This window comes from Maylandia zebra, linkage group LG12 (genome assembly GCF_041146795.1).
Source record: "Maylandia zebra isolate NMK-2024a linkage group LG12, Mzebra_GT3a, whole genome shotgun sequence".
In the NCBI taxonomy this organism is placed as follows: Eukaryota; Metazoa; Chordata; class Actinopteri; order Cichliformes; family Cichlidae; genus Maylandia; species Maylandia zebra.
In genome coordinates this window covers 18,423,010-18,556,107 of record NC_135178.1, presented here as the reverse complement: position 1 = coordinate 18,556,107, position 133,098 = coordinate 18,423,010, and the positions used below count along the sequence as shown (strand labels likewise).

The following is a 133,098-nucleotide window of genomic DNA, read 5'->3' as shown; positions in this document are numbered from 1 at the left end:
CTTATCATTACAAGCTCTTGAAGGAGCCACTCTCAGCAGTATTATCTTGATGCAATGTCATCAAATCATAGCGTGCCCTTATTCTGAATAAATGTTTTCATCTAGCCTTGAAAAGCTTCCCCTATGGCTACAGCATAATATTTCATTACTTTGGTGTAATTTTCACTGGAATAAATTGAACAAAGTAATTTGATGCAGCCATGGTCTTTTAAAGTTTGAGATTGAATTTCACCTACCTTCAAAGTCTGCTAACACAATTAAGCTTAGTTCTTTGACTTTGAGTCTCTTTGTTCTGAACGTCTTTTCTTAGAAGTTCATTGCATTTTTTTTGGGGGGGGGGGGGGTTGTTCAGCAGTATAAAATGGCCATTTATGATGCCTCACTTATATCTCTTAAACCAGGCTACCCTGTTGTTGAGTACAACACTTAAGGTAAAATTTTCTATATACCGTTTTTTGTTTTGTTTTTGATCTGTAGAATTTGGGTTTTATAAATCTATGTATGTGTTTGTGTGTGAGAGAGGGAGTTTGAGGTTCTGTGTTCTCAATAAATTTCATTTTTTGAGAGGATTTGGGAAATACTTGGTGATGAATGAAGAAAGTGTGAAAGAGAGGTGAATGAGGAAGCGTTAAGTATTAGAAAGGCCAACTATGAAGTGGATGAATAGTGGAATGGCAGCTGATCCAGATGACACACCTGAGGAAGTATGGAGAGGATGTAGGAGAAAGGGCAGTAGACTTATTAACCAGATTGCTTAACACAATCATGGAGAGTGAGTTGATTCTGAGGAATGGAGAAATGTTCTAATCCTGCATTTCAAGAACAAGGGTGATGTTGGTGTAAAGTTGATGAGCCATGTCATGAAGCCACGAAGTTGTTGAAGCTAGGTTAAGAAGAGAGGTGATCATCAGCAAGCAGCAGAGCACTACAAATGTAATCAATGTTTTGAGAGTGATGATGGTGTATTGAAAGAGTATAGAAAGCCTCACCAGGTGTGCAGTGACTGATAAATTCAAGGTGTGGGTGGGATTACGTCTGCCCTGAGTCTGTTCTCGTTTGTGATGGTGATGGACAGGTTGGGAAATCAGGTCAGGCAGGAGTCTCTGTGGACGATGATGTTTGCAGATGACACTGTGATCTGTAGTGATAGTTGGAAGCAGGTGGAAGAGAGCCTGGAGAGCTGGAGATTTGCTCTAGAGAGAACAGGAATGAAAGTCAGTAGAAGCAAGACAGAATACATGTGGACAGCTGTAACAGTAAGGATGCAAGGAGCAGAGGTAGCGAAGGGGGATGAAGTTAAATATCTGGATTCAGCCATCCAAAGCAATGGACAGTGCACAAGAAGTTGAAGAAGAGAATGCAAGCAGGGTGGAGTGGATGGAGAGGAGTGTCATGGGTGATTTGTGACAGAAGGATAGCAGCAAGAGTGAAAGGGAAGGTAGTGAGAATTGCTATCATGTATGGAGTTTGGAGGCTGTAGCACTGAAAAAAGACAGGAGGTGGAGATGAAGATGTTAAGATAGTAGATAGATAAGAAAAAAACAGGAACTTTTCTGTCATTTCCTTGTTTATCTAGTACTGAACTACTTTGGTATAATATGAGTGGCATTGTGGGTCTTTAACAATAGAAAAAGCTGTAAAACATTTGAAAATACACCCGATGAATCCAAGGTCCACTACTGACAATGTGTCCCAAATTTAAAATGATAATCTAGATCAGATCTCTAATCCTTAAACCTAACCAAGGAAGGAAAATGGCAGATTAGCCTGGGTAAAAGACCGAAAGTTGAAGCACACAATGATGTGTGCTGCTGGCAAAGTTTCTGGGCTGCCTTTCCTCATAACAGCCATCCCTCAAGAGTCTCTCCATCTAAAGCAATGCATTATCAGGGACTGTAACATCTAGTCCTTTTTACTGAATCAGTGGCATTGTGGGCGGAGTCTTTAACAATAGAAAAAAGCTGTAAAACATTTGAAAATACAGTTAAAAGTTCAAAATCTATGCACTGCTTCACATTTTCCAAAGCCTTCTAGCAGGCCAGATTGGAGTCTTTGCCGGGTCGATTCTGCCCCCTGGACATTATGTTTGACATCCCTGGTTTAGTTATACAGAGGAGTGATAGTGGATATATTGGACAAAGGATGCCAGGCAGGAAGAAAAGAAGAAGACCTGAGGTGGTTCATGGATGTATGGATAGGGTGAGATGGAAGCAAATAGTCTGCAATGCTGACCCTTAAAGGGAGCAGAGTGAAGACAAAGAAGAAGTTCTCGCTAAATTTCAAATCAAGCTCACTTTTAATGGTTGAAAACTTCAGTGGTTCATTAACTTGCTTTCCTTTAAGATCCCAGGAAGGTCTGTTAAAGCTAAGTGAATGACCTGCCTTACAGAACAAAAAAATGGTCCAATTAAACTCTGCCCTCCATCACTGTATTTAACCTCAGTAATGACTTACTTATGCAGAAGAGGTTTGATTCTTATTCCATTTTTTTCATGGGCACATTAATGGGAGACCACAGGTTCGCTCTCCACAAAAGGTTTGGTCTTAACCTGAGGTCATCACATTAAGGCATTTGCAGTCTGCAAACATTAAGAGTTAAATATTTGTTAAACACATTATAATCACTGTCATTGTCAAGTGGCCAACTATAGCCCAGCAGGTAGAGTGGTGGTTTGATCTCCGCTTCCTTCAGTCAACGTGTTGAAATGTCATTGCCCTTAATACATTATTTGTGGGTGTCTGTGATAGAAAAAAGTGCAGCATCACAGCGAGTAGGTGAATGAATTTGAGCTCCTTCTTAATGTATGCATAACATAATTGTGCATCCTTTTAAGTCATGCTCTGAAGCATAATCACGGATAAAGGTCCGTGCACAGCTTGTGACAGCAAGTGACTCTTTAGCTCAGGGTGATGAAGAGGATGAACACAGGAACAAAAAAAAAAAGAAAACAATGGGTAGTCAGTTACATGTTGTAGCTAAGTGTCCAGCCAATTGGCGCTTGCAAGCCCAGCGTCCCTGTAGCCTCCTCTGCAGCCATCTGTGAGTAATGCTCTGAGAATAAGCAACGGGGAGCTGGGGAACTCTGGAAATGCTGAATCAAATCAGCACGACCAGCTGTAAGAGAAGAAAAGTAAGATGTAGAGTCCTGGGAGTAAAAGAAATAGAAAAGTAAGCAAAAGAGAAGACTTGCCTTTTTTTACACACTGAGAAAGTAATGCTTAAATATCAATATTGCAAGTAGAAACATGACACTAGTCACAATTGTTGTAATTTTATAGCAAATATTTTCACAATTCAGATTTCTCCCTCCCCCCTCCACAATACAATGTAAATGCCAGTGGATTTGCAAATCTAGAGACTTGCAAAAGAAGGTTTTAATATTTGTTTAACTTTTTTCCCCCGCTTTCCATCACAAGGCTAAGCAGATTTATAAAACATGCATGAGCGTAGCTGGGACGGGATTATCACGAGAGAAATGCAATAAACTTCGTGAAATGGCACTACACATTGCTTTCAGCCTCCAAAACCCTCGTCTCCTGGATAAGGGATTTCAAAACAAAATGTGCATTCTTGCATTGGTTTGCATGTAATTGGGGGACTGCGGAAGGGAATGACCCATCGAGGACGAAGGGAAGGAGGGGTCGGTCAGGGAGTTTGGGAGGGTTGGAATGGGCTGCTCTATCATCTCCACCCAGACGCCGCTGGGATTTAGAGTGAGAGACAGCGCTGAGCTGTGGAGAGACAAATCACTTCTCTTGACCTTTGAGAGAACAGCTACATACAGTAATAATCAACTGAACTGGGGGGCAGGGGGGGAGGGGTGCACTGGCTATAATATTGAGCTTGCCACAGAGAAGTGCTCCTCCAACATACTGCTGGAGGAGATAAGACCGGAAGGGATGGAGGCCTAAGCGCTCCTCGATTCCTTACATGGGCTTATGATCTCCTCATCTTAAAACTCTGGTGATGATGTGAGAACTTGTTTATCTCTCAGTTTTAAAACAAACCACGATGCAACAGTGCACCGCCAGCGCTCAAGTCAGTTTAAAGATTTCTCGCAGCCGGATCAAAGTCTTTCCATCAGCGCTCCAGACTGCATTCTTCCTCCAGGGTAGCACTTCACTGAGGTCTTGAACACTGAGATTTCCACTTTATGTGCCTTCATTAAATACTAACTAGTGCCATTTTTCGCCTCCCTGTGATTCACAAGCTCTTCTCTGCACTTTGTGCCATACAAGACTTGTGCCTTCGGTGATATGCAAGCAATGTTGCAGCTTTATGGCCCCCTAACTTGCTCACCTGCCACGGTATAGAGGTTAGTATGATGGACTAGTTACTTGTGGTGCCTGTCACTGTAGTGTGCATTGCACTCTGATCTACATCGTTCTTGGCTTTAAGTACTACTTCATGCCCTGAGCAATTATGGGCTGCTTCACTATAGTCAGCCAGAGAGAAAGCTGAAGATGTATTGGTGGGAATAGCATCGTTTCTCCTAGTGAATTATTCATCTGTTACATTACTGTAGAAGTGATTTAGATCTTTCTTTGGATTGCCTGATTCACTTTCTCCTGTAATTTCTAACAGCCTACTCTCTGTGCTTTTAACATGAGAGAGAGCTAGGCCAAACTTTAAGCACAACATCCATCCACCAATCCAGCAATCTGCCAAACCATCCACCGTCATCCATCTTTTTAATTCAATTCAGTTCAGTTCAATTGTATTTATATAGCACCAAACCACAACAGCAGTCATCTTGTAAGGTAGAGATCCTACAATAATACAGAGAAACCCCCAACGATCAAACAACCTCCTTTGAGCAAGCACTTGGAGATAGTGGGAAGGAAAAACTCCTTTTTAACAGGAAGAAAGCTCCAGCAGAACCAGGTTTGGGGAGGGGTGGTCATCTGCCATGACCAGCTGAGTCAATGGGACAAAGACAGGACATCCATCCATCCACCCATCTATAATGCTTATTCACATCCCCTTTCATGTTTCCCCACCCCTCTGAGTTACCTACTGACTCTAGTGCTATTAGGATCCTTATAGTTCAGCCATGTCTAACTGCAGTCCAGTGTACACAACAGGAGCAGGCCCAGGGGATTCTCCCACACCTCATCACTTAGACAAATTAATAACTGCCATAAAGACTCAAGTGACTTATGAGGCTGTGAAAAAGCATCATCTTCCACGAACAGTGCGCTGTATCCCGTAATAAATTTTAGGGGGAAGCACGCATACGTGCCACTTTATTATTACAAATAATAAATGAACATTAGGCAACTGGTAATACAACCAATTTGTCTTTCTGAGGCTTGCTAATGACGCAAAGCACTGTGAGTGAACTTACGAGAGAGAACTCTGGATATTCTGGCACTTTCCATTAAAAATTGAAATGCAATCAGTGTTGTAATCTTCAGCTGCAACTCTCGCTGAAGTCAATGGCGCTGAAACAACAGCGAGCCAGTTCAATCTAATATCAATCAATCATAAAAGATTGTATTCGCCGGATGAAACTGCTGAGACCGAGAGCTGTACACACAGCCACTGCACTCTGCAAGCCAGACGAACGTGACTAACTGTCCACCTTTGCGTTATATTTTCACAGCAAATGTGAGCAGACAGGTCTGAACTCTGCTTGACTTTCCATAAATACGTTTACTTGATTTTTAAACAGGGGACACCCTTGTCTGTATGCTCCATCCTCTGCCTCCCCTCGTTAAATACCCGGTCATCAGGTCACAGGATCATGGCACTGGGCTGATCTCAGCTGTCTGTGGTGTAGAATAACAGAGAATCCCATCCTGAGTGCCAGTCAGACAGCACAGCATATACCAAGCTCTAATTAAGTTAATGAATAAGATGAATCATTGTTCCAGTTTCCCAGAAAGCCACTTCAGCGAGAGCCACAGTAAAGTTGTGCTTCATGTTGACACGCAGAACAGAAGGGGGAGGATTTTAGGTTGGGTGTACCCCGTAGTGTTTGTGTGCATGTCTAAAAAACAAAGGGAAAGCACATGTGGGTAGGATGGTGTGAGTGAAAAATAAGCGTACACACAAACTGCATCTTCCTCCCTTCCTATGATTCAGTGGCTCAGTAAAGCCCAGATGTCGTAAACAGGATTTATGTGGTTTAATTAAGTTTTTGTACAATTACCTTTATTTACAGCTGCAAGACGCAGGCACCGGGGAATTCATGGGATTGTGAGCCAAACAAAGAGGTCGTAACTTCTGTCCTTTACTTCTTATTGTTGCCAAGATAGACGAATGACACGTCTGGGCACGCCGGCGACAAGTTTTCTTTGGTGCAGCTTAATATTTAAATGTATTCCAGATCAGAGATTCCTGTGTTGAAATAATGACTATTGTTGATTCGCCTGTCTGCTTTATAGCTTCAGATGATTGACAGCCAGGGTGGTATGTTTGATATGTGAACAATATCCTACTATTCTCAAACATTTCTTGTCTAAATGTATGTAAATATAGCCTGCCAGAAATGTATTCTAAAAAATGTACATTCCCTCTGGTTATCATCTGCTCCCAATGCGCATATTTCATTCCCACCAAAGTGTTCCCCAATTTCAGAGGCAAGATGATGCTGATGTGTCTCATAATGGTGATGTATTTTCTAGCTTCTATCTATATATATGGCAATTTAAGGACACCTGTTTCATACTTGATGTTACATTGCCATCTATTGGCCAGAAGATAAAAGAAAGAATAGAAAAATAAGTGTCTCGGCTTGTTGCAGATATGGGAAATAAATCAAAACACGTGTTTGTTTTGACAACAACAGAAGCCCTCTCGGAAAACTGTTCCCATCTCTGTGTCAAACCGTCAGAGCACGTGGCAGTGTCTGTGTGCTGGCTCGCTGCCATGTGGCACACAGAAATGTCTGTGACTGCTGGCATTGTTGTCCTTTCAGGAGTCTCGTCAACACAGGCATTGTGCAGTGACAGTCACGCAACTTTATCACTTGCAGATGTTTCGCTTAAAAATGCATCACGTCAAGAAGAATGCAGCAAGAAAAGAAGAGCTTTTAGTGCATTGTCTGTGATACCAATTACCTTTTCAATGTTGTTTTCACCAGATGAATGGTACAATGTGTGCTCTTTTTCTCAGCCCTGTCAAAACAAGGAGCCTGCAATCTCACCACAAGAGGGGGCTTCATCCACACCTTTTATCTCACTGGGATTAGCCTGGCAGCATGCAGAGCCACTGCCTTTCTGCCCACTTTCTTGAAATCGTTAAATGTCAAATTTGCTTAATATGTGGCTTAAAAAACTGATTATTGATGGTTTTGAAAAGTGTCTCTTTGTGCTCAAAATTGTTTATCTTCTTATATCTCTGTAGAACACCTCAACATTGATCTTTTAACATGTACTGATGGTGAACAGCAAAATCAATACCACAGGCTGAACCCAAGTTTTCTAAGAACTGCTGTTTGCTTTTCTTTCTTTTCTTTTTTTTGGTGCGCGTCTGTGTGTGTGTGTGTGTGTGTGGGTGGGGGGGTGTTTTGTTTGGTTTGTACACGATGGCCTTTCGTCAACCCTGTTGAATGGGATGGGACATGAAACTAAGCTCAGACATGCAACATGCCTCAGAGGCATCCAGCCCGAATTCAAAGCTTTACTTCTCATTATGATCTTCATAAAGAGGCTTTTCGATGTCATTGGCTGGAGCATGTCTATAGAGAAGAAGCAAGAGAAAGAAAAATAAGAAAGCAAGAGAGAACATCTATCTATCTATCTATCTATCTATCTATCTATCTATCTATCTATCTATCTATCTATCTATCTATCTATCTATCTATCTATCTATCTATCTATCTATCTATCTATCTATCTATCTATCTATCTATCTATCTATCTATCTATCTATCTATCTCAAACTGGCCTGGATTATGAATTCAAATGCTTCATTGTTATTGAAAGAGTGAATCAATGAATAGCAAAAGCACCTTCATTCATCTCAGGCACATTTTTACCATGCTTTGGAAGACAGTAAAGGAAGGGAGCAGTAAAAATAGTTCCTGTCTAGCCAGTAATGATAAAACCATACCTCATCATGCAAACACTAGCCTTCATGTATTCTGAATAAAGCCAAGAGCAACATCAGGAACTATTGACCTGTTCAGTCACGCACAGCACACACAACAAAAGTCCTCAGGAAGTGTTTCTTTGAATTGTCTCGAACACTTTCTTTATCTTCCAAATCCCAAGGCATGTCAGAAAGACAGGTATACTTTCAGTACTCAGCCTTGAATCAAAGGTGCTAGGACAAATTCTATTTTGTGATTACAGTTGCTAAGAAAGTAGCACTTGTGCAGCTGGAGGGCAGAGAGTGTCAGTGTGGGTTTCTGTGTGCCTTTGTGAGGAGTGGTATAAAACATTAGCTAATAAAAGCAGGGGATAGAGTAACCTTTAATTAACTGCAGAACAAGTTTTGCCCCTAAGCAAAAAGAGGAAGCAGAAAAAAGATAGAGAAGATTTTAGAAGATTGCCTCTGGTGAAAATACAAGCTCTTTGCTGCAGGCTTGTTCAAGCTGACATCAGTTTATACATTAGTATCAACATCATTACAGTGAGGAGCAGAAGGGCCATAGGCTCTGGGCTCAGTTAATAACAATAACAGCTACATATATATTTGCAAGTGGTAAAAGCAAGGAAAACGCTTCCTTTGAATAAACAAATAAAAATTAAGAAAAAATCCTTCCATTCATATATTTTTATAACCGCCTAACCTGTTCAGGGTTGCAGTGAGGGCTTGAGCCTATCTTAGCTGTCATAGGGCATGAGGTGGGCTATACCATGGACTGTGCATTCCAGCGCTACAGAAAGCCAGTCACCCTCACATTTACACCGAAATGAACACACATGTGTTTCTGCTGGAATGAATGGGTTAAGCACAAAAGATAAACGTGCTTTCTCTTTTAATGGCTTGTTCTAGATTTCCACACCTGCAGTGCCCTTATTTTTTTTTAGCGTGGTGTCTAATCCCCCCATTTCTGCGCCACTTAATCCAAAACAAAGCCTCAGAAGCCCATGGGAGCTGCTATGTTGGGACCCAAGTTCATCACATTGTAAGCAACACACTTTTTATGACATCCATTCAGGGAGAGGATTATGCACACAAAGATAGCAGACACTCACCTCTTGCCTCCAGGCACTCGGCTGATTTATAACACAATCTATTCCATAATCTAAATTTGTTTTGCATTCAGGCTGGAAAATATTTTTCTTTTCAGAGAGATTATTTGCTTTTTTCCAAGCAACTGAATCATATAAAGAGCTTTCCAATGGGAATAATCCCACATGTAGCCATGTTTCTATATAGATATATAGAAACATGGCTACATCTGGCCTATATATATATATATATGTATATATATATATATATATATAGGCCACCACAGCTGAAGTGATCAAACAAAATGCTGATGCCAGTGTGGAGGGTTTTTTAAACAACCACTAACAGCTGTGCAAACTATCCCTTTGGCACATCCTTTGATCTGACAGTGCTAACTTCTATTGTGTTGGTGCTGCTGATATTAGTACATATAAGGCACCAATGTAAGATATTACCTATATTTCAAGTGTGAAATTATTTTTGGGCATACCAACCATTATCCTCGTTGCTATGCATTTTTAAAGGGAAATCAATGATATACTAGCCTATTTTTAGTCACTTACTTTTGACTTGTCTACTGTTATCCTGATAATTTGAACAGAAGGCACGGCACTGTTATGTTGATTGGAAAAATAAGTCATGCAAAGTAAATAATGAAATTCTCACCCAGTGGAGTTCGAACAGGGAAGGCAAGGTTCGTGATATCTAAAAATGAAAAGGTATAGTAAAGTGATTTCTCTTGTTTCATCTCAGAAAGCACTTCTTCATTAAGCTTTACGTGCATATTTGTATCAGTTCTTTACATCACTGCCATCCTGTGGCAACAGTTGCCTATTGTCTCTGGAAGCAAAATTAACACAGCACTTCAGCCACTGTTGGCTGGAGCTTGTCAAGCTGAGAGGCCATCAGCTTGCAGCTGTTTGTTTGTGCATGTGCATTGTGGAGAAGTATGGGCTTTGATGGAAGAATGATGGGAGATTAGCGTGCTGCACGAGCTATCACTGGATTTGCTTTCACTGCTCTGAGATCAGTTACCATCTGTGCTTTGTGTAGAAACAGATGTTGCATTAGCAAGTATACCAGTATACCAGATGAATTTTCTCTTAGTAACCACCTCATCAAACATGATGTAAGAGGTTTTTGATGACTCATTTACTTGTTATTAATGAAAGCTATGATGATGGAGAGCGGAACTTCTGCCATGTCCAGTTTAATAAAACACGCAAGTTGAACAGGTGCAGGTTCCACTGAAACTTTCAGATCTCTAGGAACGTACTTACTCGACCAAATGTAGAATTTAACCAGCTTTTTTTGCTAAAACTCCTACTTAATATTTCATTAATATTTAATCCTTCTCTAGGTACATGCAGTTCTTTTATAGAAGATCATTTCTGCTGCAGAAATGTTTCTGCCATTCAGAATTTGGCAGAAACAACATGAAAGCATGGATCCATCCTGCATTGTACCAACAGTTCCAGCTGCTGCTGGTATAATGGTGTGAGGGAGATGTTTTGGTAGACTTTGGAACCCTTAATACCAAATAAGCATCATTTAAATGCCACAACCTACCTGTTGGTCAGTATTCCCAACCCTTTATGACCAGTGTGTACCCATCTTCTGATGACTTCTGATTTCCACAGATCCCTAAGAGAGCACCTTTGGGATCTAGTAGAACAGATTCACATCATGGCTGTGCAACCCAAAAAATCTGCAGCAACTGTATGATGAACTATATGATGCTATCATGTCAACATGTACCATAATTTTGGATGAATGTTCCCAGTATGTTGTTGAATTCATGCCATGAAGAATCAAGACATTTCTGAAAGACATTTTACAGGTGAAAGTCACATGTAATTCAAGCTCATGGGCTCACAGCCCTGCATTGAATAAATAGAAGAGAATGAATAAATGGATGGATATTAGTATGGCAGGTGGAGGTTCAGTTAGTGATGCACTTTTACTTAAGTAAAAAGTGACACAGAGGAGTCTGGCTGTCCTTACTTGCACATTGTCATGATTTGGCTATTCATCTGTAAAGACCAGGAGCTCATATTGAACATATAATGTGAAAGGGTCTTGCAGGCTGATTGGTGAGCCACCAGACAGTTGATTATATACTTAACCTTGCATCCGTTCCATTCTGTATATGGCAACGGGGCTCAACTTAAAGCCAAGGGGAGACGGATCAAGCAGAATTACAAAGAATACACCACAGAGTTGAACAGTAGGGGGTTACACATATGATTGGAAAGTGGAGTCTAGTGATTTTCTGAACATGCCACAGATCAATAAGCACATGGTGTGTTTCCAGGTTCTTAGCCCCAAGAGACTGCCCATGTTGATTTGATCAAACTGCGGTTCATTTAGCTCTCTAACTGCCTCACTCTCTCTTTCTCTTCCTGACATACATGCGCCAACAAAAACATGACACCTCACTTTGATATGTACTCTCTTCAGTTCGGTGGGGAGTCAGTACTCTAGAGAAGCTTCCATTATATTCCATTGCACTGAGTCTCAATGAAGTGTGTGAGTGAGATAGCAAAAATAGCTCTTAGGTGGCTAAAAGTGGTATTAGATTAAATGTTTAATTGCAATGCTAACCCAACTTCTATCTATGCCCGATGTCACTCTGTCCTTAATTCATTACATTAAATCCCTGCCTTGTTTCCCCAAAATATAAAATCTTTAACAAATCAAACGTGGATCATCAAGAATGAGAAATCTATACCAAATCATTTGGGTTAGGGTGAACACTGACTGTATCCAGTGCTGTTGGCCAAAAAGTCTGAATTAAGTTGGATGAAGTGGAAGAGTGTTTCTATGGTGGGAGAATCATGACTGGAATTTCCATGAATATGAAGGTAAAGGGTACAGAGGTAATGAGGAGATGCTAGGCAGGTGTGGTGTTAAGGAGAGAAATTCCAAAGGGCTAATGGAAGTGTATTTTATGAAAAGAATAGAAACAGCTGTGGTGAGCATGTACTTCGAGAAGAAGGAGGAACATAAGGTGACAAATAAGGGTGGAGGAAGGTGCACACAGGTGGACTCTATGCAAAAAGAGCCATTTGAAATGAATAGGAGACTGCATGGTTGTGTCAGGGGACAATCTAACGGGGTAGCATCAATTAGCAGTGTGCAGCATGATTTTAGAAATCAAGACGAGGAAGTGAGTGAAAGCAGAGGCAAGGATTAAGTGGTGGAAGATCGGTGCATCGAGTTCAGGGAAGCGTTGAGACAAGCTCTAGGTGGTAGGGAACAGTTACCAGGTGACTGGGAAAGTACAGCTGAAGATAAAGAAAGTAAATAATGCAGAGGATTAGTAAGGAGGAAGTGAGGGCAGCTAGTAAGAAGCTGAAGAGTGGAAAGACCGCTGGTTCAGGCGACATGTCTGTGGAAGACAGTGGGCTTTTTAACCGATACACTGATATCCAAATGCAAAGGCTGTAGTTAGATAAAGGAAATAGTTGTTGGAGTTGGGTTAAAAAGAAAGGTGACAATCAGCAAGCAGCAGTCTGGCTTAAGGGGGAGAAAGAGCACTTTACTTTGAGAGTGTTGAAAGAGAAGCATAGAAAAGATCAGAATGAGTTGCTGTGGTTTTGTGGATCTAGAGAAAGCATATGATAGGGTGTCAAGAGAGGAACTGTGGTATTGTATGGGGAAGTCAGGAGCGGCAGACAAGTATGTGAGGGTGGTGGAGGACATGTATGAGCACAGCAATCCAAAGCAATGGACAGTGCACAGAGAGATGAAGAGCAGAGTAGAGTGGCTTGAGACAATTATCACAGCTCATTTTTGAATTAAGAACACAAATGAAAAAGAAGATCTGCGAATTGGTAGCGAGACCTGCTATGATACATGGTTTGGAGACAGTGGCAATGACAAAAACATATAAGGCCAAACTAGAGGTGGGGGTGGAAGAGCTTAAGATGCTAAGATTTCATTGACATCAAGAGATCAGAAGGTATAGGATTAGAAAGGCATATACCAGAGGGACATCTCAGGTTGAGCAATTTGGAGACAAACTTAGAGATGGTTTTGGCATGTGCAGAGGATGGTGGGTGGATATATTGTAAAAGGGATGTTGAATTTGAAGTTGCCAAGCAGGAGAAAAAGAGGAAGACCTCAGAGGAGGTTCATGGATGCAGTGAAGGAGGACTTACAGAGGGTTGGTGTGAAACGTTAGCAATATAGTGAGATGGAGGCAAATGGTCCGCTGTGACAACCCCTAACAAGATTGATGCAAAACAAGATCCTTAAGCTTGACGTTTGAGTGGGACAAAGTGATCTTTGTTCCATTTGATGAATTTCTCTGCTACATTTAACAAGCACATCACCTGTTATCTGCCTTTAAAGACAACCCTGTGATAGTGAAGTGAGGCCTTTGCATCTTTACCGCTGCCCTGATTTCTCATTTGCATCACAACAATATTGATCAGTTCGATCTGCTATGGGGTTTAAGGAAGGATTTCACAGGAGCTCCCTAATGGGGTATTGCTCCAATACCACCTCAGCTGTGAATAATGCTAATAAAACCTTGGAGAGATGATCAATGCTGAGGATTCTAACAGCGTGAGAATGTTGGATAGTTTCTGGCACCGTGTAGTCAATTGAAATAAAACAAGAGTTTCATGAGAGAGTACAAAACAATGTTAATGGTATACATTCCAGTAATTATATTCACTCTATGCATACCATATGTCTAGAAATAATTTACATTGGTATGTGTTCAAAAGGGCACCAAAATAAAAATAAAAAAATTTAAAAGTATACACACAGTTGTCCTGTCCCCTCCATGGAAGCGCAAGGCACACTGCTGTGGCAGTCAGCATTGAACATGTCTTTGGGGATGCTCCATTATTTACACCATGCCTTCCTGTGGCCCCGATGAGACATGACAGGAGCCACAGGAAGCTTATGAATTATACAGAAGGGCCTAAAAGCACGAGGGGAGCTTACAGGGTGATGGGAAGGCCTGAGGACACAGCAGAGTATACTGGGGCTGCAGACTGCAATGCACATGTCACTGCAGCCTGAGGGGCTGGAGGGATCTGAAGCAGGCAGAGAGGAAGGGACATACTTTGACACAGGAAGATGCGAGAGTAGAGAGGGAGAAAAATACGCTGAAGAAGAAGAAGAAGAGGAAGCGTAAAGATACAAGAGAAAAATAAAGATGACATTTGAAAACAGCAGACATGACTGATAGAAACGCTACAAAGGCTTTAACGGGACACAGAGGAGATAAATAGCTAAAAGAGCAGCAGCAGCAGTCTTAATTTAGCCAGAGAGACATTAATCCCTTTTGGGTGCATATAAAATAGAGGAATGACAATGATGTCACGCGTGCATGTGTGCATTGGACAGTGGGGCGTGTGATGTCTCAGCTGTTGCTCAAATAGGCTGCGCAGTGAGTAGCTTCTGGTGTCAGCCTGCATGTCCTAATGGAGAGGATAACCTCATTTAGTCTGTGACTCATCACCTTATGCAGCAAAACAACACACAGTGATAAAAGATTCCGGTAATACCCTTCCTGTTTTAGTAAAGTGATAAGATTTGACCTATAGTACCAATAGGCATTTTAAAGAGTCATTTCTGGCACATATTTAGTATTAGTACAGCTTCTTTCTCTACATGTCATATGTGTGTATTATTACTGAGGACAACCATCTGCAGCAGGATTAACCCCTGATGCAGATTAGTCCGTAAGCGTATGGTCTAGATTACAATGGCTATTTGCTAGATAGAACCACTCTTTTATTGCTCTCTCTCTTATACACACACACACACACACTAATGTGTTTTATGAGTCTGATATTTGTAAGTAACTTTTTACAGGAAGTGCCTCTAATGACAACCCCTTTCATTGGTCCTCAGGGAGCTGCTGTCCATCTCTCACAGCATCCCCAGACGGGAAAGGGAACCGCCCAGACCGCTGGTGCCAGGGTGATATCATCTGATAATCAACCTCAAACATGGGCTCTGAGCCACACAGTGCATTTTCATATAGTGAAAGGTCTTCATCCTTCACTCTTGCTTTTATATCGAGGTTTTTTTTCCTGCAAATATTGATCCCGGAGATTGAGTGAAATTGGTGTGTCATATAAAAAGGGAAGTTGTTAGCGCTATATATATCTGAATGGGTGCCAAGTAAATTAGGCTTATTAACTAGAATCCCTGTTTCTTTAACCATAAACCAGAATTTTATTTATTTATTTATTTTATTTATTTATTTTTAATTGAGACAGCCCATTAGTTGTAGCCTGTATTATGAATATCAGCTGTCATTCTACATGTGCTTGAGCGCTCTCAAGCACATGTAGAATGACATGAGGAGCACTGGCATCACAGCAAACATCAACACGAGAGACAAGCTGGACTTGTACTTAATCATTTCAATTATCATAATAATTATTTAAAGTGTTGTAATGAGCACTTTAAAATTGGCTTTTTGTGAATCATTGTTACTATCTATGTAGCTGTGAAAAGGTAAAACAGATGGAAAAAGAACCCACAAAAGTAAACATCAGAACTTTTAGAAGCCATTCATGGTACATGGTACTATAAATGAAAGTGAAAAAAAAAACTGTCTCATTTGTCAAAGTTTGCTTCATAAATCAAAAAGTGGCTGAGTTGTACAGAGCCGCCTACTTTCCACAGCCATTCATGGCTAAAAGTGTGACTGAGGGGGCCATGTGCTCTGTCCCCCACCCCCAGTTCTCACTTCAACTCAGCCCATATGTGCATTCGGGTGGCAGCTGCAAACTCCTTCCTCCCTTCTCACTTGCTCTCTGATAAAAAAGAAAAAAAGAAAGTGGAAAAACAGCTCTGCGCACAAGTCGAAGAGCTTCTCTGGTCAGCATGTGTCTGACAGCTACTGTGAGCATCAGGAAGACACACAAAGCTAAAGAAAAGGCCTTTTCCTATCCAAAAACAACAAACCTATTATTTACAAGGCCTGTGCCATCACTGTAAGAAGCTCTTTGTCTTCTTTTGGGATTCTTTGCTCTTATTTTCTTATCAAGTAGGGGCATTAATTACATGCATGTGTGCACACACCACGCATCACAGTGGCCTTCCCATCTGCTTTGTCCTCCTGCTCCGGGGACAGGACGCGTAATGCAGCAGGCATATATGGCCGCTTGTTTAGGCAACAGGAGAGGAAGTTTCCTCCAGCGCCACTTAAAATATTACAAGACATGTGGGCCATTCAGGGAAACAAACATATACTGCACACAGAGACATAAATATGCAGAAGGCCTCACGATCCTGCCTCTTTCACACTGTCTATTTTAGACGCGATAACACTCTGAGAAATGTCACCTCACTCTTACTCACACACACATCGTATCTGTTCAGTGTGGCAAAGTGCTGTCACCTTCTTCAGCTAATGTGTCTGGGTCAAAAGTGGTAATAAAGTCACATTGATACCTACTATAGTTAAAAGACCACATACAGTGTAACTGAAAACACTAGAAATGTCTTAAAATCCAGGCCAATTTTAAATCTTTACAGATCCAGCAATGAAAACTTCAATCTGGTCGTACAGTGATTTTAAAAACCATGAAACTTAATGCTCGCGGATCAATTATTCAACAAATATTCTCAAACATAACTTAGAATATCTGCAGATTCTTTTGCACGTTTGCCCAAGGAATTCCAAGCACACTTATTACACACAATGATATTTTAATATGAGCTAAAATGTGCAGTGAACACTTGAAATACAACCTACCACAACCTACTCATATTCCCAGAAAATGTAGTCACTGAGGTTTTTTTGGTTGTTTTTTTTTTAAGATGTCAACTTAAAGTTTCATGTCACCATCGCCACCCCGGAATTCACATTGTTAATTCACACATGACATTAAACTTTAAGCATCTGGTTAACACGGTGGGGCGGAAAGTTTCATAAATCCCATGAAAGTAATGCTAGTAAGCCAGCCTCCAACTCCAGAGGAAAGTGACTATCGTTATTCATCCGTGTGTCACTCAGTCCCTTTTTAAAACTTTTATGTTAATCCAGTAAATAATTCACACAAGTCCTGATGTGCCTACAAGTATCCCCTGAATCAGAGGGCTCGAGCACCAAACCTGGGCCGTGCATTCAAGTGTTAATGTGCGTACTTTACTTGAAGGAGTCAGTTGGGTGACACGCATTAGATTTTATTTTAATCTTTTAGAAGGTGTTCGGTTTATATGAGAGGAGGTTGACTGAGGGAGAAACTCAGAAAGGGAAGTCCGGTACATCTAAAACCTGTCGCGTTCAGTGCTGAGTTACATTTCAAATCTAATGTATGACTATTTCAGACACTAACCACACAGGAAGAAAAGCAATGAATACCCAAACCATGGTTTCTGCAGCAGTTTGCCCACTCTGCCATAAATAGCAATGAGAATAAAAAAACATTTGATAATCAAACCAAGACATTCAATAATTTTTTTTAATGCATAGCTCATTTGCAATTACTAATACAGAGTATTTGTTACTATTGCTACACTTTTTAACTAAATTAAAAGACATCCTGCTGCCTTCAGACATCTCAAGCTGCATGTCAGTAGATAAAAAACCCAAAGCAAAACAAAATCAAACAAAAAACATAGATGTCTTCAAAGGCACTGGAGGGTGGAGATCTTCCAATGTGCTGTCTCTGAGGGCAATGGAGTGTTATTATAATATGATAATGAATATGGATGAGAGCTCTCAGCTGACACCAAGTCAGGCTCCCATGGTACTCATATCAGTGCCCATCCTCATATCTGACAATGCAGTTATGGTGAAACAGAGCAGAACAACTGGGCTGCCCTGCCACTCTCCCTCACGCGCTTCTTCCTCACCCTTGGCAGTTTGTCAGTGCCAGCCCCCACCTCATTCCCTCTCCTGCAGCCCACACCCAGAGATACAGAGATGAAGACAAAGACAAAAATGGTTACACAGGAATGGATGCACACAAAAACGCACACACGCACACACACACACACACACAAATCACTGCATGCAAATTCACACATGGGTGAAGTCCTGGAAATTAGATTTTGGACTATCTATCTCACCTCTACATGTGTAAAAAAAAAAAAAAATCTGTCTTTCACACCCCATTACATACATGCACAGAGACAGGGTTGAATTCAGACATGGCCGAGAGTGGCTGAACTGCCATTCAGCAGGTATGAGGCTGGTCCTCTTGTATCACGTCTACTAAGGGAAGACAATTAGCTATATCCTGTCTGCAATCTTATTATGCTCCATGTGGGAGGATCTGCAGGACACGTCATCTGCCACTGGGACACATGAGATGATCCCAGTCCTCCAGATTACATCACCATACAAGGTCAAATGATGACTAGCAAATAAAGGACTGAGCCATGAGGATGCTTAAAATACATAATTATATTTTAATATGTATAATTCTGTGAAATTAAAAGCAGGGGCAGTGTTGATTTAATAAAAAGCAAAACAAAAAACAGGCTGTTCTGACATTTGAACAGACCACTCACACTGAAGTGCTTTGATTAATGAGCATGTTTAAATGTCTGGCTATCCTAGTGGGGAATGTTTGTTTTGCGTGCTTACAACTGAGTATACAGTGGGGCAAAAAAGTATTTAGTCAGCCACCGATTGTGCAAGTTCCCCCACTTAAAATGATGACAGAGGTCAGTAATTTGCACCAGAGGTACACTTCAACTGTGAGAGACAGAATGTGAAAAAAAATCCATGAATTCACATGGTAGGATTTGTAAAGAATTTATTCGTAAATTAGGGTGGAAAATAAGTATTTGGTCACCTCAAACAAGGAAAATCTCTGGCTCTCACAGACCTGTAACGTCTTCTGTAAGAAGCTTTTCTGTCCCCCACTCGTTACCTGTATGAATGGCACCTGTTTGAACTCATCATCTGTATAAAAGACACCTGTCCACAGCCTCAAACAGTCAGACTCCAAACTCCGCCATGGCCAAGACCAAAGAGCTTTCGAAGGACACCAGGAAAAGTATTGTAGACCTGCACCAGACTGGGAAGAGTGAATCTACAATAGGCAAGCAGCTTGGTGTGAAAAAATCAACTGTGGGAGCAATCATCAGAAAATGGAAGACATACAAGACCACTGATAATCTCCCTCGATCTGGGGCTCCACGCAAGATCTCATCCCGTGGGGTCACAATGATCATGAGAACGGTGAGCAAAGATCCCAGAACCACACGGGGGGACCTGGTGAATGACCTGCAGAGAGCTGGGACCAAAGTAACAAAGGTCACCATCAGTAACACACTACAACGGCAGGGAATCAAATCCCGCAGTGCCAGACGTGTTCCGCTGCTGAAGCCAGTGCATGTCCAGGCCCGTCTGAAGTTTGCCAGAGAGCACATGGATGATACAGCAGAGGATTGGGAGAATGTCATGTGGTCAGATGAAACCAAAGTAGAACTTTTTGGTATAAACTCAACTCGTCGTGTTTGGAGGAAGAAGAATACTGAGTTGCATCCCAAGAACACCATACCTACTGTGAAGCATGGGGGTGGAAACATCATGCTATGGGGTTGTTTTTCTGCCAAGGGGACAGGACGACTGATCCGTGTTAAGGACAGAATGAATGGGGCCATGTATCGTGAGATTTTGAGCCAAAACCTCCTTCCATCAGTGAGAACTTTGAAGATGAAACGAGGCTGGGTCTTCCAACATGACAATGATCCAAAACACACCGCCCGGGCAACAAAGGAGTGGCTCCGTAAGAAGCATTTGAAAGTCCTGGAGTGGCCTAGCCAGTCTCCAGACCTCAACCCCATAGAAAATCTGTGGCGGGAGTTGAAAGTCTGTGTTGCTCGGCGACAGCCCCAAAACATCACTGCTCTGGAGAAGATCTGCATGGAGGAATGGGCCAAAATACCAGCTACTGTGTGTGCAAACCTGGTAAAGACCTATAGTAAACGTTTGACCTCTGTTATTGCCAACAAAGGTTATGTTACAAAGTATTGAGTTGTATTTTTGTTATTGACCAAATACTTCTTTTCCACCCTGATTTACGAATAAATTCTTTACAAATCCTACCATGTGGATTCATGGATTTTTTTTTTTTCACATTCTGTCTCTCACAGTTGAAGTGTACCTCTGGTGCAAATTACTGACCTCTGTCATCATTTTAAGTGGGGGAACTTGCACAATCGGTGGCTGACTAAATACTTTTTTGCCCCACTGTACATGTCTTTCAACTCGAGTGCCTCTGATGATCATACGTCAAGTCAATGTCAGCTTCTGGATTTCACAGCTCGCTGACCTTCTGTATCATAGGACTTAAGGGATCTCTACGCCTTAGAGGAGAACACAGGCATCAGCTCCCTGAGTGACCAACAGGGGTGCAGGGTGTGCTTCCTCCCTTGTTACACAATCCAGATAATACTGTGAATAGTTATGTGAAATACTAAGTAGGCTACATCCCATGGAAATTGCTTTAAAAATAAATAAATAAATAAATAAATAAAGCGCATTCAATATTTTTTTAAACAGTGTTTACAGATGAGAGAAAAACAAACAAAAGTTCAGTTGTTTTATCTACAAAACGTGAGTATATGTTCTCTTTGTGAGGAAAAAGTAAGCATCGCCCCTTCTGATAACAGCTTACTGTCTATCATGATTGACCACTAAAATCTACATCACTTGTAGACCGCTTTTGAAATGGTAGAATGATTGCTTTTCAGCAACTGGGAGATCTTTATGAAGATTTTACCAGACTCATAGTCATCTACATTTTTTCCACGAAGGCCTTGAAGACCTCTTTTGATACTGACTTGAAGCCACCAAGCAAACAGATGGGAAGCAAAGTTAAGATAACAGGAGATCCTGGATGTCACAGTTAGGAGAAGATAGGTTCCAGTAACTATCTAATACAGGTCTAATCACTGGTTTCCAATCTGAAACTCACGGTCCTGATTTTGGATCTGAAGGTGTGATACTTTTTTTCATATCTTTTTCATGTGACCCTTTTATTTTAAATAAATAAAATTACAAAAAATACTATTTTAATTGTCATCTAGCTTCAACTGCGTATCTGATCAACCTGAGAAATACTAGTACAAAAGCAAAGTGATCAGAGCTGTTGGCTCAAAAACTGAGAAAATAGGTTAGAAAGGCCAGGAAGCAGAGAGAGGAAAGATGAGACCTCCAGATATTCTTTTCACAGTGCCAGCTGCTCCGAAATGGATTTATGTGGAGGTAGAACAGTAATGGCAGCTGCCCTGTGGGCATGACTGTAGATGGTGGGTGGAGAACAACAGTGGCCTGCTGCTTAAGCTGCGCACGTATGCACTCTTATCTTAAAGTTAGCCAGTGGCTGATTTACTAGAACTTATGAAAAAAACCTTTAAAAAGTCAATTTAATTCATAATCAGCTTCACTACTTCTGCTGTAGGTGAGACAGGACTGTTTTATGTCTGATGAATTCAGAAAATTCACCTTCCCTTCTGCATGTTTAAAGGGTGTGTGCTGAGAGTATGTATAGAGTAAATATAAGTTTGTATCAGTAGTTTATCTGTATTCAAAATATGATGCATTCAGAAAAAACAAAACAAAAAAAGCCAAAACATATGTTTTTGTAGGTCGTGAGTAAGGCGTCACTTGGCCACCTGATTAAACTTCATGATTATCATTGTTTTCCATTGTCCTTAAGTGTATGCTTGTCTGCACCAACTTGTGCATAAGTCTAGTAAAGATCAATATACAATATATATACATACATACATATATATATATATATATATATATATATATATATATATATATATATATATACACACATATATATATATATATATATATATATGTATATATTGTATATTGATCTTTACTAGACTTATGCACAAGTTGGTGCAGACAAGCATACACTTATATATATATATATATATATATATATATATATATATATATATATATATATATATATATACACATATATGTATATATATAGCTACATGACTTGAAGAAATAGTTGCCTGCTGCTGTGGCGGCTACGCTTCTGACATTTACCTACTAAGTGGGAAATGGACCCTTGGTACAAGTGAGCCGGTTTAAAGGCAGGTAAATAAGTGACAAGTTTACCGCCTGCCAGATTAAAATATGAAATGTTGTGATCTAGTTATTGTGTAATTATGCAATATAAAGGCCCTGCTTGCTGAGAACAGGCTTTTTCAGAAATGAGTAGTGCTAGTGCTGAAGCATGCATAATAAACCTCGCTGCTTTCAGTGTGAAAATGTCTGTGTAAATGGTTAACAACATAGAAAAAAGAAAGTGAAATGACTTACTTTGAAAACATGACACAAAACTCATCCACAGGCTCAACAGTAAGTTTTTCTTCCAAGAGCTTTTTGTGTTAGAGTGTGGTGCTCCACCAGCCACTCTTCACTGTTAGTATTTTCCTTTATAGTTTAGCTAGTTATTTTTTTCATGCAAATATTTACAAAAAGTGGCACATAATCTTGCTTTGATATTTTTAGTGCACACATTTTGTCTCTCTCTCTCTCTCTCTCTCTCTCTCTCTCTCTCTCTCTCTCTATATATATATATATATATATATATATATATATATATATATATATATATATATATATATATATATGTAGACTACATAGACAGATAGTATTTATTGAGTTTTATTGACACTGTTAATCGTTGTCCATTCAGTTAAAGGAATAAAACAAAACATTTGTCCTCCTGGTGTTGTTCTGTAATAGTGCTGCAGTTTAGCACAACATGCAGATTATTCTCTTCATCTAGAGGAAAGAGGGTGATACAGGAAACGAATTCAGCTTTGCAACAATTAGGCTAAAATTGTATTTATGCATCTAGAAATAAAAAGAAAGAAAGACTTGGGTCCGTGCGTTGCACAAATCTGAACCTGGCTGCTATTTTAACGCGGTTAGCAATGACGTCTGCAGCACTAAAAAGGACCATGCCAGAATTAAAAATTCAAGCCTATTTCACTAGGAGCCAGCAATGTGATGGAACATCTGTGCGTGCTTTTTTTGAGCGTTTTCCCTTCACATTGGTATTTTAGTAGTATTATCATGCTATTTATGACTTTGCAATTAAAGCATTTTCCTGTTTTGTATAAACGTAACTGAAAGGTTGCAAATTAGTTTAAGCGGTTTTCTTGCTGCCCCGTAGTGCTATTGCCAATATGTTAAGGTAAACGCCTCGAACATCTTAAACAGCTGAATAGCATTGTAGCATATCTACCCAGTATGTTTCTATCTAACAGGATGCAGTGGTGAAATTAGTTAGAATTAGAGGACGTGGAACTATACATGCTGTCATTTACCTAGACTTTCATTACCTGTCTGAAGGAAAAACAGGAACACACACACGTACACACAAATCACAATGTGAAGTTGGGGCTTGAAAGGGAAACGCTCAGGTGTAACTGATAACATCACGGGAGATTTTGAATCTCTGTGTTCTTGTATGGAAGCAAGAATAAGAGGTACAATTAAAAAATATATTTTTGCAGTTGTAGATTAAATGGGGAACTGTAAATAAATCCTGCCATTAAATGTTTTTTTTTTCTAATTACTCTTTTCTGTTTATTGTACAGAGCCGCTTATCTGATAACTAGTGAAACTTGTTCGGTGCTGCTGACGTGTTAAAAACAGCAGATCAAAGGTGTAAACATTTCCTGCCACAGTATAGTAGTTCAGCAAGAGATTATTTGCAGAAAAATATCTAGAGGACTGATTTTACTCTGCTACTTGTCTTCTTTTCTGAGATCCTCTGGTAAGAAAAAAACAAACAAACCATAATGAGATTCTATATTTCATTTACGTAACAAGGACAATATCGCATTTTATTCAACTTAATAAGATTTAACGTGATTGAAGATGCCATGGATTAAATTTGGGGGGAAAAAAAGTTCCGCTCTGTGTTCACTTAGCTGTGTCTGATCTTTAACTGGAGAGGAGTGGGAGAGGGAGGGGAGACAAGAGCAGCGCAGCAGCGGGCAAGCCACTAGCCCCGAAACCCAGAAATAAAGCTTGTACGCAGATAATAAATGTTGGTAAACGACATGGCAGTACGCGGAGAACAACATGCGGCTCCGGGGATATAGGAGATAAGGCTGAAGTCGTCTGGGAACGCTACTGGAGACGGTTTAAAACTGAAGAAAACAACACTGGGAAAAAAGAAGGGGATTACACACAACAGTGACAATAAAACAACACTCATCGACAAGTGGTCTGCTTTGGTGCCGAGGGTGAAGTCCGAACATCCCCCCAGACTCAAAAATACCAACAGGAAATATAGGTGAAGTGATATTCTGTTGGAAGTATTGTAACGGTTAATCTCATGTAGTGTTTCTGCGTGAACTCTAAACTCAGGAAACAATGAAGACATAGCGAGCAAGAACTCATCAAGTGTCTCGAAGCTGCTAGCTGTCCCGCTAGCGTTAGCTCGGTGATTTTTGCAGGGAGCGAATGCGAGGCGAAGCTAACGCCCGCTAGTGCAGCCAAGTAAGCTAAGTTAGCTGTTGGCTAACATTAGCCGGCTAGCTGAACGCGTTTTTGAGAAACTTTTGGTGTTGTTTCCCAGGAGCCCAAACACCGGGGGATTATTGTAAAAACAGAGGGGAAGGGCAGGTTCCCTTCTGGACTTTTTCCCCTCTACGTATTTTTCTACTATGATGGCAGCGGAGGTCAGCAGTGAGGATACGGGCTCGGTCGCGACAGGGACAGGGGTGGCAGGCGGAGGAGGCCCGGAGACGACGGCCCCTTTCCCATACTATCCCAAGCCGAGCAGAGTCCGAACCACTGATTTGGTGCAAGGGCCGGCACCAGCCACCCGACAGCATTCAAACACATCTCCGGACTCCCTTTCAGAGATGAATATAATCTATTCCTCCATGCTTAGTGGGGATATGACCGGAGCAGGGAGTGGCGTAGCAGGAGGTGGACATTCAGTTTTTCAAGGAACAAGCTCAGGGACAGTGGGCGGCATGTGCTGCTCTCCAACTATGGAGGGTCCAGCTAGTCGGATCTCACCCACATCAACAGGCCCGGATGGGCCCACTGTCTTCCCACCACTTCCACCACCACCTCCTCCGCCTCCTAGCTGTGGGGGGCTCGGTGGCACTATGGATGAAAGCGACATGCAAGATGGGATGGAAATCGACGAAGAAGAGGTGACGTTCCCACTCTCCGCACCTCCCACTAACCAGTAAGTAAACCACAAGTTAAGTGACGTCTATAACTTCTAGAAAATAGAAGCACTAAAGCAATGTATTTATTTTATTGCGTTTTCATAGCCTTCCTGTTTTGCACTTGAGGTATATTTGGTAGATGTGGCTTTGAAATAATTTCAGTTCCCCAAGACACATTACCTAAAATACATCTGTTGTGCGTTTGCACACCTGTTATCCTAGAAAGCACTGAAATAACTGAGATCAAATTGAATTGTCAGGAGATTCAATATGAAATAGAAACCCTAGCAACACAGTAGTAATGCCTGTTCATTATTTTTTACAGAGAGCTGATTCACTTATAGTAAATGCCCTTATAAACATTCTCACAATGGACTACTACATATCAATAATTGACTTGGACAGCTGTTGTCAGCATAGCCTCATTTCACAGGATCAACCAAGCAGAACAAGTATTATGTATATACACAGTAAACACAATAATCAACACTGAGTAATACAGTGTAACAGTAACAAAAATGCCGTCAAGGATGTGGGACAACTGGTAGTGCAGGCGCTTTTGTTCACGTTTATGCTGTTGTTGGTCCTTCAGCTTTGCCCATTCTGCAGAGAAGTCATGGTATACAAAGAACTTCTTTGTGATGGAGTGAAACTGAGCGATTAAGAACATTCAAAATTGCACTCTGCAGCAGTTGTCCAGGCTTATTTGAGCTTTGTTGTTGTTTTTAGATTTCTTTCAAGTGAACTCGACTGTAGGTTTTTCGTTTCCTGTTCCACGTAATCTTTCAGCTTAACATTCAATTTTTTTTGTAGTTTTTATGTTTTTGGAAGAAGATAGGAAATCATTAAGTTCGGATAAAGTCAGTATATACATATCAGGACACTTTCTTTGAATAGTTCTTTCAGAATTGAAGATGCTTCTCGAATAAGAGGTAAAATGTCTTTAAGAAACTTAAAGAACTCCAATTTTTTTTTATTATTCCAAGCTCCTTAGCCTCCCTTTCTTTTTCTGTTGTATCAAAAACCTAAATCAACAATTGTATGGAGACCAACTTGATTCCAGGTGTCGTTGGTGACAGTTGTGACAATTCGAACTGATGCTCAGGTGATGCACAAATACTTCCAAAGCAACTTTGTTTCTTTGATTAAACAAAGCATTTTTCTTGTTTTAGATTTAAGTTTTAGGCTGGCAAGAACCCTTGGCACTATTGGCCCAGATACATTAAAATCAATGCCTGTGCTTTTGACAGAAATCCATACACTTTTCTGTTATCTACTATTTATAGTAAAGTGCATAGTTCTCTGTAATGCTACATGGGAAGTAGAAAATCTTGTTTCTTGTTTGCTGCACAACTGTATGCTCTGAGAGAATGGCCATCGTGTCTAAATATTTTGCCTGTGATTGAAGTGAACTAAAACTTAAAACAAAGCATTTGCAAACCTTTTTTCTTTTCTTGTCTGCAGCACAGTAAATTCTGCCTAAGCACTGTACTTTAGAAAGCATCTGACTAATTGTGGGTACTGTCATGACTTTATCAGGCATGCACAGAAACCCATGTTCAAACCTGCGTGCGCACTGCTGATGTTGTAATAACCTAAATATAGGCCTTCCATTTGTTATAGTCTCATTAGAAAACTGCTGAGCTTTGTCATTTCTGGCCCTCATACTGTGAGATATGGAAGTGACTAGGCTTGGAGTGTGGATTCAGCTCTTATTTTAGAAGCCATTCTATATCTCGCTGTCAGATTACAGAGGAAGGGGAAGGGCAGCGTTTTACACTGTTGCCTGTTTTGGTAATGAATAACCTTAAGTGGAATGAACATCACTTATATCTAGGCTCCTACCTATCCTGCTGCTTTGGAAATTGTAGTTTTGCCCTGGAAATGCAGACTTCTTCACAGGTTTACACTCACCCCAGTTTTTCAGCTTGAAAGATTTTCACTGAGGCATTGGAGCAATTACTGCGTGTTATGGGGGGGGGGGGCTTTCTTTGGTTTTACTTGCTTCATCATGCGTAACTTGAATTCAAATATTTATCTGCTACATTCGCTAAACCTCTCACCAGTACCTAACTTTGGACTAGAGTAGAATACCCAGAATCTTTTTGACTCTCACCAACACAGTCTCCTGTGTCTTTCTTAATCGAGTTGTGCAAGACATGTTCACAACACAAGCTTTTCCGCTGTATTGGCTTTGTGGTTTGGTGAATTGTTTGTAGTGGTTGTGATTGCACCGGAAAGCTGGACCACATTTTTGGGTATTATTAGTATATAAGAATTGTGTGGCAGTTTATTAGAATGAGGTTTACTATTTTTGATTTGGATGGATTTTCTTTGTTCTTTAAGGTAATTGTATTCCGTAAACATCTGAATAAAATACTACAGTCATACACTTAATATACCACTTGTGTGTTTTTTACATGAGAACACTTGCGATTGGCAGTAAAAGAAAATTCAGAGAAATGACCTCCTGAGAGCACTTATCTTATCACTTTTTCTGTCACTGGATGCAGCTCAGAAACAGGCAAGTTATGAGGTGCTGACTTTGTCTTGTAAAGTTGGCCCAGTAAAGGCTGGGATCTCTCTCTCCTTCTGATTGTGCCACTGATCCACTGTTGATAGAAGGGGCTGATGTGATGTCAGAGGTGCTGCGCAGTGCATCATGCCAAATCTATTAGGTGTGTAACTGCTCTGAAACAGATAGTATCTGAGATAGAAGCATCCAAGGTCTCAAATTACAATTAGATGGGTCGCACCCTGTTTTGTCCTTGGGTCCAGTCATGATTGAGTAATCGTGCCTGCAGTCAAAAATAACATTTTTTTTTAAAAAAAATTGTTATTATTCACCCTCCACTCTCAACCCCAACAAATATTGTACCTCAAAACAAATCAAAAAAAAGGAGGCAGACTACTTAAACTGTGGCTTAAAAGTAAAGCTGAGGGACATTGACAGCTTACTGCCTTAATCACAGTGATTCTGTATGTGTTGTTCATTTGATTATGTAGCTAGTAAACTGTTGCAAACTGTAACAGTATAAAAACAGTCATTGCTCAACATGAACCTTGGTTTTTAACATCAATCAGGGTTCTGTTTATTCTTGCTAAGCAGAAGATAAAATTCTGAATAATATCAACAAGAAAAAGCAATAAGTATGAAATAACTTACTAAAACAGTTACTTAAAATCACCTAATTTCTTCAATTACTTAAATAACCCAATCAAGTCTGCAGTGTAATTTTAGATTTAAAAATATTGCTAAATTTCTCCTTTTTATTTCCCACAGTGTTGGCCCAGCTTGTCTATGACAGCTGATTATTTTCCCTGCCTGTAATAAATTAATTTCCTCTGTAACAGTAAAACACATTAGCAGAGCTTTCACATTCCCCTGCCAGTGCTGACGAGGGCTAAAGCCAGCTAACCTGGATACATTAGGGCTACAAATAAGACTTGCGGGCTATAGTCAAAAATATTATCTAAACGGGGTATTGTCTAGTTTCCTGTGTGTATTTGTGTGCATGTATGTAGGTAAAAAGTGGAAGAGGGCTGCATTTTTTTAAGATAGCCATATTATATACATTCTTATATTAATAATGAATAATTTGCAATGGCCACAACAGTCTTAAAAGGGGCACCTTCGGTTGGAATCAGGTTCAGTCAGTCCTTCAGCTTCATTAACATAGTGCTGCCTTTTTTATTTTCATTTTAGGGATTATTTTGCTTTTGATTTTTAGGATTTTTGCACACAGTTTCTGTCCAGACCCTGGGTCAGATTTAGCTATCAGGCCCTATTTTGATCATGTGTGGTTAAAAGCACTGTATGAATGTTTGAAAGGATGTTTGATAAGAAGCTGATGATTAACAAAGATGCAGGAGTGAAGATGTCAGGTGGCCTCAGTAGTGTGTGTTCCTGCTACCTTTAGAAACCACTGGCCGTGAGCCTGAGCTTAAACAAACAGCACATTGGGAAATGAGTCGTTGATTTTGAGTTTCCACGAAGATTAGAGGGGATTTTAAGTCATAAAGGGTTTCCCACAGGAGGTTGTGGTAGGCGGAAGGAAGGGAAAAAAAATTGGAAACAAAACTTGGATTTGAAAATCTGTGGTTGTGTGAATGAGTTTACCAGATTTACCAGTTGGCTGTGGAAACATGTCTGTAGGTTTACTGCTAATTTTGCAGCAACACTGCCTAATTGGCCTTTGTGATGAAGGCTGTTACAGACAATGGAATTCTGATAAACCACAAGGACTGATTGCATAGTTTAATTAGATTATTCCCTGATGGAAGCTGTTCCTAGTGGTCAATATATTACAGCACTTTTATTACAAAGCAGCATTTGATTAATAACACTGTGACAACCATTACACTCTTGAGCATGCCATTTCCTGTCCCTTATTTTTAAAATTATTGCAGCTCTCCTAGTGTGTGTGTGTATGTGTGTGCGTGCGCGCGTGTGCATGTAAATAATATATAGAAGTATTAGGCTGTGATTGCTCGTTGCTCAACAAATATCCCCTCAGTCTCCTGAACCATTACAACCAAGGATGATCATGCTTAGGGCTGGTTTGACTGATTTGCTGATTGATCCCGCTCCAACTTTTATTAGTATAATATCTGTCTTGTGCATTCATAACACAGTCTATAGTTTACATATATTTCCAGCTTGCTATACATTGTCGTGCTATACTCTTCCAGCGCCCACATTGCCCTGCCTTTTCTCACCCAGCATCCTGTTTTCAAGACTTCTGAACCATTCATTGTGGCCCTAACAGGATCCTCTGAAGCATTTGAGTTGTGTTTGACAATGTGCAGGATTTCTGATTTGAATGACTTTTCTTTTTAACTAGGTTTGCTGATTGATGGATTGGGGAGTGAATGGAAAGTATTACAGTGCCAGGTTAGGCTTTGGTATTATAGTACTACTGTCATGACTTCCTGTGATATGAAAAAATTCTTTTTGCGGCAGTGATGCCGTTGCAGTGAATGCTGAAGGAATAGCCACATAACTGAAAACTGCTGTTGCATGTTTCCATTTTATTGTGAGCTACAGTATCTTGTTGTTTTTTTAACAGGTGGACGTGGTTTTAGTTCTTGTCATAAACGGTGTTCCTAAATGTATGCTTGAACTTGTAGTAATCAAATGCTCAGAGGAAGATTGTTGGCATATGTGGGAGTGAAGCTTGTTATTATTACTGATGTAATCCTGTTATTTCAAGGAAGCTGATTCACAGAAGGACAGCTGAGGTATTGGCTTGAGTGACTGGGGATTAAAGTGTTGGCTGGTTATCATCTAGACTGAGCAAAGCTGAGAATCCGAAGATTGACTTTCCCATATCTTCATCTGTACAATTTCAGGTGTGCTGTCACCCTCATTATTGAGTGAGGTTGCTAGCAGATGTTGTTTGTCATGTGACAAGCATGGTATTTTACTATAGTGTCATTATATTTTTTCCCCCCTTGCTAACTCCTGGAAGTTAATCATGTTTAATAGAAGCTTATACATAATGAAATTAGAACTTGCTCCAAGTCACAACTGGTGTCTGTCATCAGCTCTACAACTTCCTTTCTATTTGTTGTGGAAACATGAAAAAACAAATGTAAGTAAATGATTAAAGGATCACATTTTGCATGGGAGTTGTTTGAATGGCTACGCACTTGTGATGCACTTGTTTATTCTGTAGGGTAATAAGACCGTTGACCGTGAACTCCTGAAAAGAAAATTCTATAATTTAAGATACTCCTTGAATTTCATGGCTGTACAAACATTGTTGTCCATCAGCAACACCATGCTAGCATGTTAGGTTTTAATTTGCTTAATTTTTTTTTTAATGCAGGTCACAAAGCTTTGTTTATGCTCGCTGTTGTTAAATTTGTGGTTAAGCTTTGGTGCAATGTTTTATGGTTGCCATGTGCATATGGAAAATGGATGAGCTGGAGGTATGGGTCTGTGTGCACGTTCAGCTCTGCAGGTATAATGGCGCTTATTTTCAGTTAGCGCAGGATGCACTGGTTCTGCTTCCCATTTGGCACAGAACTCAAAAGTATTACTGCAGCAGTTTGGAAAAAAAAGAGACCTTTTGCAGATAATTTTGGCAAAATTTGGTTTATGCTTGAACACCTATATTTCAAAGATGCAAGTCAAGCGTGCCTCAAGCTTGAGTGTGAAATTTTATGGTGGTGTGAAATTTTTTTTTTTTTTTTTTTTTTTTTTTTTTGGGGGGGGGGGGTTCATTTGTTTGTTTTTTTTGCACAATGAACAAAGTAACAAGCACAATCACGGCTTCAGCCCATAAAATGTGTTAGCCCTAATAAAAGTGAGATAGTCATGCATTAGGGGATTCAACAGTGTTGCCTTTTAGTAAATGGCCTCAATGTTGCTAGACTGGCAGCTGTTTTAAAGCTGTTTTTTCACAATTAATCATCACTAAAGGTATTTGATCAGTCCAGTTTAACCTGAAGAGGATTTTTAAAGGCTTAAGACTTTCATGGAAATAATTAATTTACCATGTTAAGTGAAAAGTTGGAAAATTGCCTGCCACATAAAATAAGCCGTGGTAGTGGTGGGGAAATTAAGCCAAGGCAGTGTTACTTTATGCCATTTCTAAAGCTAGCTGCCCTCATTGCACTGTGGTGCAATGTTTAATTTAAGCCTTTAACAATTTAAGAAATTATTCAAGATAGAGCTGAAGGATTTAGGCAAAACTTTTTTTTTTTATTAAACGGATACTACAATTTCAAAATTTCACTTTCTAAAGTCAGCCTTGGTTTCAGTACTTGCAAACTAATAGATTTTAAATGTGAAACTTGATAAGAAGTTATGTTATCATAACATATCTTCATATCTATTACTTTAATTTCTAAAGCAAGGACACAGTCAGTTAATTAAGAAAGCACTAATAGTAAAACAAAAATATGCTGATTTGGTAGTTGCTTTACTTGGTTTCACAATGCTGTGTACCTTGTTAAGCCAGAGTTATTTAGGTGACAAGATTGCCCTATTTTTTTTTTTTTTTTCTTTTATGGATGTGTGTTTTTTTAGTGTTTGTGGGTAGCATGCAAATGTGTGGTCATACAGTTGGCGGTATATGTGCAGATATGCCACTCCCTACCCCTGCTGTTCCCCTGCTTGGAACACCAATCGCCAGCATGCTCGTGATACGTGTTTTTAAGGGAGAGGGAGAGAGAGACTAAGGGAGAGTAAGAGAATGAGATTGAGAAGCGGATGAAGTGGGAGCAAAGACCAGCGCTTGACAGCAGCTGAAAGATCAAGTTGTGTTATTCTTCAGAATAGCTTCTAGAGAACCAAAGAAGCAGACAAAACCATCCAGCTGTCACCAAAATAGGTTGTCGGTTGCATGTATCCAAGTCCAACTGCATCTTTGTGTACTCCTGTTTATCTTTCTTCCATGGATATTGCTCATTAACCCTTGCTACGGGAGATGGTCGTAGTAAGGCACCAAAAGGGTCACATCACCATGCTTGGTACGGATTTAAAGCTGCCGTTGGTCTGCTCTACACGTCAGAGCTTACAGTTTTTGCCTGGCCAGCAGCGCTGTCGGTGGAGTGGGTGCACCTTGTGAGAACACGGGACACAGGAGGGAGATGCAGCAGAGGGTAAACTCGGTGTAAGTGGGAGATCAAATCAGCCTATAAATCTCATTTTGCATTCACAGCTTCTTTTTCCTTTTTACTTCTTTACAGTTGCAGGAACCCCTTTTGAGCTTTTTTTATTTATACAGGTTTAAAAAAGGTTGTGAACTGGATTGCAACAAGATATATTAAGTATTAATTGTTGCAGTTTTTCAGACATGGCTTAACGTATGTCTCCAAAACATCTTAAAAATAAATTTAGAAAATTGCATGATGCTTAACCTTGGTTAGGTCAGCTTAGGGCTGGCGTGCCACTGGTCTGGCAACACTGGCAGAGACCCTGGAGTTATGCATTTTTTACATCAGAAACACTCTGGCTGGGTACAGACAGTAGTGTTCCTGCAGCCTGTTTTCACACCAATCTGCTGTCTAAAAGTGGGAAGCTGCTGCCAGAAAGTCTTGTGCACTTAGCTTTGCTAACAACAGTGCAAGAACTCGAAGTGTAAGAATCACTTACAATGTTACACCTCCATAATTTGTCAGTTTTACAAGCAGTATGCTCACACTATAGAGCCTGCAGAGATAACATTTTTTCCCCAATCACCATTTCGGACTCCACGAACCTGTTTATTTCCAAAAAGTGTCAATAACCGAATAATCATGTCTCTGTATGGTGTATTGAATGAATAGATTACACATGGAAGAAAAGAGTTGTTTAACTTTTGTGCACATGTGGTATGTTTTTGTATCTTTAACTAAATTGCAGCCTGTTGTTATCTAGCAATTGCACTTAATTCATGATAACAGTTGTAATTCAATTCGCCACACTAATATACTGCAGAAACAGTAATTTATTAACGGTTTTGCTTGGAGAAGGTTTACTGGTTTATTAAATACTCTATATGTAAGCATATGGTCAATAATGTTGTCATTGTCCAATTCTCAGACCTAAGGCACGGAAAGGTGCTAAAGGTTATTATGTGCAATTGTATGGATATATGTGATATGCAAAGAAAGCTAATAGAGTGCATTAGCTCTATTTAAGAATACTGGAATCTTGAATATGTGTGTAAAAGGTATGCCAACTACACAAAGTCTGTAGCTACGAGGTGCATTGCTAATGTACAGCCATGCACTATTTCTTTTCTTGATCCTGATGATGGCTGACAGTATGTCTGTGGAGATATTTGAGTCCAACTGTCAAGACGAAGGAAGATGAAGAATTGAGGCATAAGCTAGAGAGAAAGAGCTCCCAAAACTGCTTAATGAGAGACAGACAGGCACACAGAGAGACGATGTCTAACCCACTCAAGTCACAGTAATCTGTGCCTGTCCTGTTAGTCTTATTGCCCCTAGAGACTAGGCTCCAGCAGACAGGAATAAATATATATATCAACAAAAAAGCGTTTTGTCTGATTTTCTCACGTGTGGTAACGTAACAACAAAACTGAACATTGAGTGGATGACCACAAATACTAGAATTGTTGCTTGCAATCATCATTGAAACTCAGATTTAAATTCTCTGTATAGCATTTTTGACAAAAAAAGGTTACTGTGTAAATTCATCCATAGTCTGGTGAAGCTTGTTAAATCCTTAAATCTTATCCTGTCCGCTAATTTTAGAGACTGTATTTTCAAATAGTAGCATGTCATGACTGCACTGTTTTTGGGTTTTTTGAGGTGGGGGTTTAAGAAACAATTCACTCTCTGGATGATGCACTTTGCCTTCATGATATAGACTGATTAAATTTGCTCAGATCAGTCCGTTGATGTGATTGTCTGTCATTTTCTATATCCATTTTAATGTCTGTGAATGAGTCCCTCTGTGGGTAGGATACAATATGGTTATGCTGTTATGGTGATCCTGTTGTCTAATACCCTGATCATGAGTTGGGTGCACACGAATGACCCAAACAATTTTGTTATTTGTTATTTATCCTCAGCTTTATTTATATTGTTATTTAAAATGCCTGTATGGAACGACTGTTCTCCTGTTAGTTAGACATATAGGTTTTATATCCATGCATGCATGCTCATAATTTTTGTTCTGCAAGCTTGAATATTAAAGTATGATTAAGTGCTAATTTTGTTCTATTAATAAACAAGTATTTTATCCATTCAAGTACTTCTTTAAATTTGGATGAGTGCTTCTCTCTCTCTCTCTCTCTCTCTTTCTCTCTAAGAGTCTGTTGGCTGTCTTTGTGTAATGAACCTCTCATTGTAGTTAGATTTTAAAAAAAAAAATGTTTTGTGCTCTTTGTGGCTTTGTGGTGCAGGCTGTCCTTTCTAGAACAAAAGCTATAAACAGCACGTAACCCTTGTGTCTAGTGATAGAATATTTTTAAGGCTTTCGGTCATCAGCCCTGTATTGAGTCATCTTGCTCAACTCACTAGACTTAGGCATGCTAATGTGCAGCAGTGCACAGTGATATTGTTCTTAAATGCATTACACGGTTAGCTAAACTGTCCATGTAACCTACCCAAGTAAATCACTTGTTTACAAGCTTAGCTGGAAGGTTTATCTTGGCCTCTTGTATCGTGATGGAGTGATAAAACAGGTCTCTGGTGTGAAGATACCATTCAAAATGCAGGCATTGGCTTGGTGACACTGTGGGAACATGGGTATCTGTCACCTAGTGTGGACGGCACACTGTTGTCATTACATTCAGGGTGGCTGTAGCTCAGGTGGCAGAACAGGTCAGCCACTAATGGTGGTTCGATCCCAGGCTGCCCCCTGGCTGCATGCCAAATATCCTTGGGCAAGATACTAACCCCATGTTTGCCTACTGGTGGTGGTCAGAGGGCGCCAGTGTCCGGCAGCCTCGCCTCTGTCAGTGCGCCCCAGGGCAGCTGTGGCTACAATGTAGCTTGCCATCGCCAGTGTGTGAATGGGTGAATGACTGAATGTAGTGTAAAGCGCTTTGGGGTCCTTAGAGAGTAGAAAAGCGCTATACAAATGCAGGCCATTTACCATACTGTAACGTATGGGAGTTGCCGGGCTACTGTGCAATATAATGAAAATAGTAATGTTTTTAACATTAGTCTTTAGAAACACACACACACGGCCATGGAGCTGTAGTTGAAAAAGTAAATTCCTTATCTTGTGCCGAGCTAAACCAAAACGTCATGGTGTTGCTTGATGTTCGTGTTTTGACATGAAAGAGCATTCCTGAAGCTGATAGTAGCACTGTCTCATATCACCATTGCTGTGGCTTATTTATCTCAACACTTCTCCTTTTGTTTAACTATTTGCATCCCGTGTCATCATAGAGGATATATAGCTTACACACAGAGCTGAAGGAAACTTCATCCAATAAAATAGTTTTACTAAATGTAGATGCAAAAGAGCCTAAAGTTTCACAAAAAATCACTTTGATTATACTTTATCATGATGTGACATATGATGTTACAGCTCTCTTTTACCACCATTTAGTGGTCCACTATCCACAATTGTCTCTCTGTTATATGGAGTGCAGCTAGCGAGTTTTCAATGGAGTCATTCGATTACATTTAGATCACACATTTTCTTTTTTGTATTTTGTTGTTGTTCATAGTGGGATGTAGAGCAGGGCAATATGGCCAAAAATATTTATCACAATATATATTTGAAAATTTGCAATAACGATAGAACTAACGATATAATAGATGCAAGCCAAAATACTTTACAACTCCGCAACTTTATTAGTGCAAAAAGCCCCCATCAATTTAGTTTCATTTAAACAAGAAGCTGTTTTTTATGTGCATTAATGCTATATAAAAATTTAACAGTGCAAATGCAAGTTCCTTGCTGACAATTTAACCAAAAGGCATTTTCAGTGGAAACTGGTCAACATATCCTGAGCATAACCATGTATAATATCCACAAAAGTTAAAAAGAGGTGTTTTGCAACATGAAACTGCAGTGTGCCAAATAAATAAGTCAAATACGTATTTTTCGGACCATAAGGTGTGCAGAATTATAAGGCGCATTAAGCGACACAATAAGGTAATGTTATGTTGAAGCACAGTACGTATTACTCCGCGAGGCTCCTGACTACGGTAGCCGTAATGATCCGACAATCCATCAAGCATTGCAGCTTCATAGCTTACCAAAGTCACACTAAAAAAATTTTTAACCGATTTTTGGGCGCCGTGTACCACACAAAATCAGTTCAAGGTCAGTAAGCACAACCAGAGTTCATAAGGTGCACCGGATTATAAGGCGCACTGTCGATTTTTGAGAAAATTAAGGTGCTCTTAAAAGCCTTTTAAAGTCCAAAAAATACAGTAATAACGACGGCCCGCTTGCATGTTCTACCCCAAAAAAGTGTTTTGGTGTGTATCTGACGGACAAAAACCAAACCAGTTCCACATCACTGAAGTTGCACCATTTTTAGAAACCAATTCTGGTTCATCTGTTTCATTCAACGATCCGCTTTTGCCCTTCTCATTCTCCGTCGCTGCCATGCTTTTTTCGCCATGTACGTATGAAAACAAAGGCTCTGCGCATGCGCGTTTTACCCATTTCAATCGTCATATTTCATTTTCTTATCATTGACTAACATTCTACTGTTATACCGTGAACAGTATAGTTTGGCCCAGCCCTAATGGGGTGGACTTTTGAAATCGCTGCATCATTAACCATTAAGAAAGAATTAAAAAGTACAGCTGCTTGAAATGTCTCAATAAGTGCAATTTCAACAATTTATGGGTTGCTATTTTTAGATTGCAGAGGGTCGTTAAAGGCACAATGGCTTCACATGGAGTATTTTGAACAAAGGAAAAAAAACAAAAAAATGACAATTGGAGCAACTTGTTAAGACAAGAAAATACTTCTTGCTTTCCATGTTCACTCATGTTTACAAGTGCTGGCATCAAAGAGGCAGAAATGGCAGTTCATGTTAATGAAACATCAGAATCATTAAATTGTTCTCTGAGATGTCATACTTTGCCACTTCATCTAGTTGGCCACCCTTTGGTGGGCTGGTTCTGGCTCACCGTGTCTTTGTTTGCCACACCCGATTAAAAGTAAGTGTGTGTGTGTGTGTGTGTGTTGGAGGAGTCGTAAACAACTTAAATAACCTCATTCCATAATAAGTGGAGCTTAACTAGCCAGTAGGATGTGGTGGAAAGTTCTTTTTGTCTGGATGTTATTGTTTTCACAGTCATCTGTCTTTGCCTCTCAATGTTATTTTCCCATATTTCCTCAACCGCTTAAGGGCTCCTTGGCCCTTCTCTCTCCAGCTGCTCTCGATTGCCATCTTCAATTCTCGTTATCACCAAAAATCCCCCCCAAACCTCCCTCATGGACACACTCCATCTCCTCTTCAGCAACCTTTCTCCAGCTTCCTGCATGATAGCAGAGTTGATGGCATTTTTCTTTACAAATGGAGACCTGTACTTCCCTAAACCAGATGGGAGCCATTAAGGCCTCCTGTGAAAAGAGCTACTGCAGCACCTCATTCATCCTCTCACCTCTGCATGTTTTCCAGTCACTGCCCTCTGTTCTGAGATGCAACACTGGCCTAAATTTGGAAAAACATGTTAATTTTTTACCCCAGCTGGCAGGGCCCTTTCAAATTCAGCCCCACCTGCTGAAATTTTAACCAATGTCGTTCTTAGGTCTTCTGTTTAATTCAGAAAGCAAGACTTAAATAGAGTTACTAAAAACTGAAAAAGCCAAACATTTGCTTTTATGAACCTAAACCTTGTCTTTTGAACTAATGGACATACAGTGCTAAAGTTTTAGTTTAATCTCTAGATTCAGTAGAGATTGTAAAGCCTTGATTAAACTTTGTTCATCTGTGAGTCTGTTAGGTTCTGCTCAGGTTGGAATAACATAAATTTCATCATCAGATAAGTTCGCAGGATGGTCAATGCAGACTGGTTTTTGTGACTGTGAAAACTTATCTGCAGAGAAATATCACCACAGTATGTCACTATGCATGAAGCCAAATGGACTTCAAAGAAGTATAGCAGGAATAAATACTCGGCCGTTGAGTTTGTGGCCGTCTGTGTCCAAAACTAGGTATAATCAAGCATTTAGGTTGTGTGCTGCGTGTGTAATGGGTTTATTGTTTTTATATGGCTTTTTTTTTTGAGTTGTAGTTAAATATAGCTTGACTTGTCAACATATTGTTTCATGGTTATAACTTGAGAAATTCTGCGTATAAACACTTTATGCTGCATGTTTCTCCTTGTGGCAATTTCCTTACTGTTTGTTTTCTCTCAGGTGGTACCATGGCAAGCTAGACCGAACCATTGCAGAGGAGCGCCTGCGCCAGGCCCGAAATCCTGGCAGCTACCTCATCAGGGAGAGCGACCGCCGGCCCGGTTCCTTTGTCCTGTCTTTCCTCAGTATGACCAATGTGGTCAACCACTTCAGGTATGATTTTTCTACACCATTCAAACAGAATATAACTCTCTGACTGCTCACAGAACTCTGGAAAGAGAAGTTAATTTGAACCTACTTAGCCTACAGGTGTTTCTATAATTTACAGATAAATCAGAGTGGTTCAGGCCTGAGGTTTAAATAAAATAGGACTGTTATTGATGTCTTATTTGTGTTTACCCTAATAGCCATGTAGACTTTGAATGGCTGTCTAGCATGGTGTTGCTAACATCTGAGACCAGAGAGAAATGTGTGGTTGGAATAGTTAGAGTAGCATGGTGCAACATGAAGTGTTTCATTTTTTTTTTTCTATGGCATCTCACAACAAGCAGGATCCAAGTTGTAGGAAGTCGCCCTCGGGTAAGATAAAATCTCTGAAGTACTGAAGTTATTTATTACCTGTTAACCAAAAGGGCAGAAAGCTAGAGACTACAACAGAAGGGCAAGTTCAGAGATTAGCCCTTATTTCAACACTGTTAAGGTTTAAGAAAGTAGATTCTGGGGTAGGTCAGCCTTTTTGTCCCACAGATTCAAAGACTATACAGAGCTTAAAAACAGTGTTTTGTCATGGCAGCTTGTACATTTAAATGTTTGCTGCGACAGATGACGCTGTGTGTGTTTGCGTGTAAGGTGGACAAGGTGGTTTTTTTTTTTGGTTTTTTTTATGCAATGTGTGTGGGCGGACTTGATGCAGAAGAAAAATGACACCACACTTGTTTAACAACAGTACCCTGGAGCATTTTACAACCTTACAGTCAATAAAAAAGACGAGAAGAAGATAAGACATTACAGTCTGTCCTTTCCTTCAGTGGTTATGCTATGTTAATATTAACTCTGCAGCTCACCAAGATTCAGGGCAAACATCATCTAATTAAGTGAAAACGACATGATCTCCTGTGGACATATTGCCATGATGTCATCAGTTACGGGAGAAAGGAGCTGCTCTGTATATGATTTATTCGTGTTATTTTAGTGAGTTAGTGTTTGTTAGAGATTTGTGGTTCCGTAACTGGTTGCAGTTCAGAATCCGCTTGTTAAGTGATGACGGGCCAACCCTGCTTCCAGGTCCAAGCTCCTGCTGTGTTCATTAAGGCTGTTGTCTTAACTTGTAATCTTAACTAAATTCTTTATATATTTTTTTATTTAATATAAACAATCCCCTCAAAATAATCTGTGATCATCGTAGGCCTCTCTGCCTTTTTAATAGCACTAATCATGTGCATCATGCCTTTAAGCTCAGCTTTAAAACCTTACATACAGCCTATGGACTTACGGTTTGTCAGACACCACATATTTGAATGCTTCAGATAAGAATCTCTCTGAAGCTAACTAAGATTTCAAAAGGACATGAAGCTTAGGATCGAGAATTTTTCATGGTGAGTAATCCAAACCATGCAGGAGAATATGCGTGACTAACCTTGAGCTGTGAATGGATCATCTCCAGTATTCTCTGGTTGTTTGGTCAATTTTCAGCATCGTTTCCTGCCTTTTGATTGCATTTGTCATGTCTTCCACCCTCACATGAACTTTTTTAGAAGGGAAAGTTGATATCAGGGTGTTTATTGTTACCCTAACCATAAATCTGTAGCTAGCCATCAAGTAGCACACCATTATATGCCAGTTAACCAAATTCCAATAATCCTACAAACACTGCCGCTGTTTGGTTTCTGTTTTAATTTATGTCTGAAGTGAGAGCAGAGCTGCACATTTTAGCTAGCTGACTTCTAAAGCTAGTTGACTTCCCACTAACTTCTAACTCTGTTAAACTTTGTAATTCTTGTTTTGTTTTGTTTTTTCCATTGGTGCCTGGATGCTAAACTTTAGTGTAACACCTGGAAGGGCACCCACACAGATCAATTTAATTGAGATGAAACAATTTGGGCTGTTTTTAACTCTCAGCGATGCCACAGTATTTGAGTTCAGGAACCGAAGAAAAGTTTGACCTGCTAATAATGTCAGCAGATAGCAGTAAACGTACCCGTACACTGCAGTGATTTTCAGGTTTTTAACCTGTGTCACAATTTCCCATTCATATCTAGTAAATGGGTTTGGGACTGCTGTCGAAACAGACTTAATGGATTGTCTTCAAACGCACAGACTGTCAGCACTGATGTTTCATTGTGTCGGTATGAGCTTACCTTTGCACATATGCATGTGATGAAGCAGTTTATCGTCAGCTGTGTTTACACCAGAGCTGGATGGTGTATCATAGGAACAATGATGGAAGTAATTGATACAGATAATTCAACTGTCAAATAAATGAGAGTTGAACTCTTTTTGATTGTCTTTACTGCCCAGGGGTTTACCTGTACTTAAAGCTAACCGCGGCACCTTCTTTATTGTTATGTTTTCTATTAACAGGATAATCGCCATGTGTGGGGACTATTACATTGGTGGGCGGCGGTTCTCGTCCTTATCAGACCTGATTGGTTACTACAGCTATGTGTCTTGCCTTCTAAAAGGAGAGAAACTGCTATCACCAGTGGCCCCTCCAGAGGTGAGTGACTCCATGGCTGAAGGTATACAGTGTAATTCAAAGTACTGCGTTTAAGATAAATGTAAAGTCTTGTAGTGTTCCTCTGTAATTTTATTTGACCCCCGATTTGTTTTGTCACACCGTCCCCAATGTTTCTCAACTCAAAGTAGGCCAAGGTTGTGCTATATTAAAAATGAACTCCTCGTCAGTTTTAAAAAACTTAACATAACGTGAGAAGTTTCTCGTGTGTTTTTTTTTTTTTTTTTTTTTGTGCTGATATAAATGAACTATGACTTTCAGATGGCATATCATTAATGATTTCCTTTTAAAAACTGAAATTGTGATGGTTGGATAGCTGTGTTTAATGTAGCGAATAAAATGTGTGACTGGCAGCTTGTTGAATTAACGGTCTCCTATGCTGTTTTGGAAATAAGTAGAAACGAACTTTCCCCAGGGCTCTATCAAAACTTCAGACCCTTTTTATATATACTTAACAGTGTGCAAAATGGGACAAGAGTAAAGTGTGCATAATGAAACCTAATCTCCTGAAATGTCCCTTAAGAGTTCTGATCTGATAAAACGTGTGAGGGTTGAAAGATGAGTGGAAATATGCACCTTTTGAGATAACTCGAAGTCAGCCTTCACTTCTTTATTATTTCTTTCTTCCTTTTTTTTTTTTTTTTACGCCACTTGTTCATTGCAAGAGGAAGTATTTTACGGTCTTCCTTTTCCTTTTTTTCTTTTGCCTTCTGGCAGATTTCAGAACTGTTTAAGGCAAAGCCTGGGCTAATGTTAATTATGCTTTTTAAGGTAGTGGGATTTACCCCAGGGAGCTGTAGTAGAATACTTGATTTTCAAAAATAATTGGAGGATTTTACATGAATATAATTCTGAAAGGTCAGGGCTAAGAATGAGGCTTTTATTCTTTTTTTTATTCCTGTTTCCACAGCCTGTAGAAGACAGGAGGCGAGTCAGGGCCATACTTCCATACACCAAAGTGCCAGATACTGATGAGATCAGGTAAGTGTCATGTGTGCACAAAATCTGCTTTTCTTGTCTTGTAGGGCAAAATCCTCGTGTCCCAACCATCACTTTCCTAAAAGTATTTTTTTGAATGTGAACCATAATCTTTTAGTTGCACACGAGCCACAGTGACATCCTAGACCTAAAAAATACCTATTCTTAGCACAAAGAACAGCCTAGTCTTCCTTTCATTTTTGTGGCATGACACAGCAGGCTGGAAAGCACATTATCTGACTTGTGACTGAAAAATGGTCTTGTCCCTGTCATTAAGCTGCAGTAGGCACACTTACTGATGATCCCAGCTATTCCCAATTTCCTAAATCTGATAAACAACTGTCTGAAGTCAACCTCAACGCTGAGCCTGCCAGTGAGCCACAGGCTTAACTGAGCACACATGCAACATTTACTTCAGCTTAGGGGTAGGCGACATGGTTCAAAATTTTATCATGACAATTCAAGAATAATTCCAGTGTCGAATTTATAAAATAGTTAACAAAATATTATTGATGCATGCGGGCAGCAGTTTAAAAAGTAGGTATATGGAGGGCATTTTTTTGCAACAAGTTACTGTTGCTGATCACACACTTCCTAATTTTAAGTGTGACATGAGGCGCCACCAGCCGCAGCATTCTAGTCTAACAGTAGTGACACAGCAAAAGTCAGATTTAAGCACAAAAGTAGCCTACTAAACATTTTAGTTTAACATTACCTAAAGTACCTTAACCTGGTAAGACCTGAACTCTTTCATGGCATGCTTTTTTTATTTCTCTTTGCTATTTGGGCTGACTGGGACCTGATGAATGTAAAAACAAAGAATTACCTGATTTTTTTTTTTTTTTTTTTTTTTTTTTTTTTTTTTTTTTTGTTTCTGAGGAAAAAGAGGTCCACATAAGAGGACGTTTGTTTTAAATTTCGATGGAACAGTGGCAGTGTTCTTATAAGTGGATATCAGGCCCTTGCAGAACAAAATTTAGTGTTTTGGTCTAGACAACCCAAAATGTGATGTCCACATATGTGGATGCCAGTTCCTAGGAGGTTAACTTTAACTCTTCAGGAGCCTGTGCAATATTGTCACATAATAAAACTGAAAGTAATTTTCCACCTGGTATGTTGTATCAAAATCTTAGCTTTTCCACCTTCCACTATTCTTTCTCTCATATGAAGCGGAACTAGCGAATGCTCCGATGATGCTCGGTGGAGTCTAAATCGTCATTGGAGCCTGATACAAGGCTCTTGCTTCAGACATGCCCGGGCTTGTCTCGTTGGGTGTACAGTGAATACATGACGTTGCTATAGCAATATTGAGATATGACATTTTTATATTGTGTAAAAAAAATTATGCTGGTATTATCACGAATGAAATGATATGGCACAGCGCTACTTCAGATTTTAGTAACGCTTTATTTCCACACTAAATTATTATTGTCTGTATATGTGTTCACTTTACTGATCCCAAGTTCACATTAAATCACAGTTGAGATGATAGTCCCCTTACAGAGCGACAATGCGATGCAGATAGTGTTGGATAAAGTCTTTCTTAGTTACCTTATTTTGACTTGATCTATTTGCAGCTTCCTTAAAGGGGACATGTTTATTGTTCACAATGAACTGGAAGATGGCTGGATGTGGGTGAGCAATGTTCGCACAGAGGAGCAGGGACTCATTGTGGAGGATTTGGTGGAGGAGGTGGTAAGTACGGCCTGACATTGAGAAGCTCATATCACCTTATTTTTCAAAAGATCTTTATCAAACAATAAAAGTCAATTCGGTGGGAAAAAGAACAAACAAAATTAATAGTGGCATCTGCACAGTAGTGTGCATTAAAAACAAGCACTGCACTAGCACTGTGAGGTGACTGCAATATAGGACACTAAAGTAGGCAAAAGCATAGCACCCACAGTTGGGATGGGATATATGAATACACAAAATAATTGCATGACATTGTAAAAACTACAGACATTTCTGTTTGTGATCATTTTCAGGGCCGTGAGGAGGATCCACATGAGGGAAAAGTGTAAGCTCCATGGCACTGAACTGACTTACTTAGTGTCTGACATCTGTTCTCTTCCATAAAAATCTGTCCTCTCTGTTACAATAATTTATCACACATAATTGTATTACTGTAGTTTATTATTGCAGAAAATGCATCCATACGCGGAGCCTAGTTTGCTTTGTCTTTTAGACATGTGATCACTACTGAGCATTCGGTTAATTGCGTTAATTCAGTCTGTTTTCCTTCTGTTGCTCTCCTACAGCTGGTATCACGGAAAGATCACCAAGCAAGAGGCCTACAACCTTCTGATGACAGGTACACTTTCACTCAGCACTGCAGACTTTACAGTTTCTTTTTGTCCCAAATATGTTGTGAACATTATCTAAACGTCTCTTTTTCCTTCACTTCTTTTGCTCCTTTTAATTTCATAGTTGGTCAAGTGTGCGGTTTTCTAGTCCGGCCTTCAGACAACACACCTGGCGACTATTCCCTCTTTTTTCGCACCAATGAAAACATCCAAAGGTTTAAAATCTCCCCCACACCTAACAATCAATACGTGATGGGGGGGAGGTACTATAACAGGTATGTCTGCCAGTGTGGCTGCCTTCAGTGTGGCGATGCAACACAGTTATATAAAGAAAGTTGAAGTATAACTGTAGCATTTCTGCAATGCAACATCAGCACATATTGAGGATGCCGATGTAGTTGCTGATGAGCTGAGTGTCTTTTCTCTCTGGCAGTGTTGATGACATCATCGACCATTACAAGAAAGAACAGATTGTTGAGGGTTACAACTTAAAAGAAGCTGTTTCAGTTCAGGTAAGCAGTTATATGCTAACGTCATATAGTGAACCTCACTGTATTTTTGACTTAGCAAAATGACATTCGACAGTGTGTTTTGTTTTGTTTTTTTTGTGTGTGTGAGTCTCTGAAGATATTAGGGCTTAGCATTTGTGCCACCTTGGAAAGGCAGTGTACAAATTTTTTTCTGAGATGTCATTTTGTTGATATTTGAGGTGAAGTTTTAGAGCTTAAATGAATGCAAGGTGGAGGACTTAACCTTAAATATGTTAAAGTACTACATTTTAATATGATTGGACTCTCAGTGAACAGTAAATGTCAATTTTTAATAAAAATCATCCACACTTCTCTTAATCAATAGACATAACAGACGAAGAAAAGCGATGTAAGCTGGTCGTTTGAATGATGTCATTTTACCTCTGTCCTTACACGGTGTTTGTTTTTGTATTTACTGTAGCACCAGGAACAGGTTCTGACTGACGTAGTGGATGGGAGAGAAATTTATAACACTATCAGACGGAAAACAAAAGATGCTTTTTACAAAAACATTGTCAAAAAAGGCTACCTCCTGATCAATAAAGGTTTGTGTAACGTTGGCTCGTTTTGTCTGGGCTTTTATCTTCTTGTAACATCGTGAGTAACTATTATCTCATTGAGTCTAAACTTTGATTTCTCCCACAGGCAAAGGCAAACGGTGGAAGAACCTTTACTTTATCCTGGAGGGTAATGACGCACAGCTCATCTATTTTGAAAACGAGAAAAGAGCCACGAAACCCAAAGGGCTGATCGACTTAAGCGTGTGCTCCGTCTACGGCGTGCACGACAGTCTGTTTGGCAGGTCGGGCTTTGAAATCTAATCAGTGGTTTCATTTTTTACACTTTAAAATCTGAATGCTTAATGATAGCAGTTGTGTAGACATTGTATAGATGGAAATTATTTTTAATCTTTAAAGCATTTTGTCTTCTGCTTTACTTTTTCAGGCCAAACTGTTTCCAGATTGTTGTCCAGCACTTTAGCGAGGAACAGTACATATTCTACTTTGCAGGAGAGGCTACAGAGCAGGCACAGGTAAACAGAGAGTCAGCACTTTACTGTCACAGAAAATGGTTAAACAAGGCAGAAACGCATACACATTCTTAGAAATATTTTTATACACATACATTTACTTTTCTGAGAGCTGAGGGTGCTTCTCTAAAAGAACAAGGATTTCAACATCGTTATCTACTTTCGTAGAACTCAACCGACTGGTATTCTTTCCATTTGTCTTCTGCTAGATCAGAGTGCAAATTTATTCCATTATTTATTTTATCTTTCATGTATCATTGTCTAAAGTGGAAGTTAGAATGCTGGGAAGAGAAAAGTAGGAAGGAAGGAAAGAGCTTACGAACATACTGCATCATTTATCAAACCCCTTGAATTAGAGGTGAAACACCACTTTAATCACGCCTCAGTTCTTTGATTTAAAATCTTTCTGCAATGTCATAAAAATGCTCGAAAATGAAAGACTTATTGCTGTAGCTTCAGTTTGACCTGATGGTGGCAGTGTTGTTTCACTGTAGAATTACACATTTACACTGTAGCACCGGTGGAACAGGTTTACTTTAGGACAGCAGTTTTCTCTTGTTTTATATTGTAATATATTCATTATAGTATATTTTGTCTTAGATAAGTTTGGGGCCACAAAACATTTTCAGTTTCCAGATGCAAGTGGCCACCAGTTAGAAATTTCACAATAAGACTTTCATTTTATTCCTTTTTGTGGAATAAATGAGTACACACAGTGTAAATACAGTATTTTTTTTTAATGTTTTGGCCATTTTCTTCTTTCCTTTTTTCTGCAGGATTGGATGAAATGCCTTCAAACCTTCTGTAATAACCTAAGGAAAACCACTCAGCCCACCTCCAACAAGAGGCTTAGACAGGTTTGTATAGCAGCACCCAGTGTGTGGTCATGATGGCAAAGCAACACAGCAGAAGATTAAATCCAGTGAATAAAGAGGCAGCTCTCATTCAGGTGTATGTGCAAGAGAGGGCTGCAATTGTGACATCAACATTTTAAAGTTTAAAATGTATCAAAACGTAATAATATTGTGAAAGATTAAACACTGATTATTAAAATGGCTTGTATATTAATTCTTCTGTGATGAGGCAGTTGTTCTAATTTTTCTGATTAAAGATTAATTCAGTAGTTTGACGAGGTTCTCCTCAAATGTCATGGCATATCAGGACATCTAATTATTGCAACCCATCAGTGCATATGTTTTAATCTTTATTGCTGTCTTTCAGGTGAGCAGCCTGGTGCTGTACGTGGAGGAGGCGCACAAGTTGCCAGCGAAGTATTTCACCAACCCCTACTGTAACATCTACCTGAACAGTGTCCAGGTTGCTAAGACGCACCCGCGGGAGGGGCAGAACCCCGTCTTCACTGAGGAATTCATCTTTGAGTAAGTTTGTTGTACTTGTTTATTTCTCTCCTTTGGCTTTTGCTGTTATGTTTCTCCCTTCATGTTTTATCCTTCTAATGTTTCCAGCTATTTTTATTGCTTAAAATCACTTCATAGCATACTAGCATCATGCTATATAGCCAGTGTAGTGCCAATGTTTACCACTGTTTGAGAGAGCACAGATAAGACTGAGGTGTCGAAAGTCTGCAAAGTGAATCTGCCCCAGGACCATGTAGGAGTGGCATAGTTAACAGGAAAGTACGGTGATTCACATATTCTGCCTAAGGAAACCCATATCTTTATGGCCGTACACATTAACATTGTCACTGAATAAACAAGCTGCACCGATGGCATTGAACATCGTTTTTTTGTTGTTGTTTTTTTTACACTTTTGTAATTTGGATATTAGCTCATGCGACTGACATCCCTCTCACTCGCAGAGTACATGTCATGCTTCAGTTCATCTCATTGTTGCTTAAGCAGCTTCCAGCTTGATTTAGCAACTTTTCATGTCACTATAGCGACAAAGAGTCTTGCACTGTGGCCAGTGCTGCTGTTTGAGCAGGGTTCTTGCTCTCCTGCCAAAGATGCACATCTTTTTGTGTCTGCTCTGTTCAGTGAGTGGCAGAGAGGAGCTGAACCCTTGAGTCAGCGGTGTACATACATGCAATGTTTTTCATCTGGTTTGTTAATGCAGGCAGAGGCCTTACACTCTGGAAAACACACACACACACTTTTTTGTTTGAATTATTTGACATGTAAACGTAGCTGAAATTACAACTCAGCTTTTGTCCTTAAGTTGATGTTTGGTGGACCCTTTAATAAAATGCTTTTTCTTGTTTCTCACTGGCTGCACATGCAATGAACTAGAAAAGTGTAACATGCAAAAAATACACATCTAACATCTGTGATGTTTATCTGAATAGATACTTGAAGACATATATCTCTCATCTGTATGGCACTGTAGCTGCTATTATTGCTCTTTTGATTCTTCTGAGCTCTCAGTCTGCAGTAATATAAATGACCTGGCATTTATATAAATACAAGAGCACGCAAAGGAGGAACACAGCCTGAAACCAAGTGAACGATTTGTTCACAGACTACAATTTCTTTCTCATTTTTTTTTTTTTTTTTTTTAGTATTATATTCCATGTAAATGTAGTCATTGTTTTACAATTGGAGCTGAAATGCTGTGCATGTGATGCTAGTGAAGTTGAAGTGTTTGCTACATAGCAAAACATTAATGTGGCAACATAACAGGATACACAAACAGATTAAAGCATATTCCCATTTATATGTACATATGTTAACAGATAATTTTGAAAACGATGCACTTGAATACCGGTACTGTACATTTGAAATGAGCAGTGTGTGTGGTTCCTGGTTTAGAGAATGATGTGTTTATCTCTGTTGTTTCAGTGACTTGTCCAGTGAAATTAACAGATTTGAAATCAGCTTGAGTAACAAAACGAAAAAGAGTAAAGAAAACGACATCTGTAAGTAACAGATTCAAGTTTTAAAACAGATTCAAATCTGCATTTACTTTATTTCCGTTATCTACCCTTTTCTCTCCGTGTTCATCGATGCCTCAATGTCTCTTCCCTTCTCAGTGTTCATGCGCTGCCAGCTAAACCGGCTGCAAAAAGGCCAGATGATTGACGAGTGGTTCCCTCTCAGCTCCTACGTTCCTCTGAAGGGCATTGAGCCGGGCTCCTTACGTGTACGTGCCCGCTACTCCGTGGAGAAGATCATGCCCGAAGAGGAGTACAACGAATTCAAGGAGGTCTGAACCACTGAAAAGTGGCTTTGATTGCAACGTCTATTAACGGTCTACTCGGTTGTTGACTTTATGTCCTTGTTGTGCATCCTTTGCAGATAATCTTGCAGAAGGAGTTTTATGTCGTCTATGCTTTGGCACATGTGTGTGGTCAGGACCGCTCCTTACTGGCAAGTCTCCTCCTGCGGATCTTCAGGCACGAGAAGACTGAAGCCCCGCTACTCAGGACACTCAATGACAGAGAGATTAGCATGGAGGGTAGGAGTCACTGCTATTGTAATCCAAAGATAGGAAGGCTTAGGCATCTAAATAGATTGGTTTTAAAGAATTATGAAAGAATCATTTCATTGAAAGCTATAAGTGACAATCATGTTGCTTAGTAACCGGGAAGTTGTCGTGTCCACGCATTTTAAAAACCCTTCTCTGCTTATGCATTGCTACCAGATGAGGCCACAACATTGTTCAGAGCGACTACACTGGCCAGCACACTGATGGAGCAGTACATGAAGGCCACAGCAACACCCTTCGTCCACCACGCGCTCAAAGACACAATCCTCAAAATCATGGAGAGCAAACAGTCCTGCGAGGTAAACGCCTGCTAAAAATGTTGCATTAAGTGTTGATACCGTACAATAAGGTGAAATATTTATCTTGTTGAATTTATTTGTCTATTTCCCCGCCAAATCTCGGCCTAAATCTACCTTTTTTAAAAATTGTTTTTAAGTTGAACCCTTCAAAACTGGAAAAGAATGAAGATGTGAATATGAATCTGGGGCATCTCCTCAACATACTGTCTGAGCTGGTGGAGAAGATCTTCATGGCTGCTGAGATCCTTCCACCGTAAGCTCATTTACCCTCACACAGCAGAAAATCAAACCACAAGTCCAAGGAACCCAAAAAAATCAATTCAGGTGTCTCTATAATTACTTTTTCAGTACTTTGAGGTACATCTACGGCTGTCTGCAGAAGTCTGTGCAACAGAAGTGGCCCACCAACACCACCATGCGAACGAGAGTTGTAAGGTAGACAAACTGCCAAAAAACACCGATTTTCTTTGAGAGTATGAATGTTTGTTTATTATGTTTCAATATCTTATTATGCTTATCGATTCCTTTTCTAGTGGCTTTGTCTTTCTAAGACTGATCTGCCCCGCCATCCTCAATCCCAGAATGTTCAACATCATTTCTGGTGAGCATCTGCTGAAAAGCGCACACGCCATATCATCTTTGCTCACTCTGTGACTTGCCACTGTGCATTTGACACTACTGTTCCCTTTTGCAGATCCTCCATCTTCAACAGCAGGCAGGACCCTCACACTGGTGGCGAAGTCTGTCCAGAATCTGGCTAACCTGGTTGAATTTGGTGCTAAGGTATGAATTCTTTCATTCAGCTTTTATAGGAAGGCACGTGTCGAGATTTGTCTGGATTTGACAGTTGTCTCTGCTCACGAACAGGAACCCTACATGGAGGGTGTAAACCCTTTCATCAAAAACAACAAACACAGGATGATCATGTTTCTGGACGAGTTGGGGGTGAGTCACATTTGTTGCCGAAAGCTCAAAAGATTAGTGCATTTAAATGCTTTGTAGTTTTATAAAGTAAAAGTAAAGTACTATTAAGATATCTTAGCAATTCAGTGTGTAGTTACATCTCTTTACATTGACAAAAGAGCTAAATTGAGTGGGCGGTATGTCATCACTGCTTTTTTACTATTGGTCAAATTAAGAAAGTAGCTTAAATACTACATTGACCTTAGGGAAATTATAAAAGGATACCTTTTCATAAGCTTTGAAAAACTTTAAGAAACTCTTAACTGTGTTTCTAGAATGTGCCTGACCTCCCTGAAGCCACGGAGCACTTTAGGACGGACCTGTCCCGGGACCTGGCCGCGCTGCACGAGATCTGTGCCACACACTCAGACGAGCTCCGGACGCTGAGCAACGAGAGGGGCTCAGGACAGGTTAGAGACCGCTGCCACATTCTCGCACAGAGACATCAATTAATGTCGTCGCATTTCACGAGGCTCATTTATCTCCCCGTTTGATCTCCGCAGCATGTATTGAAAAAGATGCTGGCCATCACAGAGCTCCTCCAGCAGAAGCAGGCTCAGTATGCCATGTCCAACAGCAACAGGTAGTACTGCACTCTTCCTCTCCTCCCATCCTCCCCATCCTTGCGTCAAGTCTCCGAGTGCAGCCCGGTGGAGACATGGCATGCTCTACCCTCATCACCATGGCAACCCATCCACCATTCTCCATCATATCTTCCTCTGATAGTCCCGCCCATCCCACCCACCTGCCATCTTGTCTCGTTCACCACAAGAGAGCTATGCAACAACAGCAGCTGAGTACAACAGGCGACGGCGTACTTTAAAAAATAAATAAAAAAACAAACAAAGAACTTGCACCAGTAACTGACAGCTGTATGCACAATGCAAATATTTGTTCCCCTCCTCCATTAACTGTGATTTGGGTACATTTATTCCTTTCATCACTGAGGCCAAATGCTGAGAGGGGCTTTTTGTACCCAGTATGTGTTTTCAATAGCACAGGTTGCCAAAGTGCCCCCCCACCCCTCCTACTCAATATGAGGAAACTGGCAAGGAGATGCTAGTTTTCCTCAGACCCCTTTACTGGAAACTGGATTACAAGAGATGATGCTTTTTTGTAATTAGTGACTTATTTGAAGGTGGTGACAATATCTGCAAAGTACTGAAACAAGCATCTCTGTATGTCTGTGGTTTGTTTTTGTTTTTCTTTTCTAGATTGGAACAAAGTCTTTCGAAAAAAGAAAAGTATGGTTATTTTATATTAATAAATTCTCTTGCTGGAATCATGAGTATATACATGAGAAGAGCTGCATTTTTCCCAATAATTGTATCAGCTATTTTTTTGATTATCTGGTTGAGGCTTTTTTTCTTTTTTTTGAAACTTCAAGACACATAATCAGAGAAACCAAGTAAAACAAAAGTGTTTACAGCAGTAAAAAGAAAAAAAATTGGGATAGTACAGACTGTATCAGACATGCATGCACTCATTAAACTGTTTTTGTAAAGTAGATTACGGAGTGGGTTTTTCTTTTGGTCTCCTGATTTGAAGGAGGAGAAATGTGTGCACATGGTGTCATGTGACAGAAATATGTAGAAAACTCTTTATTAAAAAAGCAGAAGAGAGAGCAAACAAACAGCTGACTGCAATTATGACACGAACACCTGCATTTATGTCACATCCCTTTACAGTAAAACACTGGAATTAATGTGTATATATAATAACTTTAAACTCTGCTCAGTTGCACAAGTCTAGATGAGGTCTTCATCAGTCCATTCCTGAAATAAAACAAAAGTCTAGATTTAGAAAGAATTGTTTAAAAAACAAACAACAACAGCAACAAACAAACGTTTAACTGAGAATAATGTTGGCCTGCCTCACCTCTTCTACCAACCGTGGTTCTTTTGCTACATGGCCATCTTCTTCATATCCTCTCTTTCGTTTGCTGCGATGGGGGGGAAAAAAAAGAAAATTTAGCATGTAGGTGTAAAACTAGTTTTGCAAACACTTCTGCAAATCGCAAGTGTTGTTTTGTGAGAAATAACCGTCCCACATCTTTGCTGTTAACTGTAACTTGTCAACTCTGTCGTCAACTCATTTCGGTAGTGTGAGACCTCTAGTGTGTAGTGCCCCTCCATAATCACTCTTAGTTGCATTTTGTGTTTCTCTTCATTATTTTAGTTTCTATGACTTCATTTAGACTCTCTTCACGCCATGTTTGCAAGCCACACACGACTGGCGAGGCCATCTGTCTGGAACATTTTGATGCACAGCAAACAAAGTCCCTTTCACAAACGTGTTCGCTTTATCTTACAGGACAGAGTGCACCATCATGTCACTCGCTGCTGCCATCCAGGTAATGTGAGTTTTCATACGATTTTTCACCTGAGAATCAAAAGTGTGGCGGTCGGGCCGCACAGCCAGCCAAAGCGAGGCCTCATCATCCCGTGAGGTGTAGAACCGAAGACTGGAGCAAGTTTGTACTTTCCAAGCATGTGGCCTAGATTCCTGGCGGTATAAATGCAATACGGCTGTTCTCCATGGGAAACCCACTTGCTGCGTTTCTGAATGCTGTCCTTCCAAAGCCCTTCTCGAAATGCTTCAAACGATGACGCCGTGTTTAAAGATGGGCAAAAAGCCTCAAAGATTTCTGTGAAGATCTGAGAGACTTTACTGCAGACTTTTTTTTTTTTTTTTTTTTTAAATCCTTGCTATTCCTGCCACTCCCTAAATATAAAATAAAAATAAAAAAAAACCTGAGCAGTTACAGTTGGTAACTGACATAGAACCAGACAAATAGGGGGTTTGGTAGGGAGGCTACCTGATGGGCCAACTTCTGTCTCGTGATGACACAGGAGAAAGGAAATCCAAAGCATTGAAGTAGCGTTTTTTTTCTGCCATCATCAGGGAATTCAAACATAGCACCTCTTGCCAAGACAACACGAGCCTTAACGCCCTTTCTACTCACTGTCCTCTCACCCACGTCGCCTGATTTTTACAATAAGCTCTTCCTTTAAACCATTGACGACTTCCAGTCTGTGTGTGAACTTTGACGCAGCAACGGGAGTCGCTTGTTACTTCTTTTTTTGGCTGTTTTTTTTAAAATATGCTGCTTTGTTTATTGATGTTATATACTTAGGCTTGTATAGAGAAACTGTGTTTGTGTACGATTACAGCTGAAAGGTAGTCATAGGAGTTTGTAGGAGATACCTGTAACCCATTCTGTGCATGTGTAATCCTGACGGATCCTGTTATTGTGTGTGGGCCTACATATATGCTGCTCTAACGACTTTCACCGGAACTCCCCTTTATGCCTTTTTGGACGTTTTAAAAAAAAAAAAAAAAAAAAAAAAAAAAGAATCTTTCACACGTTGCAGTCTCTCTCTCTCTCTCTCTCTCTCGCTTTTCCCTCCACCAACAGGTGGCGTTTCAGTACATAGATCCACCCGGAGAAGTCATGCCACGCACAGATTTACCAACTTCAACGTCATAACGGTTGGCCCCGTGTGCCTCGTCGTGATTCGAGCAGCTGCAAAAGTCTGAATCTGTGCCTGTCATAGCGCAAAAGTTTACCACAGTTTACTGTAGTTGCACTTAAGATACCACGGACCTCACCGAGTGTTAGCAGACATCTGGCGACAGATAAGTGACATAATGTCTCCTAACATCGCCCAGAACAACAAAAAAAACAAAACTCCTCATCAGCTATACCAATATCAGCTGTGCTACATGGTATAGATGATGTACTTTCTGTATTTCATACAGCTGATGATAATGATGTGTAATCCTTTTTATTTTTCTACCTGATTACTGAACCTTGAACCTTTTGGATCTTAGATACGACAACCTGGCTAAAATAAAACAATATATACCTGGACTTAGTCGCTTGTTTGTGTGTGCCAGAGTACTACGTGACAGTTTTACAGTGACATTAAGTGTTATTTTTCTTTCTACATACATATGTACACACTGATCAGCTTTATATATTCTGATTTTAATATCACAATGTTTAACTGTCGGAAAGTATCACAAAACAAAAACAACCAAGGGAGTTAATGTCGTCTCCTTACTTGCTTGAACTGGCAAATTCGGCATGAATCCTCTCCAGCCTCTGTTTGGAAATATTCACCTCCTCTAGTTTAGGAGGCTCATATTTCTTCAGGAGGGTTTTCATTCCTGAAAAAACAAAGCAGCAAGTTTGAAAGCGCATTCTTTGCCAAGGCCCTGTTTTGTAGCTCTAAGGCACATGAGTTGGATTGGCATTTAAAATGTATTCAGTTCTTCCTTTACTTGTGCAATTCAGCATAATAGTTTCTGTATCGTGCAGTCAATCGGACAGAACGCAAGAAAAAGCCTCTGGAGAAGCTAAAACAGCTCAATATCACCATCTTGTGGTGTCAACTTGAAGGTGCGGTTTACTCACGTCTCATGGAGTCGTACATCTTTGAGAGCGTCTCCTTCTCCTCTTTCAGTCCTAAGCACTGGGTCAGGTAACTGGGCATGAGAAATAATACATAGAAGGGATCGGTCTTGATTAACATACGACGGACAAACTTCTTCAGAGAAATTACATTTTACGGTTTTTTTTGTTCCTGATTCAAATTTTGCTTTTGTAATGTATTTGCTGTACATATAAATTAACTAAGCCAGCCAATAATCACTCTGGACTTTATGATGAAATCTTAAATTCTAAACATTATCTAACATTTAAATTTTTTTTTCAACCATGAGGAAGATTCGATTCATAATTAGACATAATATTTTAAATCCGTGTTTGAAATTCAAACTGACCACTGTCACCTGGTTACTGATTTAAGAACTTTGTGTACTACCTCTCCATGTTAAGACCGGCTCTCGAGGCGCTGTTCAGAATAGCTGTCAGAGCGATCTGGGAGGGAGAAAAAAGTAGTCCTGCATCTGTCATAGCTGCCTGTGTCAGAAAGTCATCGGCAGTCTTCCTCAGTGACTCTGGGCTTTCCAGTGTAGGGTACCGGGTCTGGAAAAAGCGATATTTTCAAATGAAAACTTAAGTAAGCGAGATTAGGGCAGTAGTAGTTTCCGTCTTCGTGTTTATAGTGTGAAGCAGTCATAAGAGCACACCCACCTTGAGGTCGATGAGCAGACCTTCCATGGGTCTGTAGGGGTTGTGGACCACCAAATGAAAGTTGAGCTGCTGGATTAGCAGTAGCTCATACTCCAGGATCTGCTCCAGAACCCTTTCTTGTCCTGCTGGGGTCTCCTGTACAAGATTGCCCACAAACTGGGTGCAGGACACATTGAATTCATCTACTTTGCAGGCCAGGTATGTACACGTCAGCCTAAAACAAGTAACAGGTTGCTTAGAACAAGGCTGAAAAAACATTCTATAATTAACTCATTATTCAACACGACATGAAGGTTAAGTGGTTTAAGTGGTAGTTAAATAAATCATTTTTATACACAGCAAATCATTCAGTGACCCTCCCCCTATGCCCTATGGATGCTGCACTTTTATCTTGGAAGGAAACATTCCCATTAGGAGGAAAGTGTATAGCAGGAAGTAGGAGATCACTGAGAACAACTTTGGTTAAGATCGAAGAGAAAACCCCCCCCCCACAAAAAAACAAAAACAATTTATTATGAGGTCAGGTAAAATTATGATGTCAAAGAAAAAGAAACGCTGTGTTTAGAGAATCTGTCTGCACTTAGTCTAGACGACTTGATAATGTGACTGTGGGTGACGATCACATGGGTCACCCCTGTTAACACTGAGCACAGATTACGAAACACCTGAGATGCTTTGCTGCCACATACTCTTACGCGTTTCTCATCCTGACATCTGCCCACATCATCTCTCTCCACTGAAGATCAACTTTGACTCTTGAATTGAGGCTTTCAACACACCTGACATCACATTAATTTACGATAAGAGACCACCAAACTGAGTTACACTACAACCGTCGCATCGCTTTGATCGTTTTAATAAAACAGTTCAAAGTTTGCCTGCGAGTTTAACAAACTGGGAATTTCTGAAACACACCAAGAGATGTATGCTTCTGTGTACAATCTACACTGTAAGGATGTCACCTCGTAGCCACAAACCCCTCTGAAACCCTACAGCATAACCTATGCAGTAACCTGATGTCCACCTCTCTGCAAAGCTACGCATCGTATTGAGTCAGCATGCAACTTTTGTAATTGGCCTGCTCAGCACCGTCGAGTCTTTTTTACTACTGTCGACTACTTTTTTTCACCTCAGTGTTTGAATTTATTAAAGTCAATATAAGGACTCACATATGTCAACAAATTCTTAGAGGGAAACTGCCAAACCTATCAGAAACTTTCCTCAACAGACACTTCCTTTAATGTGTCACCTCAGTGCTGTTCGTTTTCCTTTCACCGACCAGCAGTACTTACATGATAATCCTGGGGTGGTACTCCATGACGGAGTTGCTCAGGTAGAATCTCCTGAAGTACATGAGGGCTGTACCCTGCAAAACGAGAGAAAGGCACGTGGTTCACAGATGTCCTCGAGGTCACATGGCTCTGTTCAAAGAAACCGCATGCATACATACATACATACATACATACCACCACAGACTTTGGCATTGTGGGCTTAAAAGCATTGCAGAATTCCAGCAGCCTCCTCTCATAGTGCCGAAATAGGACGTCTTCCTCATGACGCTGCAAGAACATGGACTCACTCACCCCGGGCTTCTTCAAAGAGGAGGGAGTGAAGGTAACTGTCAAACAGACGTTCATGGACTACATCTTTGGTTCAAATATGCCTAATGACATTTTTAATCGCAGCTTACCTTCCCACTTTCTAGGGCCTTGTTGCGGAATTTCTGATTAGCCTTGCACCTCATATGCTCGAGTTCATCTTCACTTTTAAAAATCCAGTATTTCTTCTGGGAGCTGTTGTGAAACATGTCGCCTGTTGTGGAGAACACCGCAGCAAAACTGCCTGATAAAAAAAAAAAAAAAAAAGAGTCAACGTTAGCCTGCCGTCCAAACTTTGATAAATCTGAAATAAAATAACTTACAGTTGTTGAGCGTATTTGAAGGTCAGTCCATCCACGACACCTATGCTGCGTGAAAATAATTTTCTACAAATGAGCGCGTTTAATGCCTCAAGACAGTTCAAAACTAACGTCTTAACAAGCGGACTGCGGCAATAACAAATCCCACGCGCGTCGCCATTGGATTACGTCGACCTCGTCGGTTATTGATGACGCACACATACACATATACGCACACAATCTAAGTCATATTTAGGGACGTTTTTGGCAGTTTTAGACGGGAATGCCACTTGAAACGCGCCGAATGGCTTCAATTTATGTCTAATTGGGGTAGTTTCGGTCCCCAGAGGCAACAGCGTCCCCAATGAACGGGTGTGTCAGCTGATATAGGTCCCCAATTTTGACAGAAGTAAACACACACACGAACTCACACACACACAAGCAAACATACTCCAGAAAAAAAAGAAAAAACAGGAGGTTGGAAAGAAAACTAATGAAGCGCCATGAAGACGTTTCACCTCCCACCCAAGAGATTTCTTCAGATGATATCCCACCTTTGCAGGGTCACGTGTGCTAGGCCGGTTAGAAATAGCTGCCACTTTTGACAGTCTGTAGCGTTGAAAGAGGTGTCTGACCTTATGTGTCCTCTTCACTTGGGTTAGCACACGCTAAATAACCCAGAATAAATAAGCATGTAAACCTTGAATAAAGGCCCGCATTAACAGCAGCTCCCTCCTCCTTCTTCTTTAAATGAGCCAGGACAACATAAAGTTCACACTGCTAAAGCTGGTTTGTGACTATATGTTAGTTAAAATCAAGGATTTTGATTATTTTTTAGTGGGGGGTGGGGAAAAAATGCGCAACAGAAACGAAATCACACGGTATGTTTAGACAGAGCCACTCAACCCCCCACCCGTGTTTCCGCACGCCCTCATTTGCATAAACATGAGTAATTTATGAATAATAAATGCCCTTGCATTCAGCGGGAGCCGTTAATTTGCATATCACCACAGCTACAGTTTTATTTCCTTAGTGCGGCGTTATCATGAAGCCATTCGAGCCTGCATAAAACCAGGCTCAAAGAAATGACGCTTTAACAGGTATGTGCGCACTTGGGACTATTTTATATAATCTTAACCTTTTTCTCTACAGGCGCTTTCCGTGTGAACGCTCGCGTCTGAGCTCTGTCTGTGATAGGCTTGTGCACAAGGCTACGGCGGGCTTCTACACTAGCCACCGCTCGGTCTTGCCCTGTAAATTGCATAAACATGAAGTGCCGATGCATTATTGATGAGACCATTGCAACGTTTACTGTATGTGCGCATATGTGTGCGTGCGCGGGACTGACTGTGCATGCACGCTTGTGTTGTCAGCCTAACACCTCTCCCTCTGCTATTTCGCATAATTCTGCAGTGTGATGACTTATTTTTGTCTTTCTGTGTTGTGTTGGACTATCTTGAAGGTTTTTGTTTGTTTGTTGTTGTTTTGTTTTGTTTTTACATTTCTGCTGTTTAATTTGTCATTTATATATGTATGTGTAGGGGGTTTTTTTTCTGTTTTGAGACTTCATCACTTCATCCTGTGCCTTCACTATTTACAAAAGAAATGCTGGCTTGATGGTGAGGCAGCAAGTGAAATCTGCCTCCCCGTGAGTGTGTATGTTCATGTGATGGGTGATTTGAAGGGAGAGACACCACAGTTTTAGGTCAGGTGTGTGTGTGTGTGTGTCCCTGTGAGTAACGGTTGCTCCTATGCAATCTGACAGGCAGTGTTTTATGGGAAATCAAACTTGGGTGATTTTGTTGCATTGCCAGATCAACTGAATGATCTTTGAGCCTCCCTGATCGAGTTAGACTCATCCTCCCAGAGTCGAGCCCACACTCCTGCCTGTTATATTTCAGCCGCATATGAAAACCTTTTCAGGCGTGCTGAAATGATTGCTATTCACGGACACAAAGTCAGCTAAAATTCAGCCGCCGATGCCATGTGAACCATCACCTCGCCTGTACGCAGCTTTGTAAACTATTCATGGCGGTGATAATGCTGAGGAGGGAGGCGAGAAGAAGCTGGAGGAAGATAATCCCCACCCCGTGGCCCACCTTCCTCATCTCATCTATGAAGTTACTTTCTAGCATGAGAGGAAATAATCTGGATATAACCTTGACAATGATGCAGATGATTTACCAGAATGAGCCTGCCTAATCCATTTTTTTGCCCGCCCTTGCCCTGATATTCCTCGTGTTTGCTGCAGCTTTCATTCCATTTCAGCTTCACACGCCAACAATTAAATCCCGATTCTGACTCGTCGCATGTGCATATTAATTTTCTACTCTCCATCCTGCAGCATCCAACGACACCCCCACCCCACCCCATCCAAATTGGTACCCAGGTTGCTATGGCAACCATAAGTGGCAGTGCTGATGTCAGAAACTCCTCCAAGGACAGTCATGCAGGCATTGGGTCAGGTGATATGCAACGCTGCTGGGCATCCAGGAACAAAATGGCGGCCACTCCCCCCCCCCACCTCAGTTTTCTTTTCTTTTTCTTCTTTTTTTATTAACCACATGTGAGACTCTCTCTTTGAGCTTAAATAAAAGCGTGGAGTGCACCTGTGCTCCTCCCCCCCCCCACCTCTCTTTTTTTGTTTTGAAATGTGTGATATGGATGATGTGGGATATTCTCTGTGTGATTGGTGTGAGGGAAAGGCATCACAGAGCTGAGCTGTCTGAGCCCCTCAGAGATCGGCTGCCTGTCTGAAGAATTTAGAAATCTGTCTGGCTATTTAAGCGCATTCACATCTGTGTGTCCCTTTGTGTTTGAATGTGTCCGTACACTGGTTTTCTCAGGTTGGCATTAAGCAGTCAAAGGTTCCCCCCCCCCTCCCCTTCAGACACTCAGCGCTCCCCCACTGCCTCTTTCTCTTCTCTGTCTCTAATTGAGCTTTGTGTCTACCTCCATCTCCATTCAAATCCAGCCTCATTTGCATACTGCCGCTGCGTGCTGGACAGCTCCCCAGCTGTACTGTACAGAACTAAATGAGGAACACAGACCCACTTTGCGTGACGTGAATACTAAGCAGGCGCGATAGTCATTTTCCTGTTTCCTGAAAATACAGCTACCTGAGAGATCAGGGGTAAATAGGAAGGAGTGCGGTCGTATCAAATCAGTTGCATTCACAGTCAGACGGGCATTACCAGACTGGGAAGGGGATGCTGATATAAAGGCAGAATTAATTTTTTTTTCTTAAACGAAACAAGGCAAAACATCATATACTCTAATTTGACTTAAAAGTTGCCAGAGGTGTTGTGATGTAGGCTACGAAGGTTTCAAGCTGACATCATTTATATTTGTATTTAAATTTAAATCCTGGAAATTCTGCAGGAAAACAGGATTCACCCACTTTCTTTTCCTTTTTTTTTTTTCCTTTTGCCAGTTACGTGACAATTTTGCCCCATTTTGGCAGGTTTAATTTGAACCCTACTGCCCTTTAGCTTTACTCTCACATCATTCCCTTTGAGGCCCGATTTTAAGGTCCCTTGCATTTTAGCAGAGGAAGTTGCTCAGCATTGAGGAATTTTTAGGGACGTTTTGCTTGAGTGCACAGAGACACGTAATTATGCTGTATTTTTGATGCACTCCAGTCACATTTAACAGAATGTTAAGCACGCTCTTAATGGGAAGCTTAAAACCCCCCCAAGGCCAATTTTCATTTTGAGCATACTGGTAGAGATTTGTGACATTTCAACTCATTTCAGTATTCAATCAAAGACATAGCTCTAGGGAGAGCACAACTAGCATGCTCTTTACGGTAAATCCAACTGTCCTTGGCTTTCCTATGCAGCCGCTTCCTCCATAGTCACACCTTTGAGAATTGGAGCAAATTAAATGACCCATTTTAGCTTTACCTTGAAGACAAATGCAAACAGTGTGAAAATGTTTCAGTTTTTTCTTTTCTTTGTTTCTTCAGTGAGTTTGAATATAAGGGCTTTATTTAGAAAACAAAATCACGTGTGCTCATTTTTAAGTGTCTGGCAGTGTTTAAATCAGCAGGGAATGAAAAACACATTGTGCTCCATCATTCTGAGCACCTTAGGCATTGAGGGGAATGTAGAGGAGGACAGACAGAGTGATGTTAAGGTACAGTCATTCTGGTGAAAATCCAATCCATACTGTACAATGCTCCAACAAGTCCACCAAATGACCCTTTATATCAATGTACAATGTCCTCACCTCTCCAAATAGCCGGGCTATTCGAGTGAAATGCTGTACAGGTAGAATGTTGTGTGACCAATCTCTGGGCACTGTTGCTGCTCTATTTGAACATAAAATAAAACAAATATCATATATATATATATATATATATATATATATATATATATATATATATATATATAATATTAGGGTATAGTTTGGATTGTTATTATTACTTAATGTTTGTTTGTTTTCTTTTATTTTTAAAAAAAATCTATTATCTCTCTTCCATAACTTCTTCAGTTTTTAGGGTAAAATAATTGCAAAGAAACTAAATGAATCCCCAGTGTCTCAAGTAATAGATCAGTATGTTTTGGTTATTACTTGTTGTTAAATTTAAGAAAAAAAAAGTATTTTTCGTTCATTCTAAATTTTCAACTTTAAAAAAATCAACACTTTTCCTCGATAGCCACATTTTTAATGGGTTCGTACCATCACAAAAGCGTTGTGCCCGTGTGTGTGTGCGCGCGTACATGAGGGCTGTACATCAGTGTGAATTAGCTTTCAGAGGGGGGTTATGCATCTTAATCTAATTAAGAACGAAGTGCCTGAATATAGATGAAGAATTATGAGCTTCAAATTGGGGGAGGGGGAGCTGCGTTTGATCAAGTCAAGTTGCCCAGCAACCAAAACCATTTATTTCAGACAAAAAAAAGAAAGAAGAAGAAGCCCTCTAAGCTTTTATAATCGGGTTGTCTGCATTAAAATGCAAAGGACGTTGGCAGACTGCACCTGAAGGATGGCAAAAATTAGTCAGGGTAAATTCTCAACTTACAGGTGAATTGCTGACCTTCTGCAGTAAGGGCCTGTCAAAATAAACCCTTAAACCCTGCAAATCAGCCCAAATAAGCTTTCAGATGCAGCTTGTAAAAAGGAAGTGAATAAAACCGAAGTGCATTTGCATACACTGTGTTTTTCTTCCCTCTGTTTGAGCATGCTCAAGCGTGTTTAAACACAGTTGTTATTAATTAAACTCAGTGTTGAATTTTACACTCAGATTTACTTGTTTAAATGAATCACTTTAAAATTAAACTCCGTTTAATTACAGACTGATAAAAAAAAAACAAAAAAGCATGTTGTGTAAAAACTACATCTATTTTGCCACAATCATCATGAAAAAATATTTAAAATAGTTTTTTGATGTATTATTTTGTGAAATAATCATAATCTTTTTTATTTCTTAAAAATCCATATATTTGACAAACATTAACTTATAGAAGTACTCTCTTTGGCTCCTCTAATCGAGACACGAAAGCTGGGCATTGAAGTGCTCCTGCTGTAATCTCTGGCACCCTCCCCTCTTTTGTTTTCCTAATTGCCACCACCCTTTTTTGTTAGAGGGCATTCTTATAAGTGCATCAATCTGAGCTGGAGAGGACTGAAGGCTTCCTGTGGACTTCCTGTGGACTTCGACAAAAAGCCCTGTCAGGTAGATCAGCCATTAGTCACCAGTCTACATTGTCTCTGACAAATCTGACGTTTAAAGTAGACGCGTAATTCCAAAGCACTCTCTGTGCAGAACAAATTGCAAACATTTTATTCCGGAAACATCATAAATGTTGGCTGGAACAGAAAACATATTGATGGAAAAATAATTATTTAGATCTTTACCCAGTTAAATTTGATTACAACAAACAAATAGTAATTGACATTATAGCATTTTTTTTAAGTTAAATGTAATTACTGCCATTTTTTAAAATTTAGTTCTGCTATGATTTAAAGAAGATTTTTTGGTATTTCATCTTGTGACATAAAGTCACCTTCATTTTTGATCCGGTCATGCAACAAGAGCAACAACAACAACAATAATAATGCTAATAATAATAATAATATTAATAATATTAATAATAAAAAATAAATAAATTGGAAAAAATATTTATAGATCCTCATTCTTGTCTTTTTAACTGTGTATCTGAACAGTACAGTAACTGTACTTATTCCTACGACTTCAGTGTAATGTGTAGTAAACAGTGCCACACAGCCCTGATTAAATAATGCCCTCTTGTGGTCTTTGTATGAGGACTACTGAGGGGAAGTAAAATTAGAAATTAATATAATCAGCACTAGAAATAATACACTTTTATGCGTTTGTTCATTTGCTTTAATTTCCACACACACCCAGTACTTGCATCACATTTCCACTCATGTTGTTATATCCACGTCCCATTTTAATTGTGTTTCTTGCGAGTGTCATTTAAAAGAAACCCCCAAACACACAAACGCTCACACACATAAACTCGCTCACTCTTTTTTTTTTCCTAATGATTTGAGTTACTCTTTCTTTTCACTAGATGGGGTAAGAGCATCATTTAATAGACCATTAAGCCTAGCAAACGTTGCCCCACTGCACCTTTGCAAACAACGATATCATGATAAAACTCTTCTTTAATGATTTTTTATAGAAATCCAAAGTCTAAAATGGTGTCAGCTTTGCAGGTTTTGCTTAAAGTACTGAACTTTCTTCCCTTTGGGCCATAAGCAGCACTTACCAAAGTGCCTCAGATGCAAAGAAAAATCGGAATATCACAAAATGTACAAAATATTGGAATACTGGTTCATACTGAAATATCAGTTCTGCTTTGCTTCTCCAAAGCATTTTGCAAACTGGATATAGAGATGATTTGCAAAGCTTCTGCTGCAGTCTGGGCCGAGCTACTCTGAATATTTGCAGTGTTTGTTTTTAACAGAATAACTCTCAGAAAAACACATCTTCCTGCTGTACAATATTTTTGAATCTATTTTAGATTTCATTTCATTCTTTTTCTCATATATTCAGTCTCTCAAAATTGTGTTTCTCTGCAACTCATAAAGTTTTCTCTCTGTCCTCCTTCTTTATCAGCACCCTCCCACCCTCGCTTCATACATTCATTTCAGAGTACCATTAGCTCATGCTTGTGTTAGGGCCGCTGTTGTTCATCCCAGCCCAGCTCCTCAGTGTGTTTGAATTGGCATACGAAAGAGAAGGGGCGAGCTTAACCGCCAGAACTGTGAGACTCTGTGGAGATGACAAGTAGCTCCTTGATTAACCCATAGGCTGGTTCAGCAGACCCACACTTTGCCTGTGTTCTTTATTCATTTCCCTTGTCCCTTTCTTTCAGAAAGAGACCCAATAGGGCCCAGCAGGTGAATGTAAAGAAACGTGAGAGGACTCCCCTCTGATCAGCCTTTCAGACCCAGACAATGGGCCAGCCCACCTCTTGTACTGCTGCATTAAAACCCTGATTAAAGCTCTTCCTGTTAGCGATTGATTGAGGATGCAAAACTAAAACCAACAAAAACCCGCACTGCTGAGGCCTGATAATGACTGGGCCCCACCTACAAAGCACAGGCTTCAAATGATTAGTGGGGTTTTGTTTTCTTAGTAGGTGTGAGAGTGTGTGTGCGTGTGAGTGAGTGTGTGTGTTAGAGAAAAAGAGAGAAGGGTTAGGGAGGAGAGGTTGTCTAACCATACCAGGAGGTCTTCGGGCTGATAGTTGTAATTAATCAACGGGCTTTCTAAGAAAAGACAACAAAACTTTCTTTCTTTCTGTAGTGTCTGTAGACGTGCACATTGGGATTGTGTATGCATATCCGTAAATGTGTATGTCAACACAGTAAAAGGAGATGATTAAGAAAAAATGTTTCTTTGGCTTAAAATCTATTAAATAGAGATATAGGATTGCATACACCTTTAATGTGTTTGAAATATATATATTATAAAGTGCAGTGGAGTTTTTTTTTAAATGCTTAACATTACTTCAAGTGATTAATTTGTGTTAAATTGGGGTTGTTTTCCTTTAATAAAAGAATAAAACTGTATCCCAAATATGCCTTCAGCCTGTGCAAACTTTCACACACTTATCATAATCAGGCTTTCGACTGAAGATTTTTAAACGCTCACGCTCGTCATTGTTATGTAAACAGCCTTTTTTGCATGTTAATCCTTTTACGAGAGAACATTAGCGAGGTGCATGACGACATGGGAAATGATTTGTGGAGAAGACGCTGAGAAGGCTTTAACAATATGCGTGTGTGTGCATCTAGAGGGGGAAAAAAAGGGGGGGGGGGGTCTTCTTGAACCCATAAATATTGCATTTCTTTGTTTGATGGATGTTTGACACATTTTCATGCTTCCTTAACAAATTCCACTGTCATATTTTTCCTTTTGTCAGTCATCTTCCAAACAGCAGATCCTGACAATTATCCCAGAGAAACTCCTGATCAAAACCACCTTATTCTCTCTGCTGCTCAGCTCCGTCACACACTGATTCCGCATCACTCTTTTCCTTCCCGCACACAGTCTTTATTTGATTCCAGATATGTGTACTCCACCACTCATCTGCTCAAATGCAAAAAAAATTGCATTTATAAAGCGTCCGTGTCATGTATATTTCACAGATTTTGTAATGTCTATTTGTCGATGCATCTGAGTTATTACAGTGTTGCAGCGCAGTGATTGTCATAAAGGTTTCGTTCTTAGTACTGTAGCAAAGCAGCTCATTCACAGATCCGACACTGAAGGGAATTTCATGAAATTAAGGCTTTTGTTAACGATGGACGTGGCGGCAAAATAATGGTAGCGATGGCTGGAAGAGGTGAATCTTTTCTTTTCTTTTCTTTTTTTTTGCTGGTTATTTTTGCTTTTGAGCTTTGTCCCAACAACAGTTATAGATGTGTGAATTAAGTGAACGATACTGCTGAAGATGTCAAATTGATCAAATAGGAGCGATGCATAATTAATCAAATTGCAAGCTAATATTTATTCATTAATATTTTCAGTCTGTGCAGTTTTGTTTTGTTTTGTTTTTTTTCAAATAACTGCATGTTAATTTTGCAATATTTCATTTAAAAATGTGTTCAAAGACTGGAAACTACCAGAAAAAACATCACACAGACATTCCTGGAGTCTCTGAGTAGCAGGAAGGCAAAAAAATAGAGACAGACAGGTAGAGGAAGGCACTGAGGAGGCCCTCAGGCTGCTGTGAGGGTCCTGGACAGATTGGCTTTGGGGCTCCACAACGATCCTCACATCCCACACATTTATCAGTGCAGGGTTACTGTACCACATAGTGCCTGCACTTACACTGTATGCTCATGCAAACACACACACACGTTTAGACCCAGACGTACGCCTACGCCTGCTGTAAGCCTTATAGCCTTTTTAACTTCTTATGTACACCTCTTCCTCCCACTCTACTGTTATTAGCCTCACGCAATCACAATACCTGACTCCACCTCCTGGCATGTATATGAGTCAGAACAATATGCAACTCAGTTATTTTCACGAGCCGTAGTTAGGCCATGCGTACAGTTTCGCCACTGCAAAATCAAAGGAATCGAACTGGGAAAAGACGCTAGTACAAAATAAGGAATTAGCATGGCGAAGAAGCACATGGTGTGCTATGTTTTTAAACACAGTTGTAGGAGTTTTGCTTTTATTCTTGCAAAACCTATTCCCAAGTCCTGAGACTTATGTGTAGACTATGCTTTTTTTAGTTTTATATGAGACATATGTGGCCTCAGGCTTATGAAATTAAACTTAAACTTCTAACTGGGAGTCTGTATTTCTTTCACCTGGTGCACCACTTTGTGCTTCAGAAACGTTTTGCTTTTGGATGTTAGTCGTCCTTGCAGGCAGTGGGACAAGCAGGGTTTGTTGATATCCACACGAAGCTATGAAATACAGGTCTTGTGTTCCACTTAGGTACTGCATTCACCCTGGTGATTTATTATAGAGAGAACATGACATTAATCTCTCCCTAGAATTCTACTTTTCACGAGAATTTGCTGCCAGTCACAAACGAAAGTCCATGTAATGAGTAACATATGGATTAAAAATGAAAGGATTGTGCTGTGAAAAAGGGAAAAAAAAGTAATTTTGATATACACATACATTATTTAATTGCTCTGATTTATTTGTTTTTCTGGATAAGTCTGATAATCAGTGTTATGACAAACTCTTACGATGACTGTATTTCCAGGTCCTACGGTAAGCACAAGACTGGCAGTCTCGACACAACCCCTGTCCTCAGCCTCAACCCCCACCCTTGTCCTTGCCCCCACCAACCCACCCTTAACAAACTGTAGTCCTCCACAGCACAAACAGGAGCACGTTGTCACGCACTCGACCCCCCGTGACAGCACTGGGTCACGGAAGCCGATGATGGGCTGTGTGTACCATCAAACACACATGTCATTGTGAAGGGCTGCCAGATTGTCAGTAACTCTTTTCATCCAACCCTAAAATATCTCAGTCCAACTCCGGCTCCTCACACACACACACACACACACACACACACACACACACACACACACACACACACACACACACGCACACTCAGACAGATTGGCTCAGTATCCCAGCCTGCCTGACCCTGGTGGATGTGGATCAGTGCAGAGGCACTGACAACTCTGTCTCTGGCATGCCAACACGCCTGGTGTCGATGAAGTGATGCTTTGAATTAGAAGTGCGTTTGATGCTAAAGAGGAGCTAACCTGATTTGACTGGCTAACGTGATTTGAGTGAGCTCAGACAAAGATAAAGAGCTACGGTGTGTGGAGAAAAATGGATCCCTGCCAGCCCGATCTGCTTATTCAGTCGATAATGGACACAAATGCAGCCAAATGAACCCAAAGGTTCAGCACAGAGCTAATCTAAAATGCTAACAGTTGGCCTTGCATTGCACACTATTGCAGGTTTTATCACTATGGTTATCTAATAGCCTCTGCTAACTGCTCTTGAGCATTACAAGCATTTAATGTGGCTATCATTGACAGGGTCATTAAGTGTTATCTGATGTGATTGTTATTCACTAAAGGGAGGCATTAAAATGTGAACACATTATGTCTGTGTGTTTCCTAGCGATGATTGGAATTTTATATTTTTTGTGTCGATGTCCATCCCTCTTACTGTATTTGTTTAGCTTTGAATACATTCACAGATAAAATGTTTTTTTCTCGCCGGCGCTGTGGTTAATTTTGTTGTGAGAAGAGCTTTTGATGAGCAAGTCCAGGCTTCTGGGGGTGTTCTCAGAGGTGTCAGAGTGCCAGAAATGGTGAGACACAAAGCGTTGATTGGGCTGAGGTGGGTGCATTTGGAGATGCAGGGGGGGGGGGGGGGGGGGGGGGGGGGGGAAATCTGACTATTAGGATGCCCATTTGGATCTGTGATTTTTTTTTTGTTACAGAGACTTTCCCTGTAGCATCGAAGGAAAAAGCAGACTTTTTTTGCTTTATATGTAAAGAAGGTACAGTCCCCCACCCCAACCCCACTCCATAAGGAATACAGAATAATTGTACAGAACAAAGCTTCCCCTCACGTTTAAGGTCAAATCCTTGCTTTCTGTCTAATGAAAAAGCAAGCAAACAAACCCTCATATAGCGATAACCGTATAATGAAGAACAGTTTTGCCACCAAACATTCTGCATATTATCAGCTGTAACATCTGTGATATACTCATTGCTGTCACACTTGTCAGCATTCGTTGTGGATCTCTGTGGGGTCAGAGGTCACAGGTGGTCTCAGCAGGGAGGGCAAACCAAAGCTGGGCCTTCTTGTGCTTTTCACAGAAATGCCTTCATGATCTCCGAACGAGGGGCCTTGCTCCTGAAGGCCAACCCCTGTTGGCCCTCTAATCCTGTCTAAATGAACCAGGAAGATGGCTTCTCTGCTCTCTCTCTCTGACCTTTGGGTCCTTCAACACCTCCCAGTATGTGAGAGGATTAGTAAAGCAGGCCTCTAGCATCCCTGCTGTCTCAGTGTAGAGCTGACCCACAACCCTGTGGCCAGGTGGAGCTGTGCAGTGGGTGGATACCGAGGACTGAATTAGCCTCTCTCTTCCTCCCTAAATGAGGTGTCTTGAGGGGCGCCAGGTAAGACAAGTCGCAAGGGGTCGGCAAACCCCTGTGGTCTTACACAAAAAAGAGGCAGAAGATCACCTGCCGCTTTCTAGATCAAATGAGGGCTTAAATAGGGGGTTCTTCTCTTGTCAAATCTCTCTCCATGAATACTCAGGAAGACCAGAGACTACTGTATAGCCTCCCCCAGTCTTGGCCTCCTGTAGACCCAAGACCCTGTTGACTGCTAACACCCCTGTACTTCACCCAGGTCCCCTCACAGTAGCCATCAAGCTCTTAATTCCTACTCTCAGCCCATCACTAAGTACTCTGTGCATAATGGACCTATAATCAACCCCTGTCCAATGGAGCCTTTTCTCTCAGCATGTCTGCACTCATGTTGAGCTTGCATGTCGAGTTGCAATGAGATGCTAATTAGACTTCATATCTACAGGGCTAATCTGTGTGTTCACATTCAGGTGCTTTTAATCCACTCCATAGCCGAGCAGCTTGCTAATTTGCAGGTAGTATTACCATATACTGGTCAAGGGAAAAGGGTAAGATTATTTTATTTGATGAAATATGATGTAGAGATGTTTGAAGGTAGCTGCTGGGATACATTTAAAGGAGTAATTTCTAAGCCTATGCACAATATGTTCTACTACTTTATGGTTAATGGTTAGATCCTGCTCCTGCTACCAAATAACCTCATCAACCTGTACTGTATGACAAGGTAAGTGAGAGGTGGGGCGATCTAGGTGCCTAACACAATGCCCCTTGTCAGTCAGCCTCATTCCTGGGGGTGAAGAGGGGAGAGGGAGGGTGCAACAGAGGCAGCCACAGGCCCTTTGGTCTCTGCGATTGGCCTTAATCCGCCAGCTAATAAGTTCAGAGAGGAGCCATATGCTGCGGTGCAATGTGTGGGGAGGGGAGTGTTGCCTCATGTTACTTACACCAGGCCGGCGCTTTCCTAGGTACCGCCCTCCCACGGTCTGTGCCTTTGTACTGGGGGATCAGCCCTCTCCACGCTGTGAATGGTCCGAATTGATTAAACCCCACCGTATAATTGTCAGCAAATCCTAGCGAATCATTTCCCATCCATTTGAAAAGTACAATGTGCATTTCTCTTTTTCTCCTCGCTTCTTTTTCTTTCTCACCATCCCCACCCCTCAACGTCCTTCCCCTCCTGTTTTTCTTCTTCTTCTTCTTCTTCTTTTTTTTTTGTAAGGTCTCCAGTTTGTCCCTGCATGCCACTTTTGGTCCCCCGTGCATGAGAGGGAAAGCAGAAGCTGTTGGAGGAAGAGGATGAGAGAAAGCAGGGTGAGGAGGCATAGGGTATGCTTGGTTGGACAGCTGGCCATAGATGAAAGTGGGCAAAGGGGACACGAGTTTTAATCTGTGGCCTAGGCCAAAGAGCAGAGTGCTTATCTGAAACCTTACCTGCCTAGGCGCAGCCAGGGAAGAGCAAGGTCACAGTAGGTCAAAGTCAGGCTGTCAAGATTTTAAGGAAGCAAAAGAAACGGAGCAACTTAACTGTGGGCATATTTTGCTGCTAAATTCAAAGCGACTTTTAGATGAGTTCAGTGTAGAATGACCTTTTATGTAAGTGTGACTTTTAGCACAGATTAAAAATCAAATGGTTTATTTTGTATACCTTTATGAGACCTTTTCAATATTTCATATATTTACATTTTTTTTTCTTTAATTTGGTTGCAGTTGCATTATTAATCTCTAAAGTAGAAACAATGAGCCTGTGATACTTCCCTTCATTAATTCATCCATGTCTTCAACAGCCTTTTATTGATCTAAGAAAGCTCTAGACATTGAGTCATGACCGTCTGACCCCACCATTTAACCTTTAACCTCAGCTATGGGCCAAAGCATTTCACAGTTTACGGAAACTAGTAATCATTTCGTTCTTTGCCCGTTTTTCAGCTGGCCTCACCGACGCTTGAAAAACATTTTTTTTTTACTTCTAACCACCCTGTGTCAATGTGCTGTGTCTCACATTCTGATATAAACAAGATCTCTTGGAGATCCTCATCACGTATGGGATCATATGCATGAAAACAGTCCCTGTCACGAATCCTGTAACCTGACATTGATCTTCAGCTTTGATCCTTGGCTTTCATTACTTGCTGAAGGGCGTTGTTTGTGAGAGCGATCTTCATGTAAAGTGCTCATAAACGATCACAGGCCATGCAGGCAGATTTATGATCATGGGGGTTAAAAGGAGCTGCGGGACAATGCAGTGTCTCATCTATGCTCATAAGCTGCGTAGGTTCTGAGTTTGAATGCTGTCACGGTGGTGGTGCGGACACTGATGGCTGAGATGACAAGAAGGCAGGAGTGAGGTGGAAAGTGCAGGAAGTTTTCGTAGATGCGTTTGATGGATAACACAACCGACTCATTGCTAATTCAAATAAAAAGTACAGTGAAAAATGTGCATATGAATAAAAAACACATATTAAGATGCTAATTCTGAATGTAGCTAGTGGTCAGGAAATGTTGGCCTCTTATTTCCATGCATAACTGTTAGCCTTGCTATCCTTGATGGAAGAAGATAATCCTCAAAGGTTGTCCCTCTAAAGACCCTATCACGAGAGTTAATTATTGTTTCCCACTCATAGTTCTGCAGTGAAAATGACTGCCCTCTTGTCAAATTGCTTCCACACTGCTTTCCATCATAGTCCTTTGAGTTAACTGGTGCTGGACTGGGGATTCCTTGGTTTAACTGCTTTAGTTGCTAGAAGACCCAGTGTATTTGCTTGTACTGTAACATCACAGTCCACCAAGGTCGCTTGTACATCTGACTGTTATTAAGCATGGACATGTGCAACTACTGTTATGATACAGGTGCGCACAGCACTAATGCATATAAGTGCATCTGTGGCTACCACCACTTGACTATTTGATATCATTTGTTTTGCTTTTTTGGTCCTAATTATTGACTGAAAATTACCATTTCATTGTGAAACGTATCCTAAACCTAACCTCACTAAACCCCATGCCGGTATTTATTTGAGCCCTAATCCTAACCTATCCTTAACGTGTCAGGCCCAAGTTTTCAGTGATGTCCATTAACTAGCCTGGGAGTTCATCAGCAGGCGTCTCCTGGGAATGAGGTTATAATGTCTGGTTTGCGAACTCTGACCTCTAGTGACCATAGTGGTCTTACCCGCACATGTGCTCCTGCAACAATGCGGTCACCAATAGAACCACGTCAAGGGTCTTAAGCAAACAGATTAGGCCCGTTGTCTGTAAATAGGATGACCAGCTGCCTCACTGCCCATCACGATAATTACGTGACCCGTGAAAAAGAAAACACAAGTACTAGTTTATTGGGGACTGAAGAGGTACTGTCATTTAAAGGAATTACTTGGTAAGATGTTAATGTACGGTGGGGTGGGGGGGATTTTAACAATCTTGTTAAAAAAAAATCGAGAGCGCAAATCTAAAATTTTTACAATTTTTAAAGCCCAACAATTGAAGCAATGTGAAATGTTTTACGCAAACCAATAACAGTGGCACTTAAAAGAATTTAAATGGTGTGAGCTTTGTGGCACGACGACAAAGAAACACCATTCTCACCAGCAACACTTTGCAAGGGGGTCTGGGTTTTTCATTTTCTCCTTAACCCCCACTGCACAGCAATTTGTCCCCTACCATTACACAGTAACCACCCTGCCTGTGTCCACCCAGTAACTCCGGCCCTTTCAAACCAAAATCTTTGAGGGCAAGTGCGGCTGACCATACCCTCACTTGACCTTCTTTGACCATATGGAGAGAGGCAGTGGCTAGATTGAGAAGACACTGTTGAAAGGTCAGAGGTTAAATGACCAGGACTGTTTACAAGGAGTTCAAACATCAGGCTCTTGTAAATTTTTTTGTCCTCAGCCTGTTAATGACTCCAGTGACCCCAGTTAAAGACTACAGTGCATTTCCAGTGTTATATTTAAACAATACTGAACCAGTGATTGCAGTAAAGTATAAACGTGTTCAGCAGCAGTTTGTAAATACAAACGTGATGCAAGAAAAGAATATACTAATAAGCAGCCACCAGTTAAGACTTAAGTCCATCACACCTTGGCTTCTATACATTTTCTCACACGGGTTATGAATCTGATTAGCGTAGGGTTTTCTTTTCTTTGGAGACCCTCTGTTTACATAAAGAGGCCCAGTGGGACCAGCCCCTGAGGTCAGGGGGTCGAACCTTGGTTGTCAGAGAGCCTTGTGACATTTCTTTCCCACGTTTCCTGGCAGCCATTGTCCATGGAGCAGCCCTCCTCCCCCCCACACCATTAACGTTTGGCCCTGGGAGGTAGAGTGGCGTGAGAGGGAGGCCTAGGGGCGTTGGACCCTCAGCGGGTCCCTGGGAAACGGGCGTAACCAGGCAGGGCTGAGACGAGCGGGGACAGCATGGGGTCATTTTCCGGCTTGCTGCCCCTCTAAAGGGCTTTGGAGCACAGTATTGCAGTATTGGCCCCAAGAGGAGTGTTGGTGTGGAAGACTGTATAAAGGGCTTTGTTTGTGCGTGTGTGTGCATATGTGTGTGTGTGTGAGAGAGAAAGAGGGAGAAAATGTGTGGGTGACTCCACACCTCAGCAGGTATATATGAATATCACAATGAATATTTTACATGACGGCAATAAATTCTTGTCTTTTGATTATATTATCGGCTAATTATATTATTGGGTAAGGAAGATCAATGATGTCACAGGGCTTTTACGTAGCTTTGGCCAGTGCAGGAAAAAAGTGTGTAAAGATTTGAAAATGATGAATCAGCAATGGTAGAAACCAGCATCGAAGGTTTGGGATTGTCTACAAATCCTAAATTATTTTAATATTCTTTATGTGAGAATTTCAGAGCTTGCCAGCATTGAGAAAAGAATAAGAAAGAATGGCCTTACATAACACGGATACACACATGACTAGCGCTGAGAGCAAAGGTAGGAGCAGCTGAGGATCTTGAGGGAGAGTCACTCGGATGGTGTCACGTCTCTTCCTCCTTTTTTCCTCTTGAATGCGTGGTTAAGAATGGCAGCCGTTTTGTTTTTTATAAACAAAAACTAAACTAAAATTTAAAAAAAGATATTTTACATTGTTTTAGGTCATCGCCAGAGAATATTATGAATGTGGAAAAAAATTCTGTTCTGTTATTTCTTCTCGTTTCTACAACGTTTGCTTGTTACGTTCATCACAACTCCATTTAGTCCATTTAATTCACGATTGTTTTCTTCCTAACAAAGACTAATGGTGCACATACATATTGCTCAAGGTTGACGGAGGAGAGGAAGAGAACAGGTAAAGATTGGAATTTTTACACATGAAGAAAAAGCGAATAGCACAGTTTGTTTGTCTCCAGCAGACCATGCCGGTTCCTGAATGCTATATATAAAAGTTTCAATAAAATGTCCATTCATCCCATTGTGAGTTTACCTGGGCTGAACGTATTACCAGTAGCATATCAGCCACAAGAACTGGCCTGATAGAATCTCTCCACTCTTCCAAATCGGAGACAAAACATTGCAATCTAGTGGCTGATTGCAGCTATTTTCTTGCTGCTCTCTTTAGCAGAATTGTTTCCTGGCCCCTTTCGAATTGAGTTTATCAGGTGTTGAACAATGGAATCGCGCTGGTTTATCAGGTGTTAAACAACTGAATAGAACATCGCAGAAAAGGTCACAACTTCTCGCAAACTCAAAACCAAACTTTGTTTCATTTTCATTGCGGGATGAGGCCACAAAACCTTTAGATATGAAAAAAAAGAAGAAGTCCTGGCTGCTTTGGATGCACTACAGTATTTCTTGTTGAGCAGTCCTGATGCGTGGGAGGGTGCCATTTTATTTTCAGATGTATTTATTCATGGATCTGACATTTTAAACAACCTCTGTGTGCCTGCAGAGTTACAAACCAAGCTAATTTGCTATCATATTCCATACGTTTAAAGCTCTATCACATCCCATAGGCTGTGAGATCTGAAGACTATTCACTAGCCGTCTTTCTCGCTTCGCCTCCCGCACTCCCAAAGCCTGAACCTGAACTTGGGAGTGCAGGCAGAGATTTATATGCATGCCCCTCCTTTGATGGCAGGGTAAATATTCACACAGACAGCCAAGGTGCCCCCTTCATTACCCATGTGCTGTGTGTTTGCCCACCAGTTAAATTCTTAAGGGGATTGTTTGGGGAGATGAATGGGGCCAAAGTGCTGAAGGACGTATCGGAGTTCAGCAAACAAAACATCCTCCGATTGGCTCAGCAGCAGCAGCTTGGTCCAGTGAGCAAAGTTCGCTGCACGGGGGGTGGAGGTGGGGTGAGGGGGTGCGGTTAAGGGGAGGGTGGGGGGTGGGGGGACGAGCCGTTCTACGGTTTCGCCTGTCAATTAAGGCTGCTGTGAATGGCTAGGAGGTGGAGAGCTCCAGGCTGCGCTTGCCATCTCCTTGGTCCTGTTGGATCTGTGGAGATAGCTGAGGTGCCGTTCACCTCAAATAGGAAAACCACTGTCAATATTCATCTATTTAATAACCCTGCATGTGCTCACGGTGGCTTTTGAAGACTGTGGGGTCTGCATTTCCCTTTGATGTACCTTCATTGTCAGACCCTCTATCTCAAATCTTCGAAGATGGAATTGGTGACATTTTCTCTTTTTTCATTCATTCAATCCAACCTCAAAGGTTTCCTGCAGTATTTCTCTTGTCCAAGATGCTTTGTTGTATAGGGGGAGGGCATTCAAGTTGGCTGTAGTTCCTCAGTAGGATTTCTATCCCTGGGTAATGGAAGACCAGGAGATTTAGACAAGGATGGCACTGACTAAAATATACAGGGCTATATATACACACACAGAGATATATATATATATATATTTACATCTGCTATGACTGAAGCACAGATTGCACTATATTGCTATAATTCTGAGTTTTTTTCCTCTGAAGTGAAAAACACAAAGATGCACTGGTGCACGTATCTGTATACACACATGCATCCACTCGGACGCACAACTCAGTGTCACAATAACACCAATACCACATTGTAGCCCAGGTGAGGCCAGCACTGTCAGTAGAAAATAATGAATATTACACATTTTAGGCCCCTATTCCAGGAACTGTACTGAGTGTTAGGGCTCACTAATTAATCTGTTTGGCTTCATTATTTTCATTATTTGATATTGTTTTTTATGTACGGTAGTAGCTGTCAGGGCTTGACAAAGGTACTGAGGTCTTCAGCATCCTGATCCTCAAGTCCAGGAATTCTACCAAGGGTGACTGCTAAATGACGAGTTTGCTAAGTCATCTGTTTGGTTTTATTACAACATGAAAATCAATCCAAAGGCACTGCAATTCAGTCCAATCCAGTTTTTCCCCTCATAACACCAATTCATGAAAACCAGTGTGCTTCTTTAAAAAAAAACACACACACAGCTGAAAACACATCTATTTCGACAGGCGTTTGGATAATGTTCTTGTGAATTATGGTGTTTCTGTGTGATGTATTTTTAATACCCTTGTAAAACACTTTGTAATAGATTCTTGTCTTAAAAAGTTTTAGTTACGTACGTACTTACTTTCCTTATCCTGTAAGGTAAAGACTACACAATATTGAAGGATAACCCCAACAATCAGATAAAGCACGTAATTATATACATATATTGATTTGAGAGCTCCTCATAGAGAAACAGCCAGACTTTTGTTTGCTGGCAAATGTTTCATTTCAATATATGGAGCTTTCACTATAAAAATAGCATAAATATATTTATATATAAAATATATGGTATAAGGTTTAATATAAAGCACTGAAATGTTATAACGATAAACACATCACACTAGGATGAAGCGGATGAATTAAAAGAACAATGCTTGGTTATGCTTTATCGGTTTCTCTGTTATAGTAGCAAAATGTGTGTAAGTGTAGTGGAGACACAATTTTCATGTAATGTATGTAATGTATATTTTTGTTCTTTAAAATTTAGTAGATGTAACACTTGGTTTGTGGTGATGGCTGCTACACTGCAGTAATGCAAACACATTTACTGGGATACTAAGAACCCTCAAATGATTATGTTATGATATATGATACACAGGTGCATCAAACTTACTTTTAAATGAATGCATAATCACTTACCTTTCTTTTAATTCAATGAGCTAAAAATAGACATTCAAATTTAATGAACCACGTGTAAAATAGGCTGAAATATTTTTATTTTTCAATATTATGTCTTATTACATGTTCATAACAGAGCATAGTGGCTCTACACAAAGTATAAAACCTTCAAATAAACTAAACAAATATATTATATTGTTGTTGTTGTTTTTTTTTATGTAAACAATTCATCAAGATCTACAAATGTGTTTAACTTTACATACATTTTGGTACATATGTAGTGAATCTATATTCATCTCACAGTGAATATCGTGTATCTTATTGAAAAATCGTAACTATTAATAGCTTCACTGCAATTTTCGTGCTTACAAAGCCAGGTGGTAGGCCAGTTCTGGCCACTGGGTCACATGTTTGACACCCTTAATGTAAAGTCTATGTATAGAGTCCCAGTGAAATGAATATCATAGCTGTTTCCTCACGACAGAATATCTTTCGAGGTTTGTCTGGAGAAGGACATAACTGTGGAGCCGGCGCTCCTGAGCGTGCAGCTGCAATGTCTAACAACTTCCTCCGTTTCTCATATTCAGCTAATTTGAGTTTTCACATCTCTCCGTGGTGCTGTGCGCTCTATACATCTTCACCCACCATCCCCTCACATTTTCACTCCGTGCACTCTCACTCTGGAGGACCTATACACTCTCAGATAAGAGCAAATGAAGTCTCGTCTGCACAATTTGAAGCGCTGCTTTGTAGCTGAAAGTGAAATGGCAGCACCGCTCCTCTCTGCTCCTCTCCGTCTGGTAAAATAAGGGCCCTCTCGTTAAAAGCACTTTACCTGTGCTCCCTCTATGGATCATTATTCTCATTAAACAGATTTGGGGTTACATTCAAATCACAATTACTCCGAGCACTAACTGTTAATGGGCACAAGGGTTGAAAGAGTAAGAGAAATGTTTCTGACATTTCTTTTTATATCTCTCTTTGAGCGTGGAAGAGAACACATCAAAAGGTGCAAGGTGAGGCATAAACTCACCTAAACCAGGATGAGGATTCATTTCAAAGATGTGCAATATTGAACTGTACCTGAAATCACAGCCAAGGAATTTAATCTTTTCGCTGGATTTTAATCTTTCCCTCCGCTGGGGACAGTTTCTTACATAATGAGTATGTGTTTAAAATGTAGAAATGAGTTTTCTCTCCTGGCTCGAGTTACTAACTAGTGCACATTTTTTGACCCGATTTGACCTTTCGGGACTTAGTGAAAGTTTTTTTTTCTCTTTACAATATATAGCCCACACTACTCTGCTTCTGCGCGGTTGTGTGTGATTGTCTGAGGAGTGTTGTATATGTACCAGATAGTTGAGAACACCCCCCTGGGCCCTCCTGCACAATGCCAAGAAAAGTGCAGGCAAGATACTTTCATCTGTTCACCACCAAACTCCTGCTGGGTGTGTGTGTGTGAATGTATGTGTGTGTTTGTGGTGTGTCTCTGAGCTGTAAAGGAGACAGATATGTCACCTTGGGCACTGCAACACAGGGAGGAAACTACTTTTTTTTTCTCTTCTTGCATTACAGATACAGTAACTAGTCCTAATTTGGTACTTGATATACAGCTTTCACAATATTTAAGTAAGTCTCTGAACTTTGTATCAAGTGTTCCTCAAATAAAACCCTTTTAAAAGTCGCACACTCACTTCTTCCTGTGAGAATTCCTTTTTTTATTTATTAACCTGCAGACTGCCTCGGGAAAAGAGTCTCATATGAAGTGTCATTGATGACCAAAAGAAATCAAAATGTGGATGCGCCTTACGATAGATGTGTGTGTGCCTGTGTGTGTGTTTTAAAAAATTAGAATATGCAGTAAGTACACAATTTAGCAATTTGTGCACATTGGTGAGCATTTATGTGGCTTCACTTCACTGCTACTATGTTGCATGTTTGTGTGTTTGTGTGCGCGCGCGTTTTTGCAGTATGTGTGAGGGCCTCTCCTGGTGACTGCCTAGGGCAATAGCACAGGATGTAATCCCGTGTATGCCTCCAGTCTCTTAGCTGCCTGCGTAGATGTGGAGGAACGTTTTAGCCCCTGCAGTGTGCCGTAGGGCAAAAGTGCTCACCCTCCCGTACTGCTAACAGACAGCAGCTGTTGCAGCACCGACACACTTTCTTCTTCACTCTCTCTCTCTCTCTATTTCTGTCTGTGTGGCACAGTTCGATTTGCGGCAATGAGAGATGGCTTAAGGAGGGAGAAATTGACTTTTGACAGCCATTATGTTAAAGTATACACACTTCCACAAATTTGTATCAGTATCCGGAGGTGAAGAGCACTCTTCTGCCTGAAAATCAAATCATCTACTTAATGTATAGCCTTATCTTGATTGGCAGTCGGTTGTGCAAAAGCGGAGAAATACAGTGGGTAAAACATACTGATAGAGAAGCCAAATGTCACGCAGACGTCCTCGGCGCTCAATCCAGGCCCCGCAAGTGACAAATGACTTCGGCCCAACATGAAAAGCTTTGTTCGGTATGTGCATGAAAATGCATCACTTAAAATAATCAGCAAGGGAGATTGTCCAAAGTTCCGCTGTATTCTTAACAAAGCAGAAACAGATTTTTGATGTGCGCTCGGCTGCTGGGTACTAGTGTGTCTCCAACTTTTAAAAGTGACAAAAAGCAGTTAGAGCCGTAAATGTTAGAACATGGGCACACTGTACTGAAACGCTGGTCTTGATCTGTAACACATTATTATTATTTTTAATATAAATTCCGTATTATTATTCCTGAATTATGTAATTTAACAAATACTTTAATAATAGTCATGCTTGTGTAATTATCCAGGTGTAGCTGATGGTGTCGACCTCAGATGTCAAACATAAAGCCCACTTTGATCTAAGTGGGCCAAATGAGTGAAACTCCACATTTACAGCACATTTCAGTTTTTCTACATGATAAATGTGTAAAATTACAGAACATGTTTTGGTGCACTTTGTCCCATATTTATAAAGCATAAAGTTTTTTTTTCCTTTTGTTAAAACTGAAATTTCTATAGTAGACTGTAAAACACATTTTAAGTATGTAGTATGAATAGATATGGGCAAGATCTTTATCAGCAGGAAAAGCTGTTAAACTTATAACAATAGAGTTAAGAAATTTAGGCCCTCCTTCATGTTTTCCAAATCTTTTCAACAGGCTGGACTGGAATCTTTGTCAGGCTCCTTCTAGCCCCTGGGCCTTATGTTTGACACCCCTGGTGCAGACAGAAGAACTTCCCCTGTTTACAATGTCAAAATAGCTTTTAGTGTTTGCTCTGAAACCTGTTAAAGGCTAAATCGAAAGTTCCTGTGTCATTACCCTTAACTAACAGGTTCAGCTTTATCACGGCCTGACCTCCTGTGGCGCTTGTCAGTGATGACGTTCACGAAGGAAGGCTGGAGGAGTGACAGGTGGTCCTCGTGATAACTATCCATCCGCCACCTTCTGTCTCACTATGGTGCGACCCTGTGTCACTGATCTCATCTCTGATGTCTGCGGTTGCATCAGAACGCGGTGAAAAGAAGGATCAAGAGGTGTCATGATCGATAGGTCAGAATGAGAACGTGCTGAAAGGTCAGCGCTAATTGATTCCCACATTATTGCGCTGCACCCTCTGTGCTGCTGCGTCTTGTTGAGTGTTGCGGGATATCAGAACCCCTGTGTATTTTTAATAACATCAACCGATCCTAATTATTCGCTCTGCTCTGGCAGAAGAGGCCGGCCGTGACATTTTCTTCATCTGCGCGCGATGTGTTATCTTATCTGCACAGCCCTCGCAAACTCTGACCTGTCTCTCTCTGTGACTGTTCCTTGTTAGGAGGAAAGTCTGCTTGCCCCCCTGCTGCATGTAACCTCTGCCATGCAACCATCATTAGTGACTGATAGTGGGTGTACACGGTTGCTGCGCGGCGCTCCGACCAGCCTTCTTGAACTCCAGGAGGCTATCGTGGAGCTTTGTGGGGTCCAAATCTTGAATCTTAGACCGCTCGGCCGAGAGCAATCCTGGCAAGACGTTCACCTGTGCTCTCGGCTCTTCATGGGAAGAGGATGGGGCCAAATCTGATTTTCACCTCTGTCTAGGATGGTGTGAAGCTCTGATGGAGTTTTGACTTGTCTGAGAAGTGTAGTGACATGAGCGGATGAAATGGATGTTAGTGGTAAGCTTAAATAGAGTACCGTGTCTTATTTAGCACAGTCATTGTCTATTTAAGACATGAGTGATTGGGGAGTGTTGTCTCCCATGGCAAACTTTTCCTTTTAATCTGGCAAAGGCCAAAAAAAGAAAAAACCCAGACTATAAATTAGTCAGAGTGGACCTCTAAAAAACAAACAAACAAAACAGCCCCCCACATGCAATACTAGCTTAACCAACTGAAAACCAGGTTCAGGCAACTACACAGCTCCTTTTGACCCTCTAAAACCGTTTTGTCCAGCACTACTTCTCTGAAATAGCATTAGCATAAATCTCCAGCCCATAGAGGTAATGATGGCGTGAAATTATGGCTGCCTCAGCAGACCTTATTCCCCTCTCTGCACTCCCTCCCTCTGGGTCCAAGGCCTCAGCCTTCGACTGAGACTGTCTCCCAAGCCTTCTTTCTCTCCATCCCCTCTCCCTCTCTTCTTCTTTGCCTTCCAGTTCCATTCAAAGGGAATGTGTAACTGAATTTGAAATTGAGTGCCCTTCTTTCAAGGACCACGGCTAATGAGACGTTTTGCCTTGAAATCCAGACTGGATGAGGGAGACCCTGATGGGCAAGGCCTGGAGATGATAGCCACCTTGTATGTCAGGTGTAAGGCTGTCCGGATCTCTCACCACTGTGAAGGGGAAAGGTGGTTCTATAGGAGTGAGAAATAAGGATAAGCCTTCGTAGAATGAGCACTCTTCTCTGGGTCACCTGGGCTGCCATTGTGAATCCAAGAGCCAATCTGAAATAATATGCCCCTGTGATCTGCATCAATGTGCAAAGAGAAGACTGACACCAGCCAGGCCTCCCCCTTTTGCATACATATATTAGAAGCCCATAAGGGTCTGTAGAGACATAGGAGGTGAGGTGACAATTAGACCAAGATGGAAGAAAGTACACTGTAGTGGGTCTGAGTGAGTGAGATGAGGAACGATGCAGGACGGAAAGATGTAGGAGAAAGAGATGGAAAAGGGGGACGGACCCATAGAAACAGGTACACTTGACAGTTTGCGGTCTCGGGATCATCCAAGAGACTCTGCATGGGTGCGATGATGAAAGGAATCGGGAGCTTTGCGTCCTAGGAGTTCACCCTTTAATCAGGGGCCCAGAGGAGAGAACCTTGCAGCCTGGGGGCCCCTGAACGCTGCTAGCAACTGTCATGCTAATGAAAGAGGCTCAGGGTGTGAATGGAGAGGCTAGCTTGTTACCAGTGTGCTAATTAATGCATGTGCCAGGGCTGTGTGTGTGTGTTCATGTACGGGTTTTATGCATTTTAATGAGGTGTCTGTGTACGTGTGAGAGTGTGCATGCTTGTTGGGATGAGTGGGATTCGAATCGTGGAGTGAGACGGATGTGCGACCAGGTTTAAAAATAGGGGCTCAAGAGTGCAGAATAAAGCAGATGCATCTAGAAACAGGATGGAGATAATTTGTTGGGTATTATGTGAAATCAAGACGCGAGTCTGCCAGCAACATCATCTTACTGCTCTGTTAAAAGATCGTTTCAAATTTTAATTGAAAGCACACACAATGGAATCAGATAACAGCCTGTAATTAATACATTAGAGTAGTTTTATCTATTAAACTACAGATTCTTCTTCAGCTGCCGTCTGCTGTCTCCATCACTACTGTGGAAACAATCCTGTCTGATTTACTTTCTCGTGGCTGGCTACATCACACTGGCTTCTGTTGATCGGCGCTTTTGTGTCTGCCAAGTCTCAGACTATATGACTAATAATTATCTTTGGAGATGTGTGAAGGGTCTCATTCCAGACAACCCTTTCTGTCTATACCCCACGTTCCCACGGATGAATAGCTGGGGCTGGGTGGGTGGGTGGGGGAACTTGTGGATGGCCACAGGCAAAGCATATGGCCTTAGGCCGCAGCATTGTCTGAGCTTGTTTGGGAACGACTAAAAGAAACTGCATTGTTGCACGTGTCACCCAGACAAGACGTAGGGGCGTGTGTCAAGGACAAAGAGAAAGCCATCAAAGTCTGTGACCTTTTAATTTGCTGGTGGCCTCTCCCACAGACCACAGTATCGGCCATACATGCCCCCATTCTGTGATTGGGAACTCGATCAATGTCGCTGGTATCGACAAGGGACTCAGTTTGACGCAAACTGATGCAATCATGGTGGTAAATGCATGTGCTGAGGTTTCTTGTAAAATTCTTTATTCAACACGTATGAACTATATCATTTCCACAATCAGAGCACAGACGAATTAGGTTCAGTCTTAAACGTTTCGAGGTTAGGGCCTCTGAGAGACTTGCTTATTTTGCCTGAAATGTGAAATTCTCATCTGTGAAGAATTAGAATTATTTTCCAGGGCATCAAAACTAATATCTCCGGAGATGTAACCCAGTGCGGAGGTGATACACTAACGAATTATGAGCTACTTTTCCTTCATCAGTCAGCTCGCGCGCAATTTTAAACAGCCTGTTTCTACATGCTCAGCAGAAAAAAAAGAGAAAAGTTTTTCTTTGGATTAAACAGCAAAACGAAAACACGTGAAATTTGCTTTAATTTAAAAAAAAAAAATACCCTTTATGTTTTTGGTTTGTTTTTTTTCTCGCAATTTTCAAGTGAGACGTACCGTTCTGATTAACAAAACGTTCACACGTTCCATAGGTCACTGTCCAGCTTCAGGAGTGCCAGCTACACTCGAGGTGCCTATATTGTGTTCCACTAGTGCTGCCTCTCATATTCCACCCTACCCCCAACCTTGTCTGCCCTGTAAAGTGCCATTATAAAAATGTCAAGGGGTCCCTCTTTCTCGTCCTGCCTGTCAAAATCATGTGCTATTATGCAAATCAGTGTGTGAACATACATTCTCTGAGATTTACACAGGCTATATGGGCTACGGGCAAGAGTGAATTCAGATGATTGCAGACTTAATCATAGAAATACAAACTGCACATGTACATTTATGAACACGTGAACATTTTACACTGCCCCTTGGAAACATTATCATTGTGTTACATGTATTATTTAAGCAGCATCCCATGTTTTTCCCTTTCTCTTTATATAAAAGGTCATTAATGTAACATTCATGATTTCTAAGCAGAAAATGAAAGCGGATTTTGAAAAAAAACAAAACATATGGATCAAAGAGGCTCATAGAAATCTAAAACTTTTTAATATCAGTATTTGAAGCAAATAACTTCATGGGAAAAAAAATCGGTTTAGTTTTAATTCCTATTGAACTCGGATAAATTCCCAAATTCCACTATATTCTTCATCTCGAGAGGATTTTCATTCACTGATACATTTTATTGAAATGGTTCAATGGCGGTAGGCCCTTACATTGGGTTTAAAGCAATTTTTCTCAGTGGCTGTTAGAAGTGCACATGAGATTTTTATCCTTTTACATTTCTTAACTCTTTCCCTTTTTAAATGCCTGTGTTTGAATTGCAGTGTCAGGGGTAGTTTTGTAGTTCTGCAGAAATGGAAGTAGTGTATGTGAGAAAAGAGGAGGAAAGGGATGTAAAAAGATAGAAATATGTAATTTTTTTTTTTTTTCTCTGGAAAGCGTCAAGGTACCTAAGATAGAGGTCAAAGCTATAATGTACCCATTTGGAGGTTGAATCATTAAAGCCATTTACTATGGCTTTCATTGCATTGCTTCTTAAGTAATGACGGAGGTCTTCCTATTGAGAGCGAGTGAAAAGAGCTATGTGTATCCTTCTGCTGCACCTGCCCTATATGGAGTGTTATATTAAAGAAAATCAAGAAAGGATAGATAACTTCACCTCTCTGTGACACATCAGGGTATCCATTAGCTGCAGGAGAGCACGGGAGAGAAAAGGAGAGCGAAACAGAGAGCGGGCCTTCTGTTTTGACATCCATAGACCGGAATATCGCTCCATTGTTTGTTTCTCAGAGACAAGGAGTCATGGATGTGGTTTGAGTGACAGTGAGTGTGATGTACGCTGACGCGCAGAGCTGATTCACATTTCCTCTAATTGCTCCACATTGCCCGATCTTGGCACACATGTAGAGCATGGTAAGAGGCGCCTCTTTTTAGGTTGAAACGGGGAATGCTGTGATTTGGCATACAAAGAGAAAAGGAGGCACAGGGGGTAAGAAGAAGAGCAGGACGAGGAGGAGGAGGTGGAGAAGGGCTGGAAGAGGAGAGCGCTCTATTATTCCTGATAGACTACTCTGAAGGACAGAAAGGTGATGGCCTTGTTTGTACAACTCTGTGGCATAATAATGTCCTGCGTTAAATCTCTGGCCAGTTAAGGCGTAGATGTGGTGTGGGTGCGTTAGATGTATGACATAAGGCACATTCGACCAATCAAGTGTCACGGAGGCAAGCCAGTTTTGTGGAAATAAACCAAATGGAGAAACAAAGAAGGGGACGTGAAGGGTACAAAATAGTGGCAGACATGGCGTCACTTTTGATTCATGGTGTGCTGAAGAGCATTGAGATTGGAGGAAATCCTTGCGGGGGGGGGCCCTCTATCCTTGCTGATGCTATTTTAATTAAATAGTTGCTAGGTTACACATTGCAGAACGACAGAGGTGGGTGGTGTGGCACAGGCGCCTGGGCAAGGGTGTGTGCACGCGTGAATATTCGTGTGTGATGGAACATGTCCCTCAACAAAGAAAGCACATCCCTTTTTTTCCCCCACACCCAATCTATAATAAGGATTTCAAATGTGAGACATATTGACATGAAATACAGTGAGAGCGATTTTACGCTCTCTAAAACTCTCTCCAGCTCTCTCGCTCGCTCTCCCCATATTCGTCTGTCTTTTTCATTTTTTTCCTCTCGCAGATCAGAGGACGGGGGGAAGCCCCCTTTCATCTCTGTGACAGCGCTTTTCACCTCCACTGGTGACTGGTGCTCCTATTGCACACTGGGATGCCAGACAGAGCAGAATGCCACAGGCCCGTGCGCCCTGGCAACCGTTCCTGCTTTAGATGCCTCCCTCGCTCCACAGCGTACTCTGGGAATACGCGCACCCTCCTCCAGCCTCCTTTAGCCGTCCACCCCGAGCCTTCGTCCACAACCTCCAGACAGGTCACTGATGGATGGAGTAGGAGAGCGCAGAGAACCCCTTGATGTTGGAAATAAATCTGACAGGCCCGGATGGATAAGGCCAAGCATTATATTTCTCATTGGCCTCACGCTGAAGTGTGTACGTGTGGAGCGGTTTGTCCTATTTTACTACACCATTTTCTTTACTTTTAACACCCTCCCTCATCTGCGCCCCAGCCCTTCCTTTCTTCTCCTCTATGGCAGCAGAGATAATGCCATAATTTACAGCTATGCATTGTAGAAGATGAATGATAGTTGCTTTTCTTGCTTAATATGCATTCACCACTACCAGATAATAGTCTTTTTGTAGGAATAATAAAAGAAATACCCTCAAATTTTTTTTTAGCATTTTTATGTTATATCCCTTCTCCATAATGTGCTAAAAGTGATGTATAATTTTCAATCTTTCATTAGAAACAAAATTGATAATGATGAAAGTGTGCTACATTTTTCTATAGCTTTTCTTCTTTTTTCATGTTCTTAAGTGAAATATTGCACGAGGGGGGGAAAGTTCGCTTTTCTTTTTCTCCCATAGGTAGTCTCTTGAGTGTATATGCAGCCTGCTTAAGAACAGGGGGAGAAAACCACACACACACACACACACACACACAAATAATTTTGCAGAAATCTTTTTGCAAAAACATCTAGTCTTGATGCATATACAGCATAAATATGTATTCCATGTCTCCCTCACAAACAGCAATTTCTCTTGTAAATTCACACTTCCATGTCTTCTCAGCAGACTGTGTGGTAAAGGAGGCTGGAGCTTCGGTGTGTGTTTGTGTGTGTGTGAAAAGAGGCTGGGTTCCAGTGTCCAGGGCCCGGTTTCCCTTGGGAGCACTCTAAAATACTCCACTGACCTTCCTATCTCCTTCAAATGCAGGTCATGGCGAGGGGTCAGAGGTCACTTGGAGCAACAGGATGTCAGCGTGTGATCTCCGTGCAAACAGGTTCAAATTCGCTCCCCGAACACGGCGGTGCTTTGATTTTCCTTTTTTTGGGCAGGGGGGTTAAAAATGTATGAAAATGACCTAGTTTGTGGTTATTCGGTCAGTGAGTTTTGCAGAAAATAGGTGACACGGTAGTAAATATACAAAACCTTTCTCCTTTTTATATTAGAGACATACAGCGACAGCCAAGATATTACTGTTGAAATATCCTTTCAATATTAGACAATATATCACCAAGTCAACACCACAAAGTATTCTCTGATTGTGAATAGTTTCGACACCCTCCCACCCCCCCCCCACCTTGACAACTACACATCGACTGCATGTTTATGAATCTTAACAGATCCGTGAGGAAACCTGCAGAAGCCACTCATTGCATTTCTGCTAATTGACCGGCTTAAAATAAATTTCTCGCTTTTACCCGGAGCAATGTTCAGAATTTGCAGCCTTCATTCAAATCAGTCTTAGTTCCTGAAAACAGCGCGCAGCCACATTGTCTTAATTAGGAACATAGGCTGGCTTTACAGCAATGTGTGGGAGGACCTGGAGGTTGAAGTGCTCCGTGAATGCAATGTGCATCATCATCCTAATAAAATATAACTTCGAAAATTAACTCTGTTCGACCTGAGGCACGCAAAACAACAGGGTCCACTGAGCTAAAGTGATGCAGGTTTTAGTGGCGTGTGTGAGTCTACGCGTGCGGACGTGTGTATGTGTGTGTGTGTTTATATAAATGCATTTGTGAATGCTCAACCACAAAGGGAGCAATTATGTAAAAAAAAATGTTTGTTACTATATTACTTCCTTTATTGGAGTAGAAGGGAGAAAATCCCCAAGAAGAAAGTGTGATGCATACTTGCAGCTGCTTTGTCCTAGTTCGAGCGCCACATTTGCCAAAGTGCATCAGAGTGTCAGCAACTCAAAGATGAAAAATAGATGAAGACAATAGTGCATTTCTCACAATTTTCCTAATAAAGTGTCAATCAAAAAGCTGCATGAATGACACTAATATCATATGATGCAGCATTCCATATCAAAGATATCACCACTGCTCATCCCTCCCCCTGCACCCCACCATCCTTCCCCAGCCTCCCTTTTGCTCAATCTGAGGCCTGTCCTCCCCTCGTATTATCACCATCATCATTCGGACATGAAAGGAGAGAAACAAGTGCCGCACCGCTGCCAAGGAGAAACCTTGATCTCGGAGCATTTGCATTCTCCACCTTGTTCCAGTGGATGTGTGAACGAGTTACCCAGGTGCTCTCTCATTGGATGGCACTGAAAAACAGGCACTCTGCTAATGCTCCAAACAAGCAGGCTCTCCCACTTCCACCACCCACCCCCAAGACGCCCCCCCCCCCCCTCAGCTCCACATACTGTCACACTCAGCTGGTGGCACTAGAGGGCAGTCCACTCTGTTGGTTTGTATTGTTAAGGCATCTACATACAGTAGAATTTGCCCTGAGGAAAAAACGGGACACAGAATTTTTTTTTTTAAAATATATAATTAATTGATTTATTCATGTGAATCCCTTTAGGAAAAAAAATCTATTACATTTCTGCTTAATGCACTGCTTTTTTTTCACCACAAGACATTAAGCTTTTGCTAATTAATTCGGAATGAACTGTTAATCTTCGACTAAGCAAAGTTTGTCTCGCAAAGAGTGGATTACATATGCAAGACACAGAGTATGAAATTCACTCGCTTTTGGTGAGTTAAGATGCCATAGTGTCTCGGATTCACGAACATACTGACACATCTGTTAGCTCACCTTAGAAAAGATGATGCAAAACTGTACAGTGAATGGGCAGAAGATTCATAATCGCATATTTTGCCCATGTGTTACACTTAAAAGACCAATACTACAACTCAGTAGTACACAACAGTATTAATGTGTCCATCTGTCCATACATCTTCTTTCACTATAGGAATATTAATTGATAAAAAAAAGGGGGGGGGGGGGGGGGGGGGGGGGTGAAACATTCCTGTTTTTTACATTAATATTCAATAGAAGAAATTCCATTAAACCCATGATATGTCGACACACACACACAGATTTGAAGGAGCTATACTGTGGCAGTGTGTCTGTGGCATAGTGTCTATCAGGAGGCTGCTAATTAAAGGCCTACAACAATGAAGCATGGAAACCTCAGAGGAACAGTGCTCATCTGAGATGAATTAATGTAGGAGCAGTGGTGATTACCACGAGGGCAGTCAGCTGTTTCATATTTCTAGCACAAGGCAGCGGACCTCAAATTTTTAACCATGACGAGATGTAAATGTAGGATTTTCATCGTTCCAGTCCCCCCACTCGCGCTTTATTGCGTTGCACTGGTAACCAGTGGAATTTTAACTAAATTATGTCATGGTACATGGAAAGCTTATCAAAGAATACTAATTATGTGCTGGGACGTGAACAATGATGACGATCAGTGAAAAACTGCACAAAGTTATCCACAGCGTTACGCCTGAATGTTGGGTTTCTGTGAGTTGTGTTATTTGCCTTGTCAGTGACTCGGAGAATAAAAATTCTGAATGTTTTGCTTTATGATTTCCTGAAATCGATGTAAATTAAGTTGCCTGAAATCTCCTGTCCTGTTTATGTTCTTTTATCTTACGTGTCAATAAAAGTGTTTGAATCGTTATGTGATCTTTAAAGGTCTCTTATAAAATACCTGACTTTGTGAAATTTAAGGACAAGTTTGTTTTTATGTTAAAATGACCTCCCCTTTCTCTGAAATGTCTGGGTTTTTAATTTATTTTATTGTTATCCAGTTGTTGTCATGCTAATAAAAAGACAATAATTGCATTTAAGATGTTTATTTCATGCTAATATCAGACAATCAAGCTGTAATCAGCATTCAGTTCAGCAGGGAACCTCTGTTTTTCTTATCTTGTTTATGATTTGGAGGTATCGCTATAAAGAATGTAAAAAGAAAAAAGAAACCACCAAAGTAAAAATAGGTCGGGAGTGTTCAAGACACGTGGAGTGCTCTCTTTTAGGCCATTCATGGCACAAGGTCAGGTCGATCACGCAAGTATGGCGGCCGCATCTCACAATCAGCGTGAGGATGGGATCACTTGTCTGTGCGGGACAGAAAGCTCACTATTATAGCTTCGCCCCTTCAGAAGCTTCACAGTTCTTCTGGCTGTGTTAGGGATGGAGGGGTGTGGCGGGGGGAATCAATGCTCCCTTTCCTGAATCGGAGCTCCATGCCGCTCTATGGAGAAGGGACGTCTGTGAATAGGACCCACTCAAGAGGAATAAAGGAACCTCTCCACTGGTTTGTTTTGGAAGCTGTCTTATTGATCTGTCTACCTATGAATGAATGCCATGGCCCAGTTTTCCTGCTCATGCGGATAATGGCACTCAAGGCCTGTATTAACTGGCCTGATGTTGTTCCCAGAGAAAAGAGAGTTTGGGAGCATTTGTCATTTCATCCCTCCATCTACTCCGATAACGATTCCCACAAGAATGGAGACCCCCAAACTAAGAAAAGCAAATCGATGGCCATTGACTGCCTTAATCAATGCCTGCTTACACGAGGACATATTTTATAATTAGAGAGATCCTTAAACACAATTACAGTATGAGTAAACACTCTCATACGAAGCCCTTTTAAGCTAGAAATAAAAAAAGAATTATTTTTAACTTAATCTTTCCGAAGACCTTGAAGATTCAAAACTGAGACACTGTAAATGCAGAGGAAAGCTTTTACTTCCAAAGCAATTGGAGCACTGATTTGGACAGAGGACCTTATGTGCTTACAGTCTTCAAGTGGAGATGAAGCAGCCTCTGTATCCCCCGCCTCCCCCCATGCAATCATGAAGGCCACACCACAAAAACAGCTCTGCAGCAAAAGCCAAGGTGTATAAAAACATCAGCAATTTATTAATTTAGCAGTTTACCAGAAACCACACCTTTTTCCATCACCAAAAAAAAAGTTATTTGCCTATGAGAACGAGCTAAACTGGGAGTGAAACACATAATAAAATGCTTATTGTTCTTTCTAGGGTTCCTGCTGGCATCCTTTGGAAGAGAGAGTCCACAAAAGTGTAGTCTGTGTTGAGCACGTTCCTCTACTACAGTATGGGATATCACCAGAAATGTCCTGTAAAAAAAATGAGTTTCCATCTTTGGTCATCTGGAAACAAGTTTCAGAAGGTGGCATGGCCAGAAAATCAGACAAAACAAAATGCACAAGGTCGTCTTTTAACTTTTCAGAGCTTGGTCTGATCTTCTGACCATAATGAGTCAACTGCATCTTAAGTTTTGATCATTAACCGACGTCCCAGTTGTGTAAAGTTGTATATGAAGCTACAAGGACGTACTAAAAAGGACGAATTAAAGAACATAATTTATTTAAGACTAAACTCTAAAGCAGAAATAAATACATGAAAGAACAACAGTGTGTGTAATTTGCTTTGTGAACCCAGCAATGAATAACAAACACTTTCAATGGTAACACAAACTGAAGGAGCGATGCCCGATAAGGCATCCAGTACTCTTTCGCAACCGATCAGAACCACGCCGTCAAACACAGGTTCAAAGCTGATTTTAGCCCACCACACTCCGACAACGAAAGAAAAGAGTTTGCCATTCAAATGAGAAATGTTTACAGGCCTCAATATGTGTAATAAATACAAAAAAAATACAGATCAATCAATTAAACTGGTCATTAGGATAAATTACAATTTGCTTGAGGGGCAGATTTAGACAGATTAGACAGGAGTTTAAGAAGTACAAGGAGTGAGGGGTGTTAAATCAAGTCATCAAACAAATAATTTCCATAAAAAACAAACAGAAAATCTAGAAATTAGGCAGGATTGATACATTCATTATGTGCATATTCTCCATCCTTTAAAAACACACAACTAAAGCTAAGACTTTTGACATCAGGAGCTTAGAAACGCTGATATGGTGGTTCTGTACAAAACTGAGCTGGAATTTTGAAATTACAGCTCGATTGTTTATTAAAAGCAAAAGGAAATGACAGGCCAGAGAACTGCAGCACCGTGCGATTAATCTGGCGCCACGTACCCAACATTCCTGAATAAACTGGACAATCGCATTGGCCAGTGTGTCATCTGCACAATGACTGCTTGTGCGTTTAAAATCACCCACCCCCGAGAATTACAGCATACAAAGGAACGGTAAATACTTCAATATCGTTACGTGAAGCAGAACTAGTGATTCCCTCTTTTTTTTGTCCTTTTTCCTGTGGGGGGAAAAAAGAAAAAGCAGGAGGCGCGGTGGGGCTCGGGGTCAGACTCACTTGGCACACATTTTTAAAATTAAAAAAACAAAACATTTGTTCTGTTGGAAAAAAAAAGAATACAAATCAAAGATTGTTCTCACGAGGTTAAAATCAATGAATGGATAGAAGTAAAAAGAAACAATATAAAGGCAGTAGCTTATCAACCGTTGCTGACATCGTCTCCTCACCTGACCTTCAGCACAGAGCCTTGTGCTGTAGATGCAGACACAAGCGTGAACCCTGACCCTGTCCCTCCCATTGAATCATCTTCACATCTCCCACATCTTCTAAAAATGGCTCAGTTAACACCAGGAAGATTCCAATGCAAGTATGATATCAAAACTATGCCTTTCTTTAAAAGAGTCTCTCCTCTATCTCAGTTCATTTAGACACATTTAAAGAAATCAGCTTTGAGTCAGCGAGATGTCACCCTTTGAGTCGAACACTGCTTCTCGCTGCTTTTATTACGGACGCCACAACCCGAGCAGCTATTCTGGGAACATCCCAGCCTGTCCCTCCCTCCTCTAACACAGACGCTCACCGGTTAGCAACAAACAGTAAGACTCTTCTCTGAGGCATTGCAGGAAAAAACAAAACAAACCAACAAATTATATTAAGTTTGAAAAATATGTTAAAAGTTTCAATCAAGAGACAAATGTGGACTAAGTGTGGCAATCATCAGTTTCCCACAAATGTAAAAGCACACACGCACACACATAAACAGCTGAGGTGATTGTAGATCTAGATTCAGTGACATCCTTTGGTTTAAATGCAGCTTCTTTAACGTGCATTGGGTTTAGGACCTTGAATATACCCGAAGGACTCTTAGCATCCAGGCCCCTAGCAGCATGTATGCACTCTGTGGTTTAAATAAGCCAGACTCTTGCTGATGTGCACAATGCTGCAAAGAACCTGCATTTTCTAAGCAGAAGATGTCAAAAACCTGAAGATGCTGATGAATTAAACTCATTGCATGTGCTCTGTTGTGAACAGTTACCATGGATTCAACTCCCCTCACAAAAAAATGATGTAACTGATCAGAATTGCCACACCGATTTTCACCTAGTAAAATTAATTAATTCTATTGTATTTATTTATTTTTACAGCTCTTCCGACACACTGCTGATACCGATTACTCTTACAGTCTTGTTAAGGTTTAGAAATGTTCTTGACCAGATCAAAAGTTGTGGTCACATGTAAAAACAATGTCAGAGTTCATGGTCTATGGAGGAAGCACTGGAAGTTGAACCAGGAGCTCTGAGGATATGACTGAAGTTATTGTACTGGTGGTCAGAGAGAAGAAGGAAGGGAAAGGGGGGCGGATGTTGAGCTGTAAGTAGGCCTCCATTTGCCCCCCCCCCACTCAGTCCTTTTTGATCAGGCTGTACACATTAGTTGCACTGCGGTTGTGTGTGTGTGTGCAGCTGGAGGGGGGGGTTGATGACACCAGTGGCCTGGTGATGCTATGCCGCCATGAGATACTGATGGTAGAAGAGGCCAAACAGGGAGGTGGAGAAAAGGCAGGCAGCAATCCACCAAGTGAAGAAGGAGAAGAGGCCCCGGAAAAGCAAGGGGCTGAAAACAGTCCGCAGGCCTCCCAGGGCCACTGAGAGCTGAGCTACTGATGCTCGGGCTCCTATTTCTATCACCGTAGCTGCTGTTGGTGCTTCACCCATTATAGAGTCCGAGTTCATTTCATGGGTGCAAGGCAGGTCTTCTTCATGATAAACCCACCAGGAGTGACCACCTGTAATAATTGAGGAAAATGGGAGGGGAAAAGGAAATATAACCTGAAGTTGGAGGAAAATGTGATATTTTAAACATGAAAAAATATATATTTACCAAGCAGTAGATGACTCACCTAAGGTTTTTAGCAGCAAGGTTGTGTGTAGCAACATCACCAGGGGTGCCACATATTGTAGTGCAATAACACACAAATAGTAAAAAACACGTGCAACCTAGGTGAAAAGTAGACAAGAAAAGCACCGTTACAATAAGCTTTTTACACAAAATGTTAACACAATATCGTTCCAAATGTTTTCAACTAAGCTCATAAACTCACAGCAGCTTTTGTTTCTCTAAGCCCTATTTCATGTAGGGCAAGGACACATCGTAACAGTAATAATGAATTGATAGATCAAGCAACATCAGCAATAAAACATCTTCACATTTTAAGAGCATTTCAGTCATAAATAAAAATATTAGTTAACTACAGGGATCAGTTTTTTTGTCTGTTGTAGACTTGAATCTAAAAATCTTAACGGGATAAAGCGTTTTGTTCTATCTGTAGTTGTAGTATATTATTCAGGCTTCTTAATTGCTTCGCCTCTGCAAAACCAGCATCTTAGATCAACCTTAACAACACAGTCGCACTAAGGAGAACAGTGATTGCAAACCTTGGCAAAACCAAAATTAATAGGATCGTGTGCAGTGAACCTGCTGCCTTCACAATGGCTGCTTTGTAGACTGCAACTATTCGCAATCTGTGCGATCTTCAAAGTTAAATTTCTGTCTTGATGCACCAAAGTAACAGCAATCAGTCTGCTATCAGTCTGCAGCTGAACGGAGTCAAGTTGGAAATTGCAATAACTTTGATAAACTGGTGAAAATCACCTGTTGCACATCTGTTGTGTAAACCAGAAATCTGTCTGAGAGTGACTGCAGTTTGAGACTGCACCCAATGGGAAAAAATTCAAAGCAATGACTGGGCAACTACTCATTTCATTCCATATGCCATAGGTGATGTAATCTAAACACTCTGAATCCCTCGTTTCAGTGCTCACCTTAAGTCGAAACGGGTAGTTGCATTTTCTTACATTAAAAAAACAGAGTCGTAATTGATTAATAATGATCAATAATTATGACTAATATCATGGGAAAAACAAAAATTGCCCACCATCTTCTGCAGGTCCACAGTACTTATCCGTCCAGCTTCCTTCTTCATCTGATCCACACCCTTCTGGGCCAAGTTGAGGTAAGCCTGCAAGTGATGTCTCATCATAGCAAGCCGCAGCACACACATCAGTACGATCGCCCATAACCGCAAAGTATCATACGTCTGTTCAGTCATCCTGACAGTAACAGAAAGACAGGAGTGAGAAGAGGGGGGATGAAAGGATGGCAGTCCCCCCCCCCCCCCGGCACACAAACTCAATACATCATGTAGCCGCTGTGCCATTTGGATGGTAGGTAAGAATGCTGAGACAGAAAGGAAAGACTGTAAGAGCAAAAAGAGTAATACACAACAAAAAAAGAAAAGTAAGAGAGGGTGAAATTGAGAAATTAAAAAAATAATGAAAAGGGGGCACTGTAACATGAAATAGGACTTAATCAGGTTTGAGTCGCTGTCAACAGCAGGAGAAAGTTCAAGACATGACAGAATTCAAACTTGTGCCACAAATGAAATACACAAACTCAAAATAAACAAAGAGAAGGTGGAAAAAAGGGGCCTTCTGTCAGGCGTGACTAAATTTGTTTAAAGTCCAAACAGAAAATGCGTGTACTTGTTGTCACTTTATCTTTGCACTGAATACAATCGTTATCTCATTTTTGTACATTCCTTTCTCACAAATGGCGTTGCTTTGTTTACATCTGTTTCGCACTACAAAAGGACACAATTGCTTTTATTTATTTATTTATTTTTTTTTATACCTTGACAATGACGTCTCATCTCTGAGTGCCAGGTAATTAGCTTTCTAGATATCAAGGCAGTTGAACTGACTTCCCTTCCAGAGTACGGATCCGTCAACGTGATGTGTGAGACTATAGACTTCCGGGAGAATCATGATGAATTGTTTACACAGACTAAAATGTGGGCAACAAACTAGTTTACATTCGAGTTTTGTTCATATTCAGCCAGCACTGTGTTTTATTTACAAAGTCAACTTTGGACTATGATGATGTTCAAACCGGTCCAATTACTAAACTACTTATTTGATGTTGAAGTAAAAAAATAATTCCTTACGGCTCTAATTCATCCAGTTACAACACAAAGCTTAAACTGTATTTACGAGCACGGAACATGTTACTACACAACGTGTCCCATATCTTTACTTACAAAGGCACACTCTCCTTTCCCAGAGTGGGGTTCATTATGTAATCCTTGGTAATAGGCTTCACCCACAGCAGGACCATGATGAGAGGGGACAGGAAGTTGATATGAAGCAGAGTCCTACAGAAATAAACACAATACTTAAAACCAAGGAAACTCATTTCCCCCCCTTCAGAATCATCTATGAATTCATACATTATAGAAAACTGAAGACATCAATGAAATAATCAATTTTTAAATGTTAAGACTGCGAGAAATAAAGTCCACACTACGAACATAACTTTCCCCGCGAGTGGTGAGAAGATAACCAAGACACACATTTCGAAGGAATGGAGATAATCCCTGCTGGTGACAGGGTCTGAAGATGTAAGCTCATGACACTTAAGTAGGGGAATGGAAGAGGAAGCCATTTTGGGGAGTCTGCTATGCCAAAGTGGATTATCTGAATGCGATGTGCTCCCTGCTCTGTACCCCCTATCATGGTCAGAGGCATCCCACCCAGTGAGTTCTGAAATGGAAATCTGCCTCAATTGAGCAAGCCTTCATCTGACTTGCAGGGTGCTCTCTTAAATTTGACACACTCTGAATAGTAGGAGACAAGTATTACCGGGCTGCACTTGTCCTCTTGATAGTCCAAGATAGGATAGTTTAATAGTTAAGCATTGTTTTTGTGGCCAATTTAAGCACATCCCATATGAAACAGGTCTAACGTAACAAATACATTAAACAAAGGTTAGAGGAAATCAAAAACACTGTCTTACCTCAAGGCAACGAGTAACTACATCTGGAAGGTCCATTCTTTCATTTATTAATATATTTTGTATATTTTGTAATGACACCAGAGTGGCAAAAAAATCTGTATAGAGACCTTCAGCCATTGTTTACAGGCTCATCTCTATCTGTTCTTCACTGGAGGGATTCTGCACGACACAGCCACAAGTGTTCCTTGCAAGGTCCACGTTAAACACGACGGGCCCCATCTGATCCAAACAAATTCATTTTGGTTTAATCTGCCCAAAGAATAGGCTGCCAATATGAAGCAGGCTTCGTTTCATGACTGTCTGCAAAGTTTAATCTTGCAAATAATACTAGGTAATCAAAAACTCTAATGCAACTTCTGCTCCAACATTTGCTCAGTATCATCTACGGAGTAGAGAACTGAGTAGCTCAGGGCTTACAGATTAATGAAAGCAGACTAAACAAGGTCAAAAATGAGAAAACTGCGGTAACAGAAGGTTCTTTATAACCATATGACCTTAATTGTAAACTATCTTGTTCCAGCAGCCACTTTCTTTTTCAGTTTGCTACTTTGAGTACTGAATTTGTACATCTATCCTTGAAGAGCTACCTCGTCAGGCCAGGACTCTGCAGTCTATTTACACCTACAGGCCAGTGGACACGCTTTCAATGATGAGGATGTACACATCCTGGACAGGGAGGAACGCTGGTTCGAGCGCGGAGTCAAGGAGGCCGTTTACGTGAAAAGGGAAAGACCATCTCTGAATCGAGGAGGGGGTCTGAGGGTACATCTTTCGCCATCTTACAATGCTGTGATTGCAGCCATTCCCCAACTCTCTGTGATGGTGCTCAGGGTCATTGATCAATGGTTATGAGAATTTGCTTAATTATGATGAAGGAACTGACCTCCCAGCCTATTGTTCCTTTAGTGGTGCTAGTTTCAGGCATTGTGCAAATGTACTGTTTATAAGACTGGGGAAACCTGCAGTCAGCTGAGACTGAAGAAGTCACTTGGATGAGCGACGAAACGTTTTTCCCACTGAATACGCTACGTCCAGATGAACAGAATCAACTTTCTATCTATCCGTTTTGTTTGTAACTCTACACGAGATTAAATACTTTACAGCTCCAAATAGCACAGTTATCTTACCAGGTGAAACAAAGAAGCATATTTTTAATTGATATTTGTCTGCCAGCAATGCTACATAAAAACTAAAAGGAAAAATTTTATAAACTCTAGTGATACTTTTTTTTAAAACTGTAAAACGGAGTATTGGTTCTTTGTATTTCTAGTTTTAAGATCAAACATTTAACATCTAAGGGGTATACGTATTATTGCTGTCTATAAAAAGGGCTACTGACGTATCTACAAAGCACAGAAGACTCACTGTGTAAATTTGGTTGTAGTTAGGTTGAGTGCATCTAGGTGCATTTGGGCCAACCGTAGACCAGGGAAAGTTAGAAACGCTCCGATCAGAGAGCAAAGCAGTGCCAGGATCAACTTGAAGGTGAGCTTAGATATGGGACCCCTGTGAAAGAGAAAATCCACGTTACTTATAACGGTCATTTTACAAGTCGTAAAGAATCTATGACAGCGGAGGAAAGAAACAACAACACTGATGTTACACTTACTGGGAGTCGAGGCCTTGGTGCTCCAGAAACTGTTGAGCGCTGTCAGAAAAGTTTTCAAAACCTAGAAAGGAAGGCGTGTTCAACGGTGAGCAATATTTTTATTACACAAAAAGAAAGCTATGGTGCAGAACTGACCTGTCTCCAGACCAAACTCCAAGTAGTTTTCAGTGACAATGAGAATGGCCATGGCTTTAACAAAAAAGAAGAAAGCAAAAGTAATGCAGAGTGAGCGCTCGCCGCTTTCTTCCAGCTTGAAGTAATGGGCAGTTAGAGAAAAAAGCGTCTTACTGTACAGTGCACAGTTAAGGAAAACATCTCAAGAAGCACAATGACATAATCAGCTAAGACAAACTACTTTGCCTAAACTTTATCCTTTTGTCAAATTCAAAAGAAATACACAACAATATGCGATGAACAACGTGGATATTCACCATGCAAACTATTTTTCCTCTTTACAGAAGAACACAGTCTGTGGATACTGAAAGACCCGTGTGAACCCTCACTCATTTAAAGTCACACAAACCCTGCTAGCTGGTATGTGTGGAGAGTGGATCTCTGGTGCTTTGGCACCGCTGCATATGACTGAAGTGATGAAAATATTTATACTATTTTGCAGTGACTTTGCTCTGATGTTCACAGAGATGAAATCCTTGGATTCTGGAACATATAAGGTTACAGTGTGGCATTCAATCTCTTTCACTCAAAATCAAGAATAGCATTCAAACAAGTGGGTTTTCTTTTTACCTGTCCAACCTTCATTTGTACTATAATGCTCACTAGATAAAAGTTAGCATGAGGCTCTAAGAGGAATAAGTTTGAACTATGATGTAGGGCGTTACAATCAAAGGTGGCTTGCTAACACTGGGAGGATAAAAGGGAGATTTTTAAGCAGGAATTTACATTTTAGTAAATAGATTTAAAAGGTAAATACCATCAAATGTGCATACTTGCAGAATTCCAGTAATTCCATTACTTTCAGTAAATAGTTGAGAGAGCTGTGCAGCTGACCTCCAAGGCAAGAGTCTTAAGGACTCTATCAGAAAAAAATTAAAGGCATTACTTTGAACATAACGTGAACTCCACAGAGTTCACAGCATGTGTGCACATTTGCTATATGTATAAGTGACATCAAGTGACATTATGTATGAGATCAGAGCTGTTCTACAGTATGGCAGCCACATGTAGTTTGGCCTACTTTCGTTAATTAAAGGCCATGCATACTCTGACAGCTGTGATGGAGCTCTGGACTACAGATGGCCACTTTGAAACAAATTATTTAACTGTAGCTTCTAAACTGTGACAGTTCACCTGTCTAATGTGAAGAAAAACACACAAGGTGATCTGCTGTTAGAGATAGAACAGATTTACTGATCTACTCCTACATGTGTAAATATATGCAGCACTTTTGCTTTGGAAACCCTCACAGATGGCTCCCCGTTTGATGCTGTAGAAATGTCATAAACTCAGAAAAAAATACTTAAATTTCACCAACATCATACTTGAAAGGCATTCTGTGATTCTGGAGTTGTCCGTGTATACCTCTGGCAGCTGAAAGCATACAACTTGTCTTTCGCTCTGTGTAAGATGAGCAACTCACAGGGATGCAACGGAGAAATGTACAGACAGAAAGGAATCGTAATCATGAGCTTGCCTGTAAAATTGAATGCATGCAGTTTAACCCTGTGTTGAAAGTGATATGTAAATTTTACAAGGTCCGCCCTCATAAGACTGTTGACCAGGTCCTCATTCAGACATGAAGCTGACGTGTGCGGATGCTGTCAGATTAATGAAAAGGAGAGGTTATGAGAGTATTTAAACTTGTCACCAGGGCTGAAATGGGGAAAAAACTGAAATCATGTGTCGAATTAACACATATCCCCTCATCTTCAGCTTTCATCAGTTTCCTTTTCCCCAGGCATACCAGTATGTTGGGCTGTGAAAATTGGGCCTCCAATCGCCAGTGCAGGCAGGAAATGACACACCGTCTGACCACAGTGAGCCACATCTGACCTGGAGAACTGGAAAGATTGATCCCCTTGGTCGGTGGCAAGGATAATGTATATTATTCAGCACAGCAAATAGCAGGAGGACGATAAAGGCAATGGGAATTCGAACCAGGAGAATCTTTACCTCTCATTTCAGTGCCATTAGTCTCCTCTGTTGCATTTACATAGCACATTGAATCTCTGTTATAGACATGTTAACCTATGTTGACCTACATATTTCTTGAGTGGCCACTTATGATCGGATCTGAGCTGCCCAATCTACATCTAAATAAACAAAAAACACTGTTTCTTCACGTTTTTTGCCCAAGATAGCACACTTGTAACAATACTGCTAATGTTGAACTGACCATCATTTGATGTCAGACTATCATTTGTGGTGTCAGAACACAAAAGTCTTGATAACGATGTATAATCATAACACCGTCTAACGAGTTCTAATGAATCCTAATGACAAAGCAGCCACTATCAAGTGTTAGGTTTGATCTTCTGACATGTTTACATTTGGTGGTCTAATGTCACAGTTAACAGGAAATAAAGAGTTTGGACTGCATTATTATTTTTAACAAAAGTCTAAGTAAAGGCAACACAGTATGTGTAACCGGGCAACACCAGCAAGCACTAAACGTAAAATAGAAAATTGCTTAAAAAAACCGGTGCAACATGATGAACAGCAGGTGCTGTACTGATGATTGCCTATGACAGTCCTTCATATAAAGTTGAAATGTGCTAATGAATGAAAGAATATTTTTGTTATGCTAAATTTTATAATTGTGTAACATTTTCTTACTGTCAGCATATTATCAAATAAAAAGCTAGTTCACACAACAACACTGAAAAAAAAAAAAAGAATTAATAAAACGTAAAGACTGACTGATGTAAGGATACACAACAAAGGCGAGTACTAGTAGGCACCAGACCACACTGATGTTCATCTCTCCCGAGGGCTGAGCCACACTGTAGTACAGCTCTGTTATCAGATAAACCACAGTTGCTGCTACTGTGAAATCCACAAGCCACTGGAACTCTGGGAAGTAGTGCAAAGCTGCGGACATAAAGTACATAATTAAATCAACACTTTCAATTACAAAACAGATTGTATTGCACAGTATTTACAGGCTGTGGGAACAAACAGTCAAGTTACCTAATGTGTCCACTTCTGTGATGCATTTCGTCTCCAGCTGTAAGTCTATGTCCTTGGGGACTGTTAGGGGCTTACTGTCTATGTGACCATTGTACTTCCTTGAAAAGGAGTGACAGAACAACAACTTGGGTGAGAAAGGGAGAAAAAAAACTGGAACAGAGTCAAGATTTATGGTAAAGCATTTTTAAAGGAAAAGAAACCGGAATAACAGTAGTCTGAACTGAAAACTCTCATCTGAACTCTCTTTTAGGCAAGAAGAGAATCCATGACAGCTAAAAGCTTTACTTATGAGATCCAATGCAGCTCAAGCATTCAAAATTTCATTACCAATACTAATGTACTCTCCCACGACCCAGTGTGGCAAAATGTAGGCAACTCTAAATCGCTAATAACAAGTGAATGGAGAGCTGCTCTTTAATGTTGAAAAACTGTCTGAGGGCCTCCTTAGTTTTGGACTGCTGGCTGAACAATACCATTCTAAGACTCAAAGACCAAACATGCCCTAGATAGATTTAATTTCTGAGGCACCTGACAGGAAAAAAGGGGCTCAGCTACACCCCTGGCTGAGGGAGTTGGACGCTTAACAAAGAGAATTGAGCTGCATGGCACGAGCTGGCCAAAGGACAGTGGTCCCTCTTTTTCTTCTAGAGATTACTGAGCATGTGGTGATGATAGCCTTGACCTGCCTCATACAGGGTCAAAGAAAGGACTGTGTTACAAAAACCGCCTTAAGTTGAGAGATGGACACCATGTGGAACAGTAAGGATTAACCGTCACCGGTGACTTTAAATTCACATTTAAAATGAACAGTACAAAGGCAATTCGTTTGTATGGCCCAACATACACCTGCAGCTCTAGAAAAATGAATAGCATGGGTTTTTTTGTTTGTTTGTTTGTTTAATGCAAAGTAGTCTCAAAGCAAAATTTGACACTTCTAGTATTAAGGCTTGACATCTGACCCCTTTGAATTGATAATGCCTTTTAGATTTCAGAGATGATGCAATTCTTTTCCCCTAAAACAGTCCAAATAGTAACACCTACCCCCCTTAAATGTCCAACTTTCCTCATATCCACTGGACAGGACCACTTACATGAGCTGTTCTTAAACCCAATGAACAGCCATGGAGGAACAAACCAGAAGGAAATCTGTCTATTTTATCTCCTTACTTCAAAAAATCCTTAAATGAACCACATAAACACATCTTTGGCACCTCCTCTTTGCCTCTGCTATTCCCCGCTACCAAACAATAGCCTTCATTCGCACCCTTCCTTCCAACCTACCTGTCTTTCCTTTTCTGTCCTTTTTGTTTCCCAGCTAAGCTCCTCAACTCATCTTCCGTAGGGTGCTGGTACCACCGCAAACTGCGAACAAAGAAAAGAACAGCCATGTGACTTTGTACTCAGAGTAGTAGACGGGGAAAAAAGACAGTTTTAAAGCACGTGCAAAGTACATTTGTGACAAAGACACAGCCATTCTAACACACTCTCTCACACTACAAGAAGACTGTTGATTTATGTATCTATGTATTTTCTAATTTATGTGTTCCAGGTGCAGTATGTTAGTTTTTTTCTAACAGGAGCAACAGTTGGTGCTACACTGTGTATTTCTATATGTATCCTTTTATTGTATTTTGTTAATTTCCCCAGTATACCCCCCTTCTTTTTTTCCTGCCTGTCCTGCCTTAGAAATCGTCATACTATACCACATATAATGAATAACCAAAATAACACAAATAGAAATAAATAAACAGATAAAAGATTCACATGTTGCTGTTCTTGCAAAAGCAAAATGTGTTTGGCACATTTAAATCATAATTCTGATTGTAAAAGCTGCCAGACAGGACAGGATTTAAAAAAAGGAAAGAAAAAGAGAAAAAAAGCACGCACAAAGGAAAAAAAAATGACTGACTGTTGCTAGATTTGATGTACATTTGCTAAGACACCCAGCATAAAATAGTATATGTTGACTATGAACTATGGAAGGCATAGGCAAGTAATTTGGGGTTAAACATGTACCATAAGAAAACTGGGGACTATATAATCAATTGTTCATTCATTTCCCTTTCCCAACAATCAAAGACGATTCGTCTACTGTTAAAACTTTAAATTGCCTTACATTACTCTTCAAAAATGCTCTTTTAAGTGGTGACATTAAGTCTAGATTGTATGAACATGACTCAAAGCCTCAATTTATAACATCTCTAAGCTTTATGATGAACTTAGAGAACACAAAAGCGCGCACTAACCAGACATATCGCAAAGATTCACTTCACATAAGCGACGCTAATACACATCTAAAATGCATTTATAAGAGCTTTTACAACAGAAAGAGTATTTGTCCTTAAGGACTAAGCTTGAAATAAGACCTAATTCAGGAGCATCCCTTTAAAGACAAAGACCCTCCTTAACTTTGTTTAGAAACTCTCTTGTTAGCGCATCTTGAGAACTACTGTGAGGTGGAGGAGGATAGAAGGAGCAAAGCTTGCTTTTTTTACATTCTATATTTATTTACTTATTATGGAAAAAAGTAATTGCAAAATATTCTGAGGGGACAACGCTCTGCTTAGGGCAAACAGTTCTGAAAATGTTGCAACGGTGCCCTAAAAAAAGCTTATTAATTATTAAAGATGTTCCAAAAAGCAGTTTTCTCAAAAACATATGTGGCACTAGTTAGAGGAAATGAAGCGCACCCTATTTCTGTCCTTTCAGGTCACCCCAATATTTTGCCGACCTTTGGTCTTTGATCAAAATGCTTCCGAAAGCTTTAGAGTCTGAGTAAACATTTTGATCCCGATTGTTTGGAACCCTTTTTGAAATAAACTTCCCAGGAGGCAACTAAACTGCCTGCAGCACTTAAAGAAACAGCATGTAAGAGAGTCTACATTACCTGCCACTGCAGAGTAGCCATCTTGCCAAGGAATAATGAGGTATGATTTTCTGAATTACACTGGCCATTACCATGGTAACCACAAGCTGCACACCGATCACACCCTGTGGAAAAAGGATTGGATTTAAATCACATTTAAAGAAAGAATAATTACGCATGCCATACAGCCGCTACAAAACAAGCTCAGCATGACCTAGAGGTTCATCGCTTCAGTATTATTTAGACAAGCCCAGCTACACCTAAAGCTACAAAATGTGTAGAATGCGAAAATACATCATTTAAAAGGCCAACAGAGATTTACAACCAAAGGGGCGCTGTGGCAGTCTTTTACTGTTCATTAAAACCAGAATACTGACATCGTAAGTGCTTTAACATCATTGACACCTTGATTTATGTGTCTTTTTTGACACTCTGGTTAATGCTACTTCAACACTTGTTTGATTGGTAAAGCTACAATTTGCAAGCAGCGGTAGATGTGATGGAACAGTAAAGACAGACAGAGAAATCTTCATCTTATAGTTACTGAAAACCTTTTTTTCCTCTGTTTACCACCTAAGCAGTAGTCCTTTTATGTACAACTCTGGTTGTATTAGGCCATCATAACCAGCCAGTCAGTTGCATTATTTCATAGTACTGCTTGATGTTTAGTATTTGTTATTTATTTAATTCATTAGATCAGGAAATAAAGAGAAATGTATTGCATTTATGCAAATTTAAAGGTTGTAAGAAAGCTTGTAAAACATTTTATAATGACCAGAACTGATTAGTCATTTACTGTGCCTGTCTCTTCTTCTATATCACAATTAAACACAATCTTGTAATGTCTTAAGTGAACATAGAAGCTAGAGTATAAAAAATATGGGGTGATGTGTAACATTTAAATAAAGCAGACTCCAAATACAATTTTTCAGATACAATTTTAAAGCCTATTTTTATTTGAAAGCAGCACAAAGGCAACAATTCAATTGAAACTGCAAAGATTTCTAAGAAAATATGTATTTTCTTTGAAATCTCTGCTCATTTGTAATTTCATGGCATCAACACCTTATGAAAGGTTCCCCACCATTTACCTGAAATAAAAGGAAGTCACTGAAATTGTTTTATATAGAGTCACCAGCCCATAAAACTTCAAGCACTCTCGTAACTTCAGCATACATCCCCAGCTGGCTGGCTAATTCAAATATCTGCTTATTTAAAAACAAAAATAATAATATTTTGTTTTACAGCATTTTAACAAAGTGTTGTACTCTGTAAGTAACCTAGGTTACTTCACTGTGATGTGATTTTAAAATAACTGACATAAAACTGCAGCACTTTTTGGAACATATAAAAAACAAAACAAAACAATGTTACTCTTTAATTTGTTACTTAAACATCCAATCAGAAAAAATCATCCATGCATCCACTTTCTTAACCACTTAGCTGATTTAGGTCACATGCTACAGAATACTGGGTACACCCTCAATAGTTCACCAGCCCAGTGCAGAACATGGTAAAATCAAAGAATGCACAATTAAGCTTAAAATGATTTTGCAGTTTAGAACATTTTATTTTCCTAAAAGCAGATATCTTTTTAATATTTTACTAGGTTTATAATATATAATATAATAATATTAGTGTAAATGTAATTTTATCTTGACACAAAACACAACAAGCTATTGAATTCTTGCTCTAGTTGCCGGATGTTGAATTTTATTGCGTTTTGGTTCATTAGTGCTAGCCTACTCCAGACATTTCATTTTTTTTATTAAAGGTATTTAATTTGAGATTAGTTTCTGTACTGGGTCATTGCGGTCAAGCGTGTGCAGGCACAGATATCAATGGTTCCTACTGATTGCCAAAGAGAAGCCAACCCACTGATCTAAGCCTACATTGAGAGGATAAAAGCGCAGCATGATGGGAACGATTCTGGCTCCTTAAGCCTAAGTGAATATTGATCCAAGTGTGCCAGGTTGCTATTAAGCTTCTTGCTTAATCTTTGGATACCTTACACAGAAGCAAAGGCTCATGGCAACACAGACATTATGACAAATGGTGCAGAAAAAGTGGCAATTAATTTACTCTTATTGTATTTTTTAATGTTTACTTTAAGATAATTTATTATAACTTAAATTGTAGATTATGAAGCAGTAACTCTGATAATCCAACTTGGAATGGGAATCTGTTTGGAGTGTCTGCTTGTTGCAATAAAAATGTCAATATTTGTCACCACTGTACCAATACTCCTATTGATTTTTCTTCCAATACATATCTTTTTTCACACTGCTAAAGAATATAGGTAATAAGAAATGCTATCACTTTATAAGTACATTCACAACAAATGATTTGTGAATCATTTGGAATGATCATGATTGATGTATTGATGACTTATTAAATGGAGATGCAAGTCACAGTTATACAGATCAGCTGTACGCTTAATGGCCTAAGAATAATGTATATAAATACATACATGAATGTATGCACTATATCTACAGAGCTGAGTAATCTTTGACAGTTTATTTAGAGAAACGATGTGAACCACCATACTAACATTTTTCAGTGATCTACACTCAATAAGAAGATGAGAGGCCTGATGAGAATTTAGAGGAAGAGGAACCTTGACAACATACAATCTCCAGAATAACATCTTGACCAGCTGGCAAGTGGCTGCTGGTGGTTGCCAGGTAAAACTGGTCAAAAAGAGTGTAATTGGGTTGGTTACTGACATATTGCCGGGACTAAAAAGTAGTTTACATAGAAGACACTGACTTGTTTGCAAACACTTGCCAAGTTCTAATCGAGTGTCTCTTCTCACAGACAGATGGGACTTTTGTGTGTTGTTTTTGTTTTTTGTAGAAACAAACATGATGCAGCATAAAGGGGGTTCCCCACCAAAATGTTTTTGTCTGGCGCATTCAAATATTTTAATTAATAAAGTTTCTAATAAATGTACTTGGAATATTAGCAAGAAAGAAAAATGCATTATATACACTTATAATGGCCTGTAGGTATCAAATACATCAAATCAAAAAATATTATGAGCTCAAACTAAATTTGAAATAGGTTTCACTTACAAAACTGCATGCTGAAAAACAACTAGAAATTGATAGCTAGACAACCAGAGATTAAGAATGACAAAGAATTCACATTTGGGCTTACACGGTAATCCTCAAATATTTTAAAGTCATCTGAGTTTACATTATCAACAATTTAAGGCTAAACATAACCCTGTGCCCTGATTGGAATCCACTTAAAATTTACATAAAGCCATAAAGATTATTTTAACATACTAATGGTCAAAGAGTTTTAGCCGCAACAATGACAACAAACTGATTCTCTTTATATTTTAACCTTCAAAACATGCAAACATGCAATTTCTGCAATGTTACAACTCAATGTAAGTATCTGAAAATAAATAGCATTTGATGAGCTTTGTTTACAGCTAGCTGAAAGTGTTAAACAGACATCCGCTTCCAAGTTTGGACGACAAACATTTATCACAATGACAAAAAGCAACACATATTACTAGTAAATGTATCGCCAAGCAGGACCGGACTAAATAGCAACACACCTGTCTCTGAGTGATGGTTAAACCCATGTCAGGGTGAACTTGGTGTGTAAGGAGGAAATGAATAACACCTTGACAGCACAAGTGATACTGGCAGACATATACATTGGACCTAGATTTTATATTGGTCATGGGAATCCCTAGTGTCACCCAGCATGGGGTAAGCTTCAAAAGCTGAAGTCAATACCTCTTCTGGACTCACATAGAGGAGAGTGGGTGCCATTTATTTGGCAATTATTCTCACTTAGATGTGACGCGTGACCAAACACAACCTCTCTCACTCGGGACATTTTTTTTCATGTGAGTAATGGTCATGCTATATAGGTCAAAAGCACACACTCTTAGTTTGGTGGATGCTGACCACACTCTGTGGGAGACCTGCAAGGATCTCAGGCCTGAGGGAAATTGAGCCAGCATGGACTCCCTTATCTTGCCCAGTCCGCTTGACCCCCTCCACAGAACAACCAAATGAAATCTGTAGGGGGTGGGGAGTGGGAACTGCAGCGATAAACACTATCTGTAAGAGCTCAAAAACCTCACTACTATTTTACAGATGAAACTAACTTTGAAGCAGTGAAACCCTGTACTGACCAGCACTTCTCCAGTGTCATTCATCTTCACTATATACTGCTGGGTGTATTTAAAATCTTCAGCTAGTGAGGGTTCCAGAGGTCCAAGAACAAAGTTTGTAATATAAACATTGCAGCATATGATAGAGATGTTCCATATGTTGATTATAAAAACAAGTCTAATAGTAACACTAGATACTTGATGAATGAATCAGGGTGCGAATTACAGAATGCAATATACAAGGACGGTACAATGCCTATTCATTGTGTCAGTACAGCAAATCCACAATACTTGATGCACTACATGATGATTACCTATAATACACTGCAATATATTTGTGAATTTCAATATTTGCTGCATTGTGTTGTCATTATATTCAATTTTAATTATGCGTCCAATTAATTATTCCTGTATGCTGGTGTCCATCATTTTACTCATGCAAGTAAACTTCCACTACGTTTACCTCCCCTTATCAGTAAGCACCATCATGAAGAGACGGGAAGTTGACTCTTGTAAGTCAAATTGGTGTGGTGAGGGGGGGGGGGCGTAAAAGTCAATTCAGCTCTTAACCTTGAGCCAACCTTTGAAAGTATTTTGAAGGTTACTACAACTTATCAACTAACCAAATATAGATAAACATAGTTATAGAACTGTTAATAAGCATGTTAATACTTAATGAGTCAGTCACTTGTTAATGGTTAGTTCAAGAAGTTCAGACTCAGTTCTGTGCCTTTAAGGCACATCACAGCAGATACAGTCAGCTGCATTAACCAATGAAGATACAAATTGTACCTGCAGGAGGTTATGCAAATTCTATCTCTATTATTTTAAAAACCTTTCCTTTACTCTGTTTCTTTTTTAAAGAAGGCAAAATCCTTTCAATAGCTTTCAATAGGAAATACATTTTCATGTTTGACACTCCATCTTACTTTTACTTAGGTGATGCTGTGTTAGAACTTGAGATACTTTTATAAATCCACGGCTATTGATCCAATAAGGACTGCCCAATCGCTTGACTTATATAAATATAAATGTCATTACAATTGTACGTACAGCGGGGTTGAATTTATAATTTAATGTGAAAAAAATGTTTTGGGGGGTAGTTTTCATCTCCTTCCCGAAATTATCTTGCCAGCTGAATGGTAAGCTAACTGCTAATTATATGGTATATACGACCTACCTTCAAAGTCCCATATGCAAAACTAGTAAATGACAATAACTGCAAACAGTGTATGTGAGTGGACCCTACTTAACAGCATAACATATATGTATATACTATATAATATGTACTACTCCATTCACTACTCTGCTGTCACCGTTTTAACTTACAAGCTACACTGACCTGCCGACTACAAGCATTTGCTCTGGCTAGCAAGCTAAGCTAACATCCCACTGCAGTCACAATAGCAAACGGCACAAAAAGTAAAACGCTTCAGAGTCAAGGTAAACATTTACATGAAAGCTGATGTTAGAGGCTGGAGACCTATCAAAGAAGTGAGACAAAACATATATAGCGTTGCGTTCAGGTGCTCGCTGTCATACTCACCATGTTGATGCAGTGCAGCTAAAACGAACTCTACCCCGGCAACACTGAGCTCTCCGACTCGGAAATCAAGCGGCGAGGAGCACATAAGCGCTTCCTACGATTCTAATACACAAAAAGAAGAGGTTTCTCATTCAATTTGTCACCGTATCTGTTCATACACTCCTACATTGTCAAGAAAAATCAATGGATTCTGCCTCCGCTCCCAAGTATTTTCAACTGCAGTAGAGGTCACATTAAAACTCTGGGTAAGGAGGTGTCCACAGATGTGCCTGTGTGCCGAACGTAAAGTAGGAAAACTGAAATTATTCACATAATCACAAACTGAAATAAAAACGAAACTATAAAAGTGCTAAGATATAATTGTGAATTCAAATTTTAGCTTTCGCTAAAGCACTACAAAAAGTCCGTACTTTTTTGTAGGATTCGACAAGGCGACTATACGTACATATCAGGACCGCCCCAACCGGAAAAGCGCAAAGAATCAGTAGTACACGGGACAGAAGAAACTGAGGACACCGTGTTTGTGTTTAAGGTTAACAGAGGAACGTTTACAGCTTCGCAGACTACACCTATTACTTTTACATAAATATAAATGAGTGAATGAAAGGAGGGGTAAATAATGCAACAGATTATCAACACACCGTTTAGTTATGCTGGCATTTTTTGCTAAACTACATCATAAAACTCATAATTAATATGTGTGTCGTGCGTATGGGTCTTTCTTTTCAGCGAAAATTGTATCTGCCACAGCAGATTATCTGCCTCCATCTCACTCTATCCCTAGCATCCTCCTCTGTCACACCAACATGTCTGCATGTCTTTTTTACTACATCATTGTTCCTCCTTTTCTCGTGCCTGGCAAGAACAGTGCTCGAACTGAGCTGTCGCCCTGATGTATATATTTCATATGTTGTTCATTCTGTTCAGTTCCAGTAAAAACTTTTGCGTCTTCAGCTCTGACTCCAGTCTTTTTTTGTGTGTCATTGCCATTGTTCCAAGCCATGTATCATAGCGGGTTTCACTACCATCTTTTAAATCTTACCCTTTACTCTTGCCGCTACACTTTTGTGACAAATCACCCCTGACACGTCTCTCTTCTCCAACTCTTTTGTGCACTGTCCATTGCTTTGGATGGTTGACCTCAGGTATTTAAACTCACCTACCTCTGCTCCTTGTGTGTTGACTCTCTCCCTCTCATTCACTCATGTATTCTGTCTTGTTTCTGCAACTTTCATTCCTCTTCTCTCTGGTGCCTACCTCCACTTCTTCAGGCTGTCTTCCATCGACTCCTTATTCTCACTACATATCACTTTATCATCTGCAAACTCCTGCTTGACCCCATCTGTGTATAAAGTTTGTTATAAATAATAAAACATTTAAAAAGGGAATATTTTCAGAAATTGTGCTTTTCATAACTTAAAAATAAAAAGTACCATCTCTAGGCAGTGAATATTGATCACATATTAATTAAAAAAATAACTTTACATAAGTTAATTTCTTAAGTTAAAACATATCAGAGATTATGTCGCCCTTCACCTGTCTGAAGTTTGGGTAATCTTGTGCTTTAAGACCTCAAAAACAAATTTTTAATGAGTTCTGTGAGTTGGCAGGCTCTGAAATTTGATTGAATAGTGGCTGCGTGATGAAGTTAAATATAGGTAAGAGTAAACAATAAAGAGTACTCATACACACTGCAAATGAGGGCAAGCCCTCAGTAACAAAATATAGTTTTTAATCTATGAATTGCACCATTTTTTCTACACAACAACACATGTGTATTTATTGAAAAGTTTTCCAGGCCATTTTAGAGTTCTCAATTCGTTGGCTGGCTATCTTAATCTGGGAAGGTGGGACTATCTATACATCCATTCATCCATTTTCTTCAGCTCCAGATTCAGTGTCCTGGCGAGGCTGAAGCCCATCCCACCTGTCACAGGACAAAATGCAGGATACAGCCTGGACAAGTCACAGTCTCTTGTTGTGCAATACTTATAATGGGTGAAAAGAGAATTCTCTGGTCTCAAATGAAGCACAGGTGAATATTATACTTAACTTACTTAATTGTAATGAAAGTTTACCCTCAAAGTTTTCTAACTGTTTGTATTTCTTTTTCTTTTGGTGGCGATTTCTTCTGGATGGTGCAAGTAGATAGCACACTTTTTTCTCCACAGGTCTCTTCTGCTGTGGTGTTGTTGTTGTCCTCCCATTACTTCGCCTCCATAGATCACAATATCACTCTTAAATTGTAGCTCACTGCAGATAAACTTACATGGTCACCTGTAAATGCAGGACTTGAAGTATAATGCAGAATTTTTTAAAGAGTGCTTTTTCAACTTTAAATATATTTGGTCTCATAATTAATGCTGACAGTCCTCCCAAGGTGGTAAATAGCATAGATCCCAATAAAAAATAAAAAATATTAATAAATACATAAAAAACAATTGAATCAGGTGCAGACTGTCAGTCCTGTCAAATCAAACAAAAAGAGCATTTTTCTTTATTATTTTTAACATTTTGTTTAAGTTTTTTTCTTTCACATACAGTATTTAGGTATAAGCAAGACATACCACGTGCAAAATGTAATTATGTTGCTCTAATCATTAAATAAAACACACTTGGTACTTTCTATTTACGGCATGAGTCGTAGCGTGATCAGACATAACACAACTGTGCATTTGCGCACCTTTACATATGGAATGCCGTGTATGACAACATGTGGGTATATTAGAGCCAGGGTGTATTTGCACATGCGCATATATTGACTAAGCCCTCCTCTCTTATTGCAGGGATACATACCCCACCCCCTTGATGCATTGTGCTAGCCCCTCGTAGCACGACACATGGATACACACAATCCAGTGGTGTACAGGCACACTGGCTCAGCCTACTCTGTGGCACGTTTTCCATTCGGCCAAGGCCCCGAAATGTCTCTCTGATAATTGGTGTTATAATTGCTGCTAAACTAATAGTGATATAAATGAATACAATCACGTTAAAGCAGTAGGAAGTCATATGATGGCACACATATATGCCCATGAAATTCATCATCAGCATTTCACAAAAGCAGCTAAAGCAGCTTTAAATAGGGTTGGGGGCTTTTTCAGAATCTGGGTTATTCCATACATTTCACACTGATTTCCTTTTCATTTATAATTGAAGGGAGTCTCGTACTGTACATTCTCCCTGTTGTATTCCATATCACACTCAGCACTATCGCTCCTGCTGTTTGAACTCTGTTCTCTCTGGAGCTTGTGTTTTTTTCTTCTTCTTTTCTTATTCAGTGTTGTCTGTTCTTTTTAGTCAGGCTTGTTATTTTTAGATGAAACATAATAGCCAGGATCTTCAGTGTACTGTGAGAGTTTCACACATTTTCCTAGTGTTTAATCCATATGACATCTCCTCTGTGCCTACTGGTTCTTTTGAGTTTCAACTCACAATCCTGACAGTATAAATAAAGATGATGAGAATATTACAGTAAAAACCTCAGCCTAGTCAATCAAATAGACTCATTGTTGAATGTCAAGATTCATTTTTAATGGCAGGGCTTCTTGTGCATGAGATCTGGCGAGCATTTTACATCATTTCCTTCTTTTATTAATCAAACAACAGTTTGAAATGTGTGTCCCTGATCTCGGCAGTACACCTCGAAGCAGAGGAGGAAAATAGAACAAAAATCCATGTCAACTCCTCACCAGTAGGACTGAAAATGGTTCAGAATGTAATTCTCTTTGGTGCAGCGCCTCCTTCTTCATTCTCTGTAATCTACATGAATGCAAATTACAATGCAAATGCAAATACTCCTGAATAATTTATATGTAGTGTAGACTTCCTTTACAGAAACCGGGCGCTTTCTGCTTAACTAGAACAATGTGACATTCGAAGCACACATTTGGTTAACCACAGAATATACCACAGAAATTTACTATGTAAAATTCTGTTCAACATTTTTGTCAAGGTTTGCACGAATCAGGATTTAATATCTGAGATGGAGTCTCCTTTTTTTGGGATCATGTAACACAGTACTCTCTGTTCTCCACACTACTGAATCCAGGACAGAGTCAACCACAGATTTGAAACATTTTATCTTATTGGTTAAAAAACATAAATATAAATTTACACTCATCATCCCTCTTTAGTTTATTTTTGGCTCGTTATGACTTCACAAAACAGGAATAGTAGACATATTATTTACCGTTAGTCTGTTACAGCCAGTAACTGTCCAATGATATTTTTTTCTAACCATAATAACTAAGGCAGCTAATATTTAAATAACTCACACATTTGGCAAGTTAGATGTCAGGTCCTGTTCTCCGATAAGTAAAAACTCACATCCAGTCCACAAAGGAAAAAGGCCTTTCAAGATCTCTATTCAAAACATCAATATCATTTCGCTAAATGAAATTCAAGCACATACAGCTTGCCTTTGTCTTTTGTGTCGAGGCGGGGGGGGGGGGAAATACCCCTATTATAATTAATGACATTCATACACACTTGAACACATACGTTTTGTCTTCTTTAAAGAAAAAAGGGAGAAAAAAAAGCTTCTGTCTCCATCCTAACACGTGGATGTGTTCAGGCTTCTCCCTCAGCAGTTTTTCCATCAGGGATTGTAATTAAGCAAAAGCATTCATGAGTGGGCATGCTCATTTAGCCTGCATTTGGGTTTAGACAGCTTTAAAGGGATGGAAGAACAAATCCTGGTGGAACAAGGCGATGTATGCTATCGCCAAAGCGAAAACACTGCGGGCAGAATAACAACGACTCGAAAAGTTAGTGACATTATATTGTCTGCACCATATCCTCTTCTCCTCCCCGTCTATTCTATCATGGGGAGTGCATGTGTTTTAATGATTGACAAATGCAGTTTTCTGTCGACAGTAGAAGAGTGGTAACATTATATTTACTTTGAAAGGAAATATTATATTATAATGCCTTCTCTATTTGTTTTTAATTGAATATCATTTTTTTTGTCTGTACTGGTGCGTGTCTTTCTGTGTTTTTGTGTGTGTGTGTGTGTGTGTGTGTGTGTGTGTGTGTGTGTGTGTGTGTGTGTGTGTGTGTGTGTGTGTGGCTTAATCCTTCTTACTTACTTTTACAACTAAAGGTATAAAATGATGCATGTATTTTTATTACTGCTTTTACTAAAAGTGTCACTTTGGTGCAGAGTGAACTGACAGCTTAGACTGCTCATGGTGTTGATTTGGGATGAGGTTATAGTGCACAACACTATGAAAATAATAAATAAATACACAGCTTAAAGCAATGGTGTCATTTGAAAATAACTGACTAATAAAATCTCAAGATTAAGTCATTATTATGTTTGAGGTGACATGTAACCTGTGAGTTGAATGCTATTAAGCCAAGCAGTCAGATATAAGTTAAATAAATATCAGGGGTTTTTGTGGCTTAATTTAAAAAATTATCAGAATACTGATATTTCATATTTAAATTATACTGAGCTACAAACTCTGGTAAAATATACATATATATAATTTCAAGCCATAGCTAAATGTTCAGTGGTTTTTCTTGTAATGCATCTCAAACAAAGAAAGTGGAAACATAAGGCACTATAGCATATTGATATGACATTAGCCTGCTTTACTGGCACTGTGTCTGGATTCCACAAAATTAATTAACTGAATGTCAGGCGGTATGTCAGCATACCTCATTTGAACATAAATTGTTGTTTTTATTGTGCGCTTTATTTTTATTTTTGCTCAAAACTCTATTATCTATTGAAATCGCAGGAAAATGTTAGGTTTCATGCCAGGTTTCACTGTGCACAGCACTATTACAACACCAGAAAATAATAATGCTGATTTTTTTTCCCCCCTCTATTCAATTGAAGACTGATTTATATCAGAATTAGGCTGCAGTGTGTGTGTGTGTGTGTGTGTGTGTGTGTGCAGACACTGAGAAATAAAGGCAGTGCTGGAGAGTGAGAGAGAGCGAGAGAGAGAGAGAGCGAGAGAGAGAAGCTCATTATAATCAGGCAATTATGCTGGCAGAATTAGAAGCATCCTTATTTTCTCTTGTGGCAGCCTGAGTGTGGATACGGCTTTTTAAGTAACTGCAGACTAATCCATGGATATGACTGCCTATCCTGTGTTAATATGGAGAATCTGTGACAACAAGATTTGGAAATGAAAGCCTGTGATTTTTTTTTTTTTTTTTGATAACTGGTGGGTCCTGCAAGGCTCCTCAGGTTGTGGGCTCTAATTTGCATTGATGAGATTTTTTTTTCCTTCTCTCCTGGTTGAGTTTTGGCTGAGTGTGAGATGAGGGCAGTCATACACGCCTACAACTCAGGACCATGGCTGTACACAAATAATTGTCTTCCAATCAGTGGTATATCATTATATTGCATGCGTTTTTCTTTTCTTTTATTTGATGTGAATTGCTGTGATTGTTGGCAATGTCTAAAGATTTTAAAATAAGGGACTGTATTGTGCATTTTGCGTATTTGTGCATGATGTATGCTTTTATTATTGCAACTGTAATACAGTTCAAGCCTTTTCATAAATTAGAATTTGTTAATGACAAAACAATTTTAAGAATTCAAAATGTGAAGTGAAAAAATAAAACCCCTTTTTTAAGACATCTTCTTGTAGAAATGCTTATCTGGCTAAATAGATTTTTGTGATTACACAGATTTGGGACCTATGTGATGATGCACCAGAGGCACGTTCATGCTAAAGACTTTGACCTTAGGTCAAGGGTATTTGACCAGAGTTTGACTCCTGACCTCTAATACATGTGTTATCAACTCCTCTCTTAATGTGTATTGATTAGCTCTCCCATGAGACAGAAATGCTGAAACATGTTATCCTCTGTCTTGTTTCTTTTTTCTTTTACATCTTCAGTTTTATGTTTAGTATGTTGAGTGCACAGTAAGGTTATGCTGATCACTACGCTTGATTTCTCGAAATTAAAAAAAAAAAGTGATTGTACGTGGAATATTTTAGCATTATACAAAAGATAAAAAGACATCTTTTAATGGCTTTCTCAAGGACGCACAGGTTCAAAAACCCACATCTCTTTTCTCCTTACTTGCAAAAATCCAGACTTGTGCATGGAAGTGCCTGAGCGTGCATATATGTGTGCTGGGGTGGGGGTGAGATGAACGGTGGAATGACAAATCATTGAAAGTTCTCAGGGAAATGCTTGTGTCTGACCATGGAGGAGGCAGCTGATTTGGGATAAGGTGTTAGCATAACAAAAAGCCCGAGCCTGTGAACTTGGGGCACCTTACGACCCTGGCGCTGTGGGGATGAATAGTCTTTGGGCCTCCCTACAGAGCACCCCCATGGCTTTCCTGATCGTGGTTAAATTGTTAATCAGGGTAATTTAATATAGTTTTCAATATGCCTCACCTCTCATTGGGAAAGCATTCACCACCTTCTTGCCTTCCCGCCTTTCCGTCTAGATAAAGTCCCTCCTATTCAAGTGGAAAAGACAGGCATCTCTAGTCTACACATCAGAAATTTTCCTACATCAATCACCCGAAGGCCCTATGTGTGTGCATTTGAGTGCAAATATACGATTATGGGCTGCTCATTTAACTGAAATTTCCAAATTTGAGTGTTGAAGCGTGTTAGCACATTTCAATATCCGGATATGAAAAATAGAACAGATAAACAAAGAGACAAAATTCTTGCACAGCTTCACCTGACTGTTCGTGAGCGCTGAAACAGTGGTGGCTCGACAGTCTTTGTTGTCACAAAGTGAAATGCTACATGTTTACTTTGACATGTGCTCAAGAAAGGAGGACATGAGATGGTGCCTTAAAGCACTGACCTACCAGACATCCTCTGGCACTCTTCTCTAACCTGGATCAGAGTGAGGTCACTGCAAGCAGTAACTCTGTCTCAGGACAGGTGACGTCAGCTCTCCTGTGGCAGCGTCCAGTAGCTAAGGTGAGTCATGGGCACTGGTTTTAGGCAGTGTGAGCTGGAAAGACCTATCCACCCACACATGCACATCCATACTTGCTTGCAAGGCCCGGGTCCTGACTCTCATCTATAAATACAAACTGTAATCGACGATGACTCAGACACTTCATGGCTCTCCATAGGGAGGCAGAAGATGGAAAGGGGTGGACAAGGAGTCTCGGAACAATGGAAGCAAGCAAGCAAAACCCTGCATTGGTAGGGTTAGTGTATAATTTAAACTTGAAAGCTCTCAGCTAGCTTGGTGGTAGAAAATGGAAGACAAAGAACAGGAAGTAGGGTTTTCTACAAGAAGTACTGAAACACTAGGTGATGCTTTTAAGGGTTGTTTTGAATCAGAATGAAATATGGCTATCACAGTCTTGCCCATGAGTACTAGTTATATACTGAAATTAAGATAGATGACTAAAATATCTGTTATAAAAAAACAAAACTAAAACAAACGATATCATATAAAGCTAGTCACTGGAGCGTTGCATTTATAAACAATTATATAATATCATTATCTGCTTTGTTAAATATTGTGTCTGCAAAACAAGAGATTCTTCTATGTGTGCCAACATGAAAAAAACGAACTATAGATATTGCAATAATTGTTCATTTTATTTCTAGAAAAATGTGGAGTTGATCTAACAGCACAATGTGGTTACAGAAATTAACATTTCTGCCAATGCCAATATTTCCTGTAACCATCTTGCTCCACATATATACTGAAAAAAATGCTGCTTAATTTCTATGAAAAGATTAGGGAAACCTAGTTTGGTGTACTTAAAATACAGCTGTCTAATCAATATCTATCTGGTCTTTGGTCACTTTTGGTTAGTGTTCATTTTAATTATTTTAATGCATGTAATTATTCATTTATTAAATGCATTTAATTGTTTACATGCCCATATTGCTTTTTTTTGTGCTAGTGTTTGCAGTTACATTCACTGAAATTTTGCACAGGATTGTTTAATTACACAAAGTTGTACATGTTGGTAGACAGCTTTGTTTTAATCTGCTCTCACGTCCTGCTACAATTACTGCCATACAAGGTGAAAACAGATCCGAGTAGTGACTTTTCATAGACATGAACTTGAGTTTCTCTGTGCCATTCATTTTAAAATCTGAAGCCCCTCACTTTAAACACCCTAAACGGAGCCAACATTGGAATGGTCATAAACCCAGCAACCCAATGCACTCGCGGTTTCACGGCTTAGTTAATCTCGTGAAAAGGTAAATAAAAAACATTATGTGCAACCGAACCCCTAATATAATAGAACGACAGAGAAACGCTCACTATAGCAGAACATGCGTACCATTGAGCTTTTAATGTTAGCAAATTCGCCAGACACACATCATTTAACAGGGCTTTTATTATGGCACACTTACAGCACTTTCATAGGCCCAGCTTTTAATTGGCTACTGATTGTTATTTTAAGAAATATGGTATAGATAAAGTTTAAATGTACAGTTAGTTAATAGCTTAAAGGGAAGAGAGGGAAGTAATAGTCCAGTAAGTCCAATTAGGTTTTTGCAAGTTTGACATTATTGAACTACAGAAAAACAACTTAACAGAAGCAAAGTGGTTATTATCTAGGAGACTACAGGGATGTACTATATTTATATAATAACACAGAGTAAACTGTTATACACTCTATCACTCTATTGCTGTTACAATTAGAGATGAGGAAAAAATCTGAGTATAATATCTTGAAATCAGAGACGTCTCCACTTCAAGTATTCTCTGAAACGGCGAATGAAACTGAATCATGGAGTGTACCTACGATTGGCTGGGGTTACATAAGTACATTTTATGCAAGACTAATTATAATAACTAAATATATTTTATACAAGCTGTTCTTTATTGACAGCACTTGAAATATAGCATGCATTTTTAATGTTTTACATATTAATTAAAGTGCATGTGTAAGCAGTAATTAGCATAACGCTTTGCCACGAGCAGGCCTTAAAACGACCCTTTGACGTGTCAGCCAGCAAACCATGTTCCCTTATTGAATAGATGTAGACTGGTCGTGTGTGCTCTGTATGTTAATTTATGCTGTGTGACTAGATGATAATGCAAGCTTAAATCAACAGACTTCCCCCAAATCCAGACATGTGTCTGTGGGAACTGAGGACTTTGTGCCAGACATATTCTCATCAAACTTTACCCAGGTAACCAAAGTAAATGCAAGTGAAAAAAGTATTATTTTTCTGCAGATTGTTTTATTCTCATCAATAATTGTAGAATATTTTACAAAAACAATTTCTACACTATGCAAGCAGGACTTGTTGGGTAATTTGTTGTAAACAAATAGTTACCGACATAAAAAAACACACTTTAATTTTGCTCTATACTACACTCTGTCACTTGCTCTGTACATGCCTGTAGTCCAGGTTTCAAAGTTTTGATATCACAGGGTTTGTTGTGCTGCTAGTATGACAGGAAATGGAATTTATCAACATGAAAACAAAGGTGTTATAGGCCCCTTGAGGGACAGGCTGTAACTGGGGTCAGGACTGTGGGGCCTTGTCTAGACGGTCTCCTTTTGCGGTTGCCGGGTTTCAGCCTCTATGTAACCTTTTCAATAGAAGAACTTGACCCGTGTCTAGTTGTTGTGGGACTCGCAGACAAGGAGACAGGGAGTTATAGGGTGATGAGACAGTGGGAAAGCAGTGGAAATAATAAGTTTTTGGTATTTTAAGTTATGGAGGGCCTGACTTTTAAATATGTTTTAGTGTGATAAACGTCTAAGTGAAACAGCTGGTGTGAAACTGCATTTCTCATTTCCTTTTCAGTGTTCTTTGTAACTTGTTTAACTCTACTACTATCAAAAACTATTAGGGCTCTTGAACTCTTAAGTTATTTATTTTTTTCAGCACCTGGGATCCACTACTTTGGGTTTTCCTTCAAGGCTAAGTACTTTTTTCCTCGTGCATCACTCAAAATCATACCTAAAACATAAAATAGCTGCTCATAAGGAGTCACAATACTAATAAACAGAAAACCACAGGAACACCAAAACATCTATTAGATGCCAAATTCAAATCAATTCCTCCCACTCTCTTAGTTCCTGTCTTGGTGTATATGGAGGGTGCAGGGTGCTGCTACAGGGCATGGTATAATTGAAAGGCTGAACAAGAATACTGCTTGTTTAAACCAACCAGCAGGCAGCGAGGGCATGATGGGAAAACAAAGCCGGAGCCCCAGGAGTGGGTGACACGACATCAATAATGACGGCGCAGAGAGGATCACTGCTTCTGTTGTGTTACCCTTAGTCCTCATGACAACCAGCAGGTCTGAGATACGGCAATGAACAGTTCAAGAATTCAAACCTGAAGTTTGCACAGATGAATTGAGTCAGTCCACCAAGGGCTCACCAGGAAGCTGGCTTCAAAGTTCATTTATTGAACTTTTTATGGAAATGTATCATGACATATGTGCAGTTTGAAGAAAAAACATAAAGAAATTATTCATTCTTATTATGATGTTGTTTTTACTTTTAAAAGAGTTTTCAGGCAGCTGCAAGAAACCCAGAAGAAGTGCTCAGACGAAGCACATGTAACCTAGAGCCTAGGTTTCTACCCTGTACACTGTAAATACACATTTATAACCAGGAAGTTATAGGTGAATGCACAGAATGCAAATAAGCGACCTAGACAATATTGAAAATCTCTGATTATCCCATTTCCAATGTCTTTTATATATATTTTTTTTCAATATATGGGCCCATGAGGTATATCTCTGCTATAGCAATTGTGAATTCCCTCAAAGCAGCAGGCATGTGTGTCTCTTATTGACCCATATGTGAGAGATACACATATCGACGGGGCCGGGTTATGTTAAAAAGTATAAATGGTTATACTTTGTTCATTGGTTCAAAGGTACCCCACACTTCTTTTTTGGTTGCTTGTTTGTTCTGGTATATTTTTCATTTGAACTGTTATTCTGCCAGAGTACTCATATTAACCAGATGGCATTGAACGCCCCATTGGTGTGTTAGGAAAACTCTTTTGTACATATGTTCCTTGAAGGGGTTTTGGAGTGGTTCTTTTTTCCACCGCAGCAAAAGGGCTAGGAGTCGGAGAGGAGCTGCTGTATGTTTTTGTTATGATCGGATTGTGAAATAAAACATATACAGTGAGAAAGCAACTCCAGGAGTCATCCCTGCCTTAAAGCTGCAACATATCATGGCGAGCCAGCCAGGAGGAAGGTTTGAAGAACTTCCCGCACGAGAGTGAAGCAGAAGCCTGGTTAGCGCCATTAGCGGCTAACGTTAGCGCTACCGCACGGCTGAAGAAAAACCTTTCTCCAAGCACCGGACCTGAAATCTGACGGACTAAAGACAAGCTTGTGAGTACCCACAATGGAGATAGAAGCCCGACGAGATAAGATCACCGCCACACTCTGCCAGCTAAGTCGTGATCAGCTCATAGAAGTGGGTTATAAGGTGAAAGGCTTTGCTACACCGCTAAATGAGCCTACAAAAGACACTTCCAGACGCCAACTGATGAAAGTTATAGAACATAAACTGGACGAGGTGGAAAACAGTTATACACCAGACGATGCTGTACAGTTTGTGAAAGAACTTTTATCGTTTTTGGGCGAATATAAAGCTAAAGACAATACGGCCGAGAGTGATTTTTCCCGCCCTTCAGACGCAAGAGACAAGTATGACGAGCTGCAGGAAGAAATTAGAGCGATAGGGCAGAAACTCAAGATGGCGGACGCTGCCCCGAACCTGCTGTCTTCTAAAGTACCAGAGGTGACAATTCGCAGGGAGTTTCGCATCTGTGGCCAAATAGGTGAGGGAGGGCAGCGCGATCGGCTGTCCTATACCAACCTGCTGCATCAGATGGAAAATGGACTCCGCAAAGGCCACAGTGAGTCAGAAGTTATTGAAGCAGTGATAAGAGCCATCAATCCAGGTCTCAAACTGCGTGATATGCTTGAAATAAAGACTGATTTGACACTCACACAGTTAAAGACAATATTAAAAGGACATTACCGAGAAGATGACACATCTGATTTGTACCAAAAACTGATAAATATTTCCCAAGATCCAAAAGAGTCAGCTCAAGACTTTTTATTCAGAGCCATTGAGCTTAAAGATCGCCTCCTGTACGCATCCAAGGACAAAGAAGCAGAACACTACAGTCGGGACCTGGTAAAAAGGAAGTTTTTGAGATCAGTGGGTACTGGGCTGCAAAATGACAACATAAAGTTCCAGATTAAAGCCCTTCTTGACAACCCAGATGTGACTGATGAAATGCTGATTGAGAAACTAAATGAAGCTGCCAATCTCGAGACAGAAAGACTGAACAAGTTAAAGAGGAACAATACAAAACCACCAAGAATCAATGAGCTACATACTAGGGATGAACCACGCAGCAGCTCGCAGATCCCCGCCACCAAGGAAGACAAGAAAAATCATCCTCCACCCGAAATGCACGACCTGGTGAAAGAGCTGAGGAACGAGGTTGCAGAGGTGAGGCAGATGGTTCTTGCTTCCCTGAACGCTGGCAAGTCGCAGACTACAAAGAGGACATCAGATGCTGCCGCGGGTACCTGGAGGAAGAAAGGCTGCAGGACCTGCCAGAGCAACGGAGAGGGAGACAACTGCACCCACTGCTTTAAGTGTGGCCAGCCTGGCCACATCTCCAGAGGATGCCGAGCTCCACTTCAGCTGCAGGGAAACGCCAGAGGGCCACTGCCACGGGACCAGCAGTGACCCCACCGCCACATCAGGAGTCCCGCCGCTGTGGTTGCTGCCACCAGAGAGAGTCGGTCAGCACCCCACTCCAGAGGTGTGCAGGCTGCTCATCTGTCAGTTACTGTTCTAAAGCCTGTCAGGGACAACACTGGCACCATCACAAACATGTATGTAAAGCGGTGAGGCTAGTTGAACAACATTTGAGGGAAAGAGAGAAAAAGGGGTGGTTGTCATACATGGGATATTCTGACCTTCTATCAGATAAGCAAGGACAAAAATTAGTGAAGCTGATTGGTAGACGAAAAATGGTGAGATGCACCTTTGACAATGTACCAGTCACCGCATTGTGGGACACGGGTGCACAGGCTACCGTAATAAATGAGAACTGGAGAGTCGAGCACTTACCTCACACCACTATCAGGGGGATAGATGAACTCTTAGGTTCAGAACCATTAAATGGGCTCGCAGCTAATCAGACAGAGATACCATTTATGGGGTGGGTCCCTGTAGAGTTTAGACTGACGGGGGTGGAGACGACCAGCTCGAGTCTCCTAGTGCCCGTATTGGTCTCTAGTGACCCAAATGTAGCTCAGGATCCCATTATTGGATACAATGTTATAGAAGAAATCATCAACGAGCAACTTAAACAACAGGGTGTTAAAAACAGTGACTGTGCTGCAAATATTGTGAGTAGTGCTTTTGGTATTGACGTCGGATCTGCTAAGACTTTTATCCAGTTGATAGAGACACATCGAACAGCTGCGGAAGAGATCCAAGTCAAGACAGGGCGGAGTAAAGTTGTTTTAGGCCCTAGTGAAGCTACTACCATTCGCTGTCGCACACGCATACAGGCTGACGAGGACACTGTAATGTTATTTTGTCCTGTTCTGAACCCCAGCCTGCCTGAGGGGCTTCATTTGCAGGAAGTATTGTTTAAAGTAAAAAGGGGCAACTCAGCCATGGTCCCAGTATCTGTCACAAATACCACATGCCATAATATTACTGTAGATCCGCGTGTGGTCCTGGGGCACATTGAGGGCGTAAAAGCAATATACCCAGCTGCCCTAAAACCTGTAGAAACTCCAACAACTAAAACAGCAGACGATGCAGGTGTCGAAGTCCCATTAGCCCCCACAGGTGAGACAAGTGGTGTTTGGGATCCCCCTGTAGTTCTAGACCATCTAACGAGTGGCCAACAGTCGGCGGTGAGGATGATGCTTAGGGAGGAATGCAAAGCTTTTGCAAAAGACGAAAATGATGTAGGCTGCATTCCTAGCCTTCGGATGCACATCACCCTCAACGACCAAACACCAGTTCAAAAGACTTACAATAGTGTGCCTAAACCTCTGCATCAGGAAGTAAAAGCTTACCTGCAAGACTTGATCAATAGGGGGTGGGTTACAAAATCCAAGTCGCCTTATTCGTCACCGATAGTCTGTGTTAGGAAAAAGTCCGGTGACCTCAGACTTTGTGTGGATTATCGAGAACTTAATCGCAAATCGGTGCCTGACAGACATCCTATTCCCAGGATACAGGACATGTTGGACAGCCTTACTGGTAGCTCCTGGTTTACAGTACTAGACCAGGGAAAGGCTTATCATCAAGGATTCCTAGACGAAGACAGTCAGCCACTCACTGCATTCATCACCCCCTGGGGTTTATACCAGTGGGTTAGAATCCCATTTGGACTCAGCTCCGCCCCAGCAGAGTTCCAGAGGAGCATGGAGGAGTGTCTTTGGGGTCTGCGTGATGATATCTGTCTACCGTACCTTGATGACAATTTGGTCCACAGTAAATCTTTTGAGGACCATGTTGAGCATGTAAGAGCCGTGCTACAAAGGTATCAGAGACATGGGGTCAAACTTACTGCTAAGAAATGTGAACTGTTCAAGCCTAAGGTCAGGTTTTTGGGTAGAGTGGTGTCAAAAGATGGCCATAGTATGGATCCAGCAGAAGTCGCCTCCGTGATGTCACTTAAAGAGAAACACCCTAGTACAGTGGGGGAAGTGAGACAGATTTTGGGCTTCCTATCTTATTATAGAGCCTATATACAGGACTTTTCACGTATCGCCAAACCTTTGTATGAACTGCTAGCAGCCCAAACAAATGCTAAAAGTAGCCCACAGGACTTAAAAACACAGAACAAGAGAAGGAAGGAGAAAAACAAACAGGCTAAAGGACAGTTGCCTTCATCAGCCCCTGTGAAATGGACAGAGTCACACCATCAGGTTTTGTCTTACTTAGTCAATAAACTGGCCAGTCCTCCGATCCTAGGCTACCCTGATCTAGACCAACCATTTGTGCTTCATACTGATGCTTCTCAAGCAGGGTTAGGAGCAGTGCTCTACCAGCGCAGTAATGGCAAGTTAAGAGTCATAGCTTATGGATCTAGAACGTTAACGCCGCCAGAAAAAAATTACCATATGCATGCTGGCAAACTGGAGTTTTTAGCTCTCAAATGGGCTGTCTGTGAGCGCTTCAGAGATTATTTGCTGCATGCGCCATCGTTTGTGGTTTATACAGATAATAATCCACTCACCTATGTGTTAACGACAGCAAAGTTGAATGCATCAGGTCAGCGTTGGGTGGCTGAGCTCGCAGATTTCAACTTTACGATAAAATACAGGCCAGGAAAAACAAATGCAGATGCAGATTTTTTATCCAGGATGCCCCTCGATTTTGAGGACTATATGAACTGCTGTACACAGACGGTTAGCCAGGACGTGGTTGTAGCCTCACAGCAGGGCATATTAGTGCAGCAAACAGAAGCTCTAATGTTTAACGCTGTCTCCTTCCACACCCTTCAGCATCAAACACAAGCAGAGGAACTGCTGGACATGATTCAGCCAATACCGAGAGAGGAAATCTGTGCAGCCCAGCGGCAAGACCCCGTGATAGGTAAAATGTACGAGTCTGTAGTGCAAAACAAAAGGCCCACCACACAGGACATTAAGACTGAGAGCACTGAGTTTAAAGCATTGGCTAGAGAGTGGAGCAAACTGAAAATCAGAGAGGATGGAACTATGTTCAGAGAGACTCGACACAAAAAACAACTAGTTCTCCCCTCAGTTTACCACCCACTAGTGCTCAAAGAACTACACCAACAGATGGGCCACTTGGGATCAGAAAGGACCCTAAATTTAATTAGGGATCGTTTCTTCTGGCCTAAGATGCAAAGAGACATTGAACACTTTGTCAGTAATGTTTGTGAGTGTCTCAAACAGAGGAAGCCAAACAGACAGGCACGGGCACCTATGTTGAGCATAGAGACCACTCATCCATTTCAGTTGGTTTCAGTTGACTTTTTGCACCTGGAGCAATGCAAGGGGGGGTGTGAATACATACTTGTAGTTATGGACCACTACACCCGCTTCGCTCAGGCCTACGCAACTACAAATAAGACAGCTAAGACTGTAGCAGAAAAACTATTCAATGATTATTGTCTCAGGTTTGGTTTTCCAGAAAAACTACACCACAATTTGGGGCGAGAGTTTGAGAATAGACTATTGCACCATTTAAAAGAACTGGCTGGTGTTAAAGGGTCACACACTACTCCTTATCACCCACAAGGAAATGGGCAGACCGAAAGATTCAACAGGACCTTGCTCTCGATGTTAAGAACACTAACAGAGGAACAGAAAAGAGACTGGAAAAGCCACCTCCATAAAGTTGTACATGCCTACAATTGTACTGTTAATGAGGCCACTGGCTACCCTCCTTTTCTCCTAATGTTTGGTAGGTCACCACGGTTACCAGTTGACCTTCTCTTTGGCATTGAGCAGGAGGACAGTTCAGGCTCCTACCAGGACTATGTGGACAGATGGAGAAGGAGAATGGCTGAAGCTTACACTGTCGCCTCCAAAAATGCAGCTAAGTCAGCTGACCGAGGTAAAAGGCAGTACAACAAAAGTGTGCATGGTCCACCACTTCAAATAGGGAGTCGTGTCCTTGTTAGAAATGTTGTGGAGAGGGGTGGGCCAGGTAAAATCCGCTCCTATTGGGAAGACAACATCTACATCATTAAAAGACAAAAGGGAGAGGACAGTCCTGTGTTTGAGTTAGAGCCAGAGAATGGTAAAGGCAGGACAAGGATTTTGCACAGGAATATGTTGTTGCCTTGCGATTTTCTTCCGCTCCCAGCAGATAAGGAGGCAACTGTAACTAGTACTAAAACAAGGAAAAGACATTATAACAAACGGAAACAAACATGCATGACTCCGACACAAGTGGGGAGTGAGGAGGAGGAGGACACAGATGAGTTTTCTGATGCGGTTTTCACCTGGCCTTATCCTGAGCCTCAGTGTTCACCTACATTGGACCCCACAGCGGCAGAGTTTATGCCACTAAGGGACGGGGGTGAGCCAGATGAGCTTCCTCACATGTCAGGAGATGGCCAGGGGGACCCCAGCCAAGCTGATGAGGAGAAAATGGACAATAGGGAACCAGAGGATGTGGCTATTGTGGGGGCAGGGGAGGTGGACAGCAGCTCTGATGTCGAAGAGGCTTTGGAAACAGACCAGCCAAGTCCATACCCAAAGAGAGAAAGGAGGAGACCACAGACTTTGACCTATAGTAAACTTGGACAACCAAGTCTTGAAGAAAGAATAGTGGCCACCAAATGTGTGAATATTCAAGGTTACTGGCGACCTTGGTAAAAGGGGAAGATATAATGTTTACACTTGGTACCCCTATTTCAGATTGTAACAAATGTACCTATGTTGATTGAAATATTGTGACACATGGATTGCAGGCCGAACATGTGTATGAGTAAAGGGAAGATGCTTAGTGTTCAGATGAGATGTGGACAAAGTTAATGCCTTTACAGGAGAGTACAAATAGCATGGTAATTTGATAGATTGAATTGTGGACAAAAAAAAAAAAAAAAGCTGAACTGATTATATCAGGAGTATACACAACTACAGTGCACGGTAGTTTGGGTAACTTAAAAAAAAAAAAAAAAGGGTGTAATGTAACCTGGTACATAGTCCATGCCATTCTATTGTTCTCTATGGATTGTCGATTATAAGGTACATTTATGTCGGGACGACATTTCTCGAGTGGGGGAGAGTGTGAGAGATACACATATCGACGGGGCCGGGTTATGTTAAAAAGTATAAATGGTTATACTTTGTTCATTGGTTCAAAGGTACCCCACACTTCTTTTTTGGTTGCTTGTTTGTTCTGGTATATTTTTCATTTGAACTGTTATTCTGCCAGAGTACTCATATTAACCAGATGGCATTGAACGCCCCATTGGTGTGTTAGGAAAACTCTTTTGTACATATGTTCCTTGAAGGGGTTTTGGAGTGGTTCTTTTTTCCACCGCAGCAAAAGGGCTAGGAGTCGGAGAGGAGCTGCTGTATGTTTTTGTTATGATCGGATTGTGAAATAAAACATATACAGTGAGAAAGCAACTCCAGGAGTCATCCCTGCCTTAAAGCTGCAACACATATAAGGAATCCCTGCCTACCTCTCAGAAGACGGACGACCATTTTCGGCAGCAATAAATATCAATGTTGGATATCAATAAATTCATCAGAGAGGAGGGTAAAAATAGCCAGGAGGAAAAGAGGTTAGATTGAGCAGGGAAAAGATGAGGAAGATGAGAGTCGCAAATTGAGAGGAAAAAAAGGAGAGTGAGTGTGAACTAGAAGAAAGACAGAAAGAGAAGAAACAGTTTCGGCCCTGTGGTTTCGTGCCTCCAGAGATGGCTGAACACTGTCAACATCGTACACTTCAAACCCAATCACTCTCCACTGGACAAAAAGAGAAAGACACACATGCAAGCTCATACACTCAAACATGCACATGTTCACACACCATATTACAGGCAACGATTTTTGCCCTTGTCCAGCTTCAACAGGGCAGACTTAGGATGCCGAGACAGCGTTTAACACCTGACAGTTATCATGTGATGTGACAGAGTGAAAGGCATCCTCTGTACTGGTGATGATCACAATTCTCTATCTCCAAGTAGTAGTGCTACAGTGCTGTGCAAAAGTTTTGAGCCAGTCCTCATTTACGGTATTTACATTTTGCTTCCCAGTCATTTTTTAAAGTGGGTGGTCTTCAGATATAGTTCTTCAGGCTCTTTTTTTTTTTTTTTACTCATTTCCAGTCCAGTCTTTGTACCTGTCAATTTTCAGAGGTGTGTATTTTTTGGTTAATACTCATCTAACTCAAGTGATCATCCAGTGTTGTTTCTAGACAAAACAGACAACTTGTCAAAAATAATTTGTTCTCATTTCTTTAATTATGTCTACAGAAAACACAACACAATTTGACAGACATAAAATAGTATATTTTGCACCAACATGGTGATTCCCAAATAGCCATTAACTGAACACTTACCATATCTCAGCACTGTGTACAATGTGTCCTTAAAAAATAGAGAAACAGGTAACTAGAGGAAAAACAAAACATGGATGGCCAAAAATCAACTGAAGATCCAGAAGCATCTCTCAGATCTTTGATGGGGTTTTTTTATTTCTTAAGAACCTGATTTTCAGATATCATCCATCTGCTGTAGTTTTTTTTTCTTCCAGTTGTCCAGTTTCTCCAATTTTTGTTTATTTGTTTTTCTTTTACACAATCGGACTATAAGTCATGGATTGGCCTCCACAGAACCTGGACCTCAAGATAATTAAAGCAGTGTGCAAATGTCTTGGCAGACAATGGAAAAAAAGGCAGCCAACATCCAAAGAAGAGCTTTAAGATATCCTTCAAGAAGGCTGAAGAACCGTTCTTGAAGACTACTTTAAGAAATTACTTTAAGAAATTAAAAGAAAGCTTACAAGAGAGTTCAGGCTCTGTTGAAGAATAAAGGTGGGCATACCAAATGCTGACTTTGAACCTTGTTAGAATTGTACAGACTCTGTGTTTGTCTTACATGCTGCATTTCCATGTATATTTGTACATATTTCAATAAATAGCTGAATGTACTTCCCATTTTCCTAGCAAATGATAAAGAAATGACGGTTGACTTAAGACTTTTGCACAGTACTTTACAAAAGCCAACATGACTAAACAGATCAATGATGAGAACTGATCACGTCTGTAAAATGATGATCAAATCAAGTCTATCACAACATTCTCATTTAAAAAAGCCTTTAAAAAGTAGGCTGAGTAACCTCGACAACGTTAAATAATAAGTCATCCTTTTTGCTCTTCCAGTCTACAGCTGTGATCTACAAAAAAAAAAAGAAAAAGAAGGAATGAACACATAAGCAAAAACTGGTTTAAAATGCAAACAAACTATTTCATTGTATACTAAAACACCAGCAGATACTATGGTTTGGAGATCTTCAGCGGGAATTACCAGAGTTAAACACAAACCAAAGATAGTTTCAGTAAGACCTCATTTTTCTCTCTGTGAAGTT

The 133,098-nt window shown here is 40.4% G+C and overlaps 4 protein-coding genes and 1 long non-coding RNA gene across 9 annotated transcripts; 3 read left to right on the top strand and 2 right to left on the bottom strand.

Annotated features, from left to right (window-relative positions):
• Positions 1 to 24,051: 24,051 nt before the first annotated feature.
• rasa1a (RAS p21 protein activator (GTPase activating protein) 1a) lies at positions 24,052 to 55,013 on the top strand. 2 transcript variants are annotated; one of them, XM_076890800.1, is made up of 26 exons: positions 24,052 to 25,317; positions 39,099 to 39,251; positions 41,619 to 41,754; positions 42,683 to 42,753; positions 44,328 to 44,445; positions 44,739 to 44,770; positions 45,012 to 45,064; positions 45,181 to 45,331; positions 45,490 to 45,568; positions 46,008 to 46,131; positions 46,232 to 46,388; positions 46,532 to 46,619; positions 47,393 to 47,473; positions 47,838 to 47,995; positions 49,415 to 49,491; positions 49,606 to 49,778; positions 49,871 to 50,030; positions 50,217 to 50,359; positions 50,497 to 50,612; positions 50,708 to 50,794; positions 50,893 to 50,960; positions 51,054 to 51,142; positions 51,227 to 51,304; positions 51,598 to 51,732; positions 51,826 to 51,905; positions 53,636 to 55,013. In XM_076890800.1, exons 1-26 carry the CDS (start codon positions 24,782 to 24,784, stop codon positions 53,682 to 53,684), a joined length of 3,192 nt encoding a protein of 1,063 aa, XP_076746915.1. In that variant the 5' UTR covers positions 24,052 to 24,781; the 3' UTR covers positions 53,685 to 55,013. The 2 variants fall into 2 exon arrangements, with proteins under 2 accessions (XP_076746915.1, XP_076746916.1); XM_076890801.1 differs by lacking the exon at positions 24,052 to 25,317 and adding an exon at positions 32,547 to 32,922.
• Positions 52,909 to 58,711, bottom strand: ccnh (cyclin H). Of its 2 annotated transcripts, none has more exons than XM_004544425.6 (10): positions 58,345 to 58,711; positions 58,114 to 58,265; positions 57,890 to 58,012; positions 57,716 to 57,789; positions 56,424 to 56,637; positions 56,152 to 56,315; positions 55,743 to 55,813; positions 55,390 to 55,495; positions 53,201 to 53,264; positions 52,909 to 53,097 (listed from the first exon to the last, which is right to left on the bottom strand). In XM_004544425.6, exons 2-10 carry the CDS (start codon positions 58,228 to 58,230, stop codon positions 53,071 to 53,073), a joined length of 960 nt encoding a protein of 319 aa, XP_004544482.1. In that variant the 5' UTR covers positions 58,231 to 58,265; positions 58,345 to 58,711; the 3' UTR covers positions 52,909 to 53,070. The 2 variants fall into 2 exon arrangements, with proteins under 2 accessions (XP_004544482.1, XP_004544481.1); XM_004544424.4 differs by having other exon boundaries at positions 57,890 to 58,015; positions 58,345 to 58,691.
• A 290-nt stretch (positions 58,712 to 59,001) lies between these two features.
• On the top strand, positions 59,002 to 90,026 carry LOC143421478 (uncharacterized). The gene is made up of 3 exons (XR_013101137.1): positions 59,002 to 59,420; positions 87,481 to 87,844; positions 88,628 to 90,026. It is a non-coding gene; the product is annotated as an uncharacterized LOC143421478 (long non-coding RNA).
• Positions 90,027 to 93,036: 3,010 nt separating this feature from the next.
• tmem161b (transmembrane protein 161B) lies at positions 93,037 to 112,351 on the bottom strand. Of its 3 annotated transcripts, XM_004544423.4 has the most exons (12): positions 112,072 to 112,351; positions 106,409 to 106,512; positions 104,803 to 104,883; positions 103,522 to 103,619; positions 103,266 to 103,422; positions 100,510 to 100,661; positions 100,375 to 100,435; positions 100,131 to 100,271; positions 98,011 to 98,124; positions 96,850 to 97,024; positions 95,815 to 95,911; positions 93,037 to 95,700 (listed from the first exon to the last, which is right to left on the bottom strand). In XM_004544423.4, exons 1-12 carry the CDS (start codon positions 112,072 to 112,074, stop codon positions 95,417 to 95,419), a joined length of 1,467 nt encoding a protein of 488 aa, XP_004544480.2. In that variant the 5' UTR covers positions 112,075 to 112,351; the 3' UTR covers positions 93,037 to 95,416. The 3 variants fall into 3 exon arrangements, with proteins under 3 accessions (XP_004544480.2, XP_076746913.1, XP_076746914.1); XM_076890798.1 differs by lacking the exons at positions 103,266 to 103,422; positions 103,522 to 103,619; positions 104,803 to 104,883; positions 106,409 to 106,512; positions 112,072 to 112,351 and adding exons at positions 102,026 to 102,149; positions 102,296 to 103,249 and having other exon boundaries at positions 100,510 to 100,563; XM_076890799.1 differs by lacking the exons at positions 103,266 to 103,422; positions 103,522 to 103,619; positions 104,803 to 104,883; positions 106,409 to 106,512; positions 112,072 to 112,351 and adding an exon at positions 102,296 to 102,313 and having other exon boundaries at positions 100,510 to 100,563.
• An 11,478-nt stretch (positions 112,352 to 123,829) lies between these two features.
• On the top strand, positions 123,830 to 129,189 carry LOC143421477 (uncharacterized). The gene is made up of 2 exons (XM_076890797.1): positions 123,830 to 125,813; positions 128,527 to 129,189. Exon 1 carries the CDS (start codon positions 124,373 to 124,375, stop codon positions 125,735 to 125,737), a length of 1,365 nt encoding a protein of 454 aa, XP_076746912.1. The 5' UTR covers positions 123,830 to 124,372; the 3' UTR covers positions 125,738 to 125,813; positions 128,527 to 129,189.
• Positions 129,190 to 133,098: the final 3,909 nt, after the last annotated feature.

Bases quoted from the DNA above. Each gene is read 5' to 3' on its own strand.
- ccnh (XM_004544424.4), bottom strand. From the start codon at position 58,230: ATGTTTCACAACAGCTCCCAGAAGAAATACTGGATTTTTAAAAGTGAA. The intron at 55,496-55,742 runs GTGAGTAAACCG...TTGTTTTTTCAG, and splicing joins GATGTACGACTCCATGAGAC to GAATGAAAACCCTCCTGAAG. The intron at 53,098-53,200 runs GTGAGGCAGGCC...GTTTTATTTCAG, and splicing joins AACCACGGTTGGTAGAAGAG to GAATGGACTGATGAAGACCT.
- tmem161b (XM_004544423.4), bottom strand. The intron at 100,272-100,374 runs GTAAGTGTAACA...TCTCTTTCACAG, and splicing joins CACCAAGGCCTCGACTCCCA to GGGTCCCATATCTAAGCTCA. The intron at 95,912-96,849 runs GTGGGCAATTTT...CTTTTCACCTAG, and splicing joins CTGTGGACCTGCAGAAGATG to GTTGCACGTGTTTTTTACTA.
- rasa1a (XM_076890800.1), top strand. From the start codon at position 24,782: ATGATGGCAGCGGAGGTCAGCAGTGAGGATACGGGCTCGGTCGCGACA. The intron at 39,252-41,618 runs GTATGATTTTTC...TTCTATTAACAG, and splicing joins AATGTGGTCAACCACTTCAG to GATAATCGCCATGTGTGGGG. The intron at 49,779-49,870 runs GTCTGAACCACT...CATCCTTTGCAG, and splicing joins AGTACAACGAATTCAAGGAG to ATAATCTTGCAGAAGGAGTT.
- LOC143421477 (XM_076890797.1), top strand. From the start codon at position 124,373: ATGGAGATAGAAGCCCGACGAGATAAGATCACCGCCACACTCTGCCAG.